Source organism: Lepidochelys kempii, chromosome 6 (genome assembly GCF_965140285.1).
Source record: "Lepidochelys kempii isolate rLepKem1 chromosome 6, rLepKem1.hap1, whole genome shotgun sequence".
Lineage (NCBI taxonomy): Eukaryota > Metazoa > Chordata > Testudines > Cheloniidae > Lepidochelys > Lepidochelys kempii.
The window spans coordinates 127,916,175-128,038,070 of NC_136385.1; the positions used below are offsets into that span (position 1 = coordinate 127,916,175).

The 121,896-nt window shown below is 45.2% G+C and overlaps 1 protein-coding gene across 8 annotated transcripts; it reads left to right on the forward strand.

Moving 5' to 3' along the window:
- Nucleotides 1-15,856: 15,856 nt before the first annotated feature.
- Nucleotides 15,857-121,461, forward strand: NIN (ninein). 8 transcript variants are annotated; one of them, XM_073350184.1, is made up of 31 exons: nucleotides 15,857-15,951; nucleotides 17,354-17,502; nucleotides 29,722-29,928; nucleotides 41,421-41,502; nucleotides 56,638-56,810; nucleotides 68,589-68,628; nucleotides 71,160-71,350; nucleotides 73,025-73,171; nucleotides 74,407-74,574; nucleotides 76,188-76,324; nucleotides 79,141-79,281; nucleotides 80,001-80,175; nucleotides 82,398-82,508; nucleotides 83,368-83,457; nucleotides 86,187-86,334; nucleotides 87,936-88,057; nucleotides 88,877-89,400; nucleotides 91,236-93,356; nucleotides 94,699-94,824; nucleotides 96,463-96,532; nucleotides 97,723-97,938; nucleotides 98,626-98,739; nucleotides 100,102-100,224; nucleotides 101,140-101,253; nucleotides 102,244-102,390; nucleotides 103,799-103,978; nucleotides 105,323-105,472; nucleotides 107,225-107,326; nucleotides 111,366-111,566; nucleotides 117,934-118,047; nucleotides 120,255-121,461. In XM_073350184.1, exons 3-31 carry the CDS (start codon nucleotides 29,743-29,745, stop codon nucleotides 120,462-120,464), a joined length of 6,423 nt encoding a protein of 2,140 aa, XP_073206285.1. In that variant the 5' UTR covers nucleotides 15,857-15,951; nucleotides 17,354-17,502; nucleotides 29,722-29,742; the 3' UTR covers nucleotides 120,465-121,461. The 8 variants fall into 8 exon arrangements, with proteins under 8 accessions (XP_073206285.1, XP_073206282.1, XP_073206290.1 ...); XM_073350181.1 differs by lacking the exon at nucleotides 15,857-15,951 and having other exon boundaries at nucleotides 17,423-17,502; nucleotides 56,641-56,810; XM_073350189.1 differs by lacking the exons at nucleotides 15,857-15,951; nucleotides 91,236-93,356 and having other exon boundaries at nucleotides 17,423-17,502.
- Nucleotides 121,462-121,896: the final 435 nt, after the last annotated feature.

The window sequence follows — 121,896 nt, forward strand, 5'->3', positions numbered from 1 at the left end:
ACACCCCTTAAGCCAGCGCGTGGCAGGTGCACCCCAAACTGCACTGGAGTCAGTGAGGCCAGCGGTGTGTCTTGCAGAGGGATCAGGCCCTAATTTGCGGCAATTTCCTAGCACCACAAATGAAAAGGCCGTTTAACAACGGAGGTGAATCCTGATGCCAGGCTGGGGGCTCAGGAGACCAATTAGGGGACATGCTGGCTGCCTGCATTACGAGGCGGGGGTATGTGAGTGTTGCTGGCTGGGCACATGTTTGCCAAATAAGTGCATAGATCTAAACCTGAAGGCCCTGCGTGCTTTGGGTGCAGACTGCAGTGGGAATGACACATTTCTGGGTGGGGTGGGGCTGGGACGTATGGGAGTCTCAGACAAAGCATCCACAGGTACTGGAGCCAAATCTGACAGCCACTCTTCCTGAATCAGGGAGCTTGTCATTGATCTGGATGTACTAGCTGCCCCCCTGCAGGGGGGAGTGCAACAGACGGCAGTCGCTACGGCAGTAGCATGCAAGGGACTGTCCCTGTGCGTGTGTACATTGCAGTGAGGCTTGGAGCTTGGCGTGAACTCCTGACCCGTTGAAGTCAATGGGAGCAGTAGCATGCAGCAGTGTTGTAGCCGTGTCGGTCCTGGGATATCAGCGAGACTAGATGGGTGAGGTGATGTCGCTTATTGGACCCAATTAACAATCTGTTCCATCGTGTATTGAGCTGCTCAGAGGACCTTTCCCAGACCTTCCCCACCAGCTCTGTGGAGCTCTCACAGAATTTGAGCTCTCACACAATACTACCTCACTGTGATGGGGTGCTTGCCCCCACACTGAGCTCTAAGGGGTTAACAGAGCCCGAGAGAGGCTGCACAGGAGGCAGCCAATCAGAGAAGGGCTGAAGGGAGCAGCCAATCAGGGCCAAGCAGCCCATATAAAAAGGGAGCTGCAGGGCAGAGGAGGGCAGTTCTCTGCTGTGTGACCAGGGAGGAAGGACTGTGTCTCTGGAGGGCTGAGAGAACTGCCAGCACCCTGGACAGAGCAGTGCTGCTAGGAGGGACCAGGGGAGCGAGAGACAGCTCCTGACTGGAGGCTGGGGTTTGCTGGCTCAGGCAAGGGCAAAGAGGATGCTGGGGCCACGAGGAAGTGGCCAGACAATTTGTGGCACCAGGCACTAAGGGAAGTGGCTGAACAGTGGACTGCAGGTCCCGCTGGAAGGGTGGAGCACAGAGTGTGACACAGCTGGAGGGCTGTGTCACTGAAGAGAATGCCACGGTCCCTGGAGAGAGATGGGTCCTAGAGCGGGAGTGACGGTGGCGAGACACCACCTGAAGAGGGTGCAGAGCTAATTCCCAAGACAGCCAGCAGGAGGCACCAAAGTGGTGAGTGAACCCTGTTACACTCATCCACCTTGTCTCTCTACTACAGTAGCATCCCAGCCAAGCTGCATAGGAGCCCTCACCCTGCCTCTGGGCAGGAGAAGAAGGAAGCCTTCCACTCCCTCTGCACCCACTCAGGCCCCTGGCCCAATGCCCTTTCATGCAATCCCCAAAGCAGCTGTGGTTAGTGACATCTACAAAGGCATCTGCCCCTGTTGTCCCGGGGAAGACTGGGAAACCCTCATCTCCCTGCCTGGAAGTGGGGGAAGTAACTGAAAAGGATTGTCTCCTTGTATTAGCCTTTCAAGCTGTATCTAAATAATAGGAGGTGGCGTGGGGGAGAGAGACTGACTGATGGCTTCTGCAGACAGGAATTACAGTAGGTCCAAACACACACGGAGCTGGGCATGCTCCCATCTCCTGTGTCCCCAGGCTGCCCTCCCTGTGTCCCCAGGCTTAAAGAAGCTCCCCTCCTGTTCCACTATATTTATTTTCTGCTGCCTGCCTGCGGCAGCCCTAACCTCCCCAGAGCTCCTTGCCTTGCTTCTGTTCCACCCCCCCGGCCCCCCAAGCAGCTCTTGCTAATGTGCCCCCCAGGGCTCTGCTGTTGTCGGATGCTGCTGCTCGGAGCCTTCCGGGGCTTGCAGATAAGCAAGGCAAGTAGACGGCCTAGAGACCCAGACTGCAACTGGGAGGGGAAGTCTGGCCTGGGGGAGGGGAGCTGTGCAGTGGGAGTAGAGAGCATGGTTTGGGGGACTGATTCTTGCAGGAGCTGGCTCTCCCTCGAGGGTTGGTTACAGCTGAGGGTTGGGTTTCCATATCATCCCATGGATGCGCCAGGGTGGAGCCCCTCCATGGGACCCTGTGAAGCTCCTGCCCTCCCAGCAGCACTTGTCCTTACAATAGAGGAGCAGCCTTGCTGCTCCGGGCCCAGCCCCACCTCTGGGCCAGAGCAGGCCTGCTGGAGAAAACCCAGGGGGAGCAGGGCAAAGAGCCCAGGCAATGCTCCAAGGACCCTTTGCACTATCCTGGCTTAGCACCCTCCTTGCTCTGGGGCTGGCCCCTCTCCAGGAGGGTGCAGTGTGGGGAGTGGCCATGATTGCTGTGAGTCCGTGCTCTGGGAAGGGCATTGGCTGTGGAGCGTGGCTCCCCTTCCCGCCCATCCATGCACCCACCTCACTGGGTGGGAGCCAGGACTTCCCTGAGAGCAGAGGGAAGCGTCCCCAAAGCCTCACCCTACCCCCGCACACCCATGCTCGCTTTGCTCCCTCCAACTCGTGTTATTGAAAGCAGGCCCCTCGTGTTTGTGTAGAACCTCAACTCTCCCCAATGCTTCAGACTGATCCATGGCATAAAATTGTGCCAAGACAGCCTGGCAATTGGCTTAGGGGGCTGGGATACCCTGGGCATAGGAGTTATATCCGGGTGCAGGCAGACAGACAGCCTGGCTGTTTGATCAGCGGCCAGCAGACCCGTTCCAGCTGAACGGGTGTGGGCGGATTTCAAATGCAGAGCTGCAGTGATCTTAGGGTCAAACCATTGTTCAGGCCCCCAGCTGTGCTGTCTTGGGGACTCCCGAGATCCCTAAGGGCCTCCCCGCTCTGTGTGTGTGGTGAATGGAGCTGTGCCTTCAGACTGTGGGGCTGTGCTTAGTTTGGCGCATTGACACTTTGTACAGCACCGTGCACATAGATGATGCTGTCTCCCGCAGAAATAGCGGTAAACCTGCTATCCCTCAAGCTTAATTTATTCTGTACCCCAGCAGATTTCTTTTCCGGTCAGTTTGCCAGTTGTCATTACTGGTAGCGTCTGTGACAAAAGCCAGTCTTCACAGAGATAAGGGCATGGTGGAGGGCAGACATATCAGCCCTAGAATGGTGAAGGCCCTGTTCCCTAGGAGCTGGTACCTCAGGTTAACTAGAGCCACTGGAGGCCAGTTAAGGGCTGCCAGTGACCTTTAAAAACCCCTCTTCTGGTGGGCGTAAGGTGAGGAGAGACGCGAGACAGGCAGTGGCAAACCCAGCCCAGACGGCGCTATGAAGTGCCAAGCCTAGAAGTGCAGAGGCTCAACCCTGGCAAGCCCTGGCACAAATTAAGCCCTGCCCCTCCCTATAGGGAAAGAAACTAAGGTAACTGCTCCTTGGGGAAGGACTGGCAACTAGGAGCCAGCGTAGCAGGGTAACGCCCCGGGTGGGGTGGGGTGGGGTGGGGAAATGTTTGTTTGCATTGAGAGTTCTTTTTTTGCTTAAGAGAACTTCTTGGGCCTCCACAGGGGCCTACCATGCAAATAAGGAGCAATAAAATCGGAGTGAAGAGAAAAACCCTCCTGTGTCAGACTGATTTACTCCAGGCTCCCTATCCCGAGAAATACTGAGGCAAAGGAGGTATCCGGCCACGCTTCGCGGATGCCATTTTCTGCGGTGGAGATCTGAGATGTCCTGTAGGCCCCATTTCTTCAATGGTGTCCAGTCTTTGGCCAACAGTGTAGCAAATCCACGGCCTCAGTTTGTGGCTCTGCAAAGTGCCAGGCCGTTGGGCTAGGACTCTGAGCTGTGTGGTCCAAGAGCACTGGCCCCTGCAAGCTCATCAGTGGAGCAGTTCTGAGTCCAGCCAGCAGAAGCCCAGAGCAGGACAGTAACTGAGCTGCTTCGTTGGGTGATGCTGGTGAGTTTCTGGACTGTTTCTTGGCTTAGTGAACCATCAGGGTCTCGGCAGTCACAGAGCGAAGGGAGGGGGCAGGGAGGAAGCGCTTGGCACGAGAAGAAGTTGGGACAAAACAAAGCACCAGATGGTTTCAGCTTCAACATAATACTTGGTGGGGGAAAGTGTTTGAACTGGGGATGAAAGAGCAACTGTGAAAAAACACCAAGTGTCAGAGCCGGGGGTGGGGGGGGGAAGCTTCAGAGGAAAAATGGCAAATCTTTACCTAAAGAAATCCACCCCACCCCCGACACAAAGCTGTCTCCACTCACATCTGTCCGGTGCAGCTCCTCGCAAAGTCACCTACCCTGGCTGTCTTCCGGGGAAGGATATTGTTCACTTCATATTCAACGGTGAACTCAAAATCAAGTGAAAGCAAGTTCAGATCCCTGCTGGGGTTGGAAATACGCCCAAGTGCAATGGCATTTAGGGCAGCAGCATTCAGGGACTAGAAAATGAAGAGCAAGTCTGGCTGCTTGCAACAATCTAAATATTTTATGAAGGACGTTAGCTCTCACTCGAGGTCCCTTTGCAGTCAGTGGGACTGCCCAGTGTCAGAATTGGCCCTTTTCTTTGCTTGTTTTTATTTTTAAATCATTTCATGGCCACAAGCACAGCTTTGCAATAAGGCCCCGCTCCTGCAGGGAGCTCTGTGCAGACAGGCCCTATCCCCTGATCGACTTCAGTGTAGGACTGGGAGTCGGGACCTAAATACTGATTTAGGCCTTGCCCGTATTCAAAGCTGCACCAGTTTAACTAAAGGTGTGAAATATTCTATTGCAACTTGGAATATAGAGGGGAAGGCCCAGTACTGCACACACTGATGTGCGTGAGACACTTTAGGCAGGTAAGTCGTCCTGCTGAGATCACCTGCATGGAGTTACATGTTTGCAGGACAGGTCCCTTAGCTAGTATGCAGCTGGAAGGGGTGTTCCACAAACTAATGTGCACCATTGAAATGGATATCCAGCTCCACAGCTTAACAACTTCAACTCTCCAATGCCATCCCAGCACAGCCAGCCTAGGATCTCACTATTAACCACTTCACTGCTGACTCTAGGGCCAGGGCCAGTGCTGGCTACTTGCCACACTGGGCCCGCTACGGCCAAACAGCCCATCACTTGTCTGGATGTTCTCTTGAAACCTGTTTCCTGCAACCCACACCTGGCGGCAGACTTGATTTTGTGGCACATGTCAGTTCCAGCTCTCCACAGCTCACATCTACTAATGCTTGTGTCTTCACCTCATGGAGCAGCCTTAGTCACAACTGGGCAGCCAAGGCTCGGCGGGCTTGAGTCTTGCACCCTGTGGAGTCCTTTATGCCTGTGTAAATTCTGTATGCTCTGTGCATGGAGGGTAAATGACTCCAATGAGGTGCAAGGCGAAGAGAAGCAGACTCAGAGAGGGTAAGTGGCCGAGCCAGGAACAGAACCCAGGTCTCCTGCCTCCCAGTTCAATGCCTTGTTGGTTGTTCTGCCATCACCCACAATGTGCTGGACAAGACTCCGAAAGGGACTGGGTGTTTATCTGGACATCAAGATCATCCAGATTGTTATTGACAGCAGGTTTTGTGGAGGGGATATTGCACGTCATGCTTCAGAGTTTAAGCTGATCTCTGACTAATAGAGACCAGGACAAGGCTGAATGTTCTTACACCTTCTTCTGAAGCATGAGTGGTGTGGAGAAAGTGAATAAGGAAAAGTTATTTACTTGTTCCCATAATATAAGAATGAGGGGCCACCAAATGAAATTAATGGGCAGAAGTTTAAAACAAATCAAAGGAAGTTCTTCTTCACTCAGTGCACAGTCAACCTATGGAACTCCCTGCCTGAGGAGGTTGTGAAGGCTAGGACTATAACAGGGTTTAAAAGAACTGGATAAATTCCTGGAGGTTAAGTCCATTAATGGCTATTAGCCAGGAAGGGTAAGGAATGGTGTCCCTAGCCTCTGTTTGTCAGAGGGTGGAGATGCATGGCAGGAGAGAGATCACTAGATCATTACCTGTTAAGTTCATTCCCTCTGGGGCACCTGGCATTGGCCACTGTCGGTAGACAGGATACTGGGCTGGATGGACCTTTGGTCTGACCCAGTATGGCCATTCTTATGTTCTTATGTTTATCTGGTTCTGGCGGCTGTTGGAAACTGGACTTTGGGGCAGATCCAGTCCGGCGATGCCTATGTTCCTGCACGAGGCACTTCCCAAATATAAAGACGACATGGGTTCATATCCTCAAAGGGATTTACGCACCGGACTCTCTGAAATCAATGGGAGTTAGGCTCCTAAGTATCTTTGAGGAGCTGGGCCATGGTCCCTGCCCTGAGGAGCTTAGGCCATGTCTACATGGGGACACTCAGGGAAGTTGAGATGAACCAACTCAAGGTGTGAAGTAAATGTACATAGTTCAAAGCATGTTAGATCCCGTGTGGATGATCTCATTCCGGAGCAAAGTGGCCTTGATGAGGATTGCGCTCCAGGGGATTAAGGCCTGGTCTACACTTAAAACTTAGCTCGACATAGCTACGTCACTCTGAGGTGAAAAATCCACCCCACCCCCCCAGTGCCACAGCTATCCCAACGAACCCCCAGTGTAGACAGATCTACACCATGGGGTTACAGCGGCACCCTAGCTATGCTGCTCCCACGCCACAATGCAGCCATGGCCTAAGGTCACTTCGCTGCAGAATGAGAACATCCAGCTGGGGATGTAACACACCAGAAGGCCAGGCCATCCCACTGAACAGCTGATAGGGCGGCAGTGCCATTTAAATTATGACTGTGACGCTGGGCAAAAAAAAAGCAGATACTCCCCCCCCCTCTCCCCCATTCATGGGTCCTTAGGAGCCAGAAAGACTTAGCAAGTAACAGAGGCACGTGGAGTGTGGATGAGGGAGCCAACAAAAGGAAACAGCTCTGAGATTGCAAAAGCATGTTCTTCGACGGGGAAGTACTTTGAGAGTTAAACAAACGGCTCAAGTACCTGGTAAATCGCTCTTAGGGACAAATCCTGCTGTTCTGCCTCCAGTAAAACTCTCAGCAAAGCCAATGGGAAACCTGCCTGAGTAAAGATTAGTGGCCCAGCAGACTGCGGGATGCTGCTGTCCATGCTCTGCACCTCTGCACAGCCTCTTAGCTCGCTGGGCCCTCCCACTCCATAGGAGCATGAACCTTGGAGCCCCCACGGTCTCTTGGATGGGGCAGAGATGGGTGTGACCCAGGGAACACTTGGCGCCAACCGGCGCAGCTCTGGATCCCCTGGGTCGGCTAATTGCATAATAGGTCACCGAAGGGTGGCCTGTGAGGTCTTTACCGAGAGCCAGTAGCCCACTGGTGGTCATAATCACTGAGAAATGTGTGTGCGGATAATACTCAAGGAGTTCTGTCACTATACTGCAAATTATGTTCTTACGGTGTGGGAATTCAGGTGAGTCCCCGGGAGGTGACAGACCTCGGAGATGTTCCTTTTAGGCAGGAAGTAACAGGTGCTTATCTCCCTGTCTGGTCATGCGTGTTGTGTATTGTCAGCCGACGTGCAGTCTGAGCCAGGTGGGAACTGAGAGACTGCAAAATCTATACGAGGGGAAATCAGCAGGAAGAAACAGACAGCAGGGGCGTGTCCTGTTTATGAATGAAGACAAAGGATAGGTCTGGGACAGCTTGGAGTGCAAAGAAGCACACTAAGGCCTGGTCTACGCTTCAAAGTTAGGTCGATGTAAGCTGCCTTGCGTCGACCTAGTTGTGCGTCTGTCCACGCTTAAAGTTGTCTCCCAGTGCTGTAAGCGCCCCGTTACGCTGACATAGCAACACCACCTCCCCAAGCGGCCTTCAGCCATGGCTGATGTACGTAGGTCGATGCAGCGCGAGCGTAGACACTGCGTTACCTATGTTGACTTGAACAGTCCTCCAGCCGCTGTCCCACAATGCCTGACACTGATTGCTCTGGTCACAATTGTGAACCCCATTGCTCAGGGGACATGGAGACTGGAAGCTCCCCCACCTTAAAGCCCCTGTGAATTTTTGCAATGTCTTTTCCTGATGGTCCGTCTGAGCAAGGACAGAGAGGCCAATACTCAACCAGGTGCTGAGCTGCACTCCTGCCACTTTTCCAAAGAGCTGCCTGCTCTGCTTGGCAGAGACCAGTCCACCACCCCACGCAGGCCCGTGGATACCTCTGAGGACCCCGAGGAGGACGAGTATGGGGGACATGTGAATGTGGGGTCCAGTTGTGCTGTGAGCCAGGACCTGGTTTTGTCTTCATTGCAGTCCAGCCAATCCCTGCAGTTGAGCATGGGAAAATCCAAAGCAGGGGAGGAACCTCAGGTAAGTGTGTACATTTCCCATGCCCGTGATGGCACCCCCAACGTAGCAGGACACAGCTATAGACTTTTCATTCATTTACTCGTACTAGAAGAGGTCCTGGTACAGCAAAGCGAGGTAGCATGGTTACCTGCTTTTCATTCCCCTCTCGAGTCAGGCGGGGCGGAGGGGGGGCATGCGGAGCCGTCTGTTTACATACACGGGGATGTCTGTTGCATCCTCCTGCGAGAGCTCGATGACATGCCCCTGGAGGGACTCTGCAATCTTCTTCAGACGGTTTCAAGAGATGGCAGCCGTATCTCCCCAGGGGCGCTTTCTCACGCCAGGCGGTAATAACTGAGGCCGGCACCATTGCCTTAAACAGGCAGCATAGGGGCCCAGGTGACTTTGGGACACCAGCAGCATTTGTGCTCTCTTTGCCTTTCTTACCCTCAGGAGTGAGGGGCCAGCTAAAACCACCACCACCTGCGGCGGGTATAACAGGCCAGAAGAGGCTAAGCCTCCCCTGGTGCTGCCGCCGGACGCCCTGTTGCGTGTTTTGGCCATTTGCACGGAGGAAGTTTTTGCTTATTATGATGCCCAAGGCAAGTTCCAGAGCGGCTGAGGAAGTGGCAGCTGCTACTCGGCTTCCTGGGTTCATCAGTCATCTCCCAGGTCCAGGGAGGGGGCGTTTTGAACCTTAACTGTCAGTAGAGTATGAACGGAAATCCACAAAGGTGCCTCTGTGTGTTTTGGCTGTAGCTCTGGCCATTGTGGCCGTAAGGGTCCAGTGTCAGAAGCCAGGGAAGTAAGGGGTAGGCAGGATCCCCCCGGATCACGATTGGCACTTCAACTTCACCCATGGTAATCTGCCAACCAGGAAGGAAGGTCCCTGCTTGTAGCTTTCTGAACAGTCCTGTGTTCTTACACATACGAGCATCACGCACCTTCCCTGACCAGCTAACACTGATGTCAGGGAAGCAGCCCCGGTGATGCACCAATGCTCAAATAGCCATTGAAAGTAGCCATGGCTGTTGATGCACCTCTGGGGCAAGGTGGTCTGGGGCCAAATCAGGGATGTGTGTGCCATCTGTCACCCCACCACAGGTCGGGAACCCCACTGCTGCAGATCCACCCCGTGTGTCCTGCACATTGCCCAGAGTCACAGTCCTGCATAGCAGGAGACAATTAATGGCCCTTCACACTTGCATGACAATGACCCCCACAGTGGATTATCCAACTCCAAAATGATTTCCCACTGACTGGCAACAGTCCAGCATTGCAAGTTTACACAACGTGATCACCTCTCGCTTCTTCCGGGTCAGTGCAGCTCTTGGTTTGGTGCCCCTGCCCTGGATGGCTGGGGCAAGCTCAGCACACAGATCCAGGACTGTGAGCTGGCGCATCTGAAAATTTTACAGCCACTGCTCATCAGCCAAAGCCTGCATTACGATGCTCTCTTACCAGTCAGTGTTGGTTTCTCAGGCCCAGAAGCGGTGCACTACCATCTGCAGCTGCTCTGTGAGCACCACCAACAACCGTGCAGGGGTTTGCACTATGTCCCGCAGCGGTCTGTCCTCCAAGAAATCGCCATGTTCTTCTTGCAGGATCGTATGTCCTGTGCTTACAACGCTCACAACCCTGCAGGGCTGTACAGGCTCCATACTTCAGTCTGAGATGGCGGACAGGAACAAATCCAGCGCAAGTTCATGGGAAATTAAAAACAGGCATGAAAATTATGGTATAGCAATACTGTTATGGGATGGAGAATATTGCATTATGGGAAGTTGACCCCTTGCTCCCAGTCACTCCGGTGCGAGTTGTTTCTGCCTCACCAGGTATTGCCAAAACAACCTAAAAGACAGTGCACTGAGCAGTGATAGATGGCACACAGGGATACCTACCCATGGTGCACTCCACTCTGCATTGACACAAGCACTTCTGGGATGTGCTGTGCTGACGCAAGGAGTCAAGTATGCACACACGAGCATAGGCGCCAACTCCGTGGGTGCTCCGGGGCTGGAGCACCCACGCGGAAAAATTAATGGGTGCTCTGCACCCACCGGCAGCCAAACTTCCCCTGCCCGGCCTCCTCCTCCTCTGAGCGTGTTGTGTCCCCGCTCCTCCGCCTACTTCCCAGCGCTTCCCGCCAGGCTGCCGCTAAACAGCTGTTTGGTAGCGTTAGCATGCTCCAGAAGAGAGGGGGAGGAGCGGGAATGTGGCGTGCTCAGGGAAGGAGGCTGGGCCGGGGCGGGGATTTGGGGAAGGAGTTGGAATGGGGGCAGGGAGGGGACGGAGTTGGGGCGGGGACTTTGGGGAAGGGGTTGGAATGGGGCTGGGGCGGGGCGGGGCCGCACCGCAGAAGGGGGTCAAGCACCCATGGGAAAGAGGGGAAGTCGGCGCCTATGCAGACGAGCGATATTCTAAGTGTGGCAGCTGCATGCCAACGTAACTTGAATTGGCACAACTTTGTGTGTAGACATACCCTAAATCCTTCGCCGAGGAGGCAAACTGACAGCATGAATGTCTCATGAAAGAAGGTCACCGCCTGCCCGGCCATAAAGCACTGCTGGGATTTTGGGTGAGCAATACTTCATTAGACAGGGGAGTATCTTGTTAATTAAGTCATTTGATGGTTATCTGTTCTGTTTTTTCCCTCTGAAGCACCTGGCATGGGCCACTGTTGGAAGACAGGATACTGGGCTAGATGGACCATTGGTCGGACCCAGTAGGGCCATTCTTATATTGCTCTGTTCTTAAATCTAGGCTCTAGAATGCATGTTATGATTTTATATGTAATCATTTGTTTCCAGCAGTTCTACTTACTACTACTTGAATCTCTGTTCTTTGTTAAATAAACTTGTACTTGATTTCACTATAAACATACCTAAGTGCTGCGTGTCAAGCGCAGCGGTGGTCTGAGGTGGAACTGGTAAGCTGGGCTGTACTGCTTCTTTGGAAGCATCAGCTCGGTGAATATGGTGTGTGCCCCATGGAACAGGGGCTGGCTGCTTCAGGGAGACGCTTGGAGGGCTCGAGGGTGCCGATTGCTAACCTGTAGGGTAACAGCAGGGTCTGTGAGGCCTACAGGGGAAGGCTTATGTTGCCTGTGGCTGTTGGAGCTGGGGAGCTGACCCCGGCAGGCACAGACGAGGCATCCTCATGTAAAGGACAGGTGGTAGCCAGGTGCCTCACGGTGCTGGGTACCTCCCGGCTGTATCTCAGAGGGACAACCTGCAATGGGCCACAAGTGACTTGACCAGTGTTATCTGGTACTGCTTTCCTCTAAGGTTTTGGTGGTGGTGGGGGAAGAACAAGGAGCATTGCGACTAGCCCATCCACCCACAGCACACTCGTGGAGGGGCTTCCTGAGGCTAGTAGGAAGTGAGAACATGCTTCACCTCCCCCTTCTATGTCCCCTCTGGCCCATGAGCCATGATTTTCCATTCACCCTCTCTCCCAGGGCGCTTCAGACAGAGGGGTATTTGGCTAGGATATACCGGTTAACACACCCACGCTTAGGAATAGACCTGGAGGCCTTTAACAGCAGGAATGCTCATAACTCTGCTTCCAGACCCTCTCCACTGTAGATATAATGCAGATACAAATCAAAGCAACTAATGGACACTAGCTTAACAGACTCTAGAGAGCTAAAATCGTCCCTGCTCTCTCTACTGGCTCTGCAGCAGCATTGAGTGATGCTGGCAGCCAAAGAAGGAAATCTGGGCCTGAAATGCTCTTCAGTTCAGGTTCTGACACTTGGCCTCTGGCACACTGGGCTCCATCCAGTTCATATTCTGCCTCCCCTTCCAGCCTGCTGACTCTTCAAAGCTCTGCTGGCATCTTGGGGTGTCTACCCGTGCGGGTTGCTCACTATTTGTATGCCAGTGTTTTCCCAGTGCCGGAGTAGCTGCCCGGCACCTCCCTCAGCTGTGATACACGCAGGGCGGTGCAATTGGAAGTCCGCTGAAATCCAGCTGTGGGGGTGGATGTTTGTCCATCAGCTATGGAAGAAGTCAGGGCCAGATTAAGACACAGGCACTACTGCCCCATATCTGTGGCCCCGGCTCCTGGAGTCACATAATTACATCAAAATCTCATTTTTTGCTGGGGGAAAAAGAAAGTAAGTTGCCTATCCTCATGGTCTTAAAGGATAGCTTGAAAACATGAACCAAGTGTAATCAGTGCAATGATGTCTGTCTGAGTTTGCAGAGAGCCTGAAACAATGGCTCTGAGATGTGCGAACTGTCCCGTGCATTTCAGTGGAGTGGTACCTCCAAAACACACTTGTCTGGGCCTCCCAGCAGGGGCTTCTCTGTGTGGCTGGAGAAGAAAAGGGCAGTGGACTCAGCCCACTGCCCAACCAGATACACCCCTGTGCTGAAGTATGTACTGGGGGGGGCCCACTTCTCTGGGAGGGTAGGCAAAGAAGGCACATTCAGTGATGCCCCTGAGGGGAACTGGAACCCCTTGCTGCTACCTCTGCCTCTCTGGGTGGGGATGGGGACTCCCTGCCACCACTTCTCCAGGGGTAGGCAGTGGGGACAGAATGAGCGGGGCAGAGCCACAGGGTGAGGTGAGGTGGCCCTGTAGTGTCGTGTGCCTTGGCCCTGGATTGGTTTAATCTGCCTCTGGGAGAAGCTGAAAGAAGCTATAGCCCAAAGGCCTGGGGTTCTTCTCCATCTGACAGCACCATTTCCAAGATCGGGGAGGCACAGCAAAACAGGGGTGATGGGACCTGAAGACTTAGAAAGATGTAAATATTGACTGGAAGAGCCACTCCATCATAAAGCCTTGAGCCAACTCCTGCAGTCAGCTGACCAGGCCAGCATCCAGGAGAATTCCTTCAGGTGGGGGCGTTTAAAGCCCAGTGATTCAAGAAGAGGATAGTTACAGGAGTTCTCCTGCTCCTTGGCACCTCTGTACCTGGCTGATGTGGGGCCCAATGAACCAGTGCAAAGGGAGTGTCACACGATACCCAGTCAGAAGGGTAACACTTCACACTTCCTTTGCACAAGACATAGAGCAACCATGATTTAAGCCTGTGTGGAGGCTCTTGTGGTACGCTGATCCTTCTTCGGAATGGATGGCCTCAGAATAGAAGGCTTGCCAAGGAGCTAGGATCCTACCTGTTGGGTCTACCAGAGGATGACTAGAATGGATGTAAACAGCTACAGAGCCCCCAGGCTGGTGGCTGACCTCTGGGCATGTGCATGGTACTTATGACCACAGCTGGGAAGCACAGCAAGGCCATGAGCTTGCAAACTTCTCTACATGGATGGACCACCTGGGGGCAGGTGCAGGGGCCTTCCAAGCCTGGAGAAATTTGTAGGATTGGGGCCCACAGTACTTGTAGTCTCTAAGGCAGTGCCTATTCACATAGCCTGGGGAAGCTGTTGTAAACTCTTCTCAGCTAGAAATCACTTGTATATGTTACAAGAGCCTTCCAGAGCTTGCAGAGCTGGGAAGATCATGAATGTTTTCAATGGGAACAAGCCCAAGAAGCAAAGAGAAAATGCAGGATTATAAAATAAATCACTTGACAGCATCCTGTATTCTCTGTTTAACGGAGACTATAAACGTACATTTGGACCAAAATGTGAATTTGGTAAACAAAAGCAATTGTAAACCTTAGAGCCAATAGGAATGTTTCCACAACTGAAATGTATCCAGTGAAAACAGTTTTTAAACAAATAAACCATTCCCTTACAATGTTTGAAATCCAGCACTCACTGAAAGTAAAACTGACAATGAACGAAAGCGAAACCGGCTTCAGTGATCTGTCACGATCCAAGCTGAGTGAACTGCAACAGGCAAATAAAGACCATATACAGAGCCCGTTAAACTGGGCACTGGCCCCTGGAAGGTGGGCTGTGTTGGCAGGCTCTGTGAAGGCATGGGGTTCACCTGCATTTACTGGACTGTGGCCTTGTATTGTAAAAATCCTTTCACTTGTATTAAGATGTTACTAGTAAGAGAGGTAAAGGCCCAGTTTCGAGCATAGATACATTTGAGGATCTGGAACAAAGACATTTGCTTCCCTACATAGTCAGGTCAACATAAGCCACCTTGTATCGACCTAGTTCTGTGTTTGTCTACACTTCAATTTGTGTCCCACCAATGTAAGTGACTTGTTACATGATGGAGCAACACAACCTCCCCGAGTGGCATTGAGCCATGCTTGGTCAACGTACTGAGGTCGACACAGTGCATACTTATGCGGACCATAACAGTCCTCCAGCAACTATCCCACAATCCCTGACACTGACCACTCTGGTCACAATTGTGAACTCCACTGCCCAGGGCTCTCAGAGACCAGAAGCTTCCCCTTAAAGTCCTGTGAATTTTTTTAATGCTTTTTCCTGGTTGTCCAGCTTGGTGAGCACTGAGCAGCTCTTCATTGCTGTGTACAGCTGCCCACAAGTACATAAGAGCAGCCATACTGGGGTAGACCAAAGGTCCACCTAGCCCAGTAGCCTGTCTTCCGACAGCGCCATGCCAGCTACACACTGCGGACGTATTCCAGCTGGGAGCAGACAGGAGCTATTGGATCTCCTGTGTGTCACGGCTACGGCCCAGCCACAGAGATAGGGACATCTATGAGTGGGTTGCACAGGGGATGCAGGAGACGGGGCACAACAGGGACCAGCAGCCGTGCCACATGAAAGCACGGGAACTGCGGCAGGCCGATCCGAAGGCCGGGGAGGTCAACAGTCAATCTGATGTTGAGCCTCAGACCTGCCGCTTTTACAAAGAGCTGCACGCCATCCTTGGCCGTGGCCTTCACCGCCATCCCACGCACCGCGGCGGAGACCTCAGAGGAGCCTGAGACACAGACTCAGGCCGTGAAGAGCAAGGAGGAGGAGGAGGAGCCGGGGTGCTGAGAGCCATTGAACCACACTGGAAACCCTGAATAAGACAGAAACCACTTCAAGCCGGGGGGGTGCCGCAGCACTCCCAGCACCCACGGGAGGAGGATGGGGTACATGCCGGTGTAAGCAGCGCTATTTTGACCCGAGGGCTTCGCCCCTCAACTTAGCCACTGCCTCTTGGGGAGGCGGAGCACCGGGGGGTCTTCACCACGCGGTGCAGTGGCCGCCGGGGTCGTGTAGACAAGCCCTGCGACGGTCCCCGCCTTGGGGCAGCGCCCCACACAAGCAGGCTCCCGGGCTAGCGCTGGGCAGACGGAGAGCGACCGGCAGGGATAAATAGGGGGCAGGCAGCAGGCAGGGCTCGGCCCGGCTCTCAGCACCCGGGTGGGTTTCGCGGGGGGGGGCCTTTCTGGCGGAGCCGGGCCGCTGCTGGGGGTCAGACGCGGGGAGGGGGCGAAGCAGCCCCAGCTTCCCCGCCGGCTCCTCGCCTGCCCTGCCCCGCGGGGCGGGGGCTCCGGCTGCGGCTCCGGCTCCGGCTCCGGCTGCGGCAGCTCCGCCCCGGCGGGCGGTGCCCGGCCCGTCCCCGCCCCGCTCGGCCTGGCGCCGGCTGCCTCCCCATTGCAGCGCTCGGGCAACGGCCCCGGCACCGCGCGGGGAGCCGGAGCGAGCCGCCCGGCCGGGCATGGGAGCGGGGGCGGCGGCCGGGCGCGCAGGGCTCTGAAGCGGGTACGGGGCACGGGGCGCGGGGCTGGGGAGGGAGGAGGCCTCGGGGGAGCGGGCTCGGTGGGTGCAGGGGTGGGGTGCATGGCGGGAGCTGGCTGGGTGGGCGTGGACGGGGGAGGGGTGCCCTGGGGTGCATTGAGGGGGAGGGAGCTGGCTGGGTGGGGTGCCCTGGGGTGCATTGAGGGGGAGGGAGCTGGCTGGGTGGGGTGCCCTGGGGTGCATTGAGGGGGAGGGAGCTGGCTGGGTGGGGTGCACGGGGAGGGATGGAGTGCCCTGGGGTGCATTGAGAGGGAGGGAGCTGGCTGGGTGGGGTACACGGGGAGGGATGGAGTGCCCTGGGGTGCATTGAGGGGGAGGGAGCTGGCTGGGTGGGGTGCCCTGGGGTGCATTGAGGGGGAGGGAGCTGGCTGGGTGGGGTGCCCTGGGGTGCATTGAGGGGGAGGGAGCTGGCTGGGTGGGGTGCCCTGGGGTGCACTGAGGGGGAGGGAGCTGGCTGGGTGGGCGCGCACAGGAGAGGGGTGCCCTGGGGTGCATTGAGAGGGAGGGAGCTGGCTGGGTGGGGTGCACGGGGAGGGATGGAGTGCACTGGGGTGCACTGAGGGGGAGGGAGCTGGCTGGGTGGGGTACCTTGGGGTGCCTTGAGGGGGAGGGAGCTGGCTGGGTGGGGTGCACGGGGAGGGATGGAGTGCCCTGGGGTGCATTGAGAGGGAGGGAGCTGGCTGGGTGGGGTGCCCTGGGGTGCATTGAGGGGGAGGGAGCTGGCTGGGTGGGTTGCACGGGGAGGGATGGAGTGCCCTGGGGTGCACTGAGGGGGAGGGAGCTGGCTGGGTGGGCGCACACAGGAGAGGGGTGCCCTGGGGTGCATTGAGAGGGAGGGAGCTGGCTGGGTGGGGTGCACGGGGAGGGATGGAGTGCACTGGGGTGCATTGAGAGGGAGGGAGCTGGCTGGGTGGGGTACCTTGGGGTGCCTTGAGGGGGAGGGAGCTGGCTGGGTGGGGTGCACGGGGAGGGATGGTGTGCACTGGGGTGCATTGAGGGGGAGGGAGCTGGCTGGGTGGGGTGCACAGAGTGAATCTAGGGATGGGAGCAGCAGGAGGGTGGATTGGATAGAGCGGGCAGAGAGTGCGGCAGGGGGATGCATTGAAGGTGGGAGAAGTGTGCACTGAGGAGAGGGGGAGCGGAGGAAGGGAGGGGGAGCTAGTGGGTGAGTGAAGGGAGAGGAGCATTGATGGGGGGAAGCAGAGGAAGGGGGCGGGGGGAGAAGGGAGCAGAGGAAGGGGAAGGGGCAGGGGCAGGGGAGCCGGTGGGGAGGGGTGCATTCAGCTGGCAGTAGCTTGCCGCTCCCTCCCTTTTGTAAAGCTGCCTCCTTAGAGATGTTAATGCTGTGTGTGCTGTCCCCCTGCAGGCTCCTGTGAAGGACGCTGGCCCAGAACAGCGGCAGGGGCTTGGGGTGCATTGTACCCTCCTGAAGCGCTAACAAAAGCCTCCCCCTTTGCTTTGCCGTGGCACTCGGGGTGCAGGCGGCTGCTGTGCGAGAGCTTCGTTCACAGGAAGGTGAGTGAGGGCGTGGGGGGGGGAGACATGGCTCAGGGGTCTGATCCTCGTTGCTGGCCAGCTTTACACCAGTGTAACTCCATTAACTGCAACCGGGTTGCTCCTGGCTCATGCTCGTGTAGGTGAGAGCACAGCTGGGACATGCCCCTGTTTGGCTGCCTGCACTGGCTGCGTGGGTTGAGGACATTGCCCGGGTTGCTAAGGATGGACAGTGATGCTTTGTTTGTACTGGAAGAGAGCAAAGCCCGTGCACGCAAGATTCACATAGTCACTTTTCTTTGCCGTTCGAGACCCCGTCTTGTCCCTGCGTGGGATTAACTTGAGGTGAGGGGGAGAATAAGCACCTTCTCTGGGATATTTGGCTGGAATAGATCCGAAACCCTCCTCCTTAATGCTATTAATAACGCTGTCCATCCTGAAGGAACTGGCTGGCTTTTCACCATTAATGCTGGTGTCTCTTTGCATTTCACTGGGCTTGGACAATAGAAACCGGCTAGTCAGTTTCATTGTTGTTGCTTGCCCATTGCCTGCTCTGGCTGCCCAGGTTTGAGTTTGGTTGGAATCCAGATGAGCTCTGTTTTTTATTGATAGACTCAAAACCCTGAGGCCATTTCCATGAAAAGATGTTTGTTTGTTAGTTTGTTTTTTAAAAATATAAATTTGGGGCCCAAGCTACTTGACTCTACACTTAAAGAAACAGATGGTCGCTGCCTTCTAGGTTTTCATAATACTGGTTGTCTAGTGATTGATCTGTTACTGAAAGCAAAGCTACTCTGAAACCTAAGTTTACAGACAGCATCTTCTGTCTGGTAGTAAAACATGAGCTCTTTAAGATTTTGGACAATCTAGAAAGGTGTTTCACAGAAGACAGGACACAGAGAGGCAGCTGCGAACAAGGAGGAAATCCTCACACATCCTAGTCCCTGTTTCTGCAGTTTGATCTGCTGGGGCACACCCCTGCCATTGCATAGATTCCACTGCAGGATTGGGGCCCAGAAATGGCATGTAAGCCTGGCGCATCAGCCTAGCAGAACTGTAAAGTGAGAGAGGGAACGCATGGGGTTTTACCTGCTGGCTGAATTTAATTCTTTTTTCTTTGTTTTTAATCCTTTGAACCTTCTTGGATTTTCATTTGCCCAACTGAGGGGAAAATGGTAATAAAAAGGTTATGGTGCTAAAAAGCCTGATTCCTGCCAGTCAGTAGATGCTCAGTGTTATGGCAGTGAGTCAGCATTGATAGGCTAGGGAGAGACAAAAGACTTATCAGAGCAAGTACTGGGTTGAGAACTCCTTGCAAATTACGTAATTGCTTATTTCCAGACAAATGGGATGTTGTGGGATATATCTGCGCTTGCTTTGTTTACTTTGAAAATAATTAGCTCTGTGTATATACCTTGGGTTTTAGCACACAAAGGGTTTCTAAAGTTCTTGCAGTGTGCAAATTGCAGGAGTTCTATAATCAAAACAGATGGGCACATTGTTTTTTCTTATTGATGTGAAGGCTTATTATTGAGGCTATTACAATGCAAATACAGAAGTGTTGTGAATATTCAAAACCGTGCTCTTCTTTCTGAGCTATTAACATACATTCATAGCACTTTATACACAATTTCTCCTTTGCTTGTCTGTCAGGGAGTTGGCAGAGAAAGGGAATTCTGCTAACTTTAAAAGGCTTTAATAGTTTTATTGGAAATACAGGCTGTGTTGAATAATTAGATGGGGGAACATGGTGCTAAATGAGGGTGAGGTTCACAGTGACTAGTATCGGGCTACAAAAATTATTAGTATACTCAATGGGAAAGTGCAGATGCCAGATGTAGAACTGACTTTGGTAGTGAACCTTGAAGAGAGTTCAATGTGTTGTAAAGTGACTTATTGATACTAAGGTGCCATTTGCAAAATTGCCTTTTGGGGTTCCCCCCCCTTTGGCTTCTCTGCCCCCTTTGCCTTTTTACATTGTCTGGCCTGTCAGGGAACTGTTGCTCTCGTGAGATGAAATAAGGTACTGCAGGACTGAGAGGCATGGATTTATTTTAGAAATTACCCTGAAACGCATAAAGAACAAAGAGCCTGAGTTTGCAGACTAGATATCTTGGAAGTAGGGGGTGAATCATGCCAGGGTAGACACTGCTCCCGATGGATGGGAGAGAGTTTGTTAACTGGGAGAGATAACGACTTTAGATAAGACAACCCAATTACAGACCTTTCAGTGAGCTCAAATATCAGTCATTTCAATTGATGGCTTTTTACCTTGTGAAAAGGCCCTTTTTTTAAACATGACCATTTTTTTTCTCCTCCTAGCCATATGCATGTGTAATTCCTATTGTCCAATCAGTGGAAAGAGAAGACTAAGTTACAGTTTAACCTGTCACACTATGATCTTGCTTTTCAGTGTGGGAGGAGTGCTGCAAAAATGGCTTCTTGTCTTCTGAAATTAATGTTCTTGTTTTGATGGTGGTTTAGGATACAGCACTCTAATAAGAATGTCTAACTGACAATCATTCAAATCTGCAAAGCAGTGAAGACTAATGGCAAAAACATAGGTACCCTATCATTGCTATTTCTTGAAAGGAATTACTTTTGTGATCCTTTGCAGGATAGCTTATTTATAAATATAAAAAAAATTAGGGTCTTAGAGAAATTTTGGAGCAACATAACTTAAATGGACAGGATTGAATGTGGCCATGAAAACAAAAAATTATGGTAAATGATATTCCTTAAAGGAAAGTGGCCAATGCACTGTTACCTATAGCAACATTACCTTGTTGTTGTTTACAGACTTAGAAGTGTAGTATTCATTTGTGCTGTGCTAATTGTATTATTCTTACCTGATCATGTTACTGGTTGATCAGGTAAATCTGCCTCTTATTAGTTTTATACAAAAACTTGAAGTTTGGTATTGATTCGAGAGCTTACCATTCTAAGTAGCTGTCCTCTCTGGAGCCTGTGTTATTAAATTTAGCTTGAAATTTAGTTGTATCAGGTCTCGGCAACATATATTGTGAAGGTTATCTGGTTCTCTTGAGAAGGTAGATTTAATCTAAGAGGTCTGGAACTTAGCAGGAAGGTTGAATTAGTCTCCTCCACAATAAAAATATTTTCCTTTCATCCTCCATACAAGTGATTCTTACTGTGATGCTTCACAAAACGTATGTGTAGGGTAGGGAGATACCTTCATTATAAATATTTATTATAATATCCAACATTTTTTCCTAAGCTTATTTGTGGATAAGAATCTCCCATAAAACTTCCCTGATGCTAACTGGAAATTTGCTACACTGTCAATTTCTGTTGGTGGATTTGTTCCTTCTAAAAGTTTCACCGTCTTCTAGCTTTTGTGCTTTGCGAATACTTTTAAGGGCTGAAGCCACCTTGAGGCTCTGATGAACGAAGAGCCATCATTACGTTAAAGCAGATAAATCTTCTGGTTTTCCTTACTGAACCATCTGTTCAAACTTTTAATTTTGGGAGAGTAAATACAAGGACCTCAGTGCTGTAAAACAGATACAATGAAGGGTTGAATGTGAGGCTGACCAAAACTATGTTATCAAAATAACCCCCCTCGATATTTTTATATATATATATATATATATATATATATATATATTAAAAAAAACTTGGAGACTGCATCTCGCAGCTAGGGAGTGATCCCTGCAGCTTTTATTATGCACTAGTATGGGGAGCGATTGAGCGGTGAAGACAAGCCAGACATTCCATCCAGCTCAGCTGCTGGGCCATCTGGAGGGGAGATAAAGGGCCTGAGTTTAACTCTGGCTTTGTATTTTTGTTTTGTTTCCCCCCCTCCCCCCCCAGGCCCTCTTTCCCCTGCCAATCTGCCTTCTCTCACATCTCCCCCACCGCTCCCAACGGAACGTAACCCTCAGCTGTGACCCAAAATCAATTTGTGCCCTTGAAATTGCTGGTGGTTCGAAGCTCACTTCAGTACAGGGTTCTGCTACTGCTGGCTTCGTTAACTTGGCTGCTTGGTGGTGGTTCGCACGCTCCGTGGCTTTTCCGGGGCCAGTTGATGTTGTCCGCTCACGAGGTAAGAGCTCTTTAAGCACTGCTGAATAAGGCAGAGAGATGAGCAGGCATCTTGACTCACTTTACAGAGTGTCCTGTGTTCTGGAGCCTGGATTATAAACTGGAGGGTGTGTGGGGGCGGCTGCCCCAGCCTCTCTGGTTGGCTGCAGCTGAAGATGATTATTAGATGGTCTACGGAAAGGTGAATTACCTTCCACTTCTATATCTATTTAAAGCTGTTGAGGTATTGCAGGAAAACATTCAATTCCTCTGCCATGCTTTCCTGGCGAGTGGGGGAACGGAACACGTTCTTTCTGAAGCTGGAGAGAGACTGCTAAGATTTCTGAGTTTTTAACTCGAAGTATTCCCAGATCTTTCCCCTACCATGGTTCCGAAATAGGCCTTGTGGTATGTCTAAAAGATCACTCAACTCTCGCCTCACCGGCCAACAGAGACAACGATTTAGGGTTTGCTGTGCCAACAATGCCAGCCTGCATTGCCCATCGGTCTGACTTTTTCCCCAACACCTTTGCACTTTGTCCCGTCCCTTATGCGTAAGTGGAGCTCCCTGTAAAAATCCACAATGCATACAGAACACTGGACAATAGGTGGGGAGCTGGTATGCTGTGACTGCTAAGTATTGCAATAATCATATTGGTCTCACTGTTCCTTTGGCCTCCCCCCCCCCCCCCACGTCTGTCCATACCCACCTGTTATCTCATCGTATACTTGCATTATAAACTTTTTGGTGGAGGGACCATCCTTCTGATAGATGCATGTGCAGCACCTAGCACAATAGGTTCCTGACTGGGACCCCTAGGTCGGACCACAGTACAAATAATAACAGCCCATTATGGAAATTCTTTTACCACTAGCCCCCTCCTTTTTTTAAATTTGGGGCCTTTCAATGCTGCATCTGACTGCAGCTGCCATGGTGCAACACATGGGCAAAGCTGTCTTTAAGGGCTGGTTAAAGCAATGAAGTTTTATTGTGTCTGAGCACAGTTTATTCCTGGGGGAATTCTGTGCCAAAAAATTAAAAATTCTGCGCACAATATTTTAAAATTCTGCCTATTTTAGTTGTCGAAATAACTCTATATAGTCAGGCCAGTTTCAATTATTTTTGGTAATACAGACAACAACAAAAATTCCCCCAGGAGTAGACCGTTAAAGAAACCCCTATGACAACCCAGTTCCTGTTTCTCTGCCCCCTTCCCCTCAGAGCCCAGCTGCAGGGCCCCTCCCGGCCTAGACACCAATACCTCCTACTTCCAGAGCCCAGCCGCGGGGCACCCCCCCAGCCCAGACACCCGCACCCCCTCACCCCCCAGAGCCCAGCTATGGGGCATCCTTCCAGCCTAGACACCCGCACCCCCTATTTTCTAGAGCCCACCTGCAGGGGCCTCCCTAGCTCAGACACCTCAGCCCCTCCCCTAATCCCAGGCATCTAGAGGGAGAAACAGCCTGATGCTGGGTCCTGGGTTTGTACAGAGTTTCCTGCATGTCACCCCCTTCCTTCAGGGCATGCCAGCAACTTCAGCTGCTAGGAACTTTCCAACTCCACCTCTCTTCTCCCCCGCCACGCCCCTGGCAATACCTTCTATTTGAGAGCTGAGCTGTGATGGGTCCAGCTGCCCCTGATGGCAGCCAGCAGCTCTGCAGCCCATTTCTGCGAGGGGAAAAAGGAAATTCTGCGCAGAACATTAATTCTGCACAAATTCTGCATTTCGCAGTATTCCCCCAGGGGTAACAGATGTCAACAGTGGTGTTAGCTGCCAAACTTCTGAACATGATTCATCCCAGGCTGCGATGACTTCTGAACAGAGGTCAGCATCATGTCAGCTAACATGAGGGTTCAGACACAGTGTAGGCCTGGCCTAAGATGGGAAGAACCCAAACCATTTAGAGTCTTGTAGTTGAAACGCATGGCCGTGTATTGCACCAAACTTGTCTATGCTTGAAATGCTACAGCGTTACATTGTAGCGCTTCATGTAGACGCTATCTACGCTGGCAGGAGGGTCATAGGTAATCCACCTCCCCGAGACGTTAGCACTGTCTACAAAAGGGACTTAGGTCGGCTTAACTGGGTCACTCAGAGGGGTGGATTTTTCACACCCCTGAGCCACGTAGCTGGGTCAATCTAGTTTTCTTGTGTAGAACAGCCCTATAAGGCAATGCAGACTGGAGTTCAGATGTCACATGTTCCTTGTGGGAAGTGCTGGCTAAGGACTGCATTCTGCAGCTTCAGAGCTGTCTGCAGGTGTAGGTCCGTGCTGAGTGCACTCTAGTAAGTAAGTCTGGAGCTGACAGTGGCATAGGTCTGCCTCTGAAGGTAAAAGTCACAATCTCTTTGTGCAGCAGGTTTGCTTCTTTGAGGCCTTGACCCCAAAGAGAGTTGTGAAAATCTGTTCTAAGGGATCATGATCTTCTGGAGAAGCTAGGATTTCATTCTACAAGCTTTCTAGCTGTTCTGATTGCAAAGAAAACCTTCTGACTCTGTTCTGGTACAGCGGTTTGAGTTTACTGAATGGTCCAGATACTATAGAGATGAGCATATATCACTGGGGAACGTAGCAGTCACAAAAATCTCTCTTCTGCCTCTCTTCCCCCTCCCCTGGCATTTCCCTTTAAATTGCAGGGAACATGGTTTTGTGGCTATAGGCTAGTAGGTTGATGTAAATTTTTCCCCAAGCTCTGAACTGGATGTAAATATCTACTCCCTCAAGTGCTTTTTGTCGCACCACCAAACAGGTGTCGGTTGCAGCATTTGGGGTTTTTTGGTTTGGTTTGGATTGGTGGTTTGTTGCTGTTGCTGAAACCGTGTGAAGGATTTTGGGATATGGATTCACAAAAGGAAGAACAGGTGACCTGGGGTGCTTGATGGCAGAGGTTGAGAACCCCTGCTGTAGCCACGCGTGTTGCCTTTAAACAGCCTGAGAGCCAAGAAGAGACTGTCTCATCCACGCAATTCAGTGTGTCTGAGCCAGGTTCTGTCAGACCGTGTCTGCTACCCAGACAAGTTCTGCTGGTCGGGACTTCAGTCTCTATGGTGCGAGCACAGACACCCTTCTTTTTCCCCGCCAGAGCCCCAGCATAGTGCTCTGGGAAAGGCCTTATGCTGTCATGTTGGCTCTGACTCTCTTGGTGCTCACTTCACCAGCCTCTTGTCTGAATAGCAAAGTGAGCTGCGAAGATGATGCGAAGGGCAGGGCATATAGGAGCCACAGTGTCTTTAGCAGAGAACAAAAGGGGCCTGATTCTTCCTTGTTCTACTCCGTGTGTAGTCCTTTATGCTAGTGCACAGTGGGTGTAAGTGATTACACAAGGACCAAGGCTATTCAGAAGCCAGTCCAAGTGTTGAGAGCATGGCCTGTCGGCTGTCCTGTCTTCTCCCCTGGGGATTTCTGAAAGCTAATTATCAAAGATCATCGACTTGAGGCAGCTTTATCACTGATTAGCCTTCTGCTGTTGAATGCTTGTTAGGTCTGATTTTGCAGCTTGCTGTGCTCTTGAAGAGCCTTGGGTTTCTTCAAGCTTGCTTTTTTGGGCAGTCATGTCAGTAGTGGTCAGAGTAACTTAGCGGTCCTGAATCCCTGCAGGTGTCACTAATAAAAGCAAAAGTACTCTTTGACACGACTATTTCATGGTCCCTGGCTGCAGGAGACCCACGATGAGAAGGGGAGGAGAGACCCACGCTCATCGTGATTAGCACTTTGGTCAGGGGTTCTCCCATTGCGATGTGGGTGCCGTTGAGAGTCCCAACCTGAGTGTGCAAAACAAAAACTGATACAAAACTTCCCAAAGTAGAGCGGCCTTGGGCTGCGATATCAGGCTGCATGTTTGCGAAGTGCCTCTTCTGGCTCCGAATGTCTGCTTGTGCCTGTCCCTCCAGGCTACCCTCCAGCGAAGCAATTCTCCTAGCGCCCAAGACCTGTGCAGAAGGTCCTGAGTTGCATCCTTCTAATGGCCATGATGTCTGTCGGCGTATGTTTCCATGCTCTGTTACATGCGTGTGACAAAAATGCAAATAAATGGTCATGCACATGTATGCAGAAAGGGTGCTTGACCAGCTAATGCCATGTAAGACCTTGCGAGCTCATCAGCAGTCATGAATAATAGCTTGTTCCAGAGTTTTAGGAAGGGGAACAAATGTACAGTGGGAGGTGCGTATACAGAAGCTGCTTTGTAGCCGTATCTGATCCCATTGCTCAGTGTCATTAGCAAGGCTGGAAACACCAAAAACTGGTTTAATAAAATGACGTGTGTGTGCTAAATTCTTGGCAGTGATTTTATTTTTTCATTTCTGGCAGGAAATTCTGCTTCTATCCCATGTATAGCTGAGATTGGGTCCTTTGATTATTCATTTGCATAACCCCAGGCTGAACGAACTTAATCCCTGATTTTAAGGAAGGTGGGAGGCAGTTGGGGGGGCAAAATTGCTCATGCGGGTGTGTGTAATCCAGTAACGTTTCTGGGGGTGCAGGCTGGCACATTCTGCAATGTTGTAGCCTTCTGTGGCTAGGTTATTTTCAGAGAGGAGTTTTGTTTAGCTCTGCTGCTCTTTCACTTAATGGCTCACCTTGCACATGTCGTGGCTTGCAGCTTTTCAGTGCTCAGCATTAATGAGCTACAAGTCAATAAGAGCCCTGCCATGGTTATAAAAATCAGAGTGCTCTTTGCACTGGTGAGAACGTGACCCATATGTGCTGGTGTCAGGACGTAGCCGCGTATGAGGCTTTGCTTTGTGGAGCTCCTTTCAGGAATGCTGACTGAGTCCTGGAGCCATGCTCGACCTGGCCAAGTCGTCTTTGCCTATGCGCAGCGTACCTCCGGTGGCACGTGGTCAGGATTCATCACCAAATTTGGTCCGCTGGTCGGATCATTGGCTTCCCCAGGCCTGGCAGTGATGGGGAGCGTGACATGAATGCTGATCCATGCCCCCGACCTGGCCAAGTAGCTGTCCTGAGATAGGCCTCGATATACTCCGCTCCCCAGAGCCGGAGGATTTGTATAGGATGAGGAGCCACTATGTTGAACTGTAGAGAAAAACCTCAAGTGGACTTGTGTGCTACTGTCATGCCGATCTCCTCAGTTGCTGTGGGCATCAGCACTTGAGCTACTTGTAAAGAAAAGGGGGCAAACCAGACTCTGTGTGTGTGTGGAGTGGGATGTGTGGGGTAGAAGTCAGTCTTTTTTCTTCCTAGAAAAGGGAGGACACAGATACACTCAGTCTTTCCATTAGTGAAAGTGGTTTGATGTTTTTCCCACTAGTAAACAACCCAAGAGATGGGCAACATGTAGGATGGAAAAGATGAAGCAAGCTAGCATGGTCAGCGTAGAAATGTGTGTTGTGTAGCATTGGAGGAGGGCATGGTGTGGCCCTACCTACAGCCTAATAACAGAGGCAAAGGTAAAAGGTGGAGAACAGCAAAGATGTAACACGAGACATTTCAGACGAGGGGCTCTAGAAATCTGTCCCTTAGATTTGCTCCACACCGTTGACCTACAATCAGCTCTGTTTCCGCATGTGTTGTTTTTCTTCTTACTATTGCAGACAAAACATTACCTAAACCACCTAGGGAATAAATATAGCTCCTGGGAACGCTCTCTTCTTACACCACCTCATCTGCTGGCTCCCGTGATGCTAAACAAGCTGCGTTTTGATGAAGTGCTGCAAAGCAGCTAGTACGATCATGTAGACAGGGAAGCTCTTTGCATCAGCCCGACTCATTCCGTCTGTTGTGTGGGGAGAAGGGTCCCCTCTGTGTAGTCCAGAAATAATTATATACTGGGTCTCTGCTGAATAAAGCAGAGCTAATGAGTATTGCTAACCAGGCCTTCTGTGCTACACCAAATGACACTCCTTGCAATTCATGTTCATATTGAAGATAACGTTCCCGGTAAGTTACATGGCTCTGGTACTGGAGCAGGATGAAGTCCTTTAAGCTGCTAAAATTTGCAGGTCAGGTGCAATGTTCCCTCTAATTTTTGACAGGCCGGGTGCACAAAAAAACTTTTGTGCAAATTTTTGTGCTTCTGTGCAAATTTTGTGTGCGCGGTGTTTCGCCGTGTGCATGGGGTTTAGGATCTGTGTGCGCACGCACAGCTCAGAGGGAGCAGTGGTCAGGTGACTTAAGATGGAAATAGATTCCACCTCCCTAATGTAATTCTTCCTAATGGACTTGAAAACTTGAAAAAGGCTTGCATGAGAATTGCCTTCTGCTATCCTTTCAACCACTGGGCTTCAGAGCTTCCTGAGACTCTTAATAGTGGCCAAGTAGGATTTTTTTTTTTTTTAGGGTAGTCAAGTGATTAAAAAAATTAATCACGATGAATCGCACTGTTAAACAATAATAGAATACCATTTATTTAAATTTTTGGATGTTCTCTACATTTTCAAATATATGGTGTACAGTGCTCACTTATATTTATTTTTGATTACAAGCGTTTGCACTGTGAGAAGACAAAAGAAATAGTAATTTTCAATTCACCTAATACAAGTACTATAGTGCAATTGTACTTTGCAACGCTGACTACAAAAGGGTCATGCAAATGCCTGTTCTCACTTTCTGGTGGCATTGTAAATAAGAAGAGGGCAGCATTATCTGGAGTACTGTGTCCAGTTTTGGGCCCCACACTACAAGAAGGATGTGGATAAATTGGAGAGAGTCCAGCGAAGGGCAACAAAAATGATTAGGGGTCTAGAACACATGACTTATGAGGAGAGGCTGAGGGAGCTGGGATTGTTTAGCCTGCAGAAGAGAAGAATGAGGGGGGATTTGATAGCTGCTTTCAACTACCTGAAAGGGGGTTCCAAAGAGGATGGCTCTAGACTGTTCTCAATGGTAGCAGATGACAGAACGAGGAGTAATGGCCTCAAGTTGCAGTGGGGGAGGTTTAGATTGGATATTAGGAAAAACTTTTTCACTAAGAGGGTGGTGAAACACTGGAATGCGTTACCTAGGGAGGTGGTAGAATCTCCTTCCTTAGAGGTTTTTAAGGTCAGGCTTGACAAAGCCCTGGCTGGGATGATTTAACTGGGAATTGGTCCTGCTTCGAGCAGGGGGTTGGACTAGATGACCTTCAGGGGTCCCTTCCAACCCTGATATTCTATGATTCTATGACCTCCTGTAAATGTAACCAAACTTGTTTCTTAGCAGTTGGCTGAACAAGAAATAGGACTGAGTGGACTTGTAGGCTCTGAAGTTTTACATTGTTTTGTTGTTGAGTGCAGTTATGGAACAAAAAAAATCTGCATTTGTAAGTTGCACTTTCACGATAAAGAGATTGCACAACAGTACTTGTATGAGGTGAATTGAAAAATACTATGTCTTCTGTTTATCATTTTTACAGTGCAAATATTTGTAATCAAAATATACACTTTGATTTCAATTACAACACAGCATACAAGATCTATATGAAAATGTAGAAAAACATCCAAAATATTTAATACATTTCAATTGGTAGTCTCTTGTTTCGCAGTGTGATTAAAACTGCGATGAATTGCAATTAAGTTTTTTAATTGCGATTAATTTTTTTGAGTTAATCGCGTGAGTTAACTGCGATTAATCGACGGCCCTCATTTTTTTCTTAATTGAAATGGGGAAAAAAGCATCTCTGAGAGAGAACTAAAACTCATCACCACCTCGATGGATTCAGAATCCCAGAAGAAATCATCCAAGCAAGAAATCTCAGGACCTGACTAGTTTTTCCTAAATCTTTGTTAGCATCAGGGAGCTCTCTCTGTCTTCACCTAGTTCAAAACAATAGGGAGAGTGGGTGCTAACAGCTGACTTTTGATTGTCGAAAGGCCATTGTATTTTTCTTTCAGCATCCGCCTCTATTGATGCAGATTGAGTGTTGCTGCAGGTAACATGCATGGGTGAGAGAAAGCTCTTCTCTGTTGCTGGGCTGTGCAATTCAGTAAAGCCAAGATGTATTAGAGCTTCTGAAGAATCCTCAGCGCAGAGCCATCGAAGTAGCATGTTCTTTCGCCCAGTAGGGGCAGCTGATTTGTTTCTCCTCTCTGACATTTTAGCCTGGTTTCACCTCAGTGCTTGGGTTGCTACACTTCTCACCCGGCACGGCTGGTGAAATGGTTTCCTGTGCAATTGCCTGCATCGCTCAGTGTGCTAAAGCACGTCCGATAAAGCCCTTCATCAGTGTAACCGTCCAATGTCTCTTCCTCCTGGCAGGTGAGCATAGTGGGTGATGGGATGGATGAAGCCGAGCAGGACCAGTATGAAGCCCGTCTCAAGGAGCTCTTTGACAGCTTTGACACCACAGGCACTGGATCCCTGGGGCAGGAGGAGCTGACCGATCTGTGTCACGTCTTACATCTGGAGGAAGTAGCCCCTGGAGCACTGCAACAGACGCTTCTGCAAGGCAACCTTCTTGGCAGGGTAAGGCTGACTGACTACGGAGAGTGTAACTGGCAGAGGCCCTGGGCCCCTGCGAAAGCCGACAAGCACGGCCTACCTCCTGTAACTGCCTAACAAAGGGGGATAATGGGAAAAAGTGTAGCGTGCCCTGATTGTTGCCTCTCGTGGGAGCACACGGGAGCTTTTGGTTATTTAATTCCGAATCCTGGTTAGTACTGTAAATTAATGGCTTCTAGTCAATAAAGCCGCTTTTCCCTGCAAACTGTATTTTGCAGGGCTTCTGTCAGTGCTCCCTGTTACAGGCTAATGGCCTAACCTAGGCCGTTTCTAGGCTAAGGAAGCCCACAATGGGGTAGAGAGTTACACTGGCACCAAACCCTCAAGTCGATCTGGTGCCCCAGGGCACAGCAGGGCTTGTGCTGGTGTGTTACCCCACGGAGCTGCACCGATGCAGCGTGTGCAGATGTAACTGTGCTGATGTTGCTAGGTGAAGGTAGGAGGCTGCTTCTCTCCTCTGCTGTAAAAGGTAATGATGCTTATGCAGTGACCACCTCTCCTCTCAGCTGCTTGTAAGCAGGAGCCAAACGTGAGTCAATTCTGGCGTAATCGTTACCGTAACAAAATAGCTTTCTTTTCCCATGGCTTTCACTTGAACTGAAACAAGTGCACAGAGCAGCTGCAGAAAGAGGAATTAGTGACAATGAGGAAGAAAACCATTGCTAATGGATGCAATTCTCAAGACTTTAAGGAAGTCAGTGACACTGCGTCTTTGGGCCAGTCACTTCCTTCCTAATGCAGAGCGGAGTGACTTCTGCTTCAACTATTGCATTCAGCTAATGGGGTTTGTTTACACACAAGCTGCCTTTAACTTGAGGTGGGATGTTGCCCTGATTTATTTAAACTGGTGCAGCTTTGTTTGGTGCACTCTTACAGTCGTTTAAACCTATTTTCATCCGATGTAAGATGGTGCCTCGATTTAGCTTGTGCCTGTTAAATCACCGATATAAACCAGATTTAAACTCCTCTAAGTGTGTCCACAAGGCAACATCAACATGTCTAGTAAAATGAGTGCAACTTTTAGACCGACCCTTATGACACTCTGTCCAAATGTACTCCTGGCATCAGGCTTTGAAAGGAGCCATCTTTGGTTCTACAGGTGTCTGTGAACTTTCCATGTGAGTGATCTGGCTTTGTTTCAGTTTGCGGGGAGGGGGTGTTCAGTCTTTGTCTAATGGCCTCAGTTATTGTAGAATTCTTAAAACTGAGGCTAGTCTCAGACATGACTTTGATCTTTTACATATACAGTCCACTGTATCCTCCCACTCTACAGAGAGCATGGGATTTCCTCAGATGTAACCAGAATACACGGCTGTGACTCCTGAGCGGGTGGACCATGTGGAGGAGCAGCTGTGGTCTGTGAATTGTTTGCCACAGCCAAGCTTCCCTCTTGATAGCTCGCAGAATCTGTGTACCGTGATACTGTGTACCAGATTTGGTATCCGCTTGTCTGGACAGCCGCGGTGCAAGTGAATGCTCCTTGGTTTTTAAAGCTGCATTAGGGTGTGATGGTTGCTTTATAGACTTCAAGATCAGCATGTTGCTCAGTTTTCAGAGTAGCAGCCGTGCTCAGTGTGAACCACGTGCATCATGGAACCTTCAATCTGGAAACTAATGCCACATCTTGCTGGGCTGTATCCTATTGCACAAGACGCCTGCCCCTGAAAATGAAGAGCTTTGGCACTGAAAGCCTTTGTTTCATAAAACTCCTGTTAAATATAATAACTACTCATTAAAATCAGGAAAACTGGGCAAGCGAGGGCCAAGTTTCCTCTGCTTCAGACTAGGGCAAGCGCAATAATTTGACCTGAGAATTTCTCACCAAACCGAATTTCTCTAAGACCAAATAACTTTGCCAAAAAGTTGAGATGCTCTTGCTGATGATGGGACTTGCTGGCAGGGAAGCATTAATGGATACAAGAGGAGATTTCTGACCTTTCCAAATAGCAGCATGGCATTGGCTTGAATACTAGTTACTTACTTTCCACACCGGCTCGAACTTTTTCTATTCAGACGCTATCATCCGGCTTCGCTGCCGGAATGTTAGAGCAGACGGGGGGCAGGGGAGGGAATAAGGGGTGCCTCGAAAGCCTGGTTGCTTGAATTTTGCCAGGGAATTTGGCCAGCTATGCTAGCTCTAAAGCTTGAAGGAAGTCCCTTGTCAGATTGCACTGCCCACTTGGAGAGTAACAGGGAGAGGGTACAAATGAAATGTCGGAAAGGCTCAGCCTAAGGAAAAGAAGAGGCTGCTATTAAAGAATGTCATGAGGCCTGAATCGCCCTTGCGTAGTTATAACAACTTGCTTAATCTCCTAAAGCTTTTCTGAGGGGATGATAAAGCCCAAGAACAGGTTTTTGGGGGTTTTTTTTTGGCTTTGGGAAGTTCCGTTCTAGTCTCGTGTCTTAGTAACTGTTCTAATAATCTGTCTTAACCTCTCCTCACGCCTCCCCGCTTAGACCACTAGCTAGTAGCATCAATGGTCCATGCCTGAGTATGAGCCTGATTTAATGGTTATCAGATCCTTTGGGTTTCCTAGGGAGGTTGTCAGGAGAATGGCAGGAAACATGCTGCTCCCTAATGGAGGTCTATTACATCAGCACCAATCTAGTTCCTACAGATGGTTACTCTCCACACTACGAGTGGCTTTTGTTTTGTGTATTTAAAAAGAAACCTTGTTTTAAAGGACACTTGTGGGGTGGGGGAGAAACGAACTGACATGTCTAAGCAGTTGCAACTCGACAAGCCATGTGCAAGCTTTTGTATTTGATGTTTGCCTATGAATAATAAATACACAAAGTCGCGGCATGTAGTACGGTATTTGCCCAGTGCCCCGGTGATGAAAGGTATATAGAAATGCATACAACAAATACTGCTTCTGATGTACTTGGTGGTTATCTGGAGTGATGTCCGTTTGAATTAAGCTAACGTACCCCTTTCTGTGCATAAGTCTGAGGATTAACCAATCCACTCTACCTTCACGGTATGTCTTGGTTATATAAATCCAATAGTTTGTCTTGCAGTAGGACTAATGCAACTCTCACTATCCTTTCTTCTCTCCATTGTGTACTAAGGCAGTGCTCAGAGCAACCCTTCAAATTCCTCTGTGGGGTGCATTTCATCGTGCCTTTTGAAATACAGTAGCCAGGGTGCTTGTAGATTTCCGTCCATTTTCTGGACTTTAACAGTTAACTGTGGTTCTTGCATCACAAATGCACAGTAGTGCTCAGTGGGGATTAAAAATATTAGTGTTCGTGTGACTCTTGCATCAGATGTGCTTCTGGTTCAGCCACACCGAAAATGTGCTTTGTGCCTCCCAAAACAAGAAGCCGTGGTCCCTGCCTTAGAGTTGACCTGTGGGGCTAGACCACGGAGATATTGGAATGTATTTTACCGAGTTCCTTTCGGACGGCAGAAGCTTTATGCTGAACTGTAATAGCGGAGCATTTCCTGCTTGTGAAGGATCAGTTTAGCTTTACCGCTACCTAGATTCATAAAGATCTCCGTAGCCATTTCTTATGTTTAGTCAGCATTTAATGCTGTCACTAACTTTCCTCCAGGGCCCCAATGATAAAAATAGCTCTTTAAGGAAACTTTGTCCTTCAAATGATTTTCAACAAAAGGAGACAAAACCAAAGTTTCCATCCCGAGAATCTTAAGTTTAAAGAACCACAAAAGAGAGTCTGTTTCTGGTAGTGCTCTATGCTGTTCCTTCATGCTGTATAAAGACAGCCTCCTAATTCTTTCCTGCTGATCCTGACGCCTCTTTGATGGGAGGACTTTGGTATTGGGAGGAGTGGGTTGGTTCCATCGCAGGAGGCTAAAACCTCTGGATCTCCCAGCCCCTGTTTCTGGGGAGTACTGAGGCTCAAGCAGTCCAAGTGTCCAGCACATTGTAAAGACATGTATTAAACAGCTCACGCTGTGCCTATACCTAGTGGAGGTGGGTGGGCAGTCTGACTTGGTCTAAACTGGGGTTCGTAGCCATTGAGGTAGATACACCCAGGCAACCCTTAGTGCTGATGTGCTGTACCAGTGTAAACTGTACCTGGATTTAAAGCAGATTGAATCCTGCAGTGATACCAATGGCTAAAACTCTGGTGTAGACAAGGCTGAAGACTCCCTTGTGGCCTTCTTCAGGAGAGGCTAGAAGAGGTCGGGTTTCAGACTGATATGCCTGATGTAAAAAGCAAACAGGCAAACATGCACAGAGAGCACCTGCTCCGTTTGTTTTCCTTTTGCAGCTCACCTTTAAAGGGCTGCCTGCTGCCTCCCTGAAATCTCTTAGCAAAGTCTGCCACGGTAACATTCAGTATCTCTCTCCCATTCTGTTGCTGTTTTTTTTGTGCATAAAAAATGGTCTGTTTAAGAATTCATCTATCTCCAGGTTATTCTCCACCTGAAATAGTTCTCTGTTTGTGACAGTGTGGTTGGTTGCTGTGGGAATGAATTCACAAACGGAGGACTTCAAGTAGAGAATCTTCTATGAAGAACAAGGAAAAGGGAAATATAAGCAGCTGGTACCTCTCCCATGAGAGAATCTGGTAACTTGAAGAGTGTTGATTTGGATTGTGTTGAGGCAAATAGTGAAAATAATGAACAGTTTGACACGCACACCAGCGCAGGGTCCCTTCTAGGCCTATATTGCTATAATTCTGTTTTTTCTTTCTAGTGCTAATAAGGATGCTAGTTTATAGGAAGCTTCCTTCTCTAAAAATGGATCTCAGGATTTCTAAACACTGTCAGGAAAATTCTGCAACCCACAGTTCAGTTAGCCTCTGATTACCGTGGGGAAACTGAGCCATCCTAGCTATGTACATATTGTCTTTTGATTTACTTGTACTTGGAAAATTCTTCTCACCTGGGACAAGATGCCTTATTCAGTGGGTGACTAAATTGGAGAGAGTCCAGCGAAGGGCAACAAAAATGATTAGGGGACTGGAACACATGAGTTATGAGGAGAGGCTGAGGGAGCTGGGATTGTTTAGCCTGCAGAAGAGAAGAATGAGGGGGGATTTGATAGCTGCTTTCAACTACCTGAAAGGGGGTTCCAAAGAGGATGGCTCTAGACTGTTCTCAATGGTAGCAGATGACAGAACGAGGAGTAATGGTCTCAAGTTGCAGTGGGGGAGGTTTAGATTGGATATTAGGAAAAACTTTTTCACTAAGAGGGTGGTGAAACACTGGAATGCGTTACCTAGGGAGGTGGTAGAATCTCCTTCCTTAGAGGTTTTTAAGGTCAGGCTTGACAAAGCCCTGGCTGGGATGATTTAACTGGGAATTGGTCCTGCTTTGAGCAGGGGGTTGGACTAGATGACCTTCTGGGGTCCCTTCCAACCCTGATATTCTATGATTCTATGACTACAGTATAATTTAGTCTTTGCCTTCCTCTTCCTTGTAAGGACGTGGCGAGTAGATTAGGTGCATGGGATGAGAAATCCGCATGATAATTTTGCAAGGTTATCGTAAATAATGCACCAATCCCAACTTTTTTTTCCCCCCGCTGCAATTTTTTCTCCCAGTAGCCTAAATCTGCTAAATAGTGGCAATCACTGTAAAGCCTGGGGACTGGGACCTTTCCTCCCTGCCTGTTTGTAACAGCATCTTGCACAATGGGACCCTGATCCTCATTTGGGCCATTGGGTTGCTAATGCCAGACAGAAATAATGTAGTGTCGTTCTACTCCATTGTATTTCCTGTTTGTTACGCATTAGGAGCTTTGTAGTAAATGCTATATCAACAGTATACAGGACCTAGACACTTCAGAATCTAGCAACTGGCAGAGCTCTCAAATGTCATTTGGGCTCCCTTTAATTCCATCATCAAAAGCACTTTGAAAAGAGCATTAAACTTTACCTATACTGTAACTATTTCACCCCCGTGCTCTCTGCCTTCTGATTTGAAGGGGCTTAGGAGTTTTTTTGATCTTGAGTTTCTAAGACTGTTTTTCAGAAGTTAAGGTCAATGGAGCTACAGTAGAACCTCAGAATTGCGAAAACCTCAGGAATGGAGGTTGTTCGTAACTCTGAAATGTGTGTAATTCTGAACAAAACGCTCTGGCTGTTCTTTCAAAAGTTTACGGCTGAACATTGACTTAATACAGCTTTGAAACTTTACAATGCAGGACAAAAATACTGCTTTCCCTTGATTTTTTTTTTTTTTTTAGTGTACTGTATTTGGGTTTTTTTGTTTTTCTCTCTGCTGCTGCCTGATTATGTAGTTCCAGATCCAAATGAGCTATGTGGTTGACTAGTCAGTTCGTAACTCTGAGGTTCTCCTGTCTATTCAGTAGCTGTGTTAGTGTATTCGTACAGGCTTTGCTGTGTCGCAGATTGTCTGATAGAACAGTACCTCCACTTCCATATCTTGACAAGTTTTTTCAAATCTCTGTGTACTGTACCTCCACTGGCCTTTAAATATGGCTGGGAAATAAACGTGTCAGTAAAGCAATAGTATGATGGCAATAGCCATTGCTTGAGGATCTATGGTGTAAAGAAGGGACAACTAGATTTTCAAACTGTAACTTTGAGTTTGAGATGCTGTCTGCCTGGGGGTCCCCTGGTCAGTTTTTTGGGTGTGTTCCTTTTTTACTTTTAGCAGTTGCATTTTCTCCAGACTTAATGATTTTTTGTGAAAGACTCATACAAGCATAAGGTCTGTTTCATCGCTTCCTTTGGACAGCCAAGATCAAATGTGCAGTATAAACAAAAAGAGAATAATTCCTCCCCCCCCGCCCAACGCCTGGTCTTTGATTTTAATGATTTTACTGTCTGACAGAAGCAGGTTTAAAAAACAAAGCAACACTCACATGTTCACTCTTTCCGTTGACCGTGTCCCTCTAGCAGCTAAATCTTAGCGCTCAGAGAACACATGCCAAATTATATTCCTCATGAGAGGCCTCCAAGCCCTTTTCCAATGTGATCACTTGAGTCTCCAAGTCTCAATTTTGGGCAGGGCAAGGTGGATGTTGGGTGGAGCATCTGTAAATTTTCTCAAGTACCTGGGGTTCTTGTTTCACTGCTAAACACACTATCCTTGTAACTTGCAGTGATGTATTGTAGGACTAATTATTTGCATGTTTAATTCCATTGCATAGCTGATTGCAATGTTAATTTTTTAAGACTACTATCAGCTCCTTCCCTGAAGACTAATCTCCTTTGGAGTCTGCTTGAAGCGGTCATGGTGAAATTGCTTCATGTGATAAAAATGAGAGCCATCTGTCCCGTGTGCAGCTGTTTGGCTAGAGTTAAACACCAAGGGAAAGGCACTGGTTCTGCTCTCCTTCCCTGCCTTCCCTTTCCTTAACACTGCTTGTAAAACTCATTCAATTGCATAGCAAACTCTGACTTGGCAGGAAATATCTCTTTAAGCCTTTAGCATTGCTATGTCGGGCAGCAGCTTCCTTCAAAACAATGAGCACTCTGTTAGGTGAGAACAATATACTAATACCCTCCCCCCCATTCGCTAGCTATACATACCTACTGTTGAGTACTTAAGGGGTTATTTTTTGCCTCACTGCTAAGAGAGGTATCTGAATAATTCTCACTAGTTATTGGTTGTATCCCTTGCACACTGATGGGAGAACAGACCCCCTCCCCCTTTTTTTTTTACGTGTTGCTCATTGCACATAAATGTTCACCAGCAATTTACAAGTAGCTGGAGTTTGTTCCATATAGTACAGTGGGAATAATCCACTAACTACATTAAGCAGCAAGCCCATGCGAGTGATGCTTAGGAGTCATGTTTAATAGTATTTTAGCACCTTTCTCAACCACTCATTAACTAAAGTGGATTATATGTAATTTACACCCCTGAATTTGCCCAGTTGGCTTTAGTCAGCCTTTTGGTGCACTGATTGATTGGTAACTTTGGCAGTCGGCTGAGTAAATCTTTATGGGTGCTAAGCTTCATACGCACTGGTACTTCGGGCAAAGCGAGCTGGTGGCTCTGACTGCTAGGACTTGCCTTCTTCATCGCACAGCGCTCTCCATCGTTCTCTAATTGGAGAGAAAATTACAAGGAATGTGATGGGGGAAGTGGAAACAAGAGCAAGTGACTCCTTCGACCCTGTCCCCGGCCCCAGCTACACTGGTTTAGGACTGCCAGCAGTGGGTCCCCTGTACCGGTGCTGAAAATGGTTTACCTGTTAATATATTCAGCACAGGGTTAGGGTACCCTGTTGTTATTACTGGGCCAGTTTCCTGGTGCTGAATCTGAAGCCCACCCCCCACCCCCAAACACACCCCAGAGAAGATGATGCAGGGTGCAACTGTTAATCTAACTCCTTCATCTTTTATTCATGCTCACTTAGTTTAAATGTCAAGTTGTTGTCTTTTTTTTTTTAATCAGGCAAATTCTCCCATCCCTGTAAACTGCCCTTTGAAGTACACCAACATTTTGAAATGTACGGCGAATGAATGGCGTCAATTAGTGTTCAGGTGACGTCGTCGCTAACAAGTTTCTTTACTGAACATGTATCTAACTCTGTTTAATTCCTTCTTGTGCATATGTTTAAAAATCTAGTGGTGATTTGCATAGCTTGGACCGTTGCCTCCAGAATTCATTTACGCTGGCAGGTGAGCGGAGAGCTGATTCCTTTCCTTAGCAGCGGCATGCCTGCGCGGCAGTCTGCATATTGTTACTCTTGCGTAGCTGTCTGGGTGCTCTGTGATCTGCCCTGGGATAAGGAGAAATCTCTCTCTGGCCTTGTCATTCGCTGCTAAGAAAGGTGCGGGATTTTTTAACCTCAGTGTAGCTAACATGTGTCAGCTGTCCTGAAGTTAAGAACACAATGCGGACAAGGCTCTGTGGTTTTTACTTCAGTGGAGCTAGATGGGGGCGTAGTGTTGACTTCAGCTAGTTTACCTCATGGTTAAACTAAAGTGCCTCGTCTTCACTATTTACCTCAGGGTGGGTCACGTGCTTAGGTTAACCCAAGGTGAAAAACCGCAACCCCTTTGTCAGTAAAGATGGCTTGTCTGGTGATGCGGGCGTGTTAACGCTATGTGACTGTGTAGAAACTAGCAAAACTTAGCTGTCATTCACTCCCCGGACAGCCCCGCCAGTGGTAGTTATCAGCTTGGTCCCGTATACTAGAGTTTGCACCAGTATGGCCCCCAAGTCTGCTAGTGTAGACAAGGCCTCAGCAGTTCGTGCCACTAACACAGGATATTTTTCAGGAAGTAAAAAAAACCCCAACAACCCAAATCTTGTACAACACTGAGAACTCTGTTCAGATTCATCGGGCCGAAAGGGAAATCCCTGAGGTTAACTGTGGCTTGCAACTGAGCCATGGTAAATAGCTTCACCCCTTGTCCTGTCATTTTCTTTTTCTGGCTCGCTGTGCAAACTGGAGGCAGCTTGGCAGCCCGGGTGTCTGGAATTGGTGGCATTCAGAAATCTGATTCTACAAATAAGGCCGTGTCCCTGCCACATTACTGTTAATGGCGGTAAAGCAACAGGGCTTCTTACAGGCCATGCAGAAAGGCCAGGGCGACGGAAAGGCATGAATTCAAATCACGTGTGGGAATCTATCCTCCCACCTTCTTGTTCTACCATATTTAAAACCCAAGACTTCTCGTCCTGTGGATGACCTTGAAAGTATAAACTAAGGCACTGCTGTTTCAGTCTGTCAGGATGTTGGCTCAAAACACCAGTGCCAAAAGGGGTGAAATTCCCCTATTCGTTTGAGTGGGTGTTCTGAGGCTTAATTACGGCTATTTATAAGCATTTCTATGTCACTCGTCACCATATGGCTACTATTTCACTGTGGACCGTCCAACCAGAAGTCTCCAGCTAACGAAATGTTCATTCACTCAAACGTTTCACAAAACAGCTTAGCAAGAAACTTAAAACTAGCCTGGCCAGAGTACTGAAACACACCTTGGTCTGCACTGTCTGAGGGTTGGATGGGTCTCTTCTAGCTAACTATTCTTAAGTCAGGATTATGCATGTAGTTCAGTGTTCGAATTCTTTCCTTCACTGGGTAACTGAGCTGCTTTCTAGCATTCTCAGGAGTCGGTGTAAAAGGGGAGTCTGTCGTTGCCACCAGCTAACCCCCATGGTGAGGGTGGTGAGTTTTCTATGAATCTTGGGTGACTGGGAGCAGGTCTCCTCTTGGGGTGATGCAGGAGCAGTGATGGTACTTCAGGCTGCATTAAGCTGTGTGCTCTGAAAAAGCTCAGAGCTCTTCCAAAACACAGTAGCTGGTTTGCTTGGCAACACCGACCTCTGGGATCGCATCAGCTCAGTGTTCTGCTCCCTGCTCTAGCTCCTTGGTGAATACAGCATCCAATTCGACGTCCCAGCCCTGGTATCGGAGCCCTCCATGGGATTGGACCTAGCTACCTGAGGTCACCCCACCTTTCCCACTAGGACCTCTGTATTTCACTGGAACCGTGTCACTCAGCCTGAGTGCCGCAGACAGAACGTTCACAGGAGCCGGGCCTAGACCTGACGAGCTCCCTCCTCCAGGAGGAGAGACCGTAAGTCTTGCCACTTTCGGAGCTCAATGGAAAATGTTCATCTAGTACTTAGCCTTAGAGCTCAGTGACTGGCTGGTGCTTTTGGGGTTCAGTGGCTGACCCCAAAAATCCAGGGGAAAAAAAATCCGTTTTGAATCGAAACGGACTTCCATTTTGGCAAAGGGGAAGAAAAAAAAGAACTCTTGTTTGGGTCAATTTGAAAAGAAATGTTGATTTGAAACCGTTTTTATGTTTCCACCCCCCCCCCCCCCGGTGTGAAGAGCAAGTTGTCGGAAGGAGCGCTCTCCCGCCGACCACGCACACGCTGCTCGTTGGCAGGAGCGCCGACAAACAGTGGCGACCCCGCACGACTTTTAGTGGCGCGGCGGTAGGGGCACGGCCGTGTCGCTGAAAGCTGTGTAGTGTAGACGTAGCCGAAGACGCTACACTTCAAATACAAAGAGAAATAAAGCCAGGTACTGAGAAGTGACTGGGTTGGGCAAGGTGCTGAGGTAGAGGTGATGTCTAAAGACTCTACGCGGGGTAATCTAGCAGGCAGCGCTGGTGCTTTGACACTGCCCTATGCCTTATGTTGTGAAAGATGCTCTGGGGGTCACTGATCTGCGAGCGGTTTGGTAGGAAGCACCATTATGATCGCTGGTCTACAGAAGAATCCACCTGATGCATCAAAATGGTTTTCCTGTAACACACAGCTGTACTCTCTGCATTGTTTGCCGTTCACATAAGTAAGGGATGTCTCTTCACATTCTCTGTCACTCCTTTTTTACCCCGGAGCCCAGTAAACAAAGTTGAGACTCATTTGAGACTTTTGCAATAGTTTTTTGGTTTTAAACAAATCTGTCCATTTAAAGAAGTGGCCTGGGTATGTTGAGTGAGTAATGCGGTATCACTTCAGACTTTGACCCAGGGTTTCCTTGCCCACCTTAAAGGCTCTCTGCTGGTTGATTTATGTATTTGTCTTTCTCTCTTTCAAGGTCCACTTTGGCCAGTTTAAAGAAGCACTGATCCTTATCTTATCCCGAACCTTATCCAATGAGGACGACTTCCAAGAACCAGGTAACGTTTCTCTTAATGTGCCCGAAGAAACCTTTTCTGTGCTTGAGAAAAGAGGATCCCAGCAGCAGTGAAACAGGGACATGGATGCGAGTGCTGGGGCTGACTGAAACGGGCTTTTCTCGTGTTCCTTTGGCAGAACTTTCCTTTTAAGAACCTCCTGGAAGTGGGGGAGGGGAGAATTCTGGTCGATGGTAGAAAATGTGTTTGGTTTTATACTCATTTTATTGGGTGTTTTATATCCCACATCTCACCATGATCTAGATGCCTGGACAGGCATGAGGAATTCTGGAATCCCTGTGTCTCAGAACTCAGCAAGAAATGTCGGGCTGGAAGGGACCGTGAGGTCATCTAGCCCTGCCCACTGTGCTGAGGTAGGACCAAGTCTACCTCTAACCCCCCCGACAGGTGTTTGTCTAACCTCTTCTTAGAAACCTCCACTGATGGGGATCCCACAACCTCCCTTAGTAGCCTCTTGTGTTCTATATGCCTCAGTGTGTTAGGAGCCTCACACAAACAAGTACAGACAAACTGATGAATCCGTAGCTGTTAAATTAAGATGGGCCTTCCAAACTCCTGAGCTTTGGAGAAATACTGACCTTGCTTTTGGGTGATGGTGTGATAACTAGCACTCACTGGGTGAAAAAGATCTGCACAGCTGTGTACCGCTGTCCTCTCCTTTTAGTGAAGCTGGGGTAGATAGTAAAGTTACTCCATTTAATAAGTTAAGGAGAAAGGATGGTCGTATGGTTTAGGTGCTGGACTGGGACTTGGGAGATGTGGATCAAAGTCACTTAATGTCTTTGGTTCTGTTTCCCATTTGTGGAATGGGGACGGTACTTCCTTTTCCCTCTCGTTTCTGTCTCTTCTATTTAGATTGTGAGCTCTTCAGGGCAGGGACTGTGTCTTGTTGCCTAGCACAGTGAGAATCTGATCTTAGTGTCAGCCTCTAGAGCAGGGGTTCTCAAACTGGGGGTCGTGAAGCTATTACATGGGGGGTCACGAGCTGTAAGCCTCCACCCCAAACCCCACTTGGCCTCCAGCATTTATAATGGTATTAAATAAATTAAAAAGTGTTTTTAATTGATAAGGCGGGGAGGGTCAGACTCAGAGTCTTGCTATGTGAAAGGGGTCACAAGTACAAAAGTTTGAGAACCACTGCTCTAGAGGTTACTGTAATATTGACACTGATAATTTGAGATTTTTATAACTGAATATAACAACCTAGCTAATTTCACATTGCAAATAGAGGCATTTCAAGTCTTTGCCCCCTCCTCCCCCTACACATACACACACACAAAAAGCAAGCCAGTTTCTTGCGTCATTTGAGTGATCGTAGAAATGGGTGTGGGAGGGATGGAGGGAGAGTATAGCCAGCACTCATGCTTGTTGGTGGAGAGCATGAAGATGGTGCAGTTACATGGGACGCCAGCATGTAAAAACTCTATATCCTGTCTACTATCTGCTGACCTTCAACAAGAGTTGTGTAACTTCAGTGTGATAAATGCTAGGTTCATGGTTTAGTTCTTCTCAGGAGCCTGAAAGGAAGTGACCAGGTGTGCCCAGAAAAGCTGAGATGAATTTTTAAATGAACAGCAGAAATTGTCGCTCTCTATAGTCTGAGTTGGTTCTGGTCCTGCCTTCTGCGCTTTATGTGAGAAATTATATCATGAGGATTAGGCCCATGCCCTCGGCTTGATTGATGATTGTTCCACGTGGTCTGATTGCAGCAGGAAAAGTCAAGTGTGCAAACCCAGATTGCAGCTCCATAATGTGGTTTCATAGCTGTGCACATCGCTGGTGCAGAGAAACTGATCTCTGCTCCCCACAGGAGTGTTGCTAGTTGTAATGTCTGAGTAATTAACCTAGCGAACACAAGAAAGGAATCCCCACAGTGCAGACCATGGCTTAATGCTTTCTGAAGAAAACCTGTTCTCTGTAACAAGTAGTAATATGCCGTTTATTTCTTAAGGTCTCAGCCTTAAATGGCCCGTTTTCAGTGACAGAAATATGACTAGCTTTCCGTTTGTGTGCTCTTAGTTTGAAGGAAGGCTTCGCTTATCGCTACAGAGGCACGAGCTCTGAGTATAACAATCAGCTTGCCGGGGCAGCGGTCCATACTCGCTATGTTTTGGTGGGAGCTGGGTCTCTCCCATTCGTTAACGCAGTAGTTTGAATCCCTTGCGTTTTACAGCAACTTGTGAAAGGCGTAAAAAAATGTGTGGGGAACCCTTTTAGTTTCTGAGCGTTGCCTCGGCACAGTGACTTGTTCAATCGGACTTGCACACCCACACCTCTGGGCACTTTCTTTCCCTGAGATTCAGTTCGTACAAGTTCGTTGTGACACAGAAGACCTGGGTCCAACAGACAGCTCCTGGGTGACTTGCTTCCTCGGCTGTGGTGCAGGAGGCCGTTTCCGTCCTGGAATGGACTATGCACTCTTAACTCCTAGTGGCTGGCTCAAGAGCAGCATCACAGGCCCGGTGAAGACTTATTCCTCCTTTACCGTAAAGTTAGTGCCCCAGTCTAGTGGCAGGTGGGAGGGAGATGAGGTGGAAAATGGTAACGGGCAATAGAAGATGAGAAAATCCGGGATCCCACTTGGTTAGCTGGGAAGTTTGGACCCTCTGGTGAAGAACCAGCAGGCTGTGAGAGAAGACACGTATCCCTGTGTAAGGGGGTATTAGTTCCCTAGTAAACTGAACATCTGCCCATTTCAGGTTAAGCTTGTTTGCGGAGCTTTTGTAAGGGATAATGCACAACCTCAACAATGAGACAGGCCAGGATAGCGCTTCTAAAGGCTGAAATGCAGCAGGAGAAATCCAGAGCAGCCATCTTTGGGAGCTGTGCAGCTGGGAGAGTGCTGGGGCCCAGTGACTCTCAAGGGAATTCTGTCTGAAACCGAAGCACACATGAGGTGTCCAGGCTGCTACTGCATCTCTGGTTACTAAGTTTGACAACTCAGGCCCCTAGATGACCAATTTATTGACACAGAGGCCAAGTTAGTGGGACAGAGTGCTGACAGAACATTTAAGAAGGGACTTGAGAGCTGAAGTCTCTCTGTAGCCTTCATTAAAGCAAATAACATGCCAAACAAACTGAAGATATTAGGGAAACAAATTGGACTTAAAGCCATCAAAATAATTGGTCTTCCTGAGGGAAAACAACTGGACTGCTTTTCCAGGAGCTATGAGTTCCAAAAATATTGCATTGAAACATAGCTGAAGGTCCAGTATGCCCTGAAATCTCGCATAGAGCAAAAGAAATGCTGAGCATGTACAGGAAAAAAAATCCTATTTACTGCAACAGCTGTCCAAGATACAAGCATGACAACAGCAGGAAATGCAAAGAATATATTCCAGTTTTTTAAAAAAGAGTTCTCTTCTACCCAGTTCTATGGGTGACTTGGGAGAATTCCTTTCTGTGAGGGAAGTGTTTGTTTGAATCATCTCTGTTTTTCTCACCCAAGCTCCAGGTCAGTCATTTGGCACAAAGATTTCTGGACAAGCTAAGTAAAAGCCCTCACTAATGAAGCTCATTGGGGCTGACAAGACAGAGATGTAATGCTTCAGGCCTCTCACTGCCTTTGGGTCTGTTAACCATTCCTCTCCTGTTTCTCCTTTCTTTGTTTCAACCTGTCATTTCAAGCTCTTGGCTAAGTAGGAAAGGATTATGGACTAGTGCTAGGTTTATGCATTCTTCATCCTCCCCAGAAAATAACATCCTTCCCCAGAAAGTTGTGTGGCTCAGAAGAACTTACTATTGTCAATGTCCAGACCTTTCTAGGATTAGGCGTGCGATCTGTAGAATGCTAAACATAATCTGGGGAGCTCTCCCAGCTCTGTCTATCATAGAGGAAGATCTAAATGGTGATTTTTTTTCAGAGGTGCTGACCACCTGCAGCTCCCCCTTGACTTCAGCTGGAGTTCTGGTGCTGAACAACTGAAAATTGGGCCTTTAGAATCTGTGGTTAGCATCTCCCTTTGTTATGACACATCTGTATGTAAATCATGTAATCCTTTCCCTTCTGTGCTTCTGAGCAGAGGACAGCATGAAATCCAGGAAATAAGAGATGGCTTAACAAGGGGATAACTTTAAGTCCAGTAAAAATGCTGGATTCTTCTCCTAGATCTTAAATTTCTGATCGCCCTCTCTTATCTAGAGGGATCGATAGTGAAGTGAAATTTTGTACCTCTGTAGAGAATTGTGTGGTTTTGTCAGACAGACAAACTCCTCCACACACACCCCAAAAAACAAAACCTTCCAAAGAACTGAGTGGAAAACTGTTCTTGGCAGATGTATTTGTACAGTGAATGTGGAGAATCCCATGCCTGATAGCAAGGCACCACGCAACAAAAATTGTAACTTTTCCCTTGAAACATTGGTCTAGAAGCTGACTGGTTTTCATCTCATTCTTTGAGCTCTTGAAATTGTTTAAAGGGATGCTGCCAAAGGTGGCAGATCTTGAAACTGCACCAACAAGCTGTATGGTTCACATAATTTCATGATGCAAATCAATCAGTCCCCTCTGTGAGCCGGGGGGCTGGGAGGATAGCTGGTCTCTTGTAAGGGGACGAGGTTATTTGTTTAATTCCCTTCCAGCTCATCGGCATGGAGCTGGCATGCAGAGCACCGCAGACCATGCCCTGTGCATGCCGATGAACCAAGACTAATTTGGTGTTCTGTGTTCAGTAGTGAATCATCCAGTGAAGATGCTCAGGGACTTATTTTTTCAAAATAATGGTTATAGGAAGGGCTGAATTTTGGGTTATCCCAGTGAAAACGATAACCAAACCGAAGCAGTTGGAATATGAACGCCCTGCCATGGAACTCCAATAGAAGAGGGTAACTTGGGCCTGGGAAGGCTACCCCACTTGTGAGCTCACCTGTGGGAAGGTAAAGGGAAGCTTATAAAACATTCCAGTCGCCTCTAACAAATGTTGGTGGGGAAAGGTACCTAAAGGAGACAGACCACTCGGTAAGCCCAAACAAAAAGGCCTACTGATGCAACTCAAGGACTGGTGAGACCATGTCTGGTGAACAAGAAGAGTGGGACTGGAAATCTGTGGACTAAAATTGGAGTGTTGGAAATCAGGTCTGACTGGTGAGCCGGATAATGAGAGGATAGGCTGTTCTGCCTATCACCCTTTTTTGTGGCCCTTAAAAAGGGTAGGGGGTGGGGAACTGGCTGAGGGATTCCTGGAGGTGTGGGGAGGGCCGGCGTTCCCTTCGCTCCAGGGACTCTTCTTTGTGAGCCTCAAGGACCATCATATCACTGAGACAGTCAGACTTCCGGGCACCAGTGGGGATGCCTGATCATCACTGCTGCTCCAGTGAGGACTCACCCTGATACATGCAAGAGCCTGCTGTTTACCACCCTCTCGTGTGTTGCTTTCCATTATCTTCCTCCTGTTCTACTTCTCTTGGCTTTTCACCTGATCCCAAAACCAGCTGTACCACACGGCCAGAACACAACAAGATGAGAGAGTCCGTCCTGCTCTGCCCAGCATGAGAGATACCCATAAAGGAGAGGCTAGGTCACGTCCCAGAGTTCAGAGGAACAGCTGTCGCAGTTGACCTGCCAGTCCATAGCATCCATCTATGACTAACTAGCTGCCTTCTATGCTGAGAACATCAACAAAAGCTGTATTCCCCCCTGGCCACCTCACCCCACACTTTTACTATCCTGTCTCTTCTCCCTCTTGTGTTGATCTTGTCAAAGGCGGGGAAACTGACTCCTTTATAATTCAGGGTCAATTCTGCAGCTCAGTTCTTTCTTCCCCAGCAAAAAGGGGTGCATGACAAAATGCAACGGACATCCTCCCCCTGAAAAAGGAATTCTGATTATGATCATTATGCATAAACACTCACTCCCAATTCCAGAATATCTTTTTTCCTTGTGTAACTTGATCAATAAACTCCCAAACTTCGGCATGAATTTTCTAGTGCATCTGCAATGGTTACTAAGCAGGCCGAGGTCTCTGTACTGGAAACCCTGAACCACACTTACTTGTAGTACAGTGACAGAGTCACGTTAACGCCTTTAACTCTCTGGGCCTGTGTATTCCATTGAAATTGACACAACGTAATTAGAGTAATTATTTGTCAGCTAGATTTTGAATATCATGTGTCAGCTAGGGAGTCCTATAGGCCTGGAAGGAATGTATATTTAATGCATTTTGACAAGCTGGCAAAATGTAGAGGTGTTCACTTTTTCTTAAAATTTAGAGCAAAACTCCTCTCTCATCTAGTATATGCTGTTGGTTTCAAATTTTCATCAAGTGTCATAATTTGAGCACCATCTGCCCCAAGCTTTCAAAAATCGCCCATCAAGCCCCCAGAAATAATGAGATATAAAAAAAAAAAATTCATAGGTTTTTCAGGCCGTGATTCTTCCATATGTGTGTGCTGCACTTGTTCTTTTGTGAAAGCCTCTGTCCGTACGCCTGGTAAGCTAACACTGCTCTACATCAGGGCATATTTCAAATTGGGGTGCGGGATTGGTTCAGAAATGGGCTTCAGGGAACTTCAGTCTCGAACTCGAAGCTGGTTTCTGCTCAGGAAGGAATGATTCACTCCAGTTGACGCATAAAGCATAGCCTATTGCGACAGCTGTTGCGGGCAGAGGAGGAATCAAGCTTGTGGGTGTGGGAACGCTTGTGTGCTCACACTGAGCTTTCAGTTTGGCAGGCAGCAAAGGAGCCAGTCAGCCCATCTCGGTATTTTCCTTGAGAAACCTGCATGATGCTGAAACAATGTGAGAAGTAGGGAGGCCAGAAGAATCCAGCCTGTTGCCGTGACCCATGTTCGCTTCCTGGCTATTGATTTCTGCTAGAAGATAACTAAGGGGGTGAGGAAGAGATGTTTGGGGAGCGCTCCCAGCATTTTGGACAGGATTTTGTGCAGGTTTTTCTCTTGGAGAAAAGCGCGGGGTCAAGGAAGCTAAACGTGTTGATCTTGAGTAACAGAGGGAGCACTTGGTCTGGACACTTGGGTTGAAGCCCGTGGGTGAGTTTGCTGATTCGGAGACTGCTGGCGGTAGCGGAGGGGGTTGAGTTTCCCCAGGAAAGGCAGATAGTAAGACGGCCTGTGTGCTTGCTGGAATAATGGAATTAGTGATGCTGCGGGGCTGTGTGTGTTTCACTGGGAAGGGGCAGATGGCACGAGTGGCAGCAGGGGGCTTCTGCCTTGAAGCGTGCCCTGCATGCATACAGCCGAGGATGAGAAGGCTGTTCTCTAATGGGCTCCTGCCATGCCAGCGAGCTTCCTTTGATCCAGCAGGAATCTCACATAACGAAACTCCAAGGGCTTCGTTCTGATGTGTCTCGTCAGTTGCTTTCGTTCAGATGCAGCCATTCTCCCTTCGGTGGGTTCTGCCTTACGGCACACATCACGTCCTGGGTTCCTGCTGACTTCAGAGAAGCGACGGCGCTGGATCAGAGCTCTCTCCTGGGTAACGATGCGTTCAAAGGGGACAAGCCAGACTGCAATGTCGGAAGAGAAAGGAACAAGAATGGTCACTTGCTGCATAAGCACTTCCTGCAGAGGGAGCTGGCTGGGGACTTGGCCAGTGGATGGCTTAGAGGGGGAGGTCGCAGCTCTTCTGCTTCACAGCAGCAGGTCTGGTGAAATGTGCACTTTGGGGGTTTTTCCTCTCGGGCATGGCGGCGTTCCTGGAAAGGACGCTGGATTGTGAATCGGCTGGAAGCACATCTCTCAGGAAAGAGACCTACTCTGTTCCATTATTAAGCAGATGTAAAGGCTGGGGGTAGCCAGAGAGCCAAGTAAGCAGCTCCCCCTGCTCTGTTGAAAGTAGAGCGGGGGCTGCCCATACTTCCCCTTCCTCTGAGGCTGATTCGGGGAGCGCTCCCTGTCCTGTTTGCAGTCTGTATTTAACCCCTGGGAGTAGCTGCTGATGTTGCCAGGAAAGACCCAGCTGGCTTCTGTACTGGAGCATCAGCATCTCAGATTAAGTGCAACAGTTGCCATCCAGAATTCCCACCTGGCTTGGAAGTGGCTGCTTGTCCAACGCTCTGGCCTGAAGAAGTCCTGTATTAACTCCTGCTAGAAAGCAGGAGGATGATGTTGGCTGTTGAAGAGAGAGAGAAAAAGGCAGAGAGTGGAGAGTTAAAGGATCCTTGGTGTCTGGCCTCCAGTGTCCACTCTCTGTCAACCCACGGGCCGCCATGGAGCAAGCAATTGTTGTTGAGAGATTTCAGCCACCTCAAAAGAGTGGGGTGTGTGTGTGTGTGTGAGAAAATAAATCTCTGGCAGAAAACCAGTAACTGTGCTTCGTATACATTTGGCCTCTTAAACCTGACTTTGCCCTGGGTGTTCAGACTTGGGCTCCCGTCCTGCAATGAGCCATTTGAGCACAGATCCCTAATAACTTCAGTGCTTGTCAGTTAACATGGAGTCACTCATTGTTTCATGTTTAACCAAGCAGAATGCACCTGTTTCTCCGTACAGAATTGGAGGGGAAATGGTTCATGGATAATAAAGCAGATTTAAAAAATATATATATATCTAAAATCAGTCACGTGTGTGTAAAATTAATCAGGCTTTTTTCTGTAGCAGCAAATAAGAAGTAGGGTTTTGTGTTTTAGAAGCCTGGTTAGGAGTGGATTATCAGGATGGAGTTAAAGATTAAAAGAATGCCCTAAAATTAAAGAGCCGCTTACTGCAGTACTCACACGCAGTTGGCTGCTGCATTCGCTCATGACACACACACATTGGAGAGAACAGAACTGATCACCTAATGCTGCCCCCCAAAAGGCATATTGGGAATAATTTGCAAGCACTGTGAATGTTCCTAGCCATCGTGGGACTCTCTCTGCTGGACTTGTTTGGTCTGTTCCTGTTCCCTGGCTTTGCTTGCGCCCCAGTTCTGCAAGCTGATTCACATGGGAAACTTTCCACAGTGGGGCGCCATCCATGTGGGCCTGAAAGTGCCCATGCAATCCGCTTTTACTACTGGGGCCTTCAAACAGGCGATGATTCGTTTATAGGAGGGACCTCACGCCTCCTAGAAAAAGGGCCATGTTTCTTTAAAACTCCAGCAACCTCTGCTCTGCCAGACAAACGGCTTCAGCAGGCCTCAGTAGCTTGCTGTTTTGTGGCTGCACATTGCTAAGACTGAAGTGTGAAATAGGGCCTAAGAGGAGTTTAGACGATGCCTGGTATCTCTGGGGATTAGGATTTACTAGATTCTATCTCTCTAATGTGATTTGCACGGTGGTAGGCTGTCTGACTTTGTTTGCAATGACTAGGAGTATTTGGTCTCTTTTTAAAGAATCTTAAGCAGCAAAGAAATTAATTTCCTCTTGAAATGACTGGCTTTCAGGGTAGTGGCATCCCTCCTTTTAAACCCCTTTTGTGTGGTAGCTGGCTTTTGATGCTTGGGCTAGGAAAGCGAAGACTGTGCTTAATAATAGGGGAAAATTTGCCACAAGGGTTGGAAGGACTGATTCAATCTCATCCCTTCTCTGTACTCCAAGGGTCTGAGACTAAATTGTAGTTTTGAAGTACTCTGTTTGGTTCCAGGAGGTAGAAAATAAAGATTGACGCTTGAACTATGGAGGCCTTTACTCACTGAAACAGATAACCAGGAGATATGGTGGATTCTCCATCACTTGTAGTTCTTACGTCAACAGTGGATGTCTCACTTTAAACTATATGTTATTTCAATCCCAAGCTGCTGGGCTAGGTGCTAAAGATTCCACACAGTGATGCCTGCCTGCATTATACTGCAGGGCTGACTAGATTATCATAATGGTCCCTTCTGGACTTAATCTAGGCATGTGCTACCATAAAGATCAGTCTGCCTGTCAAGTTTTATCCTATAATTAATTGCAAGCTAGGGGTAGAAGGTTAGGCACTAGGTAAGATTTTTCTAAAGTGCGGTCGGCACCTAAATCTCATTGAAAGTCAGTGCATCCCCCACCAACCTTCATTTGGTCTTCATTCAGCATCTTCTTGGCAAGATGATAGGCGGAGGTTCTGTGGAAAGCAATGACTTGACCTGTGTCACTGTTCACACCCTGGAATACCAGAGGTCAGGAAGATCTTTTAATATGATCAGTCTTTCCAAAAACACAGAAGAGTCCACATCGTGCTAACAAACTTCTTTTAATACCCAGCACCTAAATACCATCTAGTATTCCTTTACCTAACAGCTCCTTTACGTCTGCATCAAGCACAACCTCATGTGTACCTTCATGAGCATATCACATTGATTTTAAAGTTTCTGTGCTATTTTATTGTGTGCTACACACAACATGGGCCCAAGAAGTCTGTCCTGGCGGTAGTGGCCTTCATAACTTAAGCTGGAACTAAGGAACATACGTTAACTCAGTTAAAAACCAGCGCCAAAACAATGCTTTGCTCTGGATGTGATAGTCACTTTCTTCAGCATTTTGCCAGCAAAAGTATACGGAAAATTTTCCTCACTTTGAATTACATAAATATTGCTATGCTAAAAATAGCTCCCACTCCAGCTGCTATAATTTGAATGCTCATAATTTTGAAATGACGAACAGTTGGCTGTGGAGTAGGGCAACTGCATAGTTGTTTGTTTGTAGAACTGCTTTTTATGCCCTCTTCTGAGAAATAATGCCTTGGGGGATGGGGTGAAACTTGAGGACTTTCACAGTGTTCCTTGAGGACTTTCACAGTAGCTGGGGAAGCTTCCTGTTTGCAGGAGAACTCTCTTCTTGGCTAAATAACTGTACTCTGGAACCACAGTGACTTTTAGTACTTCCTAACCATGAAGCACCTTCATGTTGAGTCTGGTTTTTTTTTTTTTTTATTATTGAAGTGTTCTCTCGCCTTCATGCTAAGATCGGACTGCCCATCTGTCTGTGGATAGCCACAACAAACATGGCCACCTCAGCTTCTGATCCCACCCAGTTTAACCTTGGTCTCCTCTAACCCCTCCATTTCCCTTCTGCATGCACCTCTTCCTCTCACTTTGAGGTAGACTGCGCCCACTCCACCACTAAAGATACCTATATGGTGCTCAGAACAGCTGGGCAGATGTTGTGGCTTCGGCTGGAGTTTGAGCTCTGCAGCTTCGGGAGGTTGGTGGCCTTCAGAGGCCAAGCCACAGTATCTACGCGGCCTTTTTTAGTGCTGTAGCACAAGCCCTGGGGGCTGAGTCAGTGGCCCTGGGCGCTGAGACCTGCTGCTGCAGGCTGCCACTTTGCAGTGTAGATGTACCCTAAGAGGGACTCTTAATTGCATACTGTATGGGGTTAGGCGGAGGGGGGAAATGTAGTGGACATGTTTGTAGGCACATAGATGTGGTGTTCAGAGGGTAGTAGCCAGACTGAATTCAGGGATTTAGAGGAGCACTGTACGGTGTAGAAATAACGGTGCACCAGTGATTATGCAAATCAGAAGCCTAAGACAATTGGAGTGCCAGGAATCCTATAAATGAGAAATGTACAGTTATGGGTCAGTACTTCTCCAGCATTCCCTGGGTTTTGATTGGCTGAGACAATTCCACTTCAGGATAATTAAATGCAAGGAAGGAATGGGGGTATTACGAAATCGCCTCACAACAATGAGGCTTTGTTCTGAGCAGTGTGTTGCCCAGCAATGCAGCTAAGGTGCACAGATCATGGCATATCATCTCTCACTCATTCCTTACTGCTTAGGGATAAGGAATTGGGATAGAAAGATGCATTGGTCTGTCCCTGCCCTTAAGTAAAGTTTGTGGAACATCATTTTCCCTTGCAGTCTGGAGATGGAAATGTCCATTTCACTTAGACTCATTGGCCAGCTGGGTTTAGGCATAATCCATGTTAGAAAGTCAGGCCTTTCCATTCCAAGCACAGTCTCACTGTCCTTTTCACAAACAGCACCAGTGTCAAGATCTGTTTTCAGAGGTAGTTCTCCTGTGTCTTCAAAAGCCTTTTGTTTGCTAACGGCTTGTGCAAGAGCATTTAGAAAAACCAAAACAGATGCTAGTAACAATTTCTAAGTTGTCTCCCCTATGCTCTGGTTCTTGGTGTGCCTGTCAGACTGCTTTCAGAATGCAAGCGCAGCTTAAAACATGCTCGCACCTCTACACAGAAGCTATTTTAAAATAATTTTTGTTACAATAGCTGTGAAGCACACAATGCTACTAGAGGTTTCCAGCCTTACGAAACTGGATTCTGCTGGGATTTAAGGAGTCGGGGAGTAGATCTAGCAATAGCTGCATTGTTACCAAGCTATTTCTCACCTTCCCTGAAACCTTTCTAGATACAGGCCTTCCCAAAGGTGTGTTTCTGCCTTTGAGAAATAAGACTGCACCATGGCAAGAGCATTTTTGGTGGGGGCTGTGGAGTAGGGCAGGAGAAAATAAATGGGCTAGTAAGCAGCCAGAAATGTTAGCATTTCAGAGAGAGCATTTCCGAGAAAGCTGTGGGGTAGAGATTGCTCGGTGTTAGTCCAGCTTTAATAGCAGTGATAAGGTTTGCTTTTGTTCTCTGGGCTCTTAATCAGTCTCTCTGCGCCCTTCATCACACAACTTTCATGTGTGAGCTCCCAGCTGCAGCAAATCTTGTTCAAACGTGCGCACAGATTTTGTTCCCTAGAGCTGCAATATATATGGATGGCGTGTAAGTCTGGGAAAATCAAAGCGTTCCCTGTCCTGTGTATTTTATAATTCATTGCATAGCTAAGTTGCAGAATATTTTCCCTCTAACAAGCTTGAAGATGGCATCCATATCTAAAGGAATAATATCCAAGATGACACGGGGGAGAGGGGGTTATAAAGCCCCTATAACTTTCTTAGAGCCCTATGTATTTGTTCAATGGTTGAATGGTTTTTCCGGTCTTTATTGCTGTTGCAGTCTTGTATTTATTTTGTACCAGAGCTCCCTTCAAATACCATTTTAAAAAGCTATTGCCTTCACCACTGCCTCGGTGCATTACAAGTGGCTAAAAAGCCTGGTGGGACTTTTAAATACGAAAGTTAACAAACATAGCAAAACGAAGCATTCCCTTAATTGAATCCCTGGTTAATTTGATTCTCTATTTAATTTGATCAAATTCCGGACATTGAATGAATAATGCTAAAAATAGCACAACTTCCCCTCTTTTCAATTTTGATCACTTTATGTAAGCGGTGCTGGGAAATTCACTGCCAAGTATAGAAGGTTCCTATTAGGGAGGCTTGAAATTTTGGATGTGAGAAGAGCTAAGAGATGACTCCTCCCCACCCCCGCCCCAATTACAAACAACTAAAAGGGGTTGCAGTTGACATTAGCTCTTTAATGCCCCATGCAAGATGTGATGTGCACCCTGCTTGTCATGTAGATAAGATCGGTTGCGTATTCCAATCAAAACATCAGTGCCTTCTGGGGAAAGCCCATTCCTCAAGTGCTCGTTTTCTCCCACTTGCGGGGTTGCTTTCAGACTTTTCAATTAAAAGTACCGCATCCATTGAAAGCAAAGGGAGGGCTGCACAGGTCTCTGGGGGTGGGACTCTGAAGACCATGGCGTAGTGCACGTGTAAGAGAGTACATAATTAGGCATGCAGTAATCTTCATTACTGGTGATGGGCAAGAAGGAAACAGCTCGTCATGACTTTCACATCCCAGGCTGAGTTTGAAAGGCTGACGGTGAAACCGATCTTTACTTCCAAACTGAGCGAATTCGGTCTGGAAGTCGGTGAGGGACGGTAAACATAGACCTCAAGGTGATGCCATTTTGTAGTATCACTTTTCAGAGTACAGCCAGTTCTGTCTGGTGGCGTATTAAGACTGTTACTGGTAACTAGCTGGTGATGTTTGATATGGTGGAGGAATGGGAACTGCTCGGAGGAGGTGGCACAAAACCCAACGTTACATTGTTATCGAGTACGGAGTCTTTTAGATCTCCTGGCCGTTTTGTTCTACAGGAGCCATTCTTGAGACTCAACTGGAATATTAGTTGGCTGCTCCATCACAGAGCCATGAGCATGGGCGCGTACCTGGAGCAGTTCACCATCTCCCCTGACACCTGCTCTTTCTGCAAAGAGAGGGAAACCCTGGAGCACATTTACATCGAGTGCACCAGGTTTCAGCCCCTTTTCCGGCTCCTCCAGAAACTCTTCCTTAAGTTCTGACTGCACTTTTCCCTGTATCTCCTTATTTACACACACCCCATCCATAACCCCACTAAGTCGTGAGATCTCCATGTCAACCTCCTCCTGGTGCTGACCAAGATGGCCATTAACCATACCAGGAGGAGGAAGCTGGAGGGGGCATGGCGTGCTCTGTGACTGTGGGGCCTATTTCCAATCCCTCCTGAAATCAAGTCTCCAGGCAGAGTTGCTCTAGGCCATGTCCACTGGCTCCCTGGATGCCTTTGAGGAGAAGTGGGCGCTGTCTGGGATATTCTGCTCAGTGTCCTCCTCTGGATCCTAGATTTTGGACCTGTGATCCTCATGCCTGTCCCTGTTTGTTTCATTAGTTGTCCCCTGTAATCACTTAACGCCTGGGTCCGGTGGCTCCTCTCCTTAGTCTAAGGGGAGGGGCCTTTAGGTGTGGACAGGCCCATCCCCAGTGATTCAATAGGTATAGCCTTGCAGCCTACTTTTCAGACTGCTCCCAGTCTGTGTGGGTTGATAAATGTACTGTAATGTGTGGCCTGGAACAAAAGCTGCAATCTTAAGTACCTACTGCATAGCTGGCATATGTTGGCACCTCTAGGGCTCTTTGCTTTTTGCAATGCTTATTTGGGGTCTTTTTCTAAGTTACTATTTTGCATTTGCCTCTCTGTGGAGTGTTTGGTTTGGTTTTAGTTGTCTCTGCTCTCCAGGTGAGAGAACCCCCTACAAAAACCGTGGTCTCAAAACCACTCTCCAAGATGCTGAGAAAATCTGCCTGCAGAATTAGGGCTGCAAAGCAAGACATGCTTTGGAGACCTTCTAGCGCATGTGCAAATATTCATGGGAATGGGAACCACCTAGAGATGTCCTAGACTCAGTACTGTGGACAATATAATTACCAGAGGAGCTGCTCTTTGAATTGCCACAAGTGTGAAGGACTAGCTTGTTCTTTACAATTGTATGATGATGCATCTTGCTGGGACTAAAGGCTGACCCTCTTCTTCAGGAATGATGCTGCCAATGCTCTGTCTTCATTTCTGTGTTTTGTTTTAATTCAGTAGATTCTTCACCAGAAGCCCAGCCCAAATACGTCAAGGGTGGGAAACGCTATGGTAGGCGGTCCCTGCCGGAGTTTCGGGAATCCGTGGAAGAATTTGCCGAGGTGACTGTCATTGAGCCTCACAATGAAGCAGCCCGGAGTTCACACATAGCTTCCAATGACTGTGATGAGGTAAAGTGCCCCCGTTTAAATCTATAGTCTGAAAGCGACTATCCACGGGACCTATGTCACATTGATGGGATGTGTGAGGGGGGGAAAAAAGGGAGGTTTTGGACATGACCCTGGCCTCCTTGTGACTCTCTTCCTTGTAAGGGAACACAATTCAGTTTCTTGCTGTTGTATTGGTTTCACTCCTCTCGTGCCAGAATTAAACGTTTAAACTCCACCAGGGACGGAGAGTTGAAACCATTGGGTGCCATCTGAGCTTGTGTATGTGACCCTCAGGTATAGATGAACGCTCACTGACTCAGTATTTAAATCTGGCTACTTGTCTTTCGATTTCTGTTTCTCCCATCCCTCTTACACTGGCCCAAATTTAAATCTGTGCAAAAATGTGCTGACCTAGACAATACAAGGCAGAGCACTGTGCGACATTAGGGAAGAAAGGGAACTTCACACACTGTTAAATGCGCGTCTCATAGCATACTTTTTAAGGTTGCCTTTTGGGGAAAAGACCTCTTCGCGGCATCCTTATGAGCATTTGGTTCTTATTTTAACGCTGAGTTAATATGTTGATTCACTAGTGAGCAGGTGAACAGTCCAGTGACGCTGGAGAAATCCAACTGGATTAGCATCAGTGCCAGCAATGCAAATGTTGGCTAACGATTTTAGCCCCGTTGTGTACGTCCGTCCCTACAGTACTGTGTGCTCCCAAAGCAAGTTAGTGTTCTGCTGCCAGGAGTGTGCTGTAATAAGGCTTCTCCTTAAGTGTTGCTTTTTCCACGGTGCCCAAATTGTATTCTCACCCTCTCTCTCCTGCCAAGGTTGTGGGCAGATGTAATGAATGCTCCTTACCATCCACCTGCCTCTCTGCCCTAGTCCATCTTTCCTCTTTATGAAGAACTTTTTAGTATAACTGACCACTTGCAGGCCGCACTGCAAGCTCTATAGGTGACATGAGCTTGCTCAGTGCAGTAGGAAGGATGGCTTCCAGTCACACTCCAAAGAGCTGTATGGCCCATTCTGCAGATTCGCAGAGGAGCCCAGCTCTTGCACGAGCTCTGGAGCAGTCTGTCAGGATCCCAACAAGGGCGGTCAGGGCCATGGGTCAGAGCAGGGCCACACCTTTGGCTGGGAGGATCAGAGGAGTTGGTAGTCGGGTTCCAGGGTCGATACCAAAGTTCAGTGTCCGAGTTAGGAGGCAAAGTCCAAATCAAGCTGAGCACAAAGCCAGGAATTCAGGAGCAAGGAGCGGAAACAGTCGTGGCAGCTAGAGAAGATCCATGCTGTTGCCTGGGTTTATATAAGGCAGACAGCCAATCAAGAGCCATTAGGCTGCTGTCTGTCAAACCCCTAAGGTGGAACTTCCCAAGGTCAGTGTCCACAGTGGCTCATGGGAAGTGGAGCATGAGCTGGTTACAGCTGCCGTTGGGTGGCAGCCTGGAGATGTCAGGCCTGGGTTCTAGACCCGAGGGCTGTTACACTATCATGAGATGCTAGGATAGGCCTGGGATTTCAGAAAACTATCTAGGCTCTTTGGTCCCAGGAGGTATGCTACCAGATAGCTGATGCTACCAGCTGCACCCAGCTCTCCATGTGTACGCACAGACACTGCAATCCACTATCAAAGAAAAGCACTGGTCTGGAGCCTCAGCTGAATAATATGGGTGTGACCTACCTGCCCAGTCCAAGCATTGTTCCTTTAACCCCAACACCGCAGGGTAAGATTGCAAACTTAATATGCTGCCCAAGCAGCTGAAATATAAGATCCATTCAGAAATATAATAGTAATAACTAGTCTTATGTAAGTGCTTTTCATCCCTTGATCTCCGTGCTTTACAAAGGAGGTCAGAAACAGGTCCCTTTTTTATTTTTTGTGAAGGGAAATGGCTTCTCAAGTCTGCTCACTTGGGCTTCAGTTGAGTAAAGTCTGTGGGAAAACCAGAGTAGCTGGGATCAAAGCGTTGTTGAATCTATAGCTTCCCATAGCATAGTTCTTTCCGAACTTCTCTCCCTTGCTGTACCCTGCACATCGGCCGGGGAGAATGTGGTACAAGGCCAGATTGTGCATAATAGTTGATCAAAGTGGGCAGCAGGGCAGAGCTAATTTGAGCTGAATGTAGCATCTCCCGAGTCCTTGTCATAATTATACGTTGTTTGGAAATAGGCTATTGTGTGTTTAGCATAATTTAGGTTTAAAAGGATTAGGTTTTTACTGGTAAATGTCAGTGAATGTTGATTTCACTGTACACACAAAAACCGTCGAGAAAATATTTCCATAGATGATGATCAAAACTAACAGGCGAAGTAAGAAAAACGCGGCTTGAGAACTTCTCATCAAAATCCATTGATTTAGACTGGAATTAGGCTTGTTTCAAGTGGATGAGAGAATGAATAGTAAATACAGGTCTGATTTGTTGATTTACTTTCTCTATTTTGACATGTGATGTTGACAGTTTGTGGTCGAACAGTTTTTTAAAGCTTTAATTTTTTTAATCTCTGCATCTACTGTCATTAAATAATTGTCTGAAACCACTATAATTACCTACGGCTGTGAAAAGTTAAATCGATAAAAATCTGTAAAAATGCTTAAAAATAAACACTGATATTATCGGTAAGAATTACATATATTAAAAAAAATAAAATCTGCCAACCCTAAACTGAATACAGAGCCTGGAGCTGAGGCTTACAATGCAAAACTGTTACTTCGAACTGGGGCCAAGCGGAAAAACCACATCCGACTGCAGAATTATTGCCTCCTGGATGCCACTCTCTTAATACGGAGCAATATTTTCTCCCAGAGTAAAAAGCGTTCTTTGTAAATAAGATGCAGCTTCACTTAATCTCATGTCTGTATTTAAACATTTGGCCTGTAGGTAAGTGTAACTCCTGAAGTAAACTGGGGAGCTGTCCAGTCCTACCCCGAGATCATGTCTGGCATTGCCACCACTGGCCCAGCCTTGTAAGGTGTCTCCTGCTCAAAACCCAGAAGCATCCATGATTGTATCTGGTTGATGTAGCATGTTAATAACTGTTCTACACATTAGATCATGCTGACTAAATACCAGAATACCTCCCTCTGGCCTCTTTGTTCTTCTGAATAAAGTAAGGGCCAGTAATTAAGCTCTGGCTATAACTCTGTCTTCATGTCTAACGAAGTGTGTTGTGAACAGAAGAGACATGTCTTCTGCCGTCAGTTCAGTTCATCTGTAAAAACTCAGTAGTAACTACAGTACTAGCTAATATAGAAGACGAATAACTGGGCTAGCCATCTGATGCAAGAGTATTAATCTGTGTATTGTGGTACAAACCGAGATTAAGGAAATCTGGCCTTCTTACTCTGTTCCTTTGCAGTGCAGTTTTACAGAACTGCCATAACTGGAGGGTGGTGAGTCTTGGCTTGCAGAAAACTTTGTGCCTTCATTATTTGCATTTGTTAGATACTACAATAGGGATTTTCCTGGCATTCCCATCCCCTTATCTTCTCCATTTGTGCTTAGTGATTTCCATTGCACTGCCATAATCTGCCACACCAAAATGACACATGCTTTGAGAAGAGATCCTTCATAAATATTCCTGAGGTTCTGAAAGCTGCTTTCCCCTCCCAGCCCCTGCATCTCCAGTTGCCAGCCTGGAAATGTTCAGTTCCAGAGATGCATGATTGTATCAAGCTTTATTTATAATAGATCTAGTCTTGTGCTCACCTAAAGATCTCCGCTCCTGTTTTGCTTGTTTTCTGTAAAATCAGGGCATCTCAAACTTCACCATGGTACTGCTGGATGAAACTTGTGCATCTCATCGTGTGGGCACTGAGACTCTTCCTCCTTCCACCACCACAAGCCATAGAAAGTGCAAGGGAGGAGAAGTAGTGTAACTTTGGTAGGGTGTATTAGCATATGGCCACAGCAGCACCTCGCTGATGCTGGGTCCCTGCCACTCTGCTGTGTGTTTGCCAAATACTGTCAATCCGATACTGAATGTTCAATAGCACTCAGTGGAAATTGTCCAGTGAGGGAGAAGAGACATTGGTTTTTGTTTCCTTCCCCTGCTTCCTTGGAGGGCTGTGGCTGCTGAGGGGCGCAAGCCGCATGCCACTAAGTGGTGGATAAGACTCATGATCTTTGGTACTGCCCTACAAGGAGCATGTCTGCTGTGGATTTGACAGCTGTCTGAGTGGAGTGGCTGCACCGACCTTTCCAAAGATGGGAGGCAGAATTCTTTCCCCGGTGTGCTCTAGTTGACCCCGCACACACCCACTGCGGGAACGTTGAAATACGGAATTGCAGGTAGGAGCAGGCAGCTGTTCGTAGAGAGAGCGTACACGTTGCAATACTCCTGTGCAGTGAAAACCTGGTTATCTGTAGGGGAGAAGGGAAACATGTAACTTTAAAAATATACTTGAAAAAAACACCATCACCCAGACCAGAACTTTAAAAGACCAAGCTCCTGGCTAGTGTTGCTTGCCAACAATTCCACATGGCTCTACGTTCCTTTGCTTTCCAATCTCGCCTTCCTTGCAGTAATTAGACTGTGAGGATCAGGAGTCACTTGAATACACTTGGAAGAGAACTGGCTTCTGTGGTGATACGTGCACTAATGTGTTTGCTTGCCACCATGGAGAAACTAATCCATCTCCTCTGGTGCAGGCCACGTGTACTGCACTGACCTTAACATCAGAGTTAATACACCTCCTCGGGAAGTGCACCAGCTAGGAAAACTCTGCTTAATTGTATTCCTTTCTGTTAGCTGTAAAGTGGGTGTAAAAGGCTGGTAAATTAACAAGGTCAGTCAGTTAACTAAGTTGCCATACTTGTTCTGTCTGCATGAAACATCCTAAGGCAGGTGTGTTCGTGCTGCTTTCTTTCAGGAGGGATGCATAGTCCTCGTGAAGTTTGCTCAACACTTGGATAAGCTTCTCGGTGCCTTCCTTCTACCTTTCTGTAATGCTCTCAGTAGCGTGTCTGAAAATGAGAGGGGCCAGCTGATATGTACTGAAGCCCTAAAACTTGTGTGTATCTTCAGCCTCCCAGACTGTAGCGGGAACTTCTCAGCTCTGCAGGGGAGCAAAAGACACTACAGATTTGATTAGGAATGACCCCCCCCCCAAAGATAAAAGGAGTACTTGTGGCACCTTAGACCAATTTATTTGGGCATAAGCTTTCGTGAGCTACAGCTCACTTCATCGGATGCACTGTAGCTCACGAAAGCTTATGCTCAAATAAATTGGTTAGTCTCTAAGGTGCCACAAGTACTCCTTTTCTTTTTGCGAATACAGACTAACACGGCTGTTACTCTGAAACCCCCCAAAGATGACATTCAGCGTTTTCTAAAGCCACTTCTCAGAAACGTGGCTAGTGGGACTAAATCCTTGGAAGCCAGTCCTTGGCCAGTGTTTCTGTTGTGTGTCTTTCGGCTTGTAGCGGTCTTCATTAAGAGTGAATAGCCCAAGCACAATGTGTTCCACAAGGATCTGACAAAGTGGGGCAGTGGCTTAATTGGGATGTTTCTTTGAACCAGCCTCTGGGCCAATTAAAAGGGTTCATCTTGTATGTCTGAAGCTGACCACTTTCTCCTTTACTCTGTCCTCTCTTCCTGCTTATACTATGGAGGGTGAGGGGGGTGGTTAATTTGTTTGCGGAATCTCAGTCATTACTCTGCTTAACGTGCAGACTAATTGGGAGATGGGGAAGGAGCGCCTTGGCCACGCCGCAGCCATGCAAGCACTTAGACGTGGGCTTTAAAAACTTGTTACAATCATAGCTATTAACCTACTGCCCTCTGACACGCTTCAGAGCAGCAAAGCAGAGTTGCAGATATTTACCTCCTGCAGCTGTCGATGCTGGGGGTCAGCCAATAGTCCCCACATTCAAAAAGAGCCATGAGCTCTTTGTGGTTTTTTTGTGCTTTGAATTATAATCGATGATTTGCCCGACAGCACGTTGGTTAGAACGGACTCCATTCAGCAGCGAGGAACGAAGAGTTGACAGGTACATCTGTACTTAAGGCATTGTGTAGCGTACAGACACTGCATGCCCAGATAGCGCGGGGATAAAGAGCAGTGTAGACAGAGAGACCTGGCTTCAGCAGGTAGAATAGAGAAGAGAGCCTCATACATGGCTCACCCAAGCCATGCCTCCTGTGTCTACACTGCAATGTAGCATCCCGCTGATGGAGCCTTTCACTGCGGCCTGTAGCTACATGTAGCTGATTTGACCTCAGTGACTCAGGCATTTGTAATTTCCAGGCTGGCTTGCTGCAGTTCCCGGTAGCTAGCCCAGGGCCCTGAGGCTGCACTGCTTACCAGGGACACATCACCCTGGTACACTGCTTCCCCTTCCCCAGCAGAGTCCAGCTCAAGGTCGCTGCATTGACATCCAAATCCCTGTATAGTGCTTGCCCTAGCTACCTGATCGCCTGTCCTTTCCTTCCATGATGGCTGCCTCCCAGGCCTGCATGGTTCCACTGGCAAAAGCTGTTGACAAGCAGGGGAAGACTTGTATCTTAAGGGGATGGAGCTTTCCAAGGAGCTGGACCAAGCCCATGGAACTTGCTGCCAAATAAATGACCCCCATGCTCACTGTGCTCAGAACCAAGGGCAAAACCCACTTCCTCTTCAACGGAGCTTCCCTGCAATTACTTCCCCAAACACGCCAGGCGCTGCACCCTTTACACTTGTCAGTAACCGTAAGCTTGACCCTGCCAACAGGGCTTGAAGAGCGATTTTTGTGTTTACTACTGGTGGAAATTATTTAGATACCGTGGTGATGGACAACCCGTATAACACTCTAGCTAGAAGTCTTTCTGGCAATCCTCTACTACTAAGATGGCCAAAACCCAAACTTTTTGCCTCCTTCCTTATTGTGCTGTGGAGGGATGGTTATGTCCTAGCCATATGCCTTATTCCTGAATTTGCATGCTTATCAGATAAGGAACAGCTTAATCAGGGGAAAAGCCCGAGGACTATGAACATATACTTTCATTTGCTTTTGATTGAAAAGGCTGTAATTGAAACTGGAAAATCTTCCATCCCTGGCTACTGTCACTTGCCAAGAGGCCCACAAAGTTGGGCAGAGAAATCGTGTCGGTGACTTTTTTCAAAATCTGGTATCCTGAAGTCTTCAAAGTACAAATCTGATAATCCAAAGCATGTTTATCTTTTTAAAACAGGAGCTGTGAGTGGCTATTGTTCGGACTCCCTATTGGCTCTTAGTGGTGGTGCTTTGTAATTGAAAGCAGCTGTATATTGTGTTGCAGTTTAGAGGCTTGCTCAGTTTTGGGGATCTTTGTTCCGGCTGTTTGCATCAATGAGTCGACCCTTCAGCAAACACATGCCATCCCCCCCATCCCTCCCTCCCCCCTAGAAAAGAATCTTATGTTAACATTGGTGCTAGGGATCGCTTGAACATGTGCAGGATAGAATAGGCGCAGTGTGAGCCCCTGATCATCATTTTAATTAGCAATATATTCGGACCGAGAACAAAGGTCTGTCTCACTGAAGCAGATGGTAGGGTGGGAGAGGTTGCTAAGTTATTATGGAGAGAGGCCGCAGCGAGCAAATGTAACGGGCTGCAGATGCTTACATGGGTTCTGAGCTAGAAGCTAGTGATCATTGAAAACCTGAGCCATCTGCTCTTCAGCCCAGCAAAGCATGTGTCTGTCAAAATAATACATTCCTAAAATCTCTGCCTTCTGCACAGGGGCTCAGTAATGTGTGTGACCCACATCCAGCTGTAGAACAATCCCGCCCACTACAACAATGCCTTGCGTGACATTGAGCTGCACGGTCCACAGCACTGATGGCAGTCTCCCTTTGTCTTCCTGAAATAGGCTGGCTGCCTTCTGTGGCAGCCATTTTGGGTGTTGCTTGACCTCTGACCTCCCGTACCGCTGCCTCACAATGAAGCTGTTGTCAAGCATTCAGTCTGGTAACGAGTCCGGGTGCGGAGAGGGTCCTGCCAGCTGATGCTGCAGTGGCCAAGTACAATAGAGCCCCTGATGCTGGGCGGCAGAGGAGCGCGCCTGCAGATGAAGTGAATTACCGCAGCAGTCAGGCTAACGGGGCCGTTCGGCCTTCAGCGTCTGCAACAATTGATTATCAGCATAGAGCAGGGATGACAGGTGTTTAGCTCACTATTCAGCCTCTCTGCACTGTCTGGATTTATGAAATTACCTGATGCTTCTCCAATGAGTGCTTGGAAGTTTCAGTGGCTTCAGTTCAGCTCTTATTTTTTAAATTATTATGCTACTTATATGGGGGGAGGGGAGGGAGGGGGCGGAGATAGCTCAGTGGTTTGAGCATTGGCTTGCTAAACCCAGGGTTGTAAATTCAGTCCTTGAGGGGGCCATTTAGGGATCTGGGGCAAAAACTGGGGATTGGTCCTGCTTTGAGCAGGGAGTTAGACTAGATGACCTCCTGAGGTCCCTTCCAACCCTGATATTCTATGATTCTATGTAAACCCTACTCAACCGGGCTCAGAGAGACTTCTCCTCACCCTTTCCTGCTTTAAAATCCAGATTGCTTTAACCAATCACACCTCCCACCAAAAGGGAATTCAGGGAGGATGCTGAGAAACACGCTTGAAGGCTGCGTCTATCTCTGGAGCCTTAGAGGCTATTCTTTGGCCGTATGTTGTCGACTACAGGAGTATCGTCTGTTTTCCACTTCCACAGACACAAGTTGTGGCCATTTGTTCCCCCGACTCCTGTTTTCTGTATATTTTTCTTTCCTGAGAGGTCATTGGAGGTAAACTAGGAATCCAGCCAACCTAATTCTTTAATGCCATTGCTGAGTGGAGCTGGCGGAGTAGTATTCATTGAGGCTAAGCGGCACGCGTTCAGGCCATTCATTCCATGTTTGAATGCGTTCCTAGTCTCTGTTGGTATATTTGCCAGAACTATACATTTCAGGCTATGGGTTGTTTGCAAACTGTTCAGTTTTTTGTGCTGGTGCGATTGTCACGTGGTGGGCGTGCGTGCGTGTTGGTGTGCGTGTTCGGCGGTGGGCAAGAGGTGCTGGGGGGAGGGAGCGGAGCGGGGCCAGGGAGACCAAGGGAGGGGGCAGGAAGAGGCGGGGGCGAGGGTGGGGCTTTGGGGGAAAGGGCAGTGTGGGGCGAGGCCTCGAGGCGGAGCGGGGGTCGAGCACCCACCCGGACAGAAGAAAGTTGGCACCTGTGCGAGCAGCTCTTGTTCGCTTACATCCATGATGTCCCATTGAGGCTGTAGAAGGCGTTGGACTCTTCACGCACGTTGGAGGATATTCTGGTGGTTCATTCTCCAGACCCGTTTTTATTTTCCGTGGGGGTCCTTGCTAGGGAAGCATGAATTGCCCCCACCCCAGACTGCTCTGCTGCTGGTTTTCACTCCTGTACCATTAACGCAGAAAGGCAGTGGTGGAAATGCAAATTGTGTGCTGTTCAGAGCTGGTATCATGTGGTTGACCAGGTGATGAAACAGAAGCAAGAAGCCATGCTAAAAAAGTACAGTGACCTAATCCAGTTTCCATGGTAACGTTGTAGATTAATGGCTTTTAGCTGTAATCTGAATGAGACGTATTAAACTTTTATATTGTGATTTAGAGCTTTTGTGTCCTGGGTGACTTTGAATCTAAATCCATCAGTCACATGCGTATGCTTTTGTGTGCTTCTTTTTAACTGTGGAAAAGTAACCTCTGCTAATACTGCCGTTAGAATGAAAGCTAATATTGCCGGACTTCATGTGTGCTGAGTACATGAGCGATGAAATGCCCCATCCGCTGATTAGGGGCAGCAATATCTAGGGATGGCTGTGCAGTGCTTGGTAAATCCTTTAACTAATGTATGTGAAATATAGAACTGTGGAAGTAACCTGGCACAGATAGTTGGGTGCTGACTGCCACGTGCTAGGGAATCGTAACAGGACGGCTGCCTGTTGGTGGAGGACAAGCAAACCGCCCAGTGCTCAGACTGCCTCACCAGCACTTGTTCCCTTTCTGAAGGAGAGGGCAATGACACGAGTTCCTAATTTTGTTCCCGCCACCCCCACGTTGCACTGTGCTAACCCAAAATCACCCTAGCTCTGGGAAGGGCGTTCTGTAGGGAGCTGGCTGCTGCCATAGGGATGGTGGAGAGTACATCGGTGACTTGCTTTGTCTTTCAGCATCTCCAGTAAATATTCTAGTTAGGTAAGGAGGAGCTTGTTGTGTTCATTTCCTGTCCTACAGCAGCCATTTGATGGTTTCCTTTCCAAACGGGGGACAGGTTTGGTGAGTACAGGCTGACCTGTCCCACCCGTGTCACAGTGGACAAGTTAAAGAACAGTTTAAGCCTCTTTGTTCACCTTAAGTCGCATGTTCTGTGAGCAGATGTCCTGATCATACGTGTATGAGGGGCTTTACTGTAGCTCAGCTACTTGCTGGCGATCCACAGCCCCAGGTGCATGGGATATTTGGCTAGGATTACAGCAATGTGCTCTACAAGAGGCTATCCATTCGGACTGTCGGAAGCTAAAGCTAGTGTGTTGTACCTATTTGCCACGTGGACCTATGTACAGTCCATGGTCTGCAAATGCGTTTTTTCTAGATTTCACCTCACGTCCGTGCTCTGCTCTCTCCCCGAACTGTCTCTAACCTGTCACAGCTGGAAGCAATGCCTAGAGTAGGATTTAAAGGTGTGCTTGCACTTCTGAAAGGCTGTTGTGAACAAACCCACGCTGCCTTAATTCAATCAATTTAGCGCATCTTCAAGCCTGGGGGAGCCAGGATTTTAGCTTGGTTCAGATGGGGCGGTATACAAGGGTGCAGAGCAGCTTTCTTGCTGCTTATCTTGACACTGAAAATCTGCTGCGTGTGCTGTGTGGACTTGTTGCGGCAGGAAAGCGGGTTCCGGACCTGGCACCTGGCGGTGTGCAAGATGCAGCTATTCCAGGTACCTGCTGTTGATGAGATCATAGTGTGTAGTTTGCTAGAGCTAGTCATTCTTGTCCACCCTGGGTTGTCATATAGCCAGAGCAGAAGAGAGATGGCTGGTGCTGTTCCAGAATTGGAAAGATGGTCCAAAACCTGGAAGTCTAGGCACATACCCTTCCTTAAATCTTCCCCTTCACATTCACATGCTCCCATCACAAAGACAGATGGACTGGTTTGCTTAACGGAGCCCCTCTAAAAATCTTTCTTTCCTTCCTCCTAACTGAGCTGGTTTAACCAGACTCTGCTCTAGCCGGTTATCTTCAAATCTGATTTTTGCAATAACTACACTTCTAGGAGTACTTGTGGCACCTTAGAGACTAACCAATTTATTTGAGCATGAGCTTTCGTGAGCTACAGCTCACTTCATCAGATGTTTACCGTGGAAACTGCAGCAGACTTTATATACACACAGATTTCATGATTTCTGTGTGTATATAAAGTCTGCTGCAGTTTCCACGGTAAACATCTGATGAAGTGAGCTGTAGCTCACGAAAGCTCATGCTCAAATAAATTGGTTAGTCTCTAAGGTGCCACAAGTACTCCTTTTCTTTTTGCGAATACAGACTAACACGGCTGTTCCTCTGAAACCTACACTTCTAGGAAGTGTGATTTTTATTTTGAAATGCTCCTGGCAAACCCTCACCGAAATACCTTGGAATAGAGACACTACTATCAGAGCACGGCACCAGACAGGCTGGGATCGACAGCTTGGCCCCGGGGGCTGTGGAGATGAAAGTATCTCGGCATTGTTGGAATTTTGTAGCTCCTCTGATGATGATCATAGAGTTCCTTTTATACCTGTGCTGCCTTTGAATAATAATAACCTGTGGAACCTATTATTTTCTTAGCACTGGAAGACTCAGGACAGTGAGGAATATGAAGCAGAAGGTAAGAACAAGCAGAAGCACCTGCTTTTAGTCTTGTAAAGTTAAGCAGGGGAAGGGAGGGAAAAAGGAAAATTAAACAATGGCCATTTCTTGGTAAGAATTTCTGATTCAGACCTAATCTAGTTGTAAGGCGAGCTCTCAGCATCTTCCCCTGGGGACTGTTCAGGGGCCTCTGACATGGGGCAATGCTCAGCGGGGCAGAGCCCAGGAACCGCTGCAAATGTCTGAGGCTAAAAACCACATGGACCAAGGAAGTTTCCTGGCTCACTCTCGCTGGGGATGCAAGATCCCTGTGTGCTGGAACCTGTCCCTCTGAAAGGTTGAAAATATTGGTTTTGCGCTTCTGGGAAGCTGGTGCTTGTTCCTAGGGCCTGTGCAGAAGTGCTCCGTTCAGGTTGCTGGAGAGGGGGCTTTAGATGCTCTTGCAGTGGAGCATGGCTGATGAGTCTCTGCTTGCGTAACGGTGACCAGCTCGCACAAACGGCAGGTAGACTGCAGGGCTTCAGTTTTCTGTCGTGGCATATTGAAATGGAAACCTGCCCCAAGGCTGGGATGAGACAAAAAGCAGGGCCTGGGAGAGGTGGCTGCCTGAGCCCCACCCTGGAGGCCAGTGGCCCTAGATCACCTTCAATCCTGCTCCCTCTCCTGAAGGGTTCTCAGCTTCCTGCATCCCAGTCCCCCCCCGGGGGGGGGCACATTTCCTCTTACTTGCTACCTTCACCCATTCTCATTCTTCTGTCCCAAGCAGACCTCTCCCCAGTTCTAATTCATCTCCCTCTTCTCCTGCTTTGTCTTTCCTACCCCATTCCCTTGTTTCTCCTCCTGCCCCCTTAGCAGGTCCCCGTGTCTTGTGATGGCAGGCTCCTCAGGGTTCCCATGCTGTGAGTTCTGGGGGAGGAGCTGTGTACCAACACACATCAAGCCTCTTGCTGCGTAACTAGGTTCATTGGGCTCCCGCAGTGCAGACCCACCACCATAGATGCTGCTCGAACAGGCCCCTCTCCTGGCTTTTCCCCAGCAGTGGGAATGCTGAGATAGCGTTCGATGGAGTTGCACTCCGTGGCCACTAGATGTCAGCATGAGCCACAGAATTAAATGATTTCCTTCTGCCTTGGCTAGAGTTTAAATTGTTCCCTTAAGGTTTTGTTGTGTGTGTCTTATCACTTGTACAGCAGTGGCCCAAACGCTCCAACCAAAACCTAGGGAGTAATCATCCCAGTCCAAAGAGTAGGAGGAGATGCGGAAGTTCAATGAGCAGGGTCATGCAGGAGGTCAGTGGCAGGCCCAGGGATGAAACTGGTCTCCTGACACCCACTGCAGTACTCTGCCCACTAGAGCACGCTGCCTTCACGGACTATGGCGCACCACTTGAGAGCAGTGATCACAGGAGGCTGGTCAGCCACAGAAAGACCCTGAAGACTCTGCTTTGATTTGAGAGATGGCTAAATGTTTCCCACTTACTTTGGAAATACCAGTTTCTTCCCTCACAGCCCCCAGAGTGTGTGTGTGTGTGTGATGTGTAAAAGGGAGAGTTCAGGCTGGTGTGGGGAGTTGCAACAAAGTCTTCTAAACCTTTCAAGTAACCCTTTAAACATTAACATTTTCAGCTGTATAGTATTGCACTGAATTTATTTGCTTGGAGGAAGGGATTCAAGTGGAGGTTGCTGGTGACAGAAAATTGTTTAAACGTATCTTGATCAAAACATTTGCTTAATGGGCTATTCAGATGGTTTTGGGATAGGGGGGTTCTGAACGTCTTACCGTAGGAGCATGGCCAGGGCAGTAGGACACCCTAACGATAACCAGGTCTGGCCCTAGTAGCCGACACACAACTATCGAGGGAAGAACTCTGACAGAGATTACACAACTCTGCAAAAGCTCCAGCTTGTGTGGAATGCAGCTGACCGCTTCCTCCTCCGTCTAGGGTGTAGTGAGCACGTCCAGCCTACGCTCTTGTCCCTCCACTGGCCCCCAGTCTGCATTCACTGCCAGCTGAAGGCCTTGATCCCAGTCTCCAAAGCTCCTCGTGGTTCAGGTCCCAGTTGAGTTACAGACTACAGGGCATTTGAGCATCAAGGGAGTTGCCTTCCCGTTGGATAGTGCAGATCCCAAAGCCCATGATGGAGCATGTGAGTTAGACACACTGCAAGATCTTCCCTTTGATGGAGTCCCTCCTTTAACTGACGGACACAGCAACCCAATCTCTTCCCCCACCCCCCACACACGGTTAAAATCCCTGCCCCAAGTGGAGCCCCCGCAGCCAGAGATGGAGCACAGCAGAAGATCCCATGAAGTTCACTAAGAATTTTGCCAAGCAAGGAGGAGGTGCCCAGATGCTGTGGTGATGGGCACCATTACAAGCCCCTAAGGTAGCTAACTTGCTAGTGCTGGCAAACAGCCAGTTGTAGGTGTTGGGTGACATAACTACGCTGGCACCTAGTCCTAGAAAATCCTCCAGAGTTTCTTGCAATGGTGTTTTGAATTTTTTTATCCCTCCTTTTAATAATGTCAAACTCACTGCCCTTGTTTCAGGCCAGTTGAGATTTTGGAATCCGGATGACTTGAATGCTTCACAGACTGCATCGTCTCCTCCCCAGGACTGGATAGAAGAGAAGCTGCAGGAGGTTTGTGAGAATCTAGGGATCACCAGAGACGGCCACTTGAACAGGAAAAAGCTGATCTCCGTTTGTGAGCAGTATGGGCTGCATACTGTGGATGGCGAGGTAACCATCTCTGGGGCTCTCCTTTCAGAGGAAAGCTGGGGTGGCACAAAGTGCTGTAAAGGCTTTTCCGTAAGAAATGACTCCTCACTTTCACCAAGAAAATGACTTGCTTTTCTCTGAGAAATGCCTAAGATACATATAATTGCACATCTTAAAGAGACAAGGGGTCATTTGGAAAACAGGATCCGAACCCAGTTGATAGCTTCCTAATGAGCTTAACGGTTTTGAGTCAACTAATGACTGATCCTGTCTTTATAAAAAGGTAGTAACAGCCCTTAATTAATGATAGTTTCTCCAGTAAAATGGGGTCTAAACTGATTACAAACCAGAAAGTAAACTACTGACACCCTGGATACAGACCTGCAGTGTAGTCAAGGGTTAATGGAGTTTATCCACTTCTCGGTTGGGGAATACGGAGTTAACTCACTTCTGATCACTTTGTGTATAGCAGAGAGTGCCAAAAATGCTTTTTAATGGCACTTCTGGTTTTCACCCCGATGTCATCCCAGCCTAAACCCAATTCAAAATAAGGGAATCCCTGCACCCCCTTAGTGCCCACCATGTCACTGCCCAGTCTGGAGGATCAAAAAGGTTAGTTTGCCCACTTTTTTTTTTTTTTTAACCACTACACCACTGCATGGTATTAAACTTCCTAATCAGGAACTAGAGTGCTTGCCAAGAAGTCAACAGTACCTTGCTTTGAGCTCCATTTGCAAATGCCCTGGGGCAATATTTGTGACTCAACAGGATTTCAAAACTAAATTTGACACGAATTTTATTGTGTACTGGGACACTCATGTCAGTTTAGGATTCACAGGCTTGTAAAAAGTAGCTTTTCTACACCCCCAAATAACAACTTAAATGGGTTTTTTTTCAGGAAGCTTGTATTTTAATGGGATAATATTGATTTGCAGTGTTTGCAACACAAACATTGCAGCATCCTGCTACCACTGGGGAGCCAGGAATTGAAAGGGACAAAAAACTGATGAGATTCTTTCATAGTCAAAAGTGCAAAAAGTCAATGAACTGTACATTTTAAACACTTTCCATATTAAAAATTAAGGTGTTTTTAAAACCAGGTTGCCTTATGGTAGTAAACTGTACTTATTTTAACCTTGCACTATCCCTTCGTTCAGTTGCTACTCTGCAAGCTGGTGTTCTTTCAGCACGTGATTTGCTCTGAAACCCTCATGCCAGAAGGCTTTGGGAGCATAGAATCATAGAATCTCAGGGTTGGAAGAGACCTCAGGAGGTCATCTAGTCCAACCCCCTGCTCAAAGCAGGACCAACCCCGAGTAATGGAGCAAATGTTTTCTAGAAGATATACTACCCCTCAAGACAGTGAAATTCTTTAAACTGTGTTTTGAGAGGGGAGAACAGCTTAAAATGTAGCAGGGGAAAAATACACTGGTACACAGGCTTCAGTGTATTTGGTATTTCTGTGACTCACTGTACACAATACAATAATTGCCATCTTATGTATTATTATTATTATTATTCTGGTAAACTGAGTAATTCTTTTGGTTTGCTCCTTAAATGACATCTCTACAAAAGACTTAAACTGGTAGAATTTTGTTTGTTTTATGCCGAGCTGTAAAACTGTGTCTCATGTTGATACATCTGAGATGTTTGCCATGTGTACAAAAGACGTTGACAGTATTTTACCGCTTTCAGGTGCTTGAAGATGTGTTCCATAATCTTGAACAAGATGGCACAATGAGCATAGAGGACTTTTTCTATGGCTTATTTAAAAATGGAAAATCTCTTACGCCATCAGCTTCTACCCCATACAGACAACTCAAACGGCACCTCTCCATGCAGGTGAGAAGCACTGGGACAGTATTTCTCTGGAAAATGGCTTCATTTGACTAGAATGCGTGACATTTTTTAATAGCAGCTAGTCCTGGATGGTTGGGAGACTAGATAAAGTAATATTAAGAGAAGCTTTCAGGTAGATATTGCTGCCTGATTCTGCTGATAGGCCTTCTTGATCTCTAACCTGATTCCCTGACGCCACATTAGACTAGGAGCCTGATCCAGAGTCCTTTAAAGTCCACCAGAGCCCTTCTGTAAAGTTCAATGGCAATTGACTCATGGTCCACATGCTTTTATTTCTCCATGGAGGCACCTGATTGCTGCTGAATTTATTTGCTTGGAGGAAAGTGGAGGTTGCTGGTGACAGAAAATTGTTTGAACGTATCTTGATCTAAACATTTGCCCCAGGCGTTACCAGAATATATTGCATTGGTGTAAGAACTGTGGACCATAGCAGTCACTGTTTCAAGTGTTCTGTTACATGTTCCATGTTATCTCTGCAGAAAAGAGAGCACATTATTTTGGGAAAAGGCTTTCCCTAGGCATTGGTTATCTGACTCCAGAAAGTCAGCAGTAATGTCACAAGCCAAGCCGGGGTGGGTTAAAATGACTGCTGCATCTGGGTTTGCTTATGCCCATCATGAATACAAAGGCTATCTTTGTGTACCCTGTAAAGAGGAGTAAACTGTTTTGGTGTGGGGGAATCAGGATAAGCCACTGCCCGGTCCCCTCTTATGGAAGCACCCCCGTGCTCCTGATACCACAGTGTAAAGTGGAAAAGAAATTTGTCCTCCCACAGTGATCGGGTGAAAACCTGCACCGCCAGGCAAACTGTTCCACTGAAACTTTACGTGGTCAGGGTGGGGGCAGCAAAGGTAAACGTGTGGATGGATTCCTGAGGCACCCCTTCTAGGGAAAATAACAAAACATTCAAAACCAATTGCCCATAGTTGTGTAATTACAACAGGGTAAAACTCTTATCAGCCTGAGAACCTGTCTTGCTACAGTAGAAGTTTCCCTCCTTTGTTTTACATTAGAAACTTAACAGCAAGGGCCTGGTTAGACTGGAATTTCACTGAGTTAAATGGAATTACTCCTGAGCCACCTCAATGCAGTTCAGAGAAGACTCAAGTCCTTACAGCAATTCAGTTTATAAACCTTCCTCCTTTGGCAGCAGGAGGCAAATGTCCAGTATTGCCCTTAGCTGGCCTTTGCAGACCCCCATCTCTCCTCTCTTCTAGTCTTTTGATGAAAGTGGGAGACGCACCACTGCCCTGTCCGCAATGACTAGCACGATTGGGTTCAGAGTCTTCTCCAGCCTCGACGACGGGATGGGCTATGCCTCTGTGGAGCGAGTACTTGACACGTGGCATGAAGAGGGAATTGAAAACGGCCATGAAATCCTCACGGTAATTGGGTAGATCCCCCAGCCACCTGATTTTGATTTTGGATGCTGCTGCTTCTGGATCTGTACTTTTAACATAAAATGATGCAGTGCTGGGAACAGCAGGGATGTTGATATCCATGCTAACTTCCTAAGGCTTAGAGAAATGAGAAGTGACAACTCCCACGGAGTGAATATGTGTTTTAAGATAGCACAAAGGGCAGCATTCCATCCTTCCTGAAGTAGACCACCTATATTTACAGGGGGCGGTGTAATTATTTAGATGTCTAAATACCAGACTGCACTAGCAAACCAAATACTCCAGCATCGGAATGCTCTAAAAATTGTTGCACGTACAAAATGGAAAGCAGAATTTGACAGCCTGGCTCATGTTAGGTGTTTCATATCCAGAGGATAAAAATGTTCATATCCATTGCAAAACAGAGGTCCTCACCCTGCAGCAAACTGCTTCCCAGACGACGTTTTCAAAAGCTGTGAACAAGCTAAAGGAGAATTTCCTGTATTTTGTCCTTGACTCTTGATTCTATGACACTGGGGATACACTGTAAGAATTTTCTCCTATCTGTCCGTCAACGCTACACTGAGTTTGAGCATTACTGGCTGCTATAAACACTTGCACCAAAACTGTGCTAGCCGTCCTAGGTAAGAAAATTTTTTACCTAGGGAGGTGGTAGAATCTCCTTCCTTAGAGGTTTTTAAGGTCAGGCTTGACAAAGCCCTGGCTGGGATGATTTAACTGGGAATTGGTCCTGCTTTGAGCAGGGGGTTGGACTAGATGACCTTCTGGGGTCCCTTCCAACCCTGATATTCTATGATTCTATGATTCTATGAAATGCAGTTTGGACTCAAGCAAGTCCTAGTCTAAAAATTCACAGCCATTTTCTTTTTAGCCAGACGGGCATTTGAGAAACATAGCTCCTTAACTTCTCTTTCATTTGCTGCTTGATTACTTTATTTTTTAGCTTTTTTCCTATCTGGTTTTATTAGCATTAACGTGATTTCTGTCTTCTTTACATACTGTATATTTTATAATTTTAAGTATGGTAAAACACTTTGTTTTAACGTAAGTATAACTCGAGGCCAATCAAATGATTGTTAGGTTAGGCTTCCACCATTGTCATTACTAGCAATGGGCTTTGTGACCTAACTAAGGTGAGGTTTTTACTATAAAATACAAAAGTTAATTGAAGCTAAGGGGTCATGCACAAATTAACCTACCTCTCTAGTTGTCTTTATTGCAAGACTTTTTCTTATATCTGGGAAGATTATTTTCAATCCTCCATCTTGTCTCGTTTAAATTAAAAACAAATGCAATTTTGCTGAGACCCACAGTAAACAAACATGCATCTGCCACTTCTGTCGTGCGTGCACTTGATTTACTGTGTCTAATAGGAAATTGTGCCTCTCTCCTTCCCCTTTGCCAGAGCATGGATTTAATTTTGGGAGGGAGTTGAGGCTAAATTTCTGTATCCCTGCAGAGATGCCATTCAGAACGGATTCACCACCAAGCGCAGGCCACTTCTAGGCCTCCCCAGCTTTCTATTGTCACCTTCATTTTAAGCTCCTACAGGAGAAGGGAAGGTTGCCCTGTTGTGCTGACTTGTTGCTGTTTTACAGGCCTTGGATTTTAGCCTGGATGGAAAGGTCAACCTGACAGAGCTGACTCTGGCGTTAGAAAATGAGCTCCTGATAACCAAGAATGGAACCCATCAGGCTGCCTTGGCCAGCTTCAAAATGGAGATCAGACATTTACTGTAAGTTGGCAGGGTTTCAGTCTCCATCAGATCTCCCTTGTGTCCTAGTTACGTGGCCAGGCAGGAGTTTAGATACTGTTTGCTTACTCCACAATTCAGAGAACATCTCCCTAAAACGGTGTGAAACCTTGTATTTCTTGTGAAGCACCTGAGGGTTTTTTGTCAGCACCTCAGAACTTCTCAATAGCCTGAGTACTGCGAGTCTGGGAAGTGACAAACCTCAGTGGAAGCAAAGGCCCTCAGAAAAGCACCCTCAGACTTCCGAAAAACCAAAACCACACAAGGATTTTCTTGAGCGTCTCTCTTGCTTGTTCCTAAAGGGCTGGAAACAGTAATAGCCAAGGTACGTCAATAGATATGGCCCTTGTGCTGAGGAGGGTGAGATTTGATGCCTGCTGCCTTGAATGCTGATGATGACTAGTTATGGTTCTCTAGTGTTATGTAGGGTTTGTCATGCAGTGCAAGCACACGGGATGTACAAAACTGACACTTTCTCAGGGCTCTCAGAACCATGAGACACTTTGTTACCCTTCTGCCTCAGCGAAAAAGAGATTTGCTCATGCTGAACTGGGTGCAGCTCCCTGTCACTCCAGTCTGTTAGCTGCCTCCGACAAACGTCTCTGAATTCTGCCAGCCTGTCCTTTGCCAGACGGGTAACACTTGGTGCACTCCAAGTCCTGAGCCCCTGGAAGATTGTTTCCCTGGAGTCAGGGGGGCTGGAACAATTTGTATAGTGGGAGTGCTGTGAGCCATTGAAACAAACTGTAAGCCATGTTTATAATAGAAAGCCAGGAGGTGCTGCAGCCCCCTTAGTTCCAGCACCTACGCCTGGAGTATCCAGTCCTGTTACTGGACACTCAAAGAAACTTACCAAGTTCATTATCTCCAGAGAGGCAGGGTACACCCCAGCTTGTTTGATTCAGCTAAGAATTCACACTTTGCTTAATATTACAGCGCTGAGGTCTACTTTTGATAAAAGAAAAACAAATTTATTAACAAACATGGATTTTTTTTAAGTGATACTGAGTAAGGATAGTGGAAACAGGACTGGTTACAAATAAAACAGAAGTAGAATACGCTTCTAAGAGTCTAGACATAACTTTAGCAGACTACAATCCTCTGGTCTGGTCTACACTGGGGGGGTGGGGAATCGACCTAAGATACGCAACTTCAGCTACGAGAATAGCGTAGCTGAAGTAGACGTATCTTAGGTAGACTTACCTCACGTCCTCACGGCGCAGGGTCAACTGCCACCGCTCCCCCGTCGACTCCGCTTCCGCCTCTCACCGCAGCGGAGTACAGGAGTCGACAGCAGAGCGATCGGGGATCGATTTATCGCGTCTACACTAGACGCGATAAATCGATCCCTGATAGATCGATCACGTAGACTACCCTTTGTCTCAAACAGTTTTTTTCTCAGAGTCCTTTGCAGAGCTTGCTGATTTTCAGTCAAATCAGGAGCCAGATTTTTCACGAATCACTCCCTTCCGCCAGGAGTGTTCCTCGTGAAATGCATCAGAAAAATCTCTTTTTGCTTCTGCTTCTGTTCTCCCAAACGCAAGACAACCCGCTTTGGCTCTTGTTTCTGGTGCCTTCCCAGGCTGATTTCACATCCCCCAGTCAATCTGGCTTTTCCTGTTGACTTACGTGCAAATGTATCTCCCCTTGTGTTGTGCTTAATTTACCTCAAAGGCCTGAGCAGACAGGTCACTCAACATTTCTTTGTCAGGGAAAAACTTGTTTATCATCCCTGCCTGGTTACCTAGTTTAAACATTTTTAGCACATAGACACAACTCCTTGCATAAAGAAAAGGAGTACTTGGGCACCTTAGAGACTAACCAATTTATCTGAGCATAAGCTTTCGTGAGCTACAGCTTGCTCAAATAAATTGGTTAGCCTCTAAGGTGCCACAAGTACTCCTTTTCTTTTTGCGAATACAGACTAACACGGCTGTTACTCTGAAACTCCTTGCATGACACCCATACATACATCTCTCAATGCTTGTGATGACCAGCATTCTACGAGCTTTTATTTGGTACTTTACCCAACATTCTTTATGGATAAATACCATGACAGCAATGTGGTAGGTATAGTGAGTTTGTCAGGCCTGATGAGAGCTGCAGTTGCATGATAGTCATCCCTTTGCCAGTGCTTGGAGGGTCCCATCTCCTTTCACTACATTGCCATTCGGGTTTGTGCTGGAAGAGATTTTGAATAAAAGACCCCAAGGACAGAACTGTCTCCAGCAAAGTGCAAAGGAGTAAGCTCTCATCTGTACACTTCAACCACTCTACTTTACCTCCACTCCAGGATGAGAATTACCAGTAGAGAGATGGAACAAATTGAAAATCGAGCTCCCTTAAGGGAGCTGTCAAATGTAGCCAATCCAACAGACACCGAGTAATTAAAAACAAATCCAGTTGCCAGGTGGGTACAGCACAAGAGTGAGGTGCCAGAGGTAATCAAACCAGTGAAAACAAAAGAATGGGACAGAAGGTGGCCTGGCCCAGTGGCACAGCTCCACCAGTGCAGGAAATTAAACTACTCCAGAGCAGTTCCTAGGCTCGTCAGTCTTGGCCAGCACAAATTGAGGCAACAATGCACTTGTGCCCGAGCCGATGAAGAACTAGAACTGATGGGACAAGCCCATCGATCTTTCACAAAGAGGAAGGTGGCTATGACCTGGAGGCAGGAGGGATGTAGAGTGGGGGGAGAAAACTGGGTATTCCTCAGGCCTTGAAATGTGTGTGAGACTTTTTTGGGTGCTGGGGAGCCAGGAAAGGGCGTATAATCCAGGATTCCTCCCTTTCGGTAGGGAGCGAGTTGACCAAGTGGTGAGAGAAAAAGAGAAGCTGCGCTCAGATTTGGAAAAAGCTGAAAAACTGAAATCTCTTATGGCCTCGGAAGTTGACGACCACCATGCTACCATAGAGCGCCGGAATGAATACAACCTCAGGTATGGCAGCCCACCTGCATTTCCGCCTTCGCTACCTGAAGGGGGCCGGAGTGATCGGAGAGCACAGGTCTCTCCATTTTGTTCGGTCATTGCATGTGTATACAGTGTTGGTTGTACATAAAAATTAGATAATTGCTTTGCTGCATGTGTGTGGCTCTAAGGAAAAACTTCAGGCTGAAGTAAGTGTGTGTGTGTACACACGTTCTGAAGGGCTCAGGATCAATTTGGCTAATCTTCCTGTCTTCCACTTTCCTACCACCCATTTCTATAGTACCAAAGGTCTCCAAATTCTGTGCAACCCAGTTCCATCTGTACAATTCCCTCTTTTTTGGCATCATGGTCCTCGCACCTGGTTTTCGTGCTCTCATTTTGCTTTCCTGATTAGCTGGCAGGAAGTGTTACATTTTTGTTTTCCACAAATATAATTTGAGTTGAACTCTAACTTTAAGATTTGGATCGGTGAGATAGAAATCCAATTTAATCCTAAAAACAGAGCAGCTTATGAAGAACATAGCATGGGATGTGCCTTGTACAGTACGGCTGGTGGCTGTGTATGTTACTGATCTGTGCATCACTGCTTTCTCTCCCGTGAGTCTTTTTTTTTCTTGTGTAGGGGTTGTTGGTGTAAGACCCAGCTGCTTCTGTGTGACTGTTTCTACCCTACTTGCTTTTTAATGGTGTTTGCCCACTTTTCTTACCATCCTCTCTTGTGTTAATAGGAAGCTGGATGAGGAATACAAAGAACGCACTGCAGCTTTAAAGAATGAACTCCGGAAGGAGCGAGAGCAGATCCTGCAGCAGGCTGGCAAACAGCGATTGGAGCTGGAACAGGAGATTGAGAAGGTGAAAACGGAAGAGAACTACGTCCGTGACCGGCTCACCCTTTCCCTAAAGGTAACAAAGGGCTGGCTGAAGTTGCAGACTTTGTCACTTAGCCCTTGTTAAGAGAATCAATGACTGTGTGTATTGTACGGGCTGAAATTACCTTTAGCAGCATGATTTGTATAGGTGTATTTAAAAGGGTTCTTCTGACTTGCCTGGGTAGACTGTTGCCTAGATGTCATAAGGCTCCCAGACTCTGTAGCTGTGGTATGCAGCGTGTACATGTCTGGTCAACCCAGACACCAGATGGACAATTCTTACTCCTGAGGGAATTCTGCGCCAAAAAAATTAAAAATTGTGCACCTGAAAATAAAAATATGCCTACAATATTTTAAAATTCTGCACATTTTATTTGTCAAATAAATGTGGAGGCTCCAGCATGGCATTGGGGAGCACAGGCCACTGGCTGCACAGAGGTGGGGGATCACTGTGCAGCTCCCTCATGGGACACAGGCTCAGCAGTGAGGCTGCACCCAACCCTGATACAGCGCAAGGACCGGGCCTGCCCCAGAAACACTCCAGGGCCCTGCCCCTCTGTGCCAGGTGCACCAGGTGTGGGCAGACTCAGCAAGGCAGGATCCAAGTGTGGAGGGGCTTAGTGTGGGGGGGATCCAGATGTGGGTTGAGAGGGTTCTGTCTGGGGTAAGCTGGATGTGGGCAGCTCAGTAGCGGATCTGGGGGCTGGGGGGGGGGTCTGGATGCACAGGGGCTTGTTGGGGGGGTTCTGGGTGCAACAGTAATGGGACTCTGCAGGGGGCCCAAGTGAACGTAGTTGGGGCTCAGCAGAGGGGGCCTGGGTGTGGGAGGGATAGAGCTTGGCAGGGGGCTCTGGGTGTGGGGGGTCCAAATGCTGGGGGAGTTTGGGCTCAGTGGGGTGGGGATCCAGGTGTGGGTGGCTTGTTGGGGTGGTCCAGGTGCAGGGGGAGTGGGGCTCATGCAGGGGGGGGGTTCCTGAGTGCAGAAGTGTGAGGCTCAGTGGGAGGGTCTAGATATGAGGGCATCTGGATGCATGGGGGTTGGGCAGATGGGGGAGCAGCTCCCTGTACAGCAATCCCTCCCACTGCAGCTGAGGAGCGATGGGTGCCGGAGCTTTCTGCAGCTGGGGAGAAATCTGGGGGTGGATCTGACCCAGCCCTGGATGCAGAGGAAATCCTGTCCTCCCCAGCCCAGCTGGGACTAGCAGGGCACAGGGTAGAGCCACCAGCCAGGTCTTCCCCAGTCCCGCCCCCTCCCTCACAGTGATTTATCTCTCTGCCTGCTGCTCTGGGCACCCAAAACATACTGCTTGGGAGGGTCACATGACTGCACTTGTGGGTTCCCTTTGCTTCCCTGTCAGAAAATCATTTTTCTGCAGAGAAGCAAAGAAATCTGCGGGGGAACATAAATTATGTGCATGCACAGTGGTGCAGAATTCCCCCAGGAGTAAATTCTGCTTGATGGCTGTCTGTTTTATCATCTGGCCACCAGCTAGGAGAGGAAACATCTTACTGCTAAGGTCCTGACATATGAAAATACAGCTTTGAAACCCCCCATAAACGAATTCTCCAATTGGATCCGTATTCTCAAAACAGTCTGACTGCAGGGTTGTGTTTTTTGAGCTGAGGCCATGTGTACTTGGGCCCCAGATTCAGGTTCCTTTCCAAAATGTTTTTAGAAATAGCAAACTCGTAACTGATCTTGTTCTAGTCTGAATACAATCAGATCGGGCAACTTTTACTCTCAAACTTCATAGTTTGTTTTTTCAACTGGGCAGAAATAAACTAAGGGGAGCAGGCTCTAGGCAAACAAGCTCTGGGTGTGGGGAAGGAGGGCCTTTAAAGATATTGCTGATGTCAATCCTCTCGTCTGCCTGGAAGGTTGTCATCTCTTCCTTAGGCAGCTGTTGGCCAGATGCATGCAGGAAAGCAGGGAAAACTAGGGAGAAGAGTCTCAAGACAGGACTAGAGGTTGCTCTTTGCTTTGTACGCTGCTTGCAGGTTCCGGCCTTCCCGTGCATGACTTTGGTGTGACAAGAGGGGTCTTCCATTTTTTACCAGCAGACAAATTCACACTTCTTGTTGGCAACTGACATTTGTACCAGTATCTGTATCAGAATCCAGGCTTGGGCCTACTTCTGGGCAAGACAAATGTACCTTCTGACCTGACTCACTGTGGACTTTCCTAGGTATCAGTGTTTGGAAAGTTTTTAAAACAAACAAAAATATGCCAGAACTTTAAGATCACTTCTCCTTTAGGAAAACAGCCGTTTAGAGAGCGAGCTGTTGGAGACTGGACAGAAGCTGTTAGAGTACAAGAGCCTGACGAGCAAACTGCAAAGAAACTTGGAAAATGTCTTGGCCGAGAAGGTGAGCCTCCCTTCCTTCCGTTGTGCCTGTCTAATAGAGAGCAAATTCCTTAAGGGTGGCTGTCTGATGCTGATTTAACCGCGAGCAGAAGACCCTCACTGTGAACATGACCACAGTGGACCTTGGTTACTCTGAGAACTGTGGCTGAGTGTTACTACAGGTTATATTTTCCTAAATTATCAGTAAATGACTTGCTGTGTTGTATAGTACCCTAAAGTGGGTGAAGCATTTTTCCAAATCCCAGAGGAAACAGTCTCTTTCCTGCAGAGCTGGTTTTCTATGGTCCTAATCACAGAAAGGGAGTCACATAGACACACTTGCATGGATCCTTTTCTGGGATCCTGCCTTAAATAAAGACACGACATTAGGAGCCCTTGCGCTCTTAAATCTGAGCTAAAAATTGGGGTGAACAAATTATTCAGGTGGTCATGTTATAATAAACTGCACTGTAATTTAGGATTGGATCTTCTTGGTTATTTCACATTTGTCAATATTCTTAAAAGACATAACTGTAGAATCTTCTGAGACTCTAATCCAATAAACGATTCCTACATTAATCAGCTTACCCTTTCAGGATAGGTACTTTTATAGTTGCATTATACATTTTTGGCTAAAAATCAAAATACCCACTGGAACTGAAGTTAGTTAAATGAGCATGCGGGACTGTGAAATAACAGCTGGTCTGTTGCCTAGGAAATTGTTTTGATCTCTTGCTGTCTGTCCCCTCTGACAGTATTTTCTATATAAATAAAACACAGCCTGACTGGAATGCCTGGGAATTGGGGCCTGGCCTTGAATTCAGCTCCAGGATTATTCACAAGGCAGGATTAACTAGATTCGCTTTCATGCTGTGTTGTAGTTCGGCGACCTGGATCCCGGCAGTGCCGAGTTTTTCCTGCAGGAGGAGAGATTGGTACAAATGAAAAACGAGTATGAACAGCAGTGCAGGGTGAGTGACTCAAAGGGTGGGAGACACCAACTTCAGCACTGGAACTCAGTTCTGTGCTTGACACAGCGTTCTCCTAGGAATCGAGAGCCGTGTGTAATAAGACGCAGGTGAGTTTGCTATTCTATAAGCTAAATAATGGCCCCCCGTTGTTAGACCAGTGCAAGCCTTTTGACCAAAAAGCCCCTCTCGTAGCTGATGCTTTTCAAGGAAAATAACCATGCCAAAGGGGAGCACCTTGAGAGATCATTAAGATTGGGTTATGAAGCCTTTTTTGTTAGCCAATCGTAAGACAGCTCCAGGCAAAAGTTACCTTCTGGCTGTTTGTTAGCCTTTGGAACAAGTTGGATCTCACATTGTGAAACTCGCTACCACCTTTGGCTGCCCAAGAGAAGGGCGAAAGAACAGTTGCATGTAAAAGGAGCTTTTTTTGCCTGAAATCTTGTGCCTGTAATCCAGGGGGGATGAAAATTGACTTTTTAAATTTAAAAAAAATCAGATTTCTTAAAATTTAAACACATGATGGTTACAGAAAAAGCGACCTGAAATTAAATTTGAACTTGACAACTCATGCTAAGACCTAAACATATGAGAGTATATTGAAATCATTTAAATTAAACTGCACAAAAAACAATACTAAGCAGTACACGTTGGCTGCCAACCTGTAAAGAAAGTGAACCGACGGACGTCGCTGTTTAACACCTGGAACCAGTTTGCTGAAGTGCTAACCAACTTTTGACAGCAGCAGCCTCTTCTGCAGGTGCAGAGAGAATATTTTCTTCATTTCAGTTTAGTCAACTAGTTCAGTTCATTGACTAGCTCAGTGGTCTCAAACTCTGGGTTGGAACCCCAAAATGGGTCCCGACCCCATTTTAATGGGCCTGCCAGGGCCAGCATTAGACTTGCTGGGACCCAGGGCTGAAGCCCGAGCTACATCCCCATCCGGGGCAGTGGGGCTCAGGCTGCGGCCCTCTCTCCCCGCACCCAGGGTCATGTAATAACTTTTTTGTCAGAGGTGGGTTGCAGTGCAATGAAGTTTGAGAACCCCTGAGCGAATTCCAAGTTAAGAAACCCGTTGGGAGTTAAAAAAGCAGGAAAGCTTGTTTTTTGGTTGTGTGTGTGTGTTTTTTTGCTTCAAATCTGAATAATAACTTGGTGTGAGATGATGAGATCTATTCGTTCTAAAATCTTGAAAGACATGACTAGAAACAATCCGTTCAATTCGCTAACTACAGATAAAACTAGTTCTTTTGTTTAACAAATCAGTTAGTTTTAAATGCAAAATATGTATCCAGTGTATTTAATTTTAAAATACCATTTTTATGCATTTTTAGTTGATTTTGAATCTCCATCCAAATAGGGATGGACACAAATTGCAAGAAAACAGTCATCTAGTAAATAAGAGATGCATCATTTATAATTTTCTAACATAATGAAAAATATAAAAATTAAGAATCTGAATAAACGTAAGTTATGTTACACAGTTGCTTAAATAAAAGTTTATAAATATAGTGTATCCTCCTGGTTAGCAAAAGGAAGTGCCAAATGTAGCGAAAAGGCTGTGTTCAGTTGTTTTACAGATTACCAACCAATCAGACTCAACCTTTCTTTAGGTAAATAACGAAGTACAGATGCAAAACACAATTAAAATTAAATCAAGGTTTTCTGCTTGCTGATTGAAATCATGATATAAAATGCTGTGATTTAAATCAACCCACCCTGATTCAAATTTCTTGTTGTAATTTGTGCCCCAAAATATCTACTCTAATTTGTCCACTTTCTAAGGACTGCTGTGGCTGCAAACACTCAAATCAGAATGGATGAGCTTTCTTGTTCCACAAGGAATACCCTGGGTTTAGATGACATTTAATCCCCAGCAGTAATGTCACTCTGCTACCATTGGGAGATTCCACCAATTTGGGAGCTAAAGCCAAAACCCCTGTAGAACTAGTTACATTCATACCCGCTTTCTCACAGATGATTTCTGTGGGCCAAATATTTGCCTCTCCATGTTTTTATGTGAATATGCAGCTCGCTACTTTGAAGGACTGTCAACTCTGAAGGTGTTGGGGAGGAGGTTGGGGGAGGGAAATTTCAGTGTTGATTTTATGGACATATTCCAAATCTACAGGAATTAGTGTACATGCATCCTAGCTTAGGTACTCATTTGCCCCAATAAACGCTAATGCAGTGTGCTCAGTGTGTCGTATGTGGCACAAAGAGTCAGGGTATCCTGTTGGCCACTGGACAAAAGTAACAGATGGTAAATGAATTAATGTGTAGCGAGGGAACCACAGCCTGTAACTTTCATATCAAGGTCACAGCAGAAGGGTGGTTCCCCTGTCAGTCATTGCAGATATTTCACAATTATGTTCGAAAGGTTCCTACGTTGTATCCTGGGTAACAACCAGTGGGAAGCAGGCCAGAATGTAGGGTATTAACGCTTCATATGTTTCATACGCAAAGTGTACGTTCAGTATGAATGTGCTGTGATAGTTCAGTGAGTAAACACACATCTCAGAGTTACCTGTGCATGTTGGAACTTGGAAAAGGACAGCGATAAGTCTTGTGGATGGGAGGATAATTAGTGCTGTTCTTGGGCTACTCCAGGATTTTTGGCAAGTTGATCTCGTAAAATAAACCACTCTGAATGTCCTGTCATTTAGTCTGTGTGTTGCAATATATCTGTTCCCGTGACTTGCTCTCTTTCATTCTGGTGTGTTTTTACTCAGGAGCTGCAAGACCAGATCGATGAACTCCAGTCTGAGCTGGAAGAGTATCGTACTCAAGGCAGAATATTTAGGCCTTCTCTGGAAAGCTCACTGCATGAGGAGTTTGACATTAAAAATGGGGGAAGCGGTGGTGTGGAGCCTGACCAAGGTAAAGGATATTTCCTCTAGGTGTTTTGGAGTAGGCTCTTCTGCTGTATTCTAGTGGAGGGATTATAGAGAACTCTCAGCTCTAGAAGTTTTTTGTGACAAGAGGGATTAAATGGGAGTTGATATTCCAGAACTAGGCACAACTTGAAACTTTCTGACATCAGGAAATCCCAAATATTCAAACACTTGGAGCAGTCCCCCTGCTGGAATTATCAGCAGTCGTAGTAGGGTAGGATATTACCACACCACCAAGTCAACTGTTAATTCGTTTATTAAATGTACAAGCCAAATGGTGTTTATACACTTGCTCTAAGCACGTCTAAAAGCCTAAATAATAAGCTATTACAACACCCATACAGCACCACACAGTCATGAGCATTTGATCAGAATACTCACGAAAGGACTAGACCCAGGGGTACTCAAACCCATGTGGGTGGGTCCAACTTGGTCAGGCAGGTACTAGTAACAAACCCTTTAAGAGCTCAGCTTTTCATACAGACAAGTGATGTCATTGCCAATTGCTACCTTTAGTCAAGAACCAGTCTAGGGCAGTTTGGCGCTGACCCCTTTGCCAGCCTTGAGTAGACAAGATTTTGTGGCTGGGCCTCTTTCTCTGGGATGACATTGGTGTGTTCGGGGTCACTCCTGGGGCAACACAGAGCAACTTTTCCTTACTGTGCACACTAGAGGGTGCCATTCCTGGTGGTCAGAGGCGTCTCTTTCTTATCCGTCACATTTTGAGCGCAGCATTTTTACGACTGATCTTGCCAAGTACATTTTTCTTCCTATATTTTCAAAGTTTCTCATAGCTGCTAAAACCCCTTTATTTTCCTTAATCTACAAAACACGTATATTTTCCTTCACTAAACTGAGGTAACTTTTTTTGTACCTATCTAATCCTGCACCACCACGTCCACCACCCCACCAAGGCAACATGAGACCAGGCAGAGGATGGGCCATTTCTTTTAGTGTGGTGCAGCTGCTGTATGCCAAGCTGCCAGCCAAGCCAGGCCCCAGAGCTGACCTATCTGGTCCAGGGAGAACTGCCCCCTTGCAAGGTGGAACCTCTGGTGACATGAAGCTGGCGTAGAGAGAACGGCTCCAGTGGCCGTATGCAGCAATGATTCCTGGCTATGGCTTCAGCAAGCAGAAGTCAAAGATGTCTGACAGCTGTTCAGATTGACACTGGCTGATGAGGTCTGTGCCCAATTATTCCAGCATGGGGAGAGTGTATAGGGGAGCTTAATGCAAGGTTTACAGCACCTCCGTCCTCCCCTTCCCCCCAAAGCTGCACTGTGGGTAGTTCAGTGAGAGCCCAGGAGTGGGGCCCCCATTCTGATATTTAACCTCGGGGAAGTATTGCCGCTGGGGAGCAGACGGTCACTGTGTTAAGAATTGAGACTGAAATGAAAGCTTGGCATTGCTTCGCCCCAGGTGCCTCTGGGATGGTTTGAGCCTGAGCTGCACGGTTACAGAATCCTGCTGTAGTCACTGATGTCCTTGAGTTTCAATAAATCCAGGAGAGTAGATGGTGAGGTGCTTTGCTTGAACATCTGGTCACTTGAGGCTTCACAAAAACACACACACTTTTTTTTTTTTTAGGGCTTGGTTCTGAAGATTGCAATCCACTAAATATGAGCATAGAAGCAGAAATGGTCATAGAACGAATGAAGGAGCAACACCACAAGGAGCTACAGCTTCTGAAACAGGAGCTCAAAGACACAGTAAGCTATCTTCATTCACAAATAAAGTCTCGGAAATTCCCTCATCTCTTCATGGTTCCCTTGGGAGGGACGTGGCCTTGGATGTTCATTTTCTTGCTGCCATTTACCTGCAATCCCCAGCTGTGTGTCTGGGTTGGCCTCTAATCTTTCTCCTGTTGGATGGAAAGTTGATAAAAGTGAAGTTTAAGCAGCTTGGCAAAATTAAACTGTGGCCCATCCTGTGATAGTGTGGGGATTTTCAGACTATCTCCTTATCCCACCTTCCCAGCTGAAAATATACCTAGTTTGCATCCATACATACAATACAACTGTGTAAAAGGGAGTCTCAGACACCGAGAGTTTGTAATCTAACAAAACTGATGACCCCCCCCACAATTGGGGATAAGAAGCATGGAGGGGAGAGACACAATAGTTTGCTGCTTCTGGGAATCAGTTTTTCCTTGAAGAGCAGATCTCTTTTCTTTTGCATGGCTTAATATATTTACTTTCTTGGTGAATCAACAATGAAAAGCTTAACTGAAGGATTTTGACTAAAGTTAAAACAGGACCACAAACTCTGGTCTAGACCTACCCTTCCTGACTCGTGAAAATCAGTTGGGACCCTGCTTTCTTTTGTTGGTTTCATAAAAACATGCAACGTTAATTTCATTTGTATATGTGTAAATATTATCCTTGCCACTTTAAGAAATCAAGCTGACTGCTCTAACGTTCCTATTCTGCTTCTGTGAGGAAAGGCAGTTTAAGACACTAATGTGCAAATGAGAATATTGCTCCTCTGTAAGCTAGAAAATAAACCACTGCATTTTACTTTTAACACAGATGAGCAATTATGAAAAACTAGTTGAGACCAAGACCCATTGTGAAAAGGAGCAAGAAAACATGGTGAAGAAATATAATGAAGAGAGGCAAACCATGGAAAAGCAAATAAGTGCCCTTAGAAACCAAATTGAAGCACTCCAGGGAGAGACAGCGATGCTCAAAGAGGAACAAGAAAGGATTGACTGTAAACATAATGAGGAGAGAAACGACTTACAGATGAGCTTTGATAAGGAAAAGGCTAATCTCCAAGAACTGCTGAAGCTAGGACATGAGGAAGAGCTCCAGGTTAGGCTGGAGCAGGTACAAGAGAGTTTTAACCGAGAACGGGAGGCGCTGGTTCAGAATGGGATTTGGATGGAAGAAAAGATGAGAGCTCTGGTGCAGACCCTACAAGAAGAAAAGGGGGAGGTAGAACGTGGTTTCCATGAGCAGCTGAAAAGCCTGACAGAAAAGCATGCTGTTGAGAGGGAAGAGCTACAACACAAATTGCTGGAAAAACACCAACAGGAACTCCAAGAAGAAAGGTGAGATGGCACTGTTTGGGCTGTCTGCTAGGCAGGTACACCGAGACTGAACTAGTTCAGAAGAGGTTATTCCCGATCTTTAATCTGTTTTGACTCTTCTTTCAAGTTCTAATAGTAAGAACTATACTAGAAGAGCTGTTTTTATTGTTATATGTGAAACTGTTGGTACTCAAAAGCCTTTTCTTCTGTTTTTTAGACTGGATGCTTAATATTGGTTTCAGTTCAACTGCTGATAAATATAGATATAAAATCAAACTAGTTAATAGGACCTAAAGCACAGTCAATTGGTAAATCCAATTCAGTGTCCATGCCCTTTACATTCTTTGTGTATTTATTGAAAGACTTTTTAAAATTACTGCTTGGGTTCTCAAACCCAAAAGCTAAATCTCTGGCCCTGAACCTGAAAGTTGATCAGAGCAGAGACCCCTTTCTCTCATGTGAAGCATCATTGAAAGGGTTCCACTCATGTGCATCAACTGGTGCCTATTTTTGGTAAGATTACTGTAACAATGCTGGTTCTGGTGGGACCCAACTGAGAGTGCCAATTCTTGACAAATTGCTTAAAACAGGGCAATTACAGTCCAAGGCTGGGGTTTCTATGCACACCAAGGCAAGGCAAACCAAACCAGCTAAACAGAGAAAAGTTTGGTTTTACCCCCCTGGCTAACCACAAGTCACACAAGCAATTTCCTTAGATACTCCAGTTTCCCAGTATCCCCACCAGTGCCACTCGTTATGGGGACAAATGGTTGATGAAAACCATTACCCCAGTAAAAGAAAAAAGTTCTCCTGATCCCAAAGGACCAAGCCCCAGACCCAGGTCAATATACAAATCAGATCTTACCCACAAATGATGCTATTGCCAATTCTTTAGAATCTAAAATCTAAAGGTTTATTCATAAAAGGAAAAAGATACAGATGAGAGCTAGAATTGGTTAAATGGAATCAATTACGCACAGTAATGGCAAAGTTCTTGGTTCAGGCTTGTAGCAGTGATGAAATAAACTGTAGGTTCAAATCAAGGCTCTGGAGTACATCCACAGCTGGGATAGGTCATCAGTCCTTTGTGTAGAGCTTCCGTTTGTTGCAAAGTCCCTCCAGAGGTATGAAGCAGGATTGAAGACAAGATGGAGGAGTTGCAGCAGCTTTTTATATTCTCTTGCCATGTGGTCTTTCTTTTCTTTGTTTCAAAGACAAGCTGTCCATCACATGGCCTGGAAAAACCTCAGAATTCTGTCCATAGGCAGGTCTCTGCATGCCTTGCTGTGTCACAAGGTGTGTCTGCCTTCTCTCAGTGGGTCAGTTGTGTAGCTGATGGCCCTTAATGGGCCATCAAGCAGGCTAGGCAGAGCTGACACCAACTTGTCTGGGGTGTCACCCAGAAGCATAGCACAAGTTTGAAACACAGACAGTATAGAGCCAATATTTATATCTTTAAATGCAAAAATGATACATGCACACAGATAGCGTAATCATAACCTTGTCTTAAACACCTTATTTGACCCCCTTTATACAAGATTTGGTGCCACTACAGGGCCTTGGTTGCAACAATGTTCTGTATGGTCCCAGTTTAAGTCAATAACGTCACAACTACCACTGAGAATACTGCATGAGTTATGTTCTTTGCCAGGCAAGTAGATTTTTTTGAATCGGAACAGGTTGTCTCTCTTAAATGTAACTCTGGGTCTCAAAAGAAAAATCCAGCTATTGAATATATTGGTCTGAAACGTGATTAAATGTGTAAATTTCAGTTGTTTCATTAAATAGTTTGAAAACAGACATATTTTCTGGAATTGGCAGAGGTTTTAGTAATGTGTTATGTTGACCATATTTAGGAAAAAAATGGAAACTGAGTATAACAGAAGAACATCTCAGACAGAAACTCAGTTTTCTGTCGACAGACAAACGATTGTGAACAAGTATGAAGAAGCACTACGAAATCTTGAAGAACGCTACCAACGAGAGCTGCAAGAACTCGCCGAACAACAGCATGAGGAGAAATCTCAGTGGGAATTCGAAAAGGATGAAATCATCCAGGAATATGCTGAAGCCCAAGAGCAACTGAAGGAAATGCTGGAGAGCAAAAAGGCCATTTCTTTTGTACTAACACAGGAGAAAGAACTCCTAGAGAAGAATTTCAAGGAACTTGTGAACAAGTTAATGTGTGAAAAGGAGCAGCTCCAGAAAGAGCTGCAGGATCTGAGAAATGTTGCTGAAAAACAAGAGGACAAGTTGCAGAATAAAATATTGCAGCAACAAAATGATTATGAAAGAGAGCTAAAAGACAGAGAAGAACAAATGTCTGTGGTAGAGGAAAAAAGGAAGCTGGTTAGCCAAAGGCTTGAAGTGCTTGAGACTGCATATGAGCAAGAGAAATACAAACTGAATTCCAAACTTCTTGCTTTAGAGGGTTTAAACAAAGAGACCCACGAGAGAGCAGAAAAAGAGAAGGCACAGATGAGTTTGGAAATCTTAAAGCTTCAAGAAACAATAAAGAAATTGCAGCAGGAAACACTTGATTTTGCCAAACTCAGGAATGACTACAATGCCTTGGCAAATGAATATGCAGAAGTGAAGAGCAAGGTTTCAGCACTGTCTGGCTTGCAACAATTGGAAGAGGATGGAGAGGTTCTTACAAACCTACAGAAGGTGCATGAGCAGGCTGTGAAGGAAAATGTGAAAATGGTTTCTGAGATTGTCAGGCTACAGCAGCGGTTACAGCAACTGGAGCAAGAGTCAGGAAAACTTTCCAGTTTTGACCAATCAAATTCTGAGATGGAAGAATCTCAGGTGCAAGACAGGATAGAGCAAATTGAGGGTAATGTTCTCAAAAATCTGCAAGATGGCAGTAAAGAGACAGATCATGGAGCAAACTTGCTTGTTCTTTCATTGTTGGAGGCTAAAACTAAGGAGCTTGAAGAAATGGTTGAGGCTTATTCCAGTCTAAAGAAGATGTATGAAGACATTAAGGTAGAGAACCATGCCCTGAAAATACAGATTGGTCAGCTTCTGGAAAGTACAATGGTATTGAAAGCAGAATATAATGAAGCTAATGACAAGAAGCAAGATCAGGCTTCCAAAGTGTCTGTGCTGGAAATGAGACAGACAGAGCCTGAGAAAATCTTTGAGGTGGTTCCCAAGTTGAAGATGTTCTATGAAGATGTTAAAAGAGAGAAGGAATGTTCTCAGGAAGATAGCAAGGTGGCAAAAATAACGTCTGATCATGCTACAGCCTGTAAAGAGCTTTGTTCTGAAGTTTCTAGGCTACAGACTGAACTAAAGAAGGCTGAGGAAATAACTGAAGCTTCTCTCCAACTTGAGACGGTCTATGGAGCATCTAAAGAGAATGGAGAGCAGAACAGTCTAGTACCTCAGCTTTGGGAAAAGATTGAAGAGCTAGAAGAAAGATCAAGGGCACAATCTGCACTTCTGTCCTTACAGGAAGAAATCCAGCAAGAAAACAAGGGCCTGAAATCTGAAATGATAAAGTTGTTTGAACAAAATAAAAAACTAGAAGAGAATGTACCAAGACTTACAAGCCTGCAGCTCAGGTTAGAAGAAAGTAATCAAGAAAGTGTCAAACTCAGGCAAGAAAAAACACAGCTCCTGGAAAAAGTTAAGGAACTGGAAGATGCCCGTGACCAATATGCACGGGAAAAGATAGAGATGCACAGTGAGAACTTAAGACTGCAGCACAGACTTGGAAAACTGGAAGAACATACTTTAATGTTTAAAGTCCTGCAAGACAAACATGGCCAATGTGAGACCACAATAAAAGACCTGGCAACGGAGAAAAGAGAGCTACAAGAGCTCAACAGGAAGCTGAAAGAGAAAGTTACATCTCTGGTTAAGCAAAAAGAGATGTATTCTCAAGATGAGAAAGAGGAGTTGTATTCAGCGATACATGATTTGCAAAGCACATGTAGTGAGCTACAGCAAAAAGTTGAACTCCTGAGGTAATGTACACTTTAAAAAAATTGGGACATATTTGTGCTCCCCGCAAAAATCTAACTTTGCTGCTTGCTGTGCTTAGAAAACTACTAACCTGCTAGCATTCATTGACTGGCATGTAACTGCTACTGACTTCCTTATGCTTGCATCACATTAACTAGTAGATTAACCTTGACTAGAAGACAGTGCCTTGGACTGTAATGACTAGTAAGCAAACTACTTTAATGTGGATTATGAAAGTTTGTAGGTTAATTTTAATTTTCTGTGCAGTTATGTACGTGATGGTATTCTAAAAGCAGTGACGGTAACGCAAGAGCAATTTGTCAACTGTTCAGTGTGATTGTATGTATTTATTTTTGCAGAGTGTATTTTAGTTAACAAGTCTCAATGAAACAAACATTTTAATGTGAAAGAACATTACTGTAACTTCTTTGGAGTGCTTTTAACTTTCATACTAATAATCTCTCCGCTTCTCTTGCCTTAGTTCTTGGCCTGTAACTCAGGGTGTTAACAGAGCTGCAATTTTCTCAAATGTTAAAGTTAACACTAAACAATCTTAGTAATTTTCTCAATAGGAGTACTTAAATCCTTCAGAAGCCATTAAGTATGTGACATGGTAAATACCAGCATAACTAAGAACACATGTAGCTTATAATAAATTACCTGCATTTTTGCTGAAGTTTAGCAGTTAAAGAATTAATTCTCTTGAGATTACACAAAGTGGTTACAAATGGCTGCTAACTTTTTATTAAATTCTTATGGGAAGCCTGGAATGACCCTTTCAAGTGTTGCATCATGACTAGAACCTGATTTTAAAAGCATCTACTCTAAAATTGCAAACAAAAGAAAAGACAGGTCAAATTCTGCTACTTCTCATGCTGGTATTCCCATTGTATTGAACTGCTATTCCCGAAACAGATGGTCTAATACATTACAATATGCAAAGTGCGGCAAAACAATTGATTTCAAACTGTCTGAACTATTACATTGTCTTCAAATCACGTTACAAACAAAAAGTTCTGTAAAATTATACACTGAAATTTTTACTGGATTACAGAGGTGTAATTTAAGTTTGCAATCACATTTCAGTGTAACAGACTTCTTTTTATGCAATTAATGCATGAAATTAAAACAGCACCTATGCAATGCTCTGGGAGGTGCTCTTGATAAGCGTTACATAAAAGCCATGTAAATTGATCCATATGATATTTATCAACGGGAAGTTCTGCTGTTTCAATTGTCAGAAGTAATTTGCCTTTTGTAATGAGTATTTTGTCTTCAACCAATGGAGCTGGACGAGGTACAAGAAGATTGGTGTGTTTCAACTGTCTTATCTCTATACTGTAGATGTGAGGCCGAGAAGCTCAGAGAAGAAAATGCTATTCTGAAGAATGAAATAACCCTTTTAAATGAGGAAGGAAGTGTTTCTAACCTGAAACTACGGGAGCTAAATGGATCTCGAGAAGAAATGTGGTAAGAATACAAAGTGGCATATGATGCATGTGCTTCCTAGTTTTAATTGTGAGCTGCAATGTGAACAAGAAAAACAGCACCCTTATTGCTCTTCTGGGATAGAATCATAGGACTGGAAGGGACCTCGAGAGGTCATCTAGTCCAGTCCCCTGCACTCATGGCAGGACTAAGTATGATCTAGACCATCCCTGACAGGTGTTAGTCTAACCTGCTCTTAAAAATCCCCAATGATGGAGATTCCACAACCTCCCTAGGCAATTTATTCCCATGCTTAACCACTCTAACAGTTAGGAAGTTTTTACTAATGTCCAACCTAAACCACCCTTGCTGCAATTTAAGCCCATTGCTTCTTGTCCTATCCTAAGAGGTTAAGGAGAACAATTTTTCTCCTTCCTCCTTGTAACAACTTTTTATGTATTTGAAAACTGTTATCATGTCCCCTCTCAGTCTTCTCTTCTCCAGATTAAACAAACACAAGTTTTTCAATCTTCCCTCATAGGTCATGTTTTCTAGACCTTTAATCATTTTTACTGCTCTTATCTGGACTTTCTCCAATTTGTCCACATCTTTCCTGAAATGTGGCACTCAGAACTGGACTCAATACTCCAGTTGAGCCTAATCAGCACGGAGTAGAGCGGAAGAATTACTTCTCGTGTCTCGCTTACAATACTCTTGCTAATACATCCCAGAATGATGTTTGCTTTTTTTTTGCAACAGCATTACACTGTTGTAAAAAGTCTGTCTCAAAGTTCTCTTGCTTGTTAGAAATGCTGCATGCCTTTAAAATGGCAGTGATTCTTTCCAGTGACTGCACTTATTCGCTGTAGAGTTTTGGCAGCATATGAGCTCATACTAGCCTCTGCTTGCTCTGCACGTTGCCAGATGGGGAAAGGGTACCTCTCTCACCAGAGAAGCACATCACCTACTAAATGATCTACTGAGCATGTGTACTAATGCTCTCCCTCCCCTTGCTTAGCAGCAGAAATAGCCACCCCGTGTGCACGTGGGAAGGCAGGCGGAGGAGCTATCTGCCGATGTGTTCCACAGGCCAAGCACTGTGCAGCTGCTCACATTGCTTAGCAACCAGGTCTACCTGCTTGCAGTGGCCTTGTTGCTTCTGATGTGCAGAAATGATGTGCCCAAAGACATCTACCATGAATAAGTGGGGGTGGGGGAAGGAGCATTTGCATGCATTGACTTCCATCTCTCTCCTGAAGCACTGTCAAACATGTGGTCCTTGGATTGCCAGAGCCTTCCAGAAAAGAGGGGGAAGTTTTTCTTGAACCAAGTACATCAGTCCCTGAGGGGAGAGAGGGAAGGCGAGCACTGACTGTGACTATGTGAGAACAGCAGTCCCCTGCCTTAAGAACATGAGAACGGCCCTACTGGGTCAGACCAAAAGTCCATCTAACCCAGTATCCTGTCTGCCGACAGTGGCCTCTGTCTGGTGCTTCAGAGGGAACGAACAGACCAGGCAGTTGTTGAGTGATCCATCCCCTGCCTTTCTACTACTAACCAGGAATTTTTCAGCCATGACTATTTAGGATGGAAGGATGGTGCGTTTTAAACCAGTTCTCCAATAGCATGTCGTAAAAAAACAACCGTTTACCATACTTTTGTTCAATGTCCATTATTTAGGCAAAAAATAGAGTCTATAAGAAAGGAGAAGGTGGCCGTGCAGAAGATGGTTGACAACCTGAGAAAACAGGTATGTAGACTGAGGCTTCCTCCTAAGTCTCTTCTGTAAAGAGACATTCAGTGCAGAAGGTAATTTCTGCCCCATAGTTTAAATATCATGAAGGCAAGAGGAGATGCACCTTGCATACATTAAATTCAAAGATATTCTAAAATGACTGTAGGTTCTCCTTCACTGTTCAGTATTGGTGAAAGGTTTCCTTGACATATTGCATTAGAGGTAATTGCACTCTTTCATTACCTGGGTACTTAGAGTAGTTTACAGACTTTTTAAGGTGTTTTCTGTTTTGTTCAACCTGGAAAGACTTCCTAATGAAAATACATACTTATATCAGTGTAACTCCTTCGCTTAGGGGTGTCCCTAAGGGTATGTCTACACTACCTGCCGGATTGGTGGGTAGTGATCTATCTATCGGGGATCGATTTATTGCATTTAGTGTAGACGTGATAAATCGATCCCTGATGGCTCTGCCTTCGACTCCGGAACTCCACCACGGCGAGAGGCGGAAGCGGAGTCGACGGGCGAGCAGCGACTATCAATCCCACACCATGAGGACGAGAAGTAAGTGATTCTAAATCAATCTAAGATACGTCAACTTCAGCTACGCTATTCTCGTGGCTGAAGTTGCGTATCTTAGATCGATACCTCCGCCCCCAGTGTAGACCAGACATGTTTATACCCCACTAACTCTCGGTGTAGACAGCACTCTGTCGATGGGAGGGCTTCTCTCATTGACCTAACTACTGTCTCGGAGGGAGATGGAGAAGCTCTCCCATCAGCATAGGTAACATCTTCCCTAAGCACTTCTGCAGCGCAGCAAGAGTAAACAAGTCCTTAATTTTAAGGGATTGATGAGTAGAGATTTGTCAGTCATAGCAAACTATCAGGAAAGTGAACTGCGTTAGAATGTGGTGCTGTTTGGCTTAGCTTAAAATTTCTTCATAGAATGACTGAATAAGACAGATGACAACGAGAGCAAATAAACTTATATGTTACTGGAGTTCTGACTGGCTTAGAATACTGCTGTTGGGAAAGCATAGCAGCTTAAGTAGGTCATGCCATCATATTCTGAATTAGAATCTGGATAGGAACCATTCCCTTTGCATGAAAGAAATACTGTACTGTGTATGTAATGCCTAAACCTATTCTTCAGTGCAGGAGAGATATATTTAGTCATTTCTGATACTTCCTGTTTTAATCAGGTATCAGATTTGAAAGCCAAGAACCAGCAGCTAGACTTTGAAAATGCAGAACTTAGTCAAAAGAATTCAAAAAACCAAGCAGACATGCAGGATCTTAATCAACGGCTGGCAAGAATCCTCAGGCAAAAAGAAAAGGAAGTGGGGAAGTGTACACTGGAAGAATGGGAACGGGAGAGATCAAAGCTGAAAGAGGAACTGGAAAACTGTCAAGTTAAGGTACGGCGTAATACAATTTCATGGTTAACGGTGTGACACTACTGGATTTCAGGAATGAACGCTATTGCACAGACACCCCCATGAAACTAGCAACCACTCTATCTCTTAGCAGTGCATAGTCTTTCAAAACTGTTCTTTAAATCCCATCTGCAAACATGGGTGTTTGTAGAAGTGGAGACCGGGAGGGAAACTGCATCAGAGGGTCTGATCTTTGGCAGTGTTTAAAAGGGGGATTGAGAAGCGGGTAGAAGAGCACACTTCCATTTTAAAAACTAATCCTAGGGAAGGCTAAGAGACCATGGCTCTCCTGTTTCCACAAAATTCTAACATAGGTATTTTGTTGGAGCCACTATGGCCTAGACGGGTTTCAGAGTAGCAGCCATGTTAGTCTGTATTTGCAAAAAGAAAAGGAGTACTTGTGGCACCTTAGAGACTAACCAATTTATTTGAGCATAAGCTTTTGGTGCATCCGATGAAGTGAGCTGTAGCTCACAAAAGCTTATGCTCAAATAAATTGGTTAGTCTCTAAGGTGCCACAAGTCCTCCTTTTCTTATGGCCTAGACAGTTTGCCCAGTGCTGTTGCGCAGACTGTCTCCTGAATTAGTCTTTTGTGTGATCCTGAATTTTTCCATGAAGATGGAGATCCAGTTCACTTAGCGTTTTTTTTTGTTTTTTACTTTCCCCAGTCATCAACTCTGGTGTCTTCCTTGGAGACCGAGCTGTCTAAAATCAAGGTTCAAACTCGTTTTCTGGAGCAGGAAAACCACCTCCTCAAACAGGAACTGGAGAAGACCAAACAGGTAAAGACAGTCCCTGTTCTAGGCCAGACTCTGCAGATGGTGAATTTATACAGCTGGCAGGATGGTTGCTCTTAGCATTTATATTCTGCTCTCCTAACTGTGTTTGAGGTAATTAGCTTGTTTGTACAGGAAGGCAATGACAAAAGAGGAATGCAAATATCCTTGCAACAATGTCCCAGTGTGCACACGGCTGTTCATAAATTTGCTCTGAAGGCAGTGAAGACTGTTGTTCCACTGGGTCTTCCACCAACAGATGTTCCAAAGCAATGGGCTTTGGGAGCCTTGTCTTGACAATGAATGGATAGAAAGTAATATTAAAAAATATGGCATTTTATCCAGTTGTGATTCCTGATTCTCTGTAACAGCTGGTCATATCCACATGGTCTCCCAGTTAAGGATTAGTCAGTTTCAGGATGCCTCTACAGGAGACTTCTGATTGCTGCACCAATTGATGCCTTATCCCTAGAAGGCTTCAGTACATGTAAATTTTACTGGAAGTGTTGATATGACAATTTCATTTAAATAAATAGTTACATTAGAGCCAATGGAATCATGCTAACATATTGTGATCTCAAATCATGAATGAAAGTTGCCATCAGGGTCGGATTATTAACCCTTTTAATGTGGTCTCCATGAACTCAATTTCATCCTCTTGCATAACTGCAAAACGTATCCTCTTTAAGACTAAATGGCTCTTTACACACCCAGGCAGTGCCTCCCCTGTCTACACTGCTGTTTTTAGTGATGTCATGTCCCGCAGCGCTCCTGGAGTCTTACTCTGCCGCAGAGAGCATTTTTAGCTTGTGTTTGTGGTTTTGTAAAGGCCATTGTGCTTGGGTTTTTCACTTTTTAGAAATATCAGGCGTGTAAGCCCCTGGTCTACCATGGTTTTGCTGGCGAACTTCTGGGAACTCTCCAGAATGTTTCAGCTCTGACCCATTAGTTGAAGATTGGAGGGTGCTGAATCTTTAACAAAGGCTTCCTTTATCCTAAGCATTAGTCAAAGTTACATGAGCATTAACAAAAGCAAAACAGTATTTTAAACAACCTGACTAAAAATTCTGTCTCCTCTCAATTGCTATACTTTCACTCTGTTTGCTGTTGTGATGTCTTGCTTTTAGCATACAGGCGGAAAAGTTTTCAGAAAGACCTGGAAAAACAATTTGTTGAAATTAACTGTAGCTTTCACCTAAACCAAAGCAGAGACTGTATTTTTAAATATATTTGTACTGTGCCTAGCATGACGAGGCCCTGATCCCTATAGAAATAGCTGTCTAAAACGTTTGTGAATAAAGTCATAAACAGCAGCAGAAATGCTACTTGATAAGATGACAAGATCTGGGGGATTTCTGTCTCCCACAGCTGCCCAGATGTCCTGATCTCTCTGACTTCCAAAATGAAATTTCAAGTGTAATAACTAAAAATGAAAAGCTGCTGAAAGAAAAAGAAGCCCTCAGTGAGGAACTAAACAGATGTGTTGATAAGGTAATAAGAACTGCAAACGCTTACCCATATCCCATACCACTTGCTGTATCCAGCCCTAATTCCTATACAGTACATTACTCTATGAAATAACTTTGCTATTTTTTCCCCACACAAATGTGTGTCTGATACTATTTCAGTATTTCTATCTGGGCCTCCATGAGCTCTGCCATGTTTGGAATTTGCTGTAGAATCAAATTGTAGCAAATTTGTGCTCCAGAATCTAAGCTTTCATTTTAAAAAATGTGGTTTCTAGACCTTGGGGTTCGTCTACATGCAAACTTTGCACTGGTTTAATTTAAGGTTTGATTTGAAATCTTTTTAGTTAAATCCGTGTAAAAGGCTATGTGGATGCTCTCATTTTGGGTTAAATTGGGCTTCTTATGATTTCGTTTAAGAGCTTTTTGATACACAAGCTGGAAAGGAAATAACTAATTCAATTCACACTTTGTTATTTTGGTGCAAATCTGAGTGACCACTCTTACATTCTGGATTGAGTGTCCTATTTCAGTTTAATTTAAACATTTTTTTCCACATCAAGAACCCAGGGATCTTGATGCAGAGCTGAGGTCCAGTTCAGCCTGGAGTACACCCAACCTTGATTGTACTATGTACTTTAGTAGATGTAATAAAACCACCAGTCAAAAAGGCAGCTGGCAACAAGATTGTATTTTCACTATAATTTGCGCCTTTCTTTTCTAAACTGGTGGCTTAGAACTCAAGCAGTGTAACTAGCATGCAAATTGTATATATTCCTGTTAGTTCCTTGCTATACTACACTTCCATTATCTGAAACCCCATGCAGCTCAACTCTCAGCAAAGTCAACATGAGCTGGAGAGAGAAATCCCTCGCAATATTTTGCTTACAGACTAGTGGTACATTGTCATTCGATATATTCTTCCTTGCTCTCAATTCAGGTAGCTAAAGTGAACTTCTTAGAGAATGTTCTTGCCAGCTTGAAGCAGGAGCAAAAGTCCTGGGAACAACAAGGTCAGACACTGAAAACGCAGCTCACGGTCTCCCAAGAAAAGGTACAGTAATATGGTTTGTTTTGATCCTTCTGAAGCATAGACATTTTTGTTCACCCCTTGAACCAGGCAGGAGTTCGCACCAAATAGTCCTCTTGTCTGGTGTGTACAAAGGTGATATGCAATTCATACCTGGGGCATTTTGAGGCGCTCCTTTAGTAAATTTATCACAGGGGCGAGTGAACGTGTAACATGTGCTGGGTAAATTTCTCCCTGGGGGGATAGCTGTGGTTTCACTTCTACAGTTAGGTTCCTGTTTGCTGACGCCTGCTTCCCAGTTCCCTGGTATACCTGTAAAGAGAGATTCTGCACCAGCTAGTACTAAACACCACAACCTTTTCCTCTCCTGCTGCTGCCTCTCTTCTCCCTGCCGGGGGAGGAAAGGAGAAGAGGCGGTAGGGTGACCAGATGTCCTGATTTTATAGGGACAGTCCCAGTATTTGGGGCTTTTTCTTGTATAGGCTCCTATTACCCCCCACCCCGGTCCTGATTTTTCACACTTGCTGTCTGGTCACCCTAAGAGGCGCCTTGCTTGGCTGACAGCAGTTGTGGTACCATAGTTGCCCTGGATTGCCAGGAGTAACCTCAACAGAAATCCTTCACATTTCCTCCTTGAGCAGGAAAATATTATGGGAGGGGAAGGCAGATGCATGAGTGTCGCATTCAGTGTGTTATGTGGCTGGTAACTTGTAATGGCAGCTCAAGTCATCTGGCATCTTTCTGGAATAGCTGACAGAATTATGATTCTTCTTCTTCACCTCTTCCTTGTGTCAGGCAGAGATCCTATTCATCGCCTCATTCATTAAGGATCCTCGATGATCCTTGCTATACTCCTGTTATAGGCACCTCCACAGATAAATCGCTCTTGTACCAAATTTATATACTGATTATAAATTCACTGTTTGTTTTATTTTGCTTTGACCAGCAGGCAATCACTAAGAATGTCTGTTTCTTCATTGCAAGTCTGAAGCTGTCCTTTCTTGTGCATTTCAGGTCCAGAGTCTAGATGAAGCTCTACAAAATATCAACCTTCAACTGTCACGGCTAAAATCAGACCTACGGGTGACCCAGCAGGAGAAGGAGGCTCTTAAACAGGAAGTGATGTCGCTACACAAGCAACTGCAAAATGCCAATGATAAGGTAATTCTTGAATAGCTACCTTTACCATACTAGAATGGTCTCAAAATAACTCTTACAACTTTGTATACCCCAGCTTATTGATTACCCACAATTGCTGCTTTCTTTTGAAGCCAGTCAGAGTATCCTACATATCCTCATAATCTAATAACGCATAAGCACATAAGTATTTTTGTTGGTTAAGAACATAAATAGTGGTAGAGTCTTGAGCAAGTAGCAATTACATATTTAATTGTGGACATCTTAGGAATAATGGAAATCTAGTTCCCTTCCCCACTTTTTCTTAAATACAAGATAGATACCCTGATAAAGGTGAAAAAGATAGGGATCACAGAAGGCTTTTATCTGGGTACCCTCCAGCCTTGGATTTCCATTTTAAAGGCCTATAAAGAACAGCACCTTCCAGTCAGGTTTCTTTGAGGAAGTCAGAGTAGAAGAAGGTTTAGCCAACTCTTCCTTTGCTTTATCAGTCTAGTGCTTGTATTCAAAGAATACAAGAGGACAAAAGAGAATAGTTAGTTATGGTCATTCCTTTTTTGTGAAGATATTTGTTCATCATAAGTTTTAGCTGGTCCTCTATTACTGTACCCCATACTCAGATCTGTGGTAACTTGCACTTAAAATCCAGTTATATGGGTGTTGGGGCAGGTTAAGATCAATCAGAACCTCCTGTTTAAATGATCTTTCTCGTTAAAAGGGATATTTTTACACTGCCTCAGAGTAAACTTTCAAAAAAAAAAATCTGTACAGTTATTTACACCAATGACTAGGTATATCCACAGTCCTGTACCAGAGTGGGGCTTCAGAGACTTTTTAGACTGCAGTTGTCCTAACAAGTGGAACTAATGCTTGGGAAATAGATTCAATTTTCAGTTACATTGTGTCTTTTCCAAAAAGAGTTCATTATAGCAGCCTGTCACTTTACTTTGTTAACAGATAGGAAGCACTAATATTTGGGGAGGGGTATAGGGGCAATATTATAATTGTGAAATATTTTGTGTCCACATGGAAAAGAGGTATGAGACTTTTTTTTTCCTGAATTTTATAACAAGGACCAAATTATATCTATAAAACTGCAGGCTGTTACTTGCCTGATAATGCTTGGAAGTGGGGCAGCTTGCTTGATTTTTATAGTTGAGCTAAGTACACTACTATTAACCATTCTGATATTTAACTGGTGACTTGTCATCTGTAGTTTCAGCTAAGATGAAAACCTTTTGGGTTTTTTGTTCTGTGATTAGTACCTTGGTTATTTTGAAAGAAATTCGATGTGAGGAAGCAGGAAAACATAAATTCATTTGTAAATATCAGGGTTTATGGAGTTCCTGGTTAATGTAAAATCTTTCTGAAGACAGAAAATATCTGCTTCTTTGTTTAAGGCCTAACCCTGCAATTGTCTGTCTGTCTTAAGAATCGGGTTCTAGAAGTGGCTGTGCATTCCTCAGGGCTGCAGAACCAGCAGAAGAAGCTGCACTGGGATGAACTGGAGCAACTGATTAAACAGGAGCAGCAGCTGCTGAGGCAAGAGAATGAGCGGCTCCAGAGAGAGGTCCAGAACACTAAAACAGATCTAACTCATTCCAGGGAGAAGGTAACTTGAGAGAGTTCACAGACACTAATAGATAGTGACTGCATGCTAGGCAGAACCCCTGTGATGATGTCCATTTTGCAACTTGTAATACACTGAAAAAATGATGCTCCCTGATTTTTAATACAAATATCGCAGTAGGATTGCATAACAGGGTTGCTACCATCTCTTCAAACAATGTTACTTATGCTAGCAGAAGCACTCTTCTATCAGCATAGCTGTGTCTGTGCTGGGGATTTGTTGGCATAGCTAGGTCAGTAGGGGATGTGTGGTTTTTCACACCCCTTACCAACATAGCTATTTTGTTATAAGTTTTAAGAGTAGACCAAGGCTTATGAACTTCTTTGTTTTAAAAACAGTGCCCTTTTTCAGGGAGACTTGATGGTTGAGAACTCATCGTGTTTAATCTAACCGTAATAGAAAACTGCTATAGGTTGGCTTGTAAATTAATTGAAAACCAGTAAACTTCCCTTTTTTTAAAAGACCTTTACTGCAGTGGCTCTCAACCTTTTCAGACTACTGTACCCCTTTCAGGAGTCTGATTTGTCTTAGAATCACAGAATATCAGACTTGGAAGGGACCTCAGGAGATCATCTTGTCCAACCTCCAGCTCAAAGCAGGACCAATCCCCCATTTTTTTTGCCCCAGATCCCTAAATGGCCCCCTCAAGGATTGAACTCACAACCCTGGGTTTAGCAGGCCAATGCTCAAACCACTGAGCTACCCCCCTTCCTCCCCATTTACACCTCACTTAAACTGCTTGCTTATAAAATCAGACATAAAAATACAAAAGTATCACAGCACACTATTACTGAAAAATTGCTTACTTTCTCATTTTTACCATATAATTATGATATAAAATCAGCTGGAATATAACTTGTACTTACATTTCAGTGTATAGTATATAGAACAGTATAAAGTCATTGTCTGTCTGAAATTTTAGTTTGTACTGACTTCGCAGTGCTTTTTATGTAGCCTGTTGTAAAACTAGGCAAATCTCTAGATGAGTTGATGTATCCCCTGGAAGACCCCTGTATACCTCAGGGGTACATGTACCCCTGGTTGAGAACAACTGCTTTACTGGAATTCACAAATTTTTTGGCTCCCAGTAGTACGGGGAAGGGCGGAGTCTGTTCAGTTATTTTACTAAATGTATAAAAATAAATAGACAATATTGCGACTAGGAAATAGGTTGGTAGCTTACATTTTAGTTCAGTTCATTGCAGTTTGATTTGCATTAGATCAAGTCAGTTTGTATATGCTAGCCAGTGGAATCTTGACTAGAAAACAGATTTTTAATGCTGTGTGATGCCTTTCTGTGTTCCTTGTTCAATCTGTGCTCATTAGATCCGGCAGCTGGAATCTGCCATCCTTTCCATGAAGCACCAAAAACATCAAAGCCAATCTGGTATTGTGAAAGCCATAGAGCAAGAGAAATTAAGCTTGAAGAGGGAGTGTGAACAGCTTCAGAAGGAATTGTCTTCTGCTCACAGAAGGGTTAGTTTCAGACTGTAAAACAAATAACTGTTTATCTGGCTTCAGTGCGCCACTTAGTTTTGCTGCTATGGCACTTGATCAGATGAAATGCTATAATTTTACTCAGCCACATAGAAATCTTCTTTGTGAATTGTGTGCTGCTCTTGTGAAATTTGATGGAAATTGGGCAGGCGCTCTTGGGTTTTCTGTGTGTAGATAAATAGGTGACATGAATGGTGTAGGTGTGCAATGTTTTACATATTTATGGTGTTTGTGTCCTGAGTGGGGTTCTGCAGCCTGTCCAGCATGATCAGGATAGGTCTCTCTCTAAGCATTTGCTCATCTGCATGCATGAAGTACTGTCAGGCACAGGTCCTTAATTTTGACTCTACGAATTTCATGTTGAAAACCACATTTCTTGTTCCACTCCTGAAGTTTCAGAATACCAGGTTGCATGCTGGGCCTTGTGTAAGTATTTATTCTGTATGGACTACAGAGAAATCTGAAAAAATTGACCCTCAAAGCTCGCCTGGCTATTGCTTGCACTCTCTGTTGCCTTCCCCTTGGTGGGCAAAGCTAGCCTGAAAATGGCAATTTTCCTATGAAGTAGAAGCATTATTTTTGGCTTTTGGCATGTCCCAAGTACCTGCCTAACCTACTCACAAGAAGGATGCATGTATAAAATATACAGGGTGTTGAAAGTAAAACAAAGCCAAACCAGAAATGAAGAACATTAGCTATTAAGTTTGGCTCTTATTGCTCAGGGAGGTTTGCAATTTACCAAAGCAAAACTGCAAGGCTGTTAAGTGGTCAACCTGTCCTGTTCCTGACACTGAAAGCTAAACCTGCTCAGAGTAAAATGTTGTATTGGAACACACACACACTCTAAACAACATGTATCCTTGGGCCGCCTTTTGAAGAGTCCTTGAACACGCCGTTCTTGTATCCCAGCTTTAGTTCATGAGATTCAGAACCTCTGTTATTTCCCACATTCTTCAACCTGCAGTCTACGGATTCTGCCTTTCTACATCAGGCTTAGAGATGGCTTCTATTTATGTCAAATGTGTTTAGTATTAGTCTGATACTGAATACTTGAGAGAGTCCTGGGACCAACATGTCTACAACATTCCAAACACTGAGTACTTGCTTACTACTTCTCTTTGTCTCCTTACTAGCAGTTTTTCTTGAAGTACTAAGATACATGGTTAATGTAGATGTTGTTAAACAAAGTAGATAAAACCATAAGCCAAACTACATTTCTTTTTTCCGATTAACTTCTTACAAAATTTTGTGTGTACATACGTACAACAGAAATAACCAACATAACAAACTGTACATAAACTTCTCATAATGTGTTAACCATTTGCTACCTAACCATAACTATGCTTGTAGTATTTCATTATATATAATATGAATGGTTAAAATATAAATTAATTATTTGTATTACACGGTTTACAAACAATTTGTTTATAAAAGTTCAGTTAGTTTTAAATCTTATTATGCCTTATTCTTATTTTATGTACAGAAAAACTGAAGGGGGTGGGGAAAGGAAATCATTAGAATAAAATAAAAAAACAGAAGCAAACTTCAGAGGAGGGAAGGAAACGGGCAGAGAAGAGTGGAAGGCAGGGGACAGGCATTTAGTAGGATTATTCAGATATTTCCAGGAAAGCATCTTGTAGCTCTCAGAACATTTTGTGAGTATTGCTGTTAGAAATACAGTTCTTTCCAAGCGGAACAACATTCCTAAGGGAAGATCTTCTCTTTTTACAGATCAGTCAGATGAATTCACTTGAGCATGAATTGGAAACCATCAATTTGGAAAATGAAGGGCTAAGAAAAAAGCAAGTCAAACTGGATGAACAACTAATGGAGGTACCTTTCAATAAATGTTAACGTTATTGACTAGAGAAGAAATGGGAGCAGTATCTCATGGTATCTGTAGATGATGTATTTAAAGATATTTCCCTGGTCTCAGTAGGATAGGAATATGATACATTTAATGTGCAAACTTAAACTGATAAGGCTGGCCAGGTAGAAGTCTCTTGCAAATGTCCAGTCACATCCTCATTAATCAAGGAATTATGCTGCATAACAGATGTGCTTCGACAAAGGGGGATGTTTGTCAGAATTTGTGAGAAGAAACTACAGCTACTTCAGGGTCATGATCAAATGGAAGACAAAGGGGCAGATTTTTTATATCCAAAGATAAGAGTAAGACTCTCAATGTCTCTCTCCAAACCTTATTTAGCAACATTAGAATGCAAATATCATTTTAAGGAGTTGTTGACTATAAGTGTATAAAACTGCTCACTTGTATCCTCTTACAGCTTAATGACAATGCATGTTAATTTTGAAAACTTGCTTTCTAACAACCAAATATCAGACAAATTTACTTGTCCTGCTGGAAAACAGTAACTTTCCGGGAGTCTTATTCTAAATTCCTCCTGCTCCCTTCAAGAGCCAGTAACACAAGATAGCTCATGTGAACAAAGAAAAGGAAAAAAAAAAAATGGCCTATCCTCCAACTTATTAGTCTGCCTAATTTATTTATGTGCTTGAAACAACCCTCCCAGAGGGTGCTTGCGTAGCAAGATATATTATAAAAGACTTTAAAAAGTGCCTAGATAATGAGCTAGAAATAGGCCCCAAGTAGACCATCAGAAAACACTAATTCAGTCGCGTAACTTAAAATATTACAATAACATCTCCATAAGAAGAGATAATTAGTGGTTGACAGGATGTCCAAAATACTGTTGTTTTTATATATGCTCAAAAAAATTAAATTTTCCATTCCATGTAAGACAATTGAAATCATGGGAACCCAGATATACTGTTAGACTGGACTGTTAATGCTTTTAGCTGTTTCTTTACCATACATGGAAATGCATTCTCTTGTAAAACTTTATCTAGTAACATACAAGATTTTTCTGTCCTCTTTCCTAATCTTTTTCCAACAAGTGTGTATAAAACTCACTTAGCACTTTGCACATCCTAACTACTCTGACTTTCTCTCTTGTGTTTGTTCTCCTTTTGTTTGTGGCTAACCTGTGCCTAGAACTCCGTGGTTGGAACTAGCAGAGAAGGGTGCAGTGCTTTGTCTGAGATAGTGTGTGAAGGTAGAGCAATCGTTTTCAATGTACTACCATAGCACGGAGAAATCTCATTTTGTTTCTTTCTTAAGCTATTCATTGTATTGGGTTTGTAACACTCCATATCTCTAAAGGAGTCACTATTCATTGTAATATAGCTATGACTATATTTAGTTCAAACGCCGTATTGCTTACACAAAAAGATGTGGATGTATCAAGAATGTTCCATCCTGTAGGTCCAGAAATGTGGCATACCTTTCAAAGTCTGTTCCCAAGATTATTTGAAAAGTCATAGCTGATAAACTTTTGAGAAGACTAAACTGGACATCACAAAATGAAAAGTGGCTCTGAAATTTCATTTTTCTTTTTTTCATTTATTAAACGGCAATTTACTTTCTTGAGAGAGTTGGCGATGTCTCTTCATTAACATTGGGTATGTTGCATGCCTTTCACTGAACTGCCGGGCACTTTTAAATGTGTTCTGACTACATGACATCCTTAACCTTTTAAGGGAGTGCAGCTCTGGCTCCTCTTTCCCCAGCAGATTAGCATGGCAAAAGATTATACTTCGTTTTTTTTCTATCTAGATAAACAACGTTTCATTGCCTTTAGTCTCTTGAGATACTGCTAACATCTGTGCTCACGATCTAGATTCCTCCATTAGCAATTACTGTGTTTCATTGTGTCCTATTAACTGAAATGCTTTTATGATAAATCCTGTCAGATCCGCAGAGAATATAGATAGAATTCTTTCTTAGCCTGTATTTTGGAGAAAGGAGGAGATTAGCCTTTGAACACTGTTTATTTGATTCAGGAGAAAGCTCTGATTCTCCTGTAGAAAATAAATACACAGGGCTTGTCTATACTGAGAACACTGTGTAACTTCCTTTTTTCCTGCACCAGAGCAGCCCAAGGCGAAAGCCGTAGCATAGACAGGGCATAGGAGTTCGTACCACTATGGTTCCCAATATAGACACGCCCAAGGAGTAAAACCACAAATATTAGCTGACGCATCCTTCTTAATCACACCACTTGGGAGGGAAGAAGCAAAATCATGTTTGCAGAACTGAAAAACCACAAACACCTTACTCAAGAGACTAGTGCAGGTGTTTTGAGGTGTCAGGTTAATTATACATCCTTGTAAGAAGCTATTGTATATCTAATAGATTAACAGGAATAGAGCCATTTCAATCTTCTTCAGATGCATGTTGGTCTTTTTAAAATCTTAGTATCTTGACTGTGTGGTTTTGTTTCTTTCAAATATCACAAATGATTCTAGATATAAACTAACTTTGCCTGGAATTTTGTTTTAACATTTTTCCAGACATTAACAATTGAATTTAAACATAAATAATCACATGTTGAATTGTGTGGGTATTTAAAAACAAAATAAATTACTTCTAATCTGTAAACTTGTCAGACAACTCCCAGCTGAGATTTCCATGTTTGTAATGTGATCGTGCCAGCAATCACATTGCAGTCTTGCCCTCATCTGAGCAGTGTCATCCCATTGCTTGAAAGCAGTACTTTGTCAGAATGAGAGAGAGAAGTCAGAACCTCTCAGGCCAAGTCCTTGCTAGTTGTTCTGGTAGTATGCCATATTGATTAAGGAAGTGATTCCTGTGGCCTCCCTTCTCCTTCCTCATCCCCCCCAACATATTTATATGCAAAAAGGCCTAGTTTAGGCACTGATATACTGGCATAAAAGTGCTTTGGACAGTATAGCTTAGTTCACTTGGGGAACTGGTATAAATTATAACTGGAAAAGCACTTTTTTGTGGGTATAAGCTGTCTACACAAGGAGGGTTTGCTGGTATAGCTATGCTGGCAAACCTCTTTTAGGACAGACAAGGCATCAGGTTTTGATGGTAAAAAAACCTCTTCAGATTGTTAAACACACCCATATCTGAAGGAACCCCTCCAAGACTCCATTTCTGTACACAGAAGTAGACTTGTTGTTCGACTGATGGCAATCTCTGCCTGTAGCCGGAGGCATCACTTGAGTAACTGAGAATATAAAGGCTTCAGTTTTTCCAGCATTTAGGGGTAAATATAAAAAATGAAGCTTTTGTCACACAAATCTGAATGGGATATAATGAGTAGCATTATATGACTTAAATTCCACATGCACTGAGCTAAAAACATCCTACTCTGTGTTTTCCTTTTGGAAAATGGCTTTTGGCATATTAATGAAATTCCATTAAACTAGAGATGCATCCCCAACCAAAACCACATATCTGAGCACTTCTGAACTTTAGGAAAGCTTTGAATCAGAATGGAGTCAAGCCAATAATTGCACATCTTCCTTTCGCTAAGCCCCTGCTTGGTTGTTTTTGCTGTGCCTTAATACTAAACTTACAGCTGGTGCTGTTAAGATCAAGTTTAAACAAAATTAATACTGAAGTTAAAAATAACCAATGACTCATTTAGGTTTGACAGGCTCTTACCAGTAACTAGCCTAAATTTTAAACTGGGCCCAGGAAAACGTGGATCAACGTTCATATTTCTTTAGACTAAAACACAAACCCGCATGCATTTTTCCTTGTGGAAAATGCACAAAGCTTTGTTAACCTCATGACGTTTTACTGCGGGTAAAAAATAACGCTGTTGCTGAATAGTTAACACAGCGCATGTCTTCGCCATCAGATCAAGTCTGTTTGACTCGGTTATACAGAAAAAGAGCTTGCTGAAGACTTGAAGCTGGTTTCTAGTAGGGTCCTGTAGCATATGCTAGTAAATAGCTACTTACTAAATAGCTCTTTTGGTTGGTCTGAAGTGTAAACATCATCGCTCCTAATGGCTGGTTTTATCTGATTACTCAGATGCTACACTCGAGCTCCAATGTGATGCTTAGCCAATCCCAGCATTCTCGAGAGCTGCAGCAGCTCCAGCAGCAAGGCTGTACTATGGTGCCTAAGGAGCAGTTCCTGCAACTTCAACATCAGCTACAGCAGGCAGAGAGGAGGAGTCAACGACTGCAGGAGGAACTTGAAAATAGACCCTCTGAAACCAACATGCCACAGGTACAACTCTCTTTACTGTGCAGCTTCAGAGTTAGAAAATGTATTTGATTAACCATCCTGTTTTTTCCATTCTGATGTGATCCTTTCTCTGTTTATGCCAGTTCAAAAATAATGGTATCTTCCCAATACAAATATCTGTATAACATGCCCTCATTTTGCATGTCATTTGACTGAGACCATAGCTTAATTGTGCAGTCTTTCTAATTTTCCTGAGTTTTAACCATTCCCATCTAGATATTACTAGCTTTTCTCCTTTTGATTTGACAGTGTACTGTTTTTATTTATATTTTTAATATGTGATCAAGTATGAAACTATACAGTTTTAAAGGTACAGTACCACTATAAATTGCACAAGCATCTGTATCTAAAGCATGCAGAACTAGCAAAGTATATTACTGCCACATGGAGTCCAGGTGTGTCAAATGTTGCCTGACATAATACAGACACTTAACAAACCCACTTCTGAAAGTGTAACTGCAGCTTCTTTATCATCAGGTCATAGGAGGAGACATTCTGGAAGGTGGCGTTATGATAACATTTTTATATCATTGCCATTTCTGAAGGAAAATTCAAAATGTATTTTCAAGACTAAACTGCAGCCACCATTCACATGGGGTGGGATTTTCAATGCAGTTGTCATCCAGTTTCTTTACTATTTGAACATTAAAGCATAACCCAAATGTGTAAGAAGTGTGTTATAGGAGATAATGCAGAAGCACTGGTATGAAATCTGGCATTTCCAGTGTAAACTACAGTTTGGGGAGTTTATCTCTGCCACTTTAAATTGCTTCAGAACCAAAAGAGGTACCCAAAGGACTGGTCTCTGCCTTATATGTAAACCGGAATGTTTGCCTGACTTCCTTTTATGGAGGGAGGTAAAGCTTCAGATAATGTTGATTAAAAAACACTACTGTAAATGCTTCCCCTATATCTCTTAAACACAAAAGCTTCCATTAAAACACAATCTTACACTCAAAGTAGACTAAGCTCTGTAGCATTTTTCTTTAAAACCTTGGGCTTTCAAAAATTGAAAAAAATTAAGTTAGGAAGAGCCTTTGAACATGCTCAGTTTATTTGTGTTTTTATGTAGCAATAGTGTTTTAAGTTTCATGGGGTAAGAAACTTGTTATGCTATCTCTTCGGAATGATTTGAGAAGGTGAGGGGACCCTTCATCATTGTTTACAAGAGTATAAAGGGCATCCTGGGAGAAGGAGTTACAACACAGTGTACTTTTTCAGCATAAAAACAATGAAAATCAATTCATAACTCTATCTTTTGGGGACTCACTCATATGTAGGCTCTTTACAGACTGGGTTGGGGTGAAAGGGATAGCTCTATTGAAAAATTCATACTCCTGCCAAGTGCCATGTACTTCAATGGACTCTTTCAACAAAAATGACAAACCTCTTCGGTGATGCTTTTATTTTTTTTAAGGCATCAAATATTTAAGGATGAGACACATCATCCAAAAGCAGGGAACCTAAAGGCAAGCACAGCAGGATGAATTAAATACAAATGATATAGCATGTAAGGTCTTCTGTCAGGCACTCTGATGACGAAGAAAAGGCAATGTTACCACATGTTAAGGTCTTTGGTTACAAAGAAGAGTGTGAAAGGTAGAGTGTAAGGTTTAGTTTGAAATTTTATTATTTAAAAGCAAACAAAAAAAGGCAGGAAAAAAGCAATCTTATAGCAGCTTCTGCAAGTTAACATACTGTGAACTGTCTTAGAGTAGGTAAGGTTGGTTGTTTTTTTGAAAACAAGAAAAAGTTTTTAATTATTTGAGAGCTCATCAAGCATAAACTAGCTACATGCTATAAACAGTAGTTCTGCAGGTGAATAATGTGTAAATCTTTCCTGTTTATCTCTGCAAGGCCTTGAAAACTGCATTGAATTAGATTTTAAAAATCAATCTAGTTAAACCTGTGCAAATCTCCGTTATAGATGTACTTAAAACCTGTTTATTCCTTTCTTATAGTGATATAGCTTAAGCAAACTAAATTGATATACAAAAAGAGTTACACCAGCTCTACTGCATCTACAATAAGGGTTCACATGGGTTTAACTAGATTGATATTTTAAAATCAATTTTGTTAAAGCAGAGCGCTTTTTCAGTATGGTCAAGGCCTATATCTTTGTCAGCTGCTTCTCGTTCAGCACAAGATAGAACATTCCTTTGTGAAAACACCTTGCTTTTTTTTCTTAGTTGATTCCTAGGGTAAACGTTTAGTTGAAAGCTTATTTACATTTCAATGTTGCCTTTAGCATCTTGAAAACTTGCGTCATATCCCCTCTCCACCGTCATTTCACCAGTGAGTACAACCCCAGATTTTCCATGCTATCTGTATACATTTAACCCATCCAGTCCTGGTGTTACTCCTGCTGCTGCACTCCTACAGAACTCTTCTAGCTCCAAAGCCTTTTTCTAATAAGGAGCCTAAAATTAGGTACAGTAAATATGCATACAAGTAGAGCAATGGTGATAAACTTTGTGTTTGAGTTGTACTGTATGCCCCTTTTCTGTCCCAGTTTTATTTGCTTTTTTGGTTACAGCCATGTTCTGTCCTGGTTCTGTCTCTAATCGCTCTCAAGCTGGTGCCCTTCAAGATCACTGGTTTTTGTACTCATGACTTCAAGTTGTCTAAATTGAAACTCTTGAGCCGTTTGTTAGTCACACTAACCTGTCTAGAACTTTCTGAACTCTAGATCCTTCATCTACATGATTTTTATTTTTTGGCCTTTCTGGATGTTGAGGGCAAACTTTGATACTTTCCTCTGTCACTTATACTACAGACAGAATTGGAAATATTAGCCCCTATAGCAATCCCTGAACTTCTTTCACTTCCTCCTCCATATACAGTAACCCATCACCTAACCAGTTCTTTTTCCGTATGTTTTAGAATCTGCGCTTGTTTAATGCCACGCTTTCTAACATGCACTGATCTGTCCAAAATACTTTAAAAAATTGATTGTCCCTCACTTTATCCCTGTGTGGACACAGTATAAACGCCAAAAAGCTTCCTCCAGATTGTTTTTTGAATTTGAAAAATTTAAACTGCAATTTATTGTAGTGAAACTCCTTTCAGAATACAGTTTTAGCCTAGAGCCAATTTGTGTGTCCCAGATATAGACTCTTTACAAACTAGGTTTATAATGGAAATGCTGAGAACTCTTTCTAATGTAGCTAAATTGGACTACACCCTTCAAGCCGATGCTGCGAGTCTCCCAAAAATATTGAGACTATATACATGTTGTGGCAGCTGTATTTCTCTAACCAGAAGTTTACAGCTTCACTTTTTCTAGTTAGCAACTGCATAAAGTTAATTGACATTCCCCACCCCAAAAAAATTTTCTGACAAAATTGATGTTGGTGAGCCATCCGAAGAGTCCTTACACCTAGAAAACACTTTCTGAATGTCTTCACAATTACATTTGTGTAGTGCTTGTACAAATATTTAGAAAAATGTAATTTGTGATTCTCTGCATGCTGTGTGATGACTGTTGCTTTTGTTTGTTTTGCTTTGCTTGTTTAGGTGGTGGTGGCTTACTTTAATAGCAGTATATGTATTTAAAAAAAAAAAAATCTTGATATCAGGGTGAAGTGTCCCACTTGCCTTCTTTCTCTAGGCCTTGCTACCGGAGCAGCGAGCAGTGCATGCAGATTCCTACAGGAGGATTGGGCACCTCTGAAAGCTTGGCTGCTAATGATCTCATTCCTTACAGTGATAAACTTACTTACACTCAAACTGGCATAAGCTGAGAAATTTGAGGATCAAATTATTCTGTGCTTTTAAAAAAAAAAAAAGCAAGCCTCTACAGTATTATGTTTTTCCTATTTATTTGTGCAGAACCTATTCCGTGAAGAAAATTCACAAGCGGTTGTTTTTAATTTGTTACAAACCCTTTTTATTTATGTTATTTAAATTGTTGACTTGTTCATTGTGGAAAGAAATACACTATTTTTCTCAAACGGTTGTAACTATTTTTATCAAAAGGTACTAATTTTTATATATAAGATTCAAAGAAAATCTGGGTTATTTATATTGAGTTTTGTACAAGATGTATAAACTTTTTAACAGGGAAAGATGACACTTCATGATGTACCTGAGAAATAAAATGTTTTAAATATAATGATGTGTCTCTGTCTTGCTAATGTATCATACTCACTACAGTATTTCAGCTTTTCTAAACAAAAACTTTTGGCCAAAATATTTATATCACTGTTCTCTGATATTGTGGATGGGAACTATTGCATAGTATGTAATAACATGGACCCACATTCTGTCCTCGACTTGAGTGGGAGTTGCACGTACATTTTTAGTAAGAGTTGCATGTGCACACTTGATGAAGGAATTGGGCCTCAAGCATCCACTTCCTGTGTAGTGTTGGATTTAAAAACTTGGACAAAAAAGTAGTATCTGTAAATGACTGAAGTCCATCTTTGAATCACAATTCTTAGTATTCCCACGTTTCCCAGCAGTTACTGTTTTTAAGCTAGACTTCAGCATTATTTTAACAGATGTGTATAAACATTTACAGCATTATAGCCTGGCTCTTGTCTACTTGGAGTACAAGCTGTGTGAAACTTTCTTTTTTTTTTTTAACAAAACTCTGTCCTGACTCACTGAGGTTTACATCTTTTGAATGGACCTGACCTGCTCTGAGTCCATTTCCTCACTTCCTGTAACTTCAGGAGAAGGTTTTATGGATTCATATACTAATCAGGTAAAACGTAGTTTTAATTGGTGTTCTCAAATTCATTTGAACACACAACTCAGAGATAATAAACCAGAGCAAACAAAAAAATAGCTGCAGAGACCTGTATGTTTTGAGAGACAAGTTGGGTGAGGTAATATCTTTTACTGGACCAAGTTCTTTTGGTGAAAGAGGTAAATTTTCAGGCCCCTCAGAGCTTATTTTCAAAAGCTTGACTCTTTCACCAATGGAAGTTGGTCCAGTAAAATATATTACCTCACCGCCTCGTGTGTCTCACATCCTGAGACCACAGCAGCTACAACACCGCATACAGTTATGCTTGTCTAATTATTCACTTCATGCACGAACAGCCAAACAAAAGTATTTACGAACTATGTTTCAGAGTATCTCACTAAACTTAAAAAAAGATAGATGAAAGTATTTTGGCTAGAACTTGTTATGGTAAGTTCTACTTACTGCTAGATTTTAAATCCCTCTGGAAAAGTCCCCAGTCCTACTACATTATATATTGCTTCCTACATGATATGTAATTCTGAAATAGTTTTTAATGATATATAAAATCCCTTCTATTGAGATCCTTCTGGAGCTTCTTCAGGTAAATGTAATTCTATTTGCAATTCCCTCCGTAATGGAATCGATTAATAGAATTTTAAACAAATAAGCAACTATTCTCCTCTGGAAAAAAAATACACCCTCCTCCAGCCTCCCATTAATGCCCCACCCCATGTAAGAAAGTGGCTCGCTTACGGGCCCCTTCAAGGTTCAGTATTTTATCAAAGTGACTCTTGGCTAACACCCACTCAGATGTCTTTGTAGGTAGAAACTGGCATTTAAAGTAACATTGCTTGTATTTCCTTTCCTATGACTGCTAATTACCAAAATGTCTCCAAATACCTTTCTTTGTGATCTGCTGCCTCCTCTTTCCAACTGCTCCAGGAAAATCGCAATGCAGTCTGATTTTTGCAGGCATTCTCATTGCAGTAAATTATTGTGTTTCCCCTGGCTTGTGAGTTACATTGCTGAAGAAAACTGGCAAAAGGAGGCTGATTACTAACATTTCTGAATAACCAGAAGCCTGTAATCTACAGCTATAATAAAGAAAGCAAACTTTGAGGAAGTAGCAAATCCCACCATTTATTTTTAAAGATTGAAGATTGTGGGGATTATTTGAAGTTAAGGAGACACTGTCAAACTTTAAGCCCTAAAGTTTCAGTTTACTAAAAATATTTTACAAAATAAAAATACGTTCATATGATTTTTATTCCCTTGCAGTAGTGAACCCAAACGCAGCAGAACTTTGTCTAGAGCATGAGAACCAAAAGTGAAAACCGTCAGGTCTGATTTTCATTCTCCAGGCTGAGTGAAAAGAAAAAAGTAAATATGAAAGTAAACTAGATTGGTTAAATCTTAATAATCTAAGGTATTGCTACATAGAACTCTAAAAATTATTTTAATGTTGACTGGGTCCCTTTGGAGTAAGTGCATAAATATTTGCCTACACTAACTGCATAACAGCTGTGAGCCCATCTTTTAAAGCAGACTTATCTTGGCCACCAAATCTGTCTCCCAGCCTGGTATCACTTGAGAGAAGACAAATAACAATTGATTTGTCTTTGTGACTTAACTCTCACATAACTGTTCACCTTTTAGGGGGGCCATGCTCAGCTTCTAAAGATGATGGAAGAACGTATGATGGATGTTGAGCAGAAATTGAAGCTTGTGAAGAGGCTTCTCCAAGATAAAGTGAACCAACTGAAAGAACAAGTAAGCCTTACCATTCCTCTCCTGGGATCACACATACCTTGTGTACACAACTTAAGCGAGCAAAGTATGCCAGATTCTACTTTTGTTCAAAGTAGATTGTAAAAGCCCTTTCATGGTTTTGATCTAAAACACCGCACGCTTGACTAAAGATTCTGGGTTGAGCATCCACAATTTGTTGTTAATTGACTGGGAATTATGATTGTTCAGTACCTTGCAAGACCTAAAACTGGGAAACAAACCTCTCCAATTTGGGAGAAGGATCCTAACTGAAGAGTGGTTGTACATGGGGTAAGGGGAAGAACAAGGTACTTTCCCAAAGATTACACTTTGGAGATGTTCCTTCCCAAGGATTTATAGCACATGGCAGGGGAAAAACTTACCCAGACAAACAGCATGTTCTTTGCTCCTGTTTTCCTTTATTAGGATACAAGCGTTTTCTGAATTACCTAAATGTTCATATCTTCTTCCCTGTTGGAAAATATAAAAATGCCCATGAATTCCAGTGAGCTTTTTAGCAGTCTCACTAAATAAATTACACTAACATTCAAGTTTATTTCACAGTTCAGGGGTGAAAAGTGTACAAATAAGATCTCTTATTTGAGATATAATAGATGAGAACTGGCAAATGCAATGCATGTAGATTGGTATATTGAGCATGGATGTGTACTTAACTTTCCTCACCACGTCACAAATGTTGTGTTCCCTTTCAATGCACGTAGGAGTTCACGGTGAGTGAAAATCCATCCCCAAAATAAGATTTTAAGTCTTGTATATGATTTACTTAACTTATATTAATTCTACATTCAGTCAGACAATTTACATTTTGGGGATGTATTATTAAATCAGGTTACTTGTGGGGAAACTGAAAATACTTTCCTTAGTGAATAGTCAACACATTTATTAAAAAATGCAATTTTTTGTTGGCATATTAGATTTAAATAGCTGAGACAATTTGTTCCTACCTCATATTTCCCTCATGACAGAATCTATCCACTCAAAGCTGGAGACAACCGATTTTAATTAAATTTAGTCCCACAGAGGCAGCTTCACTATACAAGTGGATGAACTGCATCTTAAACCCAACAAAGCTTCCAAAGATTCAAAACACAAGTTGCTAGAGGAGTCAAAAAAACTAAGATCTCCCCTTTGTCAGGAGATAAGGTGGTCTCTGGGTTCACTTATTTTAATTTTATTTAATTTTTACTGATCTCTTTTGAGAGGAGCAGGGACTGGTAGACATCTCCAGGAGTGGCAGAGAGGACTTTCTTGAGCAGTGAGTGAGTAGAAGGAAGATAAGAAGACAACTGGTCTCCAGAAAGATTTGAGATATCTGGTAGTGAATTTGCCAGGCAGATTAATATGGCCAAGCATATGGCTAACCATTAAATTCAAGTACATAGTCTTTGGCCAGAAGAGAATCCTGAGCAGACCAAGCTAGTTGTTCAAGTGAACAAGGGATTTGGGACAACAGTGCTGTGGAAGGCCCAGGCAGGAGGAATTATCGTCATTGGTGGGCTCATCCCTGGAGTCACAGTTGCAGCTGGACTCTCCTGTAAAGTGGGAGGCCAACAGATTTTACTTACCCACCCATCAGGGAAATGCAGTACTGACAGACAGGGTCCAGCTGCCCTTACCATAGCCCCAAATCATCCACAACAGAGCTGTTCTCTAAGAAATAAAGACAGAGTACTGGTGTACTTCACTCACTTGTATAGGGGAAGCCTGTAGTCCAGAACTTTCCATCACAGCTGTATCTATGGGACCCAATGGACATGCCTAATTGCAGTAGTCTCCCACTCTGGGCTGATGGGTTCTTGTGTATGAGAATTTACCCAGCCTTAAAGAATGGGGGCATGATTCTACAAACACTTTTATGTACTAGCTGCATAAGCAAGGGTTTGCAGATCTTGATTTGTGGACCCATAATATCTCTCTCATATCTGATCTTCTGCACAAGCTCTTTCCACCTTCAAGATACTAGTAATGCCCATAAACATCAGGAAATGTTTCATTTATAACACGTGAAAATATCCAATTTGGTATATCCTTTTATTGTGGATGATTTCATATAATCATGCACTCCATGAATGCATGGATGAGGGTGCTCACAATAAACTGAACCAGCAGCTTGCCTAAACACAGCACTGCTTTCACTTGTATCTCTTCATACATAAAAAGCTGGGAGTAACTTTTATATATATATTTAGCTTTCCAAGAATACTAAAGCAGATGCAATGGTTAAGGATCTCTATGTTGAGAACGCACAATTGCTGAAAGCTCTGGAGATGACAGAACAGCGACAGAAAACTGCTGAGAAGAAAAACTACTTCTTAGAAGAAAAGATTGCCAACCTCAGTAAAATAGTTAAGAACCTGGCATCACCATCTTTGAATTCTACATCTCAACTAAGGTCATAGCAAAGCCATACATATATTCAAAAGCTCTCTTGCACTTTACTGAAATGTTAAGATTTCAACTTCTCACTGTGCTGCCTTTTTGTATTATAGATGTTCGTTAACAGAGGTCTCAAAGTAGATAGTTTAAAGTTAAAACCTAAACTGGTAGCTGCCAACAAACTTCTGATTGCGTTCCTAAACCACCTTCCTGCCCAGTTTTGTCAAAAACTACCCTATTCAGGATTGTAGAAAAGATTTGGATCTGTGATTCTATGTAACTTAACTTATTGTAACTGCTTTATTTTTAAATATAAACTCTGAATTTATTGTAGTGAATTAATTTGGTAACCCACGCCTATATTGAAACCTAGGTCTAAGGTGAACCTTTGCAACTCAGGTCTCAGTTAAACTTTTAAAACATTCTAAGCCTATGTATAATATTTTAAAGTCTAAACTCAACAGATCATCTGGGTCATCTCTAGATATCATTCTCAGAATAATCCATATTAGGAAACAGACTTCATCTGTTTCCTATATACTGCAAATAGATTCTGGAGTTTCCCTAAAGCAGTATGCTTCAACTGATGCACTAGACGTCTAGCCCAGTTGATCAATGGCTGTTTCTTTCCAGGGTTCAACTTCCCTAGTGGTGGTTAAAACTTGGTAAATAGAATGCTGCCATCTAACTAAACATAGCAGTATCTAATCCTGAAAAATGTCCCATGTGGTGAGTGTGACAATGACTTACACAGCTGCAATTAAACACTCCTTTACAAATATATTAGGGGCCTTAAATTAAAACAGAGGAACAATCTCCAAACAGAAGGTGATGTGGCTTCTACTTGAATATTTTTTAACTAAACAAAGCACTGAGATGTATTTATGGAATAATCCTGTATTGGCAGGAGAATGGAGAAGAGGACCTACATAAACCTTAGTCTGTAATATCTATGGCAATGATCCTGCAATGGGGTCTACTAACATGGACCTCTGATGACCATACATACTTCTATTTGGTGTCAGTCCTGTTGGGACACTCGACCAACAGGTCTCTGCTAGTGGATCCTGCTACAGGATCTGAGTTTGTGACTGTAAGAAGTTATATTTGAGGTCACCTCAGCAACTTGGAATGATAGCATCAGCTAGCTTCCTGCACTACTATAAATACAGAACTTAATGTCTGTGTATGAAGATGACCACTTATTCAAGCTTTAAGAAACCTTGTTTATGAAAAGAATGATAAACCAAACTGTATTATCTAATATGACCAGATAAAAATAGACTTAAGACCATAAGATTTTTAAAATGTTAATGTGAATTTAATACTGGTGAGAGGGGCCAGGATAAGACTGGAAAATGTGTTGTGATTGGCACAGTCTGTATGAGGGCTGAAGGATCAAGGTGAGAGGGGCCAGTTTGGCAGCAGTAGTGGGATTTGAAGGAAGGGTTAAAC

Excerpts from the sequence above, each read along its gene's own strand:
- NIN (XM_073350184.1), top strand. The coding sequence starts at position 29,743 with ATGGATGAAGCCGAGCAGGACCAGTATGAAGCCCGTCTCAAGGAGCTC. Across the intron at positions 80,176-82,397 it reads GGCTCACCCTTTCCCTAAAG|GAAAACAGCCGTTTAGAGAG; the intron begins GTAACAAAGGGC and ends CTTCTCCTTTAG. Across the intron at positions 111,567-117,933 it reads CTGAAACCAACATGCCACAG|GGGGGCCATGCTCAGCTTCT; the intron begins GTACAACTCTCT and ends TTCACCTTTTAG.